This window comes from Populus nigra, chromosome 15 (assembly GCF_951802175.1).
Source record: "Populus nigra chromosome 15, ddPopNigr1.1, whole genome shotgun sequence".
NCBI lineage: Eukaryota > Viridiplantae > Streptophyta > Magnoliopsida > Malpighiales > Salicaceae > Populus > Populus nigra.
The window spans coordinates 10538504-10682682 of NC_084866.1; the positions used below are offsets into that span (position 1 = coordinate 10538504).

Below are 144179 nucleotides of genomic sequence, written 5' to 3' on the forward strand. Positions count from 1 at the left end.
GATTTTTCCTGGTAAATATTTTTACCTTTGAACATTTACACTGGTACCAAGCACGTGTACTAATTACTCTTGTAACGATTACCTCCTTTTCATTTGTGTAACCAATCATCCATGAAATATTAACTTTTACACTTAAAAAAATTGTCCTTTAATAATTAGTTTTGCAATAATTCACTCTTATACCGGATGCCACTATAAAAGTGATCATATAGTAACTTGATTGCAAAATATTTTCCTGGGGTTTTATTTTTCAGGCCTATTTGTTAAGTATAGGGACCAAAATCACTTTCTTAAAATTTATAAAGAGAATAGAAAACCTATAAAATCTAGTTTCCAACCATTCTAATGTTGAAAGATAAAATAAAAGAAAATCAATTAAAAAAACTGAAAAAATAAATCAAATCAATTAGGATAACATATTAAAACTGTAGCCTAAATCATAAAATTAAGATAACTTCATAAAAAATAAATAAAAAAAATTATAATGCTTCAATTCTAACATATCCAATGTTAAAGATTGAAATTAAGAAAAAATAAAAATAAATCCATTAGACCACGATACCTCCACACAAAAAAAAAATTGAAAAAAAATTATGAAACTCAATCCCCAAAATAACATATTATTGAAAGATAAAAAAAACAAGAAGAAACAGAAGATTGAATTGTTGAAGGGTAAAATTAAAAATAAATAATCAATTAGAAAATGACAAAAAAATAAACTCAATAAACTCAGGTCTTCTAAACTTGCAATCCAAGTTATGAGATTGAGATAATAACATTAAAAAAAAATTATGAAACCCCATTAAAAAATTATTTGATTAAAGAGGACCAAGAAAAATATACAAAGTCAACCTCAATCAACTTACCAACCTCATCGGGTTATGAGATCAGATAACACTATAGCATTTAAATAAATAAAAAATACAAAGCTTAATTTTTAACTATCACAATGTTGAATGATAAAATCAATAAAAAAAATCAACCAAAAAAACAATACAAAAAATAATAAGTTAATCTGTTAAACTCACGACCTGAGTCATGAGATCATTATAAATTTATAAAAAATAAATAAAAAAAATATTATAAAACTCCACTTCCAACTAATCTATGTTGAAGTTTGAAATCATGAAAAAAAAACACTAAACCCATAAGATCATTATATAACATAACAAAAAAAATAAAAAATAATTATGAAGTACAATTTTCAAAATAATATAATATTAAAAGAAGAATTAAAAAAAATAAAGTTGTTAAATGGTGACATTAAATAAATAAAGAACACAACACAACTTTAATTGTGTTTTATAAATGTTACTATAATAATTTAGCAATACCTGTAGTGTTTTGTTAATGATTGTAAAAAACCAAGTTCCATGGGTTTTTGAATAAAAGCTCAATCTGTCTATAACATTGTGCCTTGGGGAGACTTTCACAATGCAAATGAGCTTTGTTTAAACTAGTTTGATTACCTAAAGGATGGAGCATTTTGTTTTTTCTCAATATAAAAAAAATATGGTGCAAGTGTTAAATTTTTATTATCAAGAAAAATTTATTTTAGATTGAAATTGAATCACTAAAATTTTAATTGGTTTTTATTTTATGTCTAACCACAAAAAAAAAATTAATTAACCAAATAACTTTTAATTTTTACATAAAACCTTCACATTTCAAACCTTAATTTTATAAAAGTTAAAATAATCTTCTTTCACCTATTTTTATTTATTTTATAAACAAAAATCTATCATAATAGTTTTATCTAAAAACATTTTTAAAAAAACCTACCTTTCAAAATACTATAATTAAAAATATTTTTCTTGTTTTTCGAATCACAACCACGAAAACTACTACAATAACAAACACATATTTGATGTGAAGAACTAAATCAAAAATAAGTAAATAAAATTAAAGATGAAAGATGATGAGGAAAAAAATACCTTAACTATTACAACCCACAATGTATTGGCTTTTTTCTATGATGTATTTTCATTTTAAAAAAAAATTCATCTTCTGGTGTGTTTATAAAAATGGTTTACTGAGCATCAATTTTGTAAGACCAGACAAGAATTGTTAAATAGAAAGCAAAAATACCTGATAAAAAAGAAAGACATAATCAAATAAAAGAAAGATTCAAGGATGTGAAAGCTGAAAAAAATAGTTTTGAGGTGATTCACTGTTTATCATATAAATGGTATTTCCACACTAACAAGATCATAAAGCGACACAAGACAAAGTGGCCCCCATCAGTGTACCTCTTTTAATGCTTTTTTATAATAATAAAACTAAAAAACCAATCTCCAAATTAAATGATGCAACTCATAGTCAAGAACTGTAACAAAAGCACATCTTATATATTTAATGAGCTCATCGAATACCATTTCAAGCCCTTCTACGTTAAGAGTCCAAAGATAAATTACAAATAATTATCAGTCGGGTGGGGGAAAAAATCCTGAAGGTGACAACAAAGCCACCTCTATAACTGACCGAAGGTTCTAGCTCCAGATCTCAGAATTTCAGACAGCCTAAGTAGCTGCGGTAACAAAAAAACAAGTATTAAATGGCAAATGATAAGCACCAAGTAAAACTGAGTTGGTGAAACATGCATCTCTAGTCTACAAGTGGATTGAACTATGCATCTTTTTGTGTAAACTCTATCCCTGTAGCTGCTTAGGGTAATTACAAAAAATAAGAATGCAGTCGCATCTAGCTAAATACAGCCAAAATATCCTATGATGGTGAGAAGAAAGGGGAGGTGGCAATGCAAGAGGAATTAAAGAAAGCATTAGTAGGATTCAGGAATCAGGATGAGAAGTACCTTTAGCAGACGGTTCATCCTGAGGCTTCATGGCAGGGAAGAGAAGCACCTCCTGCCCCCAAAAAGCAAGCAGAAATATGAGTGATAGATGAAAATTAAATCCCCGTGCTGACATGGTAGCGAGTGTGGCAGTATTGGCAAGCAAACATGTGGACACGCAAATAAAATAAAATATGAAGAGGTGATTTGGCACAAACCTTTATGTTCTGTGAATCAGTTAACAACATAGCTAACCGATCAATACCCATTCCCCATCCACCAGTAGGAGGCAATCCATATTCAAGTGCCGTACAGAATGTTTCGTCAAAAGCCATTGCTTCATCATCACCTGATTGTCGATCCTGAAATTTGGAAACAAATTGCTTTCAGGTATAATTTCCAGTCATTAGACTGACATTGCAAACTGCAAAATGATGTGGGTTACCTTGAGTTGTGATTCAAATCGTTCGCGTTGTACAACAGGGTCATTCAATTCAGTGTATGCATTGCAAAGCTGAGCAGTCACATAATATCAAACAATATAAGAGGCGCAAATCGAAGTGTAAGTAGCAGATGAATTGAAGGGGAACGAAAAGTATGAATGATGCAACTGAGAAAAATACCTCATGCTTGTTGACAAACAATTCAAAGCGTTCAGTCAAGCCTGGTTTCGATCTATGCCACTTTGCCAAAGGACTCATAATCTCAGGTTGGTTAATGATGAAGGCAGGGTTTACACAAGTCTCTTCCAGAAAATGTCCTGCCAGCTGCAGACAGAAAATTACAATAACATGAACCTTGAACAGTTGCTTGGTCCTTTTTAATGCTCAAAACAACTCAGCTTTTGACCTCAACATTAACTCAAAATCAGTACAGCACGCTCCATGATCGGAAATTACTTCATCTCTATATGTAAAAAGTAGGCATCGAAGTGTAATTTTGTTTCAAACAATGAATTATGTGTAAAGGGGTATCAAAGGCTTCTGTTAGATTTTGGTGTTCAAAACCCCAAACCATAGAAATTCCCACCATTCATCCCCAACGAATGCAGAACACATGACAAAACAAATGAGAAAACAAATTGAATGAAATACTTTCTAATGTTTCCTTTCATGATTAAAGATTTTCTCAGCAGACCATAGACCTTGTTTCATGCACAAGGCTGACTCATCTACTTAATTGTGAAAACGTCTCTCTATGGTACACACCCCAGGATACAAGGAGAGATCCTTTTTCTCATTCAACGCCCTACAATTTTACAACAGTCAACTAAACAAAGAGATGGGGAAGAAGCATTACTTTATCCAGCAAACGAGTTGTCGTTTGAGGAGGGGGGCACTTGACCTCAAACCTCTCACATGCAGCTACAAGATATTTGTTAGCTTCATCACTTGAAAGGTCCTTGGGTATATTGAGGTTGGCCATCTTCTCCAACTCCTCAATCATGTCAATTCGTCTGCAACAGTTAAAAAACTGTTAATTCAATCATCCACAAATAAAGTTAAAAGTTAAAACTATCCTATAGATGAAAAGCAACAATATCTAACAGACTTAAAAGGAGGTGTAAAGTCAATCTCAATTGGATCCTTGTCAAGCCCGTTAGCATGATATTTAATTTTGTAGCCACCTGTAAGTTCCTTGACCATGCCTATTTTAAAAATACAAGTATTTCAGTAAAATTAAAAAAAAATAAAAACAATGTAAAAACGAATTTTGCAGATCCCAAATATTCACTCTTACCGCTCAACATTTTCTCAGTGAGTTCCATCAAGTCATTGTAATCAGCATAAGCCATATAGAACTCACAAGTTGTGAACTCTGGATTATGTGTCAAATCAATACCCTCATTCCTAAATTGTTTTCCGAATTCATAAACACGGTCGAGTCCACCAACAACTAACTCTTTAAGAAAGAGTTCGGGTGCAATGCGCATGTACAGTTTCATGTTCAGGTCATTATGATGGGTTACAAATGGACGGGCAGCAGCTCCACCAGCAATCATATTCATCATTGGTGTTTCAACCTGAGCACAAAAGTTGAAAAAATCAGCAAGAAATAAATAGTTACATATGAGGAAAGCATTACAGGTAGAGGCTTGCAGAACAGCAAAATAGATGACTGACCTCCAAGAAATCAAGATTGTCAAGAAAGCTCTTCACATATTTAATGATTTTAGATCTGGTCTTGAATATTTGTCGAACCTCCAAATTCAACATTAGATCTAGATATCGTTGGCGATAACGTGTTTCCTAAAACAAAACAATAAAACAAATAAATGACTGCTCCAAAGGGACAATGGAAATTGTCAGAGACCCATCATGGAGGCTATTCTTGTGCTAGAAAGAATGGAAAGCGTGATCTTATCAGTTTCCCCAAGTATCATTCTAAGTCAACAGAGAATAAATCAAGACACAAAAAATTTACAAGTTCAACAGTCACACAGCTCAAAGATAATATAATGGTTTTATTGTATTATTCACAAAAGAAAACACTATCATAGTTTCAATTGGTATTCCGCTATTCAAGCATTACAAGACAGCAAGTCATGCAACTTAGCTAACATCATTACTAGTATGGCTAATTCAACTATATCTAGCTAAAAATCTTAGCCAGAAGGTCAGCTTCATCCATTATCCTTTCTAGGCAAATCCATCCAGTCTGACAGTAACATAGACAACAAAACTAATTCAACCACTCAATTAGTAAATGTAATTGACAAGCACAGCAAACTGGTCTTGTTTAGAAAGTCGTCCATCCAAAAAAAGACTTAACAAAGAATTGAGAAGAAAAGAGACCTGATCTTTCAAACAGACTTGATTTCTTTTGGCTAAATACCTGATCTTTTAAAATATATGCCTCAGGGTTCCTGACTGTTCCCGGGGCCCAAACCTCAGATTTCTGTAGAACAAGGACACAATTCCATCGTAATATAATTTCAGCCTGAAGCAGTAGAGTAACAATAAAAGTTTCTAACCTTCACACAAGCATCCGAGCCAGGGCCAGCTTTCTGCCTCGGCATCATGTGCAGACAATGAGATAAAACCGTAAAAGATGTTGGAAAGATGCTCAACTCTCCCCTTTTGGTTTTTCCTGAATTAGAAAAAAGAAAAAAATAACAAATAAAAAAAGCAAAACTAAAATAATTAAAAGGTTGAATTCCTAGCAGAATCTATATTTAAGATTGAAAAAAAATGACAAGATTACAGTTATAGCATAGCATCCATAGCAAGATGCCTCCAGAAAACATTACTAATTCAATCTGACTTTGAATAAAACAGAAGGGAGCAATATTTTGCAAATGCCTCAACATAATAATCAAAACAGTCCAACCAGGAAAAAATAAAAAAGATGCTTTCCTCTCAAGTCTTGTTTGGTTGGATCGTGTCTTTAATTATTCTGCTGACACATTGATAGAAACATACAAATGAATGCCCATGTGCAAGCATGCAGACAACAAAGGTATACTTGGCACATACAGAAAGAACTTTTTATTACACTTCTATAAAACGGAGATATTGATCAGTTCAATTGTTATAAAATTCACCTAGAATTCTTTAACATCAATATCTCAAATGTTTCAAAAATATGTCCTGGAGAATATAAATGTAGCTCTCCATTCTCACCTCACTTACACAAGTTGCACTTTTTGGCCAGCACAGAATATAGAGATATGCTTCAAACAGCAGTCCAGTCTTGTGAACATTGCCATCATGGAAGTTGACGAGTAATTTCTCCAAACTAGGTCTTACGTACTTTTCTCAACTAATTCCATGCTTTCTACAAGTATGCATATTCATGGATACACGAGCACATGCACGCATGCACGTACACACACAGAATTGGAGGGAGAGGGCTTAAACATTATGTACAACAAATGAGGTCCAGTTCAACACAAGTTGAACTCGTGATTACTCAATCTCAGAAAGAATCAATCACCCCAAGTTTTCAATACAATATTTGTTGCTAGGGAGATTTGCATCTCCTATGAACACCTCAATACAAAGTTCAATTGTTATTGGTGGCCTTCAGTTGCAATTAGGTCAGGACAAAGAAAAGAATTGGGAATGAAATATTTTGTTTGATAGTACAAATATTGAAGGTGAACTAAGACTCTTGTTTAGTTATTTCTTTGTTGAACATATTATTAGTTAAAAATATAAGATAAATTCAAAAGTTAAGCATATTAACCAACACTTGTACCACACCAAACCTGGAAATCCGGTAACACCAACAATATCACCACGCTTCACACTTGAATGGAGCTTAGAAAACTCCGCTTCATCAAGGCCTGACTTGCTGAAATTACAGAAAAGAAAAATTATCCATTTGAAATATAAAAGAAGCAAAGAAAGGAGTAAAAAGGAAGAATGGGGTTGGGAGACACAATAGAAGGCAACAAATCAATCCAATATATCTGGAAGGAGAAGGAGAGACAATAGATAATTTAATCAATCTATCAATTGATATGAGCATGCATATAAACTACTGGAATATAAATATAATCATAAAGCATAAGGAAGATCACAATGATCCATCTAAGTAAACGAGATCATATTGTTTACTTCTAACTTAGCACTATCCACATAAAGCAGCTAAAATTAACATAGAGAATGTGAGTTTCAAAAGGTGAAGGTGCTCTTAAAGATGAAAATAGTCGCTGTTACATAATAAGTTATTGGATTGAACAACAAAAAATGGAATATGTTTTACCGCTTTCAACAAAGGAATCCTAAATGAAGGATTTGTTGCCCATGACCAGGATGAAATGCAACAAACTGAGCATAAACGAGTTTGAAGTGGTGAACATATGGAAAAAAATCTAATATACCTTGCATCAGCCATCACTTGGACCTTAGTACCATGACCATGCAGATCATAAAAGAACAGCTTTGAGGAGGAAGATCGTTTGCTCATTATTCGACCTAGTAGAAAACAAAAATAAAGTTCAACAAAATGGAACATGACAACAGCCAATTACATAAAACAATAGAATAAAAGTGCCTATGTTCAAAGTTACCAGCCAAAGACACAGAAACATCCTCAAGATGCTCTCCATTGCTTAACCCCCCATACTTGTCAACGTGTAACAAAAAACTTATGAGGGTACATATTTTTCCCTTCTGCCTTCTGAGCATCGAGATATTTCAACCTATTCTCATAGTATTGCTGTTAACATAAATCAAAACAAAAAACCAAACTCAAAAACCAAACCTTAACAAAACTTCTGTTTTTTGTACTCATCAAGTGCAGACAAGATAAAACAAGAATAAAAAAGTTATACCGTGGGGTCCATCTCTTCATCATCAGCTGCCGCTGCAGATTTCTGAACCTGGGTGCTGGCCTTGGCAGCAGCCTTCAAAATGGAGTAACATTGTTAAAAGACACAATAAAACAGAAATGCACTTAACATAAATAATCATAAATGTTCAAATTAAAACAAAAGGGAAGATAACTTTTTTTGTTTTATATGATTGTAAAGGAAAATTCCTTGGGCAATAAGAGGAGCATATTAGATGAAGAACAGCTGTGAAGGCTGAAGAGAACAAAATTTCTAATCAGTGTGCAGGAACCCAGGAGAGAGAAAAAAACAAAGAAAGCTTAAGAGTAGAGTAGAAAATCTCAGAGAAAGAAAAGAGGTGCTTTGGGATAAAAATTTATGAGGTTCAATTATCAAGCAAATCGCACCCCTTTGGATGTGATTTGCGATGGCATGGAAAACATGAGAATAACACACACAATCCACAATCAATTGGTCTACAATTGTTCTCTTGCCAATATTCATTTACTATTCCTAGTAAATATAGGCAAGCCAATTTCATCTAGATATGAGCAGGCAATAATAAAAAGATTTGGTGAATAAAAATATAGGTCACCTCCATTGACAAACACACAAAAAAAAAAAAACCGCATGCATTGAAAGCAAAAACTTTTTCATCAAGATTTTGTCACTGTTGCAAGTCTACTCTGAAGCATCTTAGAAGGAAAGAAATCTTGAAGACTGCAAAATGCCACCTTTCCCTTATAACTAGTCTAGAATCCATCCCTTGTCATTGATGGTTTCCAAACATGAGAATTGAGTAAGTAGCTTAGAATTGAAATCAACGCTCCACAATTCCATAATTTCCAAACGGGCTGTGATTTAGTCATAATTTAAAACCTAAAAAGAAAAAGAATAAAGATAGCACTGAAAAAAATGAAAAGAAAAGGAAGGAGACCTGTCTAGCTTTGTCTTCCTCTTTAAGGCGTCTCTCTTCCTCTTTCTTCTTATTCTTCAATTCCTTCTTCAGCGCGCTACAACAATGTTAACATGCACAAACCACAATCAAATCCACTTAACAAATTAATGAGACATATAGCGAGAGACTTACTTCTTGCTTGTGGTTTTCTCAGCGGGAGCAGAAGCGTCGGTCTCCTCCATTGTTGAATCAGTAACGCACGCAGTTCAGGTGTTTGAGAGAGGGAAATGCAGGGGAGGTGCTTGGAAGGCGACTACTGACTGTTGCAGGTGCGTAATTGTTAATATGGTAGTAAAAATAACGCTAGCTTACTTGCCCATCACACAAATGCAACCATGACAAGGGTTCAATGTATAAAAAAATAAAAAAAAATATTATTTAAAATTTGAGAGACCTAAATTATCTCCATGAAAAGAACCAAAATGATTGGTCCGTGAAAAGTCAGTTCGCGCGTATCATATTAGCATGTCCCTCCTTTTCTTGGCCCCCAAGCACCTAACGGATTTTGTCAGCTTTGATGGCTGGCAGTCGTGCATCTTAGTATTTCTTTAACAAGTGTAGGTGACTAAATTCTACCCACTTTACTATTATTATTATTATTATTATTATTATTATTAAATAATAAGTGTAGTTCTTGAGTCTTGACTATGTCATGGGTGGGGTGGAGGTGCGGACTGGGAAGAGACTGCTGAGTCAGAGGGCATTTTAAAATTTATGTATTTGTTGAAAGTTTGGGTTAACTCGTGAAAATAAATATTATGTTTTTAATGTATTTTTTGAGTTGACCTGTTTTTATATGATTTTGATTGGGTTTAATTGATTTTACTGGTTTTTAAATTTTAACCCTAATTTTATATGTTTCATGTGTTTTGACTTGTAAAATTAAATGATTTTATGAATTAAAATATATTTTTAACAACTATATTCATGACTGTGCTTGCTTGCTAAAATAATATTAAATTTTGATCTTTGATTTTGCAGAGGTGTTTTTATCCTAATCTTTCACTTTTATAATCCTCTGTCTCGAACATATAGAATATATAGAGTATAGTTATAGTAGTTTTTTTAAAATATTTTTATTCAGAAATATATTAAAATAATAATTTTAAAAATTATTTTTGATATTAGCACATCAAAATAATCTAAAAACACCAAAAAAATATTAATTTGAAATAAAAAAAATAAAAAATTATTTTTTAAAAAAACACTTTTAAAATACAAAAATAAACATGGCTGAAAGAATATTATAGATAATAAATAATAATAATCAGCTCCCATCTTGTTGAATTCCTCTTCAGTTTCCTTTCTCAAACTTTTAAGAGTTAATTTCCAGTATTATTTATTCACAGTAAATTCAGGTTTTATTACACACATTCGATATGTGATAATAAAAAAAAATTAAATCAAGTTATTGATAATTTTTTCTACAGGTCCAACAATATACGTGTAAAGCCCGGTCTAGAAAATCGGTAAACCGGTGTTGAAAGGGTAATCCTCCATTAAAAAATGGTAAATGAAGAGGAAGAATTATTGTTGTATAGGATGAACATCCCTGGTGAGTTAACTTAAATTTATGGTGAAATAAAATAATAAAATTAATATGTAAAATGTTAATTAGTGATAAATGGAGTAAATTTTCTGATTGTATAAAATAATTATTGTAAAGGGAAGATTTTTGTAAATTTGGGATGAAATTATTTAGAGATATATTTTGAAATTCTAAATAAATTAATTTATAATTTTACGTATAAATAACTATAACCACTGGTATAAATCCCGTGTACAATCATGCAGTTTTTAATCAAAAGATGATGAAAGTTTCTAATGGTTTAGTTTAAAAATCTTAATGATTCAAGTAAATAAATATTATAAAAAAATGATATGATTCAAGGAAATGTTGAATAAGCAAATTCAGATTTTAGTGTAAATTTATTCAGTTTTACATTATCAAGGATAACTCTTAATCTAATTGTTAGATTAAGCAAAAATTTCTCAAAATATCTCCTAACATGTTGTTCTATCTTGAGTTAGAATCTCATGTCATTCAATGTTTGGGAAGTCTATACAAATTTACCAGTGACTGGGAAAAAATACCAAAAATTAACCAGTGGACCATTAGTAATGGTAAAATTGTAAATAAGATAAAAATTTCTTTTCCCCCCTTCATAAACTTACGTGCAGCTGGAATTAAAGGGGGAGAGACCTTAGCTTATTTCTTCTTCTCCTTGTTCTTGGGTTTTCTTTGGGAAATTAGCCAGTGAGATGGAAAATGAGAGGACATTAAGAAAGAAACTACCTTGGAGGCTGCAAATTTGGTTGGGAAGAGAAGAGAGAGATGTAGTTTTGGCTATAGAGAAAAGGAAACAAATGAATTGAAGAAGAAAGGAGTTGGAATCTAAAGCTTGCAAGGAAGTTGTTTTGACACTAAAATTGATTATTAATGTATTCTTTACTATGAGTTTTATTATTGATTAAGATTTTAAGCAATTTTAAATGAAATTTCTAAATCTTTCAAGTTAGGGTTTTTAGAAAAAAATTAAGGAAATTGCAAAATTGGTTTTAAATGAGTTAATTGGTGTGAAATGAGTTGTGATGAATGTGAAATTATAAAGAGATGAAAAGAAAAACTTGGTGGCATGGGGAGTTAAGGACCTGCCAAATTAGAGAGAAAAAGGATATTGGTTTAATTGATCTCATTGTTTATAAATTATATGTAATTAATGTGTATTGGTACGAGGATGATGATTTGAGTGAGATGAATTTCATGATTGTATTTAATTATATTTGAATTTGTAGAGTATATTGATTTAAGATTCTTAAAATTTAATTTGAAAAAATGGTTGATTATGGTGTTTTTAGTTAAGGGATATGTAATGATTGGTTGTTGTGAAAATTTAGATTAGGGGAAGAAAAAAAAACCTTGGCGCTGACCATGAATGAGTCCTCGAAAATCTAAATAAATTATTAATAAATTTTTATAAATTGTGATTTATTTGTATGTATTATTGATGTAATAATGTTTGAGAGAGTAATGATTACTATTATTTATGAAATTGGTTTTGTATGAGTTTTTATGGGATTGTTTGATTTTTAATGTTTTTAGGTCAGGGGATGTTTGGTAATGTGATAGTGATTGCTTTTCAAAATATTTTTTGTTTGAAAATATATCAAAATAATATTTTTTATTTATTTTTAAAAAATTATTTTTGACATCAACGTATCAAAACGATAAAAAAATATAAATTTACGAATGATTATAACAGCGAAACTAGTAGTAGATAATTATGTTCGACCGCAATGGCGGTAACCCGAATTTAATCATCATTAGCCGTAACGACAAAACTTATGAATAACTATGATCAATCGCAATGGCGATGACCAACATGTAATGTGAACAATCATAATGACAGCAATCAATATATAAATTATAATCGACCACAACGATGGAATCTGAAAATAATAAAAGTAGGTAAATCAACGGTAAAGATGGACTACAGATTGTTGAATGTGTTTGGAATGAGGAATGATATCAAATGAATTATGCCTTTAAGGCGGGAAATTATGCCTTTAGGGAGAGAAAATAATATTAAATGAAATATGCCTTTAGGGAGGGGAATGGTATCAAATGAATTATACCTTCAGGGCGGAAAAACAATATCAAATGAGTCATGCTTTAAGGGTGAGAAATGATATCAGAAAAATTATGCATTTGAGGTGAAAAAAATGTTATAATAATAAAAAACACCTTTGTGGCAATGACTTTAAATTTAAACTTATATCGGTTAAGATGGAAAGGGCTAAAAGTATTCAAAACCACGAGTTACAAGTAATGAGAAGAATTGGTGAATGTGGATGATGTAAAACAAAAACCAAAATTATTGCATTGAATTGATGAGTACATGGTTGATGTACAATACATGTTATAAGAGTTGAGATAAATTAATGACTACCTAGTGTATGTAATATATAGATCTCAAATATTGAAATGGGTCATTAAATATAATCGATGCAAATCCCAAGCTATGATTATTGAAATAGATCTATGAATATACAACGACATAAAACATGAAACGATAACTATTACCATGAATAAACAATCGTGGTTGATGTAAACTCCAAGATAAAATTATAGAAATAAATCAATGAAGTTATAGTTGATGTAAAATATAAATTATGGTATTCAAATAAATTGGTGAATACGATAGATGTAAGGTATGAATTTTGAGTGCCATAATCACTTGGGGAATTTAGGTAATATATGTAGAATAATGGGTTATGATGATTATTGAATCGGGTAAATGAATACGGTTTTTTTAAAGTAAAAGCCATGATTATGGAATTGAGATAATAAATCCTATGATTAAGATAATGTCAACTGAAAGGTATTGGATTGGGTAAATGAGTGTGATTATTCTAAGGTATAAGCCATGAATAAGAAAATGAAATAGATTAATGAATCCAGAAGTTAAATTAAAGTTTGAGTAAATGAAATTGAATGGGATGAATGAATCTACAATTAAGTTAAAACATGAGTTATGGGTATAATATGAGATTAATAAATTTTTAATTGGATTCAAGCATTAGATATGATTATTGAAATGAATTAATGAATGCAGAATTTATATAGATCATGAGTTCGGAGTATATAAATAAATCGAGAAACATATTTCATTAAAAGCAGGAGTTGTGATTTTTAAAATGAAACAATGTATACGGTGAATTTAAAGCATGATTTATGATTATCTGAAAAGAATTTTTGAATACATAGTTAACAAAATTTTAAGGTATTCAGGGTGGTGACTTATAATAAAGATTAATGACATTGTGTTTATTACTAGAATTGTAATAAAAATATTGGTGGTATTGAAAGCGGACATCTTTACTTTATTTTTTACGTTTCCATGTGATACGAGTATGTTTCATCTCTCACAACAATTTTGATTTTGCAAATCAGACTTTCATGGTCATTTCATTAGCAGAAGAAGATTGTAAATTTATCATGATTATGTAAATAACTTACCACATGTATATAAGTAATACACACACAAGAAGTAAATGATTACTCTTTTTTAATTTGAAAATGATTATATATATAAAGAGAGAATTACCTCCAAATTTCACGTACACAACAATTAAAAAGAAAATATTTATAAGAAAAGTTTATGTTGTTACAATACATATAAATCAATGAATATGATTTCTTTTTTTTTCTTTACAAGTGTCTCATGAGATATGTTCGCGAGTTAAAGGCGATATATCAACGAATTAAAGGTAAAAATGAAAAAAATAAGTTGTTGTCTAGTTTTTATATTAACTAGAAACCTTAATCGGTATTCAAAGATTTTTTAGTAAGAGATTGATTATGTCATGGAAGATAAAAATCACCACAAAGCATCATATCAAAAATAAATTGCATTGTTATTTATTTTCAATGATAAATAAACCTATTATACTTTTACTAAAGTTTATCTTAACTAGTATATACATCTTTCTTATTAAAAAAAAAACCTACTAAAACTCAAAATAGTGATTCGAGACTTGAGGCTAATAATAAAACTTAATCCTCACTTTCAAAATTTAAGGCATTAACTTGAGAGAATAGTAAATAATTAAATGGACTCCAAGCTTGTTTTCTTTAATTATATTCAAAATAAGCTCAAAAGCCTCAATTCACATTTTATGAGCCTTGGTAAGGTAAGATTAACCTAACCCAGATTCACTCATAATAATGGGGTAATATATCTTGGCCACAAAAATAATTCTAAATAAGCATTTTGAATGCATTGATTAAAAAAAACACATATATAAAAACCAAAAGCTGAAATAATTTATGTGATATGTGTCATTGATATTATTATTATTATATTATTATTATAGTCACCTGACTATACAGATGGAATAGAGGTGTGTCTCTTTGGAAATGTGGTTGTGGTTACTTTTTAAAATGTTTTTTCACTCAGAAATATATCAAAATAATATTTTTTATTTTTTAAAAATCATATTTGATATCAACACATCAAAATGATCTAAAAACACTAAAAATATTAATTTGAAACAAAAAAACTAAAAATATTTCAAAATTTTTAAAAAAACCTTTCGAAATGTAAAAACAAACAAGTGAATGAAAAAGATATTCATCAAGGAGCACCCTTCAATTCATATATCAAATCCATGTGTGTGAATACACACACACACACATTTTTATGCATGGTTATTAAATCCAGATCGGTCAATCCAGTGGTTGGATCGATCCAAGTAAGATTAAAGACCGACAAGAGAAAAAAAATAGTCAAACCCAGTCTGCCGGGTCGATCCATCATGACCAAGGCGACCCGGCAAAACCCGGCGATACTTGTTTTTCAAATGTGTTTTTTTCTCTTAACCAAAGACCCCTCTTTTTATATTTTTTTTAGTCGGTTATTAACCTTTTTCAAAGTTCACTATATAAATACTAGAAGAATATTTTATTTTTTCAATATAGAAATTGAAACTCTTTAGTATATATATTCTATGTTCACAAGAAAAAAAATTATATTTTTTCAATGTAGAATAAAAATCTTTTTGATTTAAATACTTCAACATAAAAGGATAACATACTAACATAGTATTTTTTTTAATGTGAGATAAAAAAATCTTTTAAACTCTATTATTTACAACATATATAGTTTATATTAGCATGAATTATTTCTTAATTTTTTTACATGGAATATTAAAATTTTAAATATTTTTTTTTAATTTTTTTTGGATTACTCAAGTCAACCCTTGTAACCCGAGATCCGGCTTCTTAGTTAAATCAACCCCGAATCAGTTTTGATAACTATGACTCGGGTAAAAATAACCATTGAAAACTTTTATTGTATTCTTCTTTTGACAAAAAAATTCACAAGAAAATCAATATATATATATATATATATATATATATATATATATATATATATATATATATATATAAACAACAACAACAACAACGGCAACGGCACATGAGAATACAAAAAACTAAACACGACCACAAGCAAAAAAGGCAAACCACATGGAGGAGAGTCGTGGACTGCAGGAGCTGCTGGTGGCTGGTGGCTGGTGAATGACAATTTTATGAGTGGCTGGCGGGGGTGATTGCTGGTGAAGGGCGGCTATGAGTGGGGAAGAAAATGATAAAGCTAGGGTTTCATTTTATCTGCTTTTTTTTTCTGGTCACGTGGACCTTTTTTTTCCTCTGATTCTCTGCTCTCTTTCTCTCGTGAATTTTCTCTTCTTCTTTTTTTTTTTTTTTTGAATTTTCTGTATCTAACCTCTCTCCCTCCCTATTTTGGGCGGCTATGAGTCTCTCCCTCCCTGTTTTAGATTTTTAAATTCTTTTTATCTTTTTTCCTTAAAATTTTATATTTTTAATTTTTAAATTATTATAATTTTTTTTATTACTCCTCGTCCTTTTCAACTTTATTTTGATCTCTCTCTCTCTCTTTTTTTCCTTTTCATTCCACTCACCAATCCTCCCATTAATTTTTTTTTTGAAATATGCTGGAAAAAAAAAATCAAGTTACAACAACAAGAGTTGAATTTAACAATTAAAACCTAAACATAATTACATTGCTTTTTAAAATATTTTTCATGTCAAAATACATTAAAATAATATTTTTTTATTTTTTAAAAATTATTTAACATTAACATATCAAAACATTGAATACATGTTTTAAAAAATTTAATTTTTAAAAAACACACATTTTCAAACACTCTAAATAGGGTTTAGGAACATAGTAATAAGCTTGTCAACTTGAGGGCACTTTGGTATAGTTCAAGTACTTTGCATCTTGTTGAAAAGTGTTTTTTTAAAAAGCACTTTTCTCAATTTTTTATTTTTGGCTACATCATGAAAAAACAAATCAACAAAATTCACTTTTTGGTGGAAGAAAAACATAAACTTTAGACGGACAAAAATGTTTTAAAAGAGCAAAAAATACTTAATTTACATGATGGATTCAAAAACTAAAGTGATACAATATTTCAATAACATATTAATAAAATACTTTAAAATATAATATTATTAAGAAAATAATAAATTAGTAATATATTTGGATATGCTAACATGCAGTATAAAAGTATATTAATTCGATATATTTGTGCATACATTACTTTAAATTAGATAATATTAGTACTAAAAAAATATATTAGAATACAAAATAAGTTATATTATACAATAATCATACATTTTAAATCATATAAATTCTGTTATAGAAATAGAATATCATAAAAAATAAACTTATTTTCAATCAATATTCTCCAAGCACCAAAAACAAATTTGATAAAAATAAAAATTTTACTATTTCAATCAGTATTTTTGCAAAAAAACAAAACAAAACAAAACAAAAAAATATTCACTTCTCAAAGAAGGCCTAGATCTCGTCTCTGATCGCAAACCAAATAGCACTTTTGCAGGATAATGGAAGACATTAATATCGAGAAACACGTTGGACTCTTTGAATTCGGGATGGTAGGCCATTTAAACATCTCATAACTATTTATTCCATGGAGTCCTCGCTCCAAATCAAGTGAGAGCCAAAGCACAACTCAAGATCGATTGTAACTAAATTGAAGATCTTACGTTATTACGTGATCAAGAATGCAACAGCATGCTGCTATCATTGCATGATAATGACATTCCAGCACCGATATTCTAACCACGTTAAACTTCCATTTCACAATTTATCAGAAGAAGCCAGGCCATGCAATACCTCACGGAATCTTCAAGTTTCGTTCGGACAGAGCATAATTGTCAAGAATTTATGGATCCACTTTCTAGAGTGCTCGGTTATTATCATCTTACAAGTGGTATGAGCAAGTATTCGGCATAAAACAGCTGCAAGAGGAACACTTCATGTTAGAAAGAGTCACACCAATTTATTAAGTTCGGAGAAACAGATTAATCACTGTGTAAAGATGTAAAGCTTGTGTAGTCTGCCAATTCACTCTTGATATAAATAGAACGATCCACCAGCACCCAGGCATGTACTATCTCTAATTTGGACCAGCATAAACAAGCTCTGTGTAGACTAGACCAGCCAACATTATTATTAATTATTTGTGATATTTCTCTAAGTTTATACTACAATCCTATCCAAAAGATGAAAAAAAAATAAAAAACAAGGTAATGGGAAAGAGATAATAGCAACCAAGATCGAATGCTGATTTCCAGATTTTTATGCAAACTCAATCAGATCAGTTAGCAATGAAGGAGCATGTTTGTTAGATTTTGAATTCAAACTTCCTAGCCAATAATGAATAAGAATAAAAAGTTGGACAACTTTCTTAGTACAGAAAGATTGAACTCTTTACAAAATAAGAACGTAAGACTATTTGGAATTGAATTCAATTCTAAAGCTTAAATCAATACTTGTGTTCGGAACCCTTTTGATGTATTGATTTGAATTCCAAATGGAATTCAAATCATAAAAAATAGACAAAAGTAAATCAGAGGGGAGACCCTCTAATTTGTAAATCAATTCCTCTTAAAATTAACATTGAAAATACTATTCTAAAAATACCCTCTTTATTTTTTTCAACAAAAACTTCTTTTTACTTTAAATTGAACATCTATGTTACCTTCTCCTACCTAATAATATGATTTTCCAGACACCTATTTACATTGTATTTAATAGGTAACTATTCTTGTATTTGATGAAAGCAATTTTTCTCTATGGGGAAATGGAGAATGGTGGATGCTTCTTGTTGCTCAGAGCATAACAGTTGGCACGATCATAGTTCAATGGGTTTCAAAGTACTGCTCTCTACTTTGTTTGACAATTAACATGGATAATTGCAAGTTGAGTCCTTCTCTTTTATTTTTCTATATTGTATATGTTTATTCTATGGTGTCTCTTTTTCTCCGCTAAAGGAAGAAAATTTCATTGAGGGAGAGAGTGGGAGAGCAGACAACTAAACATGTCCTTTACAATACAAAATATAAACAATTAAGCTTCTAGTTCTATTGAATATAAGTTTAGGGCATAGCTTGGAAAAAGCTCCATGCTGAATGCCATGCAATTTTGATATATCATGCAATTTTGAATTAAAGGCAGACTAGTCAAGATCGCTAATTCAATTTAATTCCACTGATATTCCAAATAGTATAATTAAATTCAATTGTGATTTAGCATTTTATTCCTAACATAAGAATTGTAATGAGTTATCAATTGAATTCAGATCACATGTGGAATTGAATTCAATTTCACATTGGTTCCAAACAAGCTGAAGTTCAAGATGATAAGAAAAAATATATAACAGAAATCATGCAATGAGAAGCATTGCACGCTAAATAAACATGTTATCTATTCATTGATTTATTTGGAGTGACATTGACCAGTTTTATAGGGTAGTCTATTTTTACACATTCTTCCAGCAATGTTGAATTCATAATCTAAAGTAGATGGTTACCTTCCAAATAAACATGTAGCAGGAAGTTATTGAAGCTTTGCTCTTCAGATCAACAGATTTGGCACGGTTCCACAATATTGAAGCCAGGATGCCATGACCCAATATCTAGCCAAATGCAATGAGTTTAAAGCAAAGCATGAGTAACAGTGGAAGTAAGAAAAAAATTTCATCATTCTTTTTATGAAACTATAAATAATACATGCATCCAGCCAACATCTCGATAGAAGATCTCGGACCACTCAGTATATGAAATCCCCCCTCACCCCTCATTCCAATGCAAGTTTATGATAAGACGTAAATTAGATCTCCTTTTAATCAACAGTTTTTACTATCTAAGAGTCAGTACTAATCCATGTTAGACTAAGTGTTTCTAAATGCTTCAGATTTTGCTAATTTGTAAAGGAATCCATGTTAGACTAAGTGTTTCTAAATGCTTCAGATTTTGCCAATTTGTAAAGGAAGCCATCGTTACAGGAATTTAAAAAATGCAGGGTCTCAGAACTCGCATGGAACGCCAGTTATAACTTAGATATATGCTTAACAATAAACATTTATGTAATCATTTCAGCTGACTTGTGGAAACATGTGTTCCAACACTCTAGTCATTTTTTTCCACTTCAAAAACAAAATAAGGAAGAAAGTATATCACTGAATGTACTCTAGAAGAAAGAAAATCTATACAAATTCACAAATGTCAGCTTTATAAATAAAGAAGCAAGAGCACTACCGTGATATATTTGCTCCAAGTATAGGAAGATGCTGCTCCAACCAAAATGGCAACAGCATAAGCAATTTCAAGTAATGAAATGCAGGTCCAAAATACCTGAGCAAGGGAAAACAAGTACAGCTAAGAGACATTAGTAAAAACAAAGGTTACTAGGAGGTTTACATTTCAAAAATGTATAAGATGTTCTAAACTGACCCGGTTTTGTCCCAAACGCACTGTAAAAGACCGAATGCCAAAAATCTTATCTCCTTCAATATCAGGTATGTCCTGCCCATACAAGGTGAAAATAAATCTCTTTAATTTACAGGAACATGTTTATTGACAAACAGCTAACTCCAAAATTGCCTGCCTCTACTCCTCTATTATTACTGAAATTAGAAATAAATAAATAAATCCCATTTACCTTGAATAGTGCTATAACAACTGAGAAGAAGCTCATAAATGCAGTTGCAAAAATTAGAGGTCTTGAAAGGACAGGTGGTCTTCCATACACATGGGTCTGGAAATTGTCAGCACAGTAATAATTAGGCTCTTAACATGTTAGTGGCTGTGTAACAAGACTCCAAAGTTAAAAGTTTCCACACTCATATATGCCAGAAAATTGCTTAATACAACAACGATGGTCATTTTCATTACATTCCAGTCAGAACAGTCTAAGGCACCAACACAACAAAAAGTGCGACACAGTGTTCTGCAGGGAAAAGCCCAGTAAAGGTGTTTTGGAGGCCCTTAATTTTATGTACTCCATATCTTTCTAGTTACTATTCATATGCTTAGGAAAGAAGTACCTGCATATGCAGATAAAAGGCAAGTTGAACAATCACTGCCCTAACAGCTAGGATGCACACTGCTGCAACGAACGCAAACCTTTTCCATCTCAACAGTGGCAGCTGAAATAACACAAAGATACAATGACCATTCAATTAGAAACCAACCATGTAATACATCATCATTTAAACCATGACAGAATCTTCCAAAATTGTGACCAGAAACTGATGTAATAAAAGATCCAGTAAGCACTATCAGAAAACATAATCTGCAAGGCCATAAAGTTGCAAAATATGAATGCTAATTGAACTTAACCCGGAAAGAAACCTTATTTCTTGAAATGAAAGTGATATGCAGACAAAAGTGACATCCGATGCCATCAGCTTTATTAGCTCAATTACATCACTAAAATGACATGACGCCTCCATGCACAGTTCACCAATGCAAAACTGCAAATTTTTTATATAGTAAACAAGAAACAAGTGCTGCAGAATGCAAGATACACAAAAGATAGCTATTTAATTTTTTACCTCTTAATTCCAATAAAAGAAATAATAGCGGAAAAGAATATACAAGCATGCATGAAATTAAAGGTGTGCTTGCATATGTGCACAAGCATTTGTAGTGGTAGTTCGATCAACTCACATTGATTGAATATGCTGTTCCAAGAACAAAACTGATGAAAAGAGCCCAAAATAATGGCCACGAACCTACGACCCATCCAAGCCAAAAACTCTGGAACAAGGAGCAATTAACGTTTTTTTCATTGGAATCCACAATCCAAATACAGTCAATGAGTATTCTAAATGTGGAAAGAGAAACTCCACCTACTATAATGGATGATTTACAAATACACAGTATTTTACTACAAATCATGGACCATCTAATAACATTCCCCAAGTTTCATTTACTATTCATACTATATCCATCGACAAGAAAGAAGAAAGAAAAATACAAATAAATTATGATATTTCAAAAGATACCACTACAATTTTGAAAAACTGGTTTGCAGATGAAGGCATATAATCAATCCCCACCCACCCTGTCCTGCAACTGCGAATAATATTGCAATCAATTCTCAAACAGTATATTGAGCAATGGTTGAGTTGGCACAGCCTTGTAGTGCATGTTATGGGTCTCTCCACTTGCTAGCTGGAGATTTTCTAACCACGATTACAGGAGCTATTCACTAATTTCGTAGGGTAATTTTGAGCAGACAGATACAGAGAAGACAACGCTATATTTACATTTGTGCAATCATAAGAATTTAAGAATTATCCACAACTATAAGCATGTAACAATCAACCAATAAGAATATTCTTGAATATATATACCATGATAGAGAAAGATGTAACAATCATCACACCAGTACTTATGGAATACTCCCCCGACGCCAATGGAAGATATGGCTTGTTAACCTGCAATGAAACATACAGTACACATATAGCAATGGAAATCCAAATAAACCTATCTACTTATCTATTTTCGTAAAGTTATTCAAGCTACCTAGACAGCAAGTTGAGCAAATCCAATAATGACAGCTCAACATAATTTAGCCAGACAGGGTCAATCAAATTGTCGGAAGCAAACTTTGCAGGCATTTCTACTGCTGGACTAATATTTAAAGACCGCTAAACTATCTGATCATTTCTCAAAAAGGAAAGAAAAAAGAGAGACTATTTGATAAATTTGGTAGAAAGTCAAGAGAAGATCTTTAAAGTCAACAAATAACTGATCCTTGCAGCCCACTGAGTCTTCAGTTATTAGTTGGAAAATTCCCATTCCTTTTGTTTTTAATTTATTACAGTGATGTACTAAGAAAAGCTACCTTGTCTATTTCAATGTCAGTCAACTGATTTAAACCCACAATATAAATATTCATCATGAGAGCAGCAGCCACAGCCTGAAATACCAAAATAATTATTAAATAAATGATGGTGATTTTAATTATTTCAGCCAATTAATGAACTCTTTAAATTAACTTGAAATCGTTGGGCATTACCTCCAACACCCCTGTGAAAAATAGTGGAGAAATATCCGAGAGCTTCTCAATTGCAAGGAGAGAAACTGATAAGATGCTCAAAGCCTGTTGACAGAAAAGTTGGAAATGGCATACAATGATCATTAAACTTTTGTTGAATTTATATGACAAACTTTGACTTAACTGTGCCTATAACAGTGTGAGGCCGTGAAAATCTGTAGAAAGCATCTAATGCATTTTTGACAGATTTTGAAGTACTCTCAGGATTATAAGCTCCAGACTCAGATTCAAAAGGTTGTCCAGAGGCAGCATGCACTAAGAACTTAGCATTATTTTCCCGGTAAATTGTAGATTTTTTCACAGAAAATCCACTATTATGCCGCTGAAACCTAACAACACACTGTCTTTCTAGGATCTTCCTTGCTCTGCACCTGTAAACTTGAACTTCTCCTATAGAACCAGTTATACCGACAATCAGAACAATTGGGAATTGTGGTTATATAGAAGCAAAGTGAGTATGTAATTAGATGTAAAATTGTTGAAATCAGAGAGCTGGAAACAATCAACATGAACTAAAAGAACAATCCATTTCCGAAACACAAATGCAGAACCATAATCCCACCCTGGAACTAAATTTTAGGAGCAAAGGAATATCTAATTATCAAAATAAGCTATTCTATGAGAATTCATGAACTTTGTCATATTTATAAAAAAATCACATTAAAAGTTGAATAGTTCAAGAGGTGGCATGTTGCATATGATAATTAATAAACTATGGATCCCTTGCTCAACGATTTGTAACTAAGATAAAATGACCCCATTTTCACAACAACGGCACCGCATAAAAATTTTATAGTAATTAATATGCTTGCACTGAAGGACAAAAAACTTAAACAATCACCGTTTGTTTTAGCATTTTTAGTAGTTTTTATTCAAACGGATCAGCAAAATATGGGTTTTCAAGTATTGTCAGTTCAATTGTTATTTACCCCAAATTGAATTAAACTCTGATCCAAAACCAGCACAAGCAATTATAAATCAGCAGAGGTCAGAACAGAATAAAAAAAAAAGGAAAACAACCAAATTTTGGAGAGAGAAGCCATACCATTACCAATAATATTTAGAACAAAAACAAAAATAGGAAGTAGGCAGAAACATACTTGGAGAATGACCCACTTTGAAATTGGTCTCGCCCAAGTAATTCCCACCTGTCAATCAATTAATAATTGCATGCAATATCAGATATAAATGAAAAAAAAAAAGAGGGAAAAATAAATGAGCCCAAATAAAACAAAGCAGAAAAATGAAGGAAAAAAAAGCGACCTGGATATATTAAAGTACTGAACAGAGATTTTAATCAAACGAGAAAAGAGGAACAAATACCAGAAGGAAGTGAAGAGGAAAGCTGAGGAAAGGACCCAGGAAGCAAAGACTCCATTTTTTTGACAATCCCTTGATCAATCAAGAAATGGACTCTCAGTTGTTTTTCTCCTGGCTCCAAAAGATACTGCTTGGAAGGCAGATAGGCGTAGTAATCAACCAAAAACACGTGAAATGTGCACAAAAATGTTTACTCGAAGCAAATGGCAGTACTGCAAATTAACTATTTTCAAACAAAAAATTGCAACCCTTTTTTTCTGTTTTTAATATTGGTCTAGCAACGAACGACAGGAGTACGACTACGCTTGTTCGCATGCAGCTGGGGAAATGAAAATATCTGTCCCGCACTCCAGCTGAACCGCAAATGGGAGATGATCAATTTCGTGTTGCCATTATTAATTAAACAAGAAGAAACTTCAACCCATAAGTTTTTGTTTTATGTGGCTTGTCTGGATTTGCACATTGTTTTCCTTTTTGTTTTTTTCACAGTGGTCATTTAATTTTCTTTTTCTCCTTTCTCCACTAAAAACACCGGTGCTCTATTTAACAAAAAAAAAAGAATTTGAGTTTATTGGATGTAAAAAATTAAAAGACCAAAATTAAAACAAATAAATAATAGGAAGACTTTCGTTTTTAAGAAAAATATAATATTAATTTTGATCTTTTTTTATCTTTGATCCTCAACCATTTCTTTTATTTTCAACTTGAATTTTCTACGTTATGACCTCAAAAAAAGTTAGGCTATTGAATTGACACTTGTTTTGATGAAAAATAGTCCAATTTTATTGTTTGAAAAAAATTTAAAATGAGAAGATCAAAATTAAAATAAGGATAAAATATAAGGCCTTTTAAAAAAAATGCGTTTGTACCTTTTGCCATTGGAATCTTATCAAATTTCTTTCTTGATCTCTTTAGTTTGTAAATTAAACAATTTAATTCAAAATTTTATTTTGCTCGTATTTTGTATTTTATTTCGTGAGTTTGGAAAAGGATATAAATTTGTTGAATCACAAAAAAAAGGACAAAAAGTTACTTTTCAATAATAAAACTTGTTATTCTTTGTACTCATAAGTAAGGAGAGTTTCATTAAAGTTTTTTTTTCCTTCAATTTGCATAAAAAAGTAGACATGGTCTCAAAAAAAAATTTGGATTTGAGTTAATTTTTTATTTTTAATTAATTAAATGTTGATTTAATATCATAAATGAATTTTTAAGGTCCATAAGGTGTTTCTTTGGTGTTTTTTATTGAAAAGGAAATTTTTTACCCCGATTGTCCAACATTCCAACCACCTGTTATATCTAAAGTTTGAAATGGAAGGTGACACAATGCCTGTTGTTTGTCCCAAACATACATGTTTGGGCATTTTTTAAAAGGCTTAATCTATGATTGATCTTTTTTTTATTTTTTTTTAAAATTTTTTTTAATTTCAACTTTCAAAGTTATTTTTTTATTTTTTTTTAATTTTATCTTTTAATATTTTATTAATTTTAAATTGTCTTTATAATTTATTTCAATTTGTTTTTTATAAGTCTATAATAGTCTCAAACAAACTTCCTAGCATTTGGTTATTGTTCAATTTTATGAGCGTCTATTTTTTTATCAAATAATAAAATAAAGTTTAGTTTCAAAAAAAAGTTATTAATTAAAAGTAAAGGAGTCCACGACCTGAATCGCGAGTTTGATGGGTTAACTTGAGGTAGTTAAAAATTGAGTTTCATAATTTGTTTTAATTTATTTTCTATTAGGTTATTATAGTGTTAAACAGACATCTTATTTGGGTTGGTGCTCAATTTTACAAGTATATATTATATAATTAAATATAAAATAGTTTTAAAAAAAAGATTATTAAGCTCAGTCAAATCCATGAACCGTGTCGTGGATTTGAAGGGTTAGCTTAGGTTACTTTGAAACTGGCTTTATAATTTATTTCGATTTGTTTCTCATGGGATTGTCGGTCTCGACCAAACATCATAATATTGAATTGTTGCTTAATTTTGTTAGTAATTTTTTTATCAAATAATTAAATAAAAAATAGTTTAAAAACTTTTTCTCTACTTGATAGAGTCTATAACCCAGATTACAGATCTAGCGAGTTAGGCCATGAAACTCGGGTAGTTCCAATGTATTGCTATCTTAATAATTTTTATAAAAAATAATAATATATTGAAATCTAGTAAAAGTCATACCATTTTTTTTTTTATGATAGTTCAAATTATTTTTGAAATTACCAGGCTAACTGTGTTATGTTAACTGTGTTATGTTAGGATAATTCTGGCATGATTTTATGTGAAACTTGGCTACCAAAAAGATTCCCACAACCTAAATATTTATTTTTATGTTAAAATATGCTTACATGTGACTTGCGGCGTAACAAAAACCACCTATATAGTTTATGTGTTTATTTAAAGACAACTATGTACTAGTGATTTTATTTTATTCGGTCCTTAATTTTTCAACATAAATATAACTTAGTCCTTTATATTTCAAGAACCTATAACATAGCTCCTTTAGTCTAAATAAGTAAAATAAAATAGCATGCAACGTTGAGAAGTACGCTAACCAATTAAGCAGTGACTGAACGGAAAACTGTAAAAGCAGCTCACAAGGGCATTGTTGGAGCACCCTTAAACAAGAAAATCTCAGTACGCAAATCAAAGTAAAAGAAAAAAAATATTAATTAGAATAAAATAAAATAATGTATTATCTATTTATCTATCAATTATATAATTATCAAAGAACATAGAAACAAAGGAGCATGCTAACCGAGGAATAGAGGTGAGTAAAAAAATCAAAAAACCGATTAAACCTAAAAAACCAAAAAAATAATTGAAAAAACCAAACCGTGAAAAAAACCGATTAAAATTTTAAAAAAACCAACCGGTTCGGTTCGGTTTCGGTTTTATAAGTCTGAAACGAAAAACCGAATCGAATCCAAACCGAGCCAAATCAAAAAAACCGAGTCAAAACCGAGCCTAATAAAAAAAACCAAGTCAAACCAGTTTGAACCGGTTTTTGTCCAAAAAAACCGAACCAAACCGAAACCAGTCGGTTTGAACCGGTTTCGGTTCGGTTTTGGTTTTTTAAAAAATTTAGTTTGATTGCTTTTTTTTAATAAAAATCAAACCGAACAAAAAATAATCACCCCTACCGAGAGATATAATTATTTAAGGGGTCAACTAATCAAGGATCGTGATTTTTGAATAACCAAGCAATTGAGAAGATTTTTTTGGATATATATATTCAAAACTATATTTTAAGATCCAAAATAAAGGATTTCACACAAAAGTTAAAATTATCATAAAAGAAATCACACTCAAAATTTAAAAATATAATAATTTTGGTATGAAAACTAAAGTCATCATGGATTTAAGAAGAAGAAATAAACAACAACATCATGATTTTATAATTGGCATAAAAAAACACAAGATTTAAGTAAACATAAAAAACAATAGGAATAAAACATGCACACAACTTTGATTTGATTAGCTTGAGGTCAAAATATAAACTTAACTCGGAGTAAACATGAAAAATAAATTATATATGAAACAAATACACATGAACGTGATAATTAAATACGACAACATGCTTGAAATTTTAAAACCAATTTTCAAAGTGCACACAATTTTATATTTAAAGTTAGAGAATAATATAAATAATATTTTAAAAACTTATTTAATAATTTAAGCTATTGAGTTGAGATGATTTTCTGATATGGTACTAAAACTTTGATAACCAAGCAATGATGAGTTCAAATCTCATCATTTTCATTTATTTGATAAAAATTAAACACAAAATAGTGTAAACATGTGTAAGTTTCAAGTTTAAAAAGTTTTTACTTGAGATGATATATTAGATAATAATATAAATCATATTTTAAGACCTTACCTAACAGTTTAAATTTTTAGATCAGATAATTTTGAACTTTTAATAACCAAACACTCATGATAATTAATTACGATAACATGCTTGGAATTTTAAAACCAAGTTTCAAAGCTAAAAAAACATTTTTTTATGTAAACATGACAAAAGAACACTATAATTAAAGGGCACACAATTTCATATTTAACATGAAAATTCAAACACAATATGTATTCAAAGTAGACAATGGTAAAACACAAAAACAACACACAAGCAAATCAAAATTTCACATCATATCATGACCAAATTGTTATGTCTTGGATAATGTAAAAATCAATGCATCTCATCCTTCCAATCTCATCACGAGCGTTAAAAACAAATTTATCACTCATCAAATTTCCATGGCAATCTTTGATCCCTGGGGCATTTTGAATCGTCCATGATAAATATATTCCACCATTACAAATACGCTTATTTCAATTTACATGACCAAGACATGATTGAATTTTATTTAAAATACAAGCAAAATCAGAGTTGCAAAATACAACATAATAGAAAAAGCAAAAGCAATACCCCATAAAATATCAAGGAAAATAAAAACTGGAGATCAATTAAGATTGGAAGGAAAATAAATCTGTCCATAATAAATGAGTTGGATTCAAATGAGAACTCAGTTTTGTACTTTTATTAAACATTTATGTTGACCATAATCATTTTGAAGAAGCAATTGAGTGAAGGCTTTTTTTGAAAGATAAGGAGATGAATAAAGAGCTTATATGCAAATGGTGTAGTTCATGAATTTGTTGTAAGGGGAGAGAAGCGAGTGTGATGAAGAAGATAAGATGTAGGAATGGACTTGAGAGATGAGAGGCAAAGAGAAAGAGGGGTGGATGCGGGCGTTGGTTTAGGTTAGTGTTAGATTATTTATAATCTCTTTTATTTTTTTAAAGTAATAGTTGGATCGGTTAAGTTCAGTCCGATTCAATCGGTTTCAAATATTTGAAATAAAAAATGAACCGAACTAGATTTTTTTTTATTTTCTAATCGGTTAATCTATTTTTTTTCTTAATTCAATTTTCTCGGTTTAATTAGTTTTTTGGATTTTATGCCCATCCCTAAACATGTCAATGACAACTCGTCCTTTCTTTTTTCCCTTACATCAGCAGAGCACTCCACCTCTTTTAATGGAGAGAGATAAGGTGAAGGGGGTTTTGTTTTTCTTTCATTCTTTGTCTACGTGGTTGTTTTTCTTTCTAGTGTTATTTACTAGTCATGAATTATACTATTATTGTTGATGATGATGATCAAGAAATGAATAATGATATTTGGGATCATAGATGTTGGCCAGAGATCGAGGTGTGGCTAAGTTTGGCTTGAGTGGTTATTCTGAACGGTGAATGGTTCTAGTGGCGTCTATATATGGTGAAGGTTGGAATGATGTTGTTTGGTGGTTATGGTGTGGCTGAGTTATTATGGATATAGACTATGGTGATACAAGTTTGAAATGTGAGTTGGTTTGGCTGTAGTGGTGGTTATGAATGGTGGCTCTATGAGTTTAGTTGGGTTGCATGGCGGCGGTGCTAAAGTTTTAAATGGAAGGATGGGTTCCGATGTAGGAATTTCCTATCATGGTCAGAGAAAGGAGAGGGGTTGATCTTTGTTTTCCGGCAAGAACAAGAGAAGAATAAAAAGAGAGAAAGGTCGTGGCTTGCCAAATTATGACTAAGAGAAATGAGTAAAAGGTAAACATATTAGAAGAAAGAGTTTTTTCTTTTTTATTTTATTGAGAGTGAGCTTTTTTTATCAGAGAGGGAGCTACATATTATTGTTTAGATAATAAAATTTTTTATCAAATTGTTGCCCCTGATAAGAAGAGAAATATATTTGTAGATAAATTTTTAGGGCAACCTTTTTTGGGATATGCTTGGTTTGAAATTAGAAAACCTCCTGTACAATTAGGATATGAAAAATAAGACAAAGATATTCTATCTCTCATATTTTATTTACTTTCAATTTATACCATATAACTCTAATTAAAATACATAAAAATAAATTATAAAATTTATTTTTTAATAAATTCATTGTCGAGTGATAGAATTGAGAAAAAATCAATATAAAAAAACACAATAAAATAGTCTAAGTCTATCTCGGTTAACTGGTAAAATCTGTGATACAATTTATGAGATTAGAATAATTCATAAAAAATAAAATAAAATAAATAACAAAGATTAATTTATAATTAACAAAATGTTGAAGATGTTGAATGATAAAACTAAAAAAAAATTAATTAAAAAAATAGATAAAAAAACTTAAGTCAACTAGATTTTTTTAAATTAAAATAAAAAAATAAATCATAATAAATTATAAAGTCTAATATTCAATAAAATAATCGCTGAAAAATAAAATGAAAAAAAAACATATATTTGTTTAAATTAAAACAAGAAAACAACACTATTTAATTGAAACAGAATGATTGGAATGGAAGCAAAACATTCCAATCGAAATTTAGGAAGAATTTAAATAATTGGCCAAGATTGAAATCTATTCTAATTTTGTTTTATTTTTGTAACCAGAATAAAACATACTGACCATTTACGAACAGAACATAATGATAATATAATTGATCTTCTTTGGTGTATTTATACACGTGTCTCCGTAAAAGTAGAAAAATAAAGCTTGTATTTGTATTGTACAGTATGGGTGCACGTGTAAGTTTGTGTTGTGAGGTTTTTTTTTAATACAAAAGAAAAGAAAAGAGAGGTATTTTTATAATAGTATTTTTAATTTGAAATTACTTTAGCAAATTAAAATGTTTTTGTTTTCTAATTTTATTTCAAACTCATGAGCTCACAGTTTTTGGTTTTATAATATTAAGACAAACTTTTTTTTTAATATAAAAAAAAAACAGCCCAAAACGACACCAAAAGCTTCGCGTAGTGGGCAAGCGGAAGCGGTTAAGCCCCCAGATTTTTTCCAGTCGGAGACGCACTTGTCATGTCAAAACTCAAAACACACGCACCACTCACACATTCGAGAACAACAAATGAAAAAAAAAAAAAGAAGAAGAAAAAAACAAAACGAAATAAAGAAAAAAAACAAAACGAAAACAAAGTGTTTATTTATTTTGGTGTGATAGCTAAATTTCTGAAACACTAGCCACCACTCATTGTCTCACCATCTCCTTATTTCATTTCACCTCACAACACCATACCCCAACTCTTCGATTCTAAAATTTGCAAACATTTGATTTGGGTGTTTCATTTTTTATTGTTGGGGTTTTTGATTTCATGGGGGTTCAGAGGAATTTTATTGCAATTGAATAAATTGGGATAAGGAAAAGAAATGGAGTGGGACAGCGATTCGGATCTGAGCGGGGAGGAAGATGAGGAGGGATTCATGTTAAACGACGGAGGAGGAGGTCCTTTGCCTTTTCCTGTCGAGAATTTGCTGCAAACTGCTCCTTGTGGATTTGTTGTCACTGATGCTCTTGAACCTGACCATCCTCTTATTTATGTTAACACTGTTTTCGAGATGGTTACTGGCTATCGAGCTGAGGAAGTTCTTGGCCGTAATTGGTATGTTTTCTCTCTCTTTTTCAGCTTTAGGGTTTTCTATACCTTTTTTTTTAATTTTATTTTACTATAGGTTTAATTGACTTAGATCATCTTGTTTAAGGAAGCTGGCAATTTTTTGAACGTATGGTTTTGATGTTTAGGGCAAGAAATAGGATTTTTTTTTTTACTTTAATTTTTTTTTGTCACTTGATGTGCTTGAGCTTAGACTTTGGTGACATGGGGCAAATAATAGTTAGCGAGCTCGTATCCTTTTGCTTTGTTGGTTATTGAGAAGCCACCTTCTGGTTTTGGAGCTCTTAAAATCTTTTGAGAAATGGGAGGAAACAGATTGAAAATGTCTAAGGAAGCTGGTGATAATGAGGCATTTTGCCTTTTTTTCTTCATGAAGTGATTAAATCTTAAGTATCTTCCAGGTTAGACACTTAATTGCTGGCTAACTGCATCAACCTAAACGTGTATGAAAACCAACTTGTCTTCTCAGAAGGGCAGTATTTTGACATAGGAGAGAGATTTTTGAGAAATCCACCTGCTGATGCTTTATTTTGAAGATTAGTATTTGGGAATGAAAGAAATCTAGGCATTCATTCATTAACAAAAATAATGCTTGAAATTCTCTTTAGTCGATACAGAATGAAACATGACAAATATAAATTGCTTACCTTTCCCTATCCTTTAGGTGCACAAATACCATTAGGAAGCGGGTAATTAGGACTTTGATAGTAGATTGAGGCTACCAAGAATGGCTTGTAACTTTTATAGGTTCAAAGTTAGAGTCAGCGGACTTTAGCTGTAGGCAAATCCAGTAAAATCAGGAATGAAAACATAGTCATAATGTAATAAAAATAGGCCATGAATATATTAGTTCCTTTCAGAGCTACCTTGTTTCCAAAATGGCGTTTATTTATTGTCTCAGGGCCCCTTCATTTTAGGGTTCTGAAGGGATTTTCTATGGAAGCTGTAAAAGGAATTTATGATAGAGCAGGTGGTTCCTATAATGAATTTTAGAATTTCAAAATTCATAACTTGCTGTAGGCAGTATAGGTGTAAAGGAGTATAATGAACACTCCCCCCCCCCCTCTGAACTGTATCTTTAATTGGATAGCAGTTATTATTTTCTTTCATGCTGTCCATTATTAGTAAGGTACCTCCTCAAATTTATGCAATACATGGTCAATTTGATGAATGATGATGGTTGATGTGAAGTCATGAACAATTTCCTGTTGTATCAAAATGCCAATGCATCAAAGTAGTAATCTCCCTGATAGGAGTAAAATTGGAGGATTCATTTTATTTTTATTTCATTCGAATGTTATTTGGAACTTTGTGGAATTTATGCTTTATGCCTGCATTTGTTTTGGGAGTAAAATGGGAGGTTCATTTTATTTTTATTTCATTCGAACATTTTTTGGAACTTCGTGGAGTTTATGCTTAATTCCTGCATTTGTTTTGTGGTGAGACACAGCGATGTGTGGACTCTAATCTCGTTACATTTTGTTGTCATTGTATTAAGTGTCAAAGGCATGGGTTACAGGGAAGATGTATAGATCCCAGTTTCTGTGATGCTTTATGAAATGGTTTATGTCAAACAAATGGTCGATACTGTACTCGAATGTTTGTATTTCATTTGCCAATTAAAATTTTTTTAAGTAAACATTCCATGTCTTGACAGCTTGAGGCTTTACTGGAGATCTGATGGTTTATTATTTGATTAGCTCTTTGTCCTCAATTTCAAGGATGCCCATATGTGCTCTGTGGTTTTGGGTTTGGTAATAGTGAAAATTGGTCTAGTGAATGGAAAAAAACTGGACAAGAGGGGAATAAAAAAGCAACACTGTTGGTAGCGAGTAAAGTTGCATCTATGGATTTCACCTATCCTGGTTTAGTGTAACAAAAAGCTGAGACTGGAGTTTTAATTTTTTTGGTCGAGGCAAGTAAACCAACCTACCTTGAGAACTCATATGCTAATTTTTGCTTGCGTAGGAATGTGTTGTTTTACCTAATTAATGTTACACCAGCCAAGCTTATCTTCATGCACTGAAATGCTTGTGTGTTCGCATGTGTGTGCATTGCAACCATGGATAGTGGGGCATTGAGTCAGTTCAATCTTCGGCTTCTGCTCTTGTGTGTTCACAATTATCGCATGTATTAACTTTATCTATTTCTCTTACTAGCCTGTATTAATTAAAGAAATAAGAATTGCAGCACTAGGCGCCAAGTTTTAATAAAACTGGTATTATGTGTTACTTTTTTTAACCATATCTTTTTGGTATGGGATCATCTCAGTGATGCTCCTTGACTAAAGATATCTCCATATTTCTTGATCTGGGATTGTCTCATAGTTTTCCAATTTTTATTAGCATATCTCTCCTTTCAATATACTCTGTAACTTTGTTGAATCGGAATGCAAATTTGATGCTTAGATAGAACATCTCATTGGAGTTATGGTTTTCCAAAGATAAGCGATGATGAACTCTATGCAGATGATGTCATTTCAAGATTAATTATTTGATATTTGTAACATATAATGTACTGGCCAGAGCTGTTGATATATTGAATATGGCGAGGAATTTATCATCTAATGATCAAAATATACTGCCTTGTCATTAATTGCAGCAACTATTATTGGTAAAACAAATTACATGTTTTATGTGGCCAAAGACACTAGGTGGTTTATCCGTCTTGGTTCAATGTGAATGTACAGTTTGCAAGATTGGTGCTACAATGGTATTTGTAACTGATCTCATGTGTTCTTGATATCATTAATTGATAGGACTCTTCGCATGTAACTCTTGATTTATAATTCCAAGCATGTAAGAGCTTTACTGGGTTATGAGAACTGCTTCCACCCTATATTCATTTTTTTTCAGCAGGTTATATCTTTGATACTTTTTTAGAGAATTCTTATTGATCTGAAGCTGTACACTGGTAATAGCTAAAACTGGGAAGTTACCCAGAACAAAACAAAAGCAGTTGTGGTCATTGTATGCTGTACACATTATTGTTGTGTAGCTGCAGTGCTGAGTTTTGTATAAAGATTCAATTTATTTTTCCCATACAGAAACTGATGTATATGCACAAGACTACATTTTAGATTCACTGCATTTTATTTGCTCAAGGATGTCATTTAACATTACATGCTCCGAAAGCTGGTTGATAATGTCTGGAGCTTGATTTATAAATCAGTGTTTAAATTTTGAACCTGTGATTTCTGAAAGGTCACTAGATTGGCAATTGAAAGTAGAGCGCTGATTTTAAATTCTGAATATAGAGCCAAGTCAAACTTATAGGAAAAAGTTTAAAAAATTCTGAATATAGAGCCAAGTCAAAATTATAGGAAAAGTTTTTAACAGAGGATTTATTAACGTGTGTCGCTTTTAAGCGAATGTTTAAGCAACATATCTTTGTGAGTTAATATATGTGTTATGGACGCGTGATGAGAATTCATAGAACCATGACATAAATAGTGGCTGTTGCTACTACACAATGATCAATAATTGGATTTTCACTTCCCGTTACTCTTTTTTGCCATCATAACATGCTTTTTGAAAGCACACCATGATGGCCATAGCTGCCATTACATAATGACATTGGCTATTAGCAGCCCATATTTAAAGATTATTTATGCTAACAGTTTTATCCTTTAAAAGCCAATGACATAGGCTGCCATTACATATTGACCTTGACCTCGTTTCTTTTATGTTTTTCTTACCCTTCTCTCAGCACTTATCGGCACCCTGATCCTACCTCATTTTCTTTTATAGAATTTCATTTTCAACTAATTCATGCACTAAACTTGAAATATTTGCTTAAAAAATCGACACTGAACTTCTACCTCAGTTTTCGTTTAGAGATGATAACTCCACTGGTATGAGACTCCATGAAGATCATTTTTTTAGATGGATCTTTTATTACATGTAAATTTAGGTCATGGTTTACAGTTTATGTCATTACTAACCACTGTTTTACCATTGTGTTTCTTTACCAAAAGTGTAAAACATGCTTGAGCTAAAAATTTGCTAAGAGTTCCTTATGATTCACTGTCATAATGGTTGCAATCCATTACTGATTTAGTACCATGCATAGAATCACACATGTATACATTTGAAGGCTGGCCCAATTGGATGCTGCTATGCTTATTTCTACTTTTAACAGAGTTGGACCACTATCTCCTGTGTCATTTACATTTTTTTATTTGTACATTTTTTTGTAGTTATTTTTTAGTACATTTGTTGGGTTCCATGAAGTTGTGTCTTGGTTCTTCTCCGCCTCCACATTCTCTTATAAGTTGTAAGAGTTGCTGATATGATATGCAATTTTTGTTTTTGTAGGTGTTTATCATTTTAGAGTTGAATGTTGTACAAGGGCTTTACTTCTTTATTTTCTCATATTTTCTTTTTTTCATTCATAGGGTATTGGTTTGGTAGAATACAGTGATGCACATGCCCATGTGTTTATTTGGTTGTTATGATGTTGATATTTTATGGTTGTCATTGATTATTGGCTATTCTTTCATTATTCTAAAACTATGCTTGTTGTTACAGCCGTTTCTTGCAATGCAGAGGACCATTTGCTAAACGAAGGCATCCATTGGTCGACTCCACAGTGGTTTCGGAAATAAGAAGATGCCTCGAAGAGGGCATTGAATTCCAAGGTGAGTTGTTAAACTTCAGAAAAGATGGATCTCCACTGATGAACAGGCTGCGGCTTACTCCTATATATGGGGAGGATGACACAATTACTCATGTTATTGGAATCCAGTTCTTCACCGAAGCTAATATTGATCTAGGTCCCGTGCCTGGTTATTCAGTAAAGGAGTCTTCAAAATTGGCTGATAAGTTTCGTTCTGGTTTTTCCACCTATCGTCCAATCCCAGTAGGTGATCGTAATGTTAGCCGTGGCATCTGTGGGATACTGCAATTGAGTGATGAGGTACTGTCTCTTAAGATACTTTCACGTTTGACTCCAAGGGATATTGCTTCAATTGGTTCTGTCTGCAGACAACTCTATGAGCTGACAAAGAATGAGGATCTCTGGAGAATGGTCTGTCAGAATGCTTGGGGTAGTGAAACAACTCGAGTTCTAGAGACTGTGCCTGGTGCGAAGAGACTTGGCTGGGGTCGGCTTGCTAGGGAATTGACAACTCTTGAAGCAGCAACATGGAGAAAGCTAACCGTTGGAGGTTCTGTTGAACCCTCAAGGTGCAATTTCAGTGCTTGTGCAGTTGGTAATCGAGTTGTACTTTTTGGTGGGGAGGGTGTTAACATGCAGCCAATGAATGATACCTTTGTCCTGGATCTGAACTCCAGTAACCCAGAGTGGCAACATGTCCATGTGAGCTCCCCTCCTCCTGGTCGGTGGGGACATACACTTTCTTGTGTCAATGGGTCTCATTTGGTGGTCTTTGGAGGTTGTGGAAGGCAAGGTCTATTGAATGATGTCTTTATTTTGGATTTGGATGCCAAGCCTCCGACTTGGCGTGAGATTTCTGGATTGGCCCCTCCACTTCCACGATCATGGCACAGTTCCTGCACCCTTGATGGCACTAAGTTAATTGTCTCTGGTGGGTGTGCAGATTCTGGAGTACTTCTCAGTGACACATTTCTGCTTGATTTGTCAATGGAGAAGCCTATCTGGAGGGAGATACCAGTTTCATGGACCCCACCATCTCGGCTAGGTCACACTCTTTCAGTTTATGGAGGAAGAAAAATATTGATGTTCGGGGGTTTGGCTAAGAGCGGTCCCCTTCGGTTCCGCTCCAGTGACGTGTTTACTATGGATCTAAGTGAGGAGGAACCTTGTTGGAGATGTGTAACAGGGAGTGGAATGCCTGGTGCTGGAAACCCTAGTGGCATAGCTCCTCCACCTAGACTTGATCATGTAGCTGTGAGCCTTCCTGGTGGTAGAATCCTGATCTTTGGTGGCTCTGTTGCAGGTCTTCACTCTGCCTCGCAGCTTTATCTCCTTGATCCTACTGACGAGAAACCTACATGGAGGATTCTAAATGTACCCGGGCGACCTCCAAGATTTGCTTGGGGGCACAGTACCTGTGTTGTTGGAGGGACAAGGGCTATAGTCCTTGGTGGTCAAACTGGGGAGGAGTGGATGCTGAGTGAGCTCCATGAACTGTCTTTGGCAAGTTCAGCCACCTAATTTTCACAAGGTATGTACAATGGGAAGTTGTGGCAAAGGAATCCTTATAAGCCCTCAACCCCGAAAACAGAGATCATTTGTTGGAAACTCAGTTGAGACTGTTGTTTCGGTCACTAATAACAGTTGACAAACGTTGCTCCAGTCAGGACTTCTGTACCAAGTGGTGTCCATTAATGCATTTTCTTGTACCCAGTAGTTCTGACCCGGCATGAACTTACATAAGGTGACATGCAACTTGTTTTTTTTTCTTTTTGGTAAGGTTCATATGTAATGTACCGTTCAAAATGCACAATGGAGATTCTTCCTCTATAGGTTAGTGGCTCTCGATAGACTGGTTGGTATTATTAATATTTGTAGGCTTAATGCAGCTCTGTAATCTTAAACAAACAGAAGTTCAAAACAAGAAAAAAAGTGGTGCATGTTTATAATATTATTAGCGTGCTGCTTGGTTTGTAAGTTGTATCTAGACAAATAGCTTGTTAATAACCTCCAAGAGTTTGAGATTTACTTTCCTTCTTTTACTGTGGAAGTTGTTTTTTAAATGTGTTTTATTTTAGTTTATTTAGAAGTATATTAAAATAATTTTCTTTACAGGTGTTTTTTTATATCAATATATTAAAATTATTGAAAAACATTAAAAAAAAAATAATTTGATGATTTTTAAAGTAAATGTTTTTTTTTTAAAAAAAAAAAGTAAAAAAAAGTAAATGTATTTTTGAAACATACAGAACGAAACAAATACCCTAACAGGTACCTAAGGTTGGTTTTGAAATGTTTTAGCTGTGCCAGCACTAACTTGCCGAGTGATAACCTTCGCCATTACTGTTTTCAATATTGTCATTGTTTATTTTTTTTTATTATTATTATTAACGTGGGTATTTCAACTAATTTGTATATACTTCAATTAACTATGAGTTCTGAAATTAACAATCATGTAAATCTCCAATGACTCTAAGATTTATAGGACTCGAATTGGTGACCTTTAATGCAAATCTAGGGCTTAACCAGTTAAATTATACCATCTTAAAGTTATATTGTCATTATTTTTAATTAGATGAGTGGTTTCTACTATATTATGTTTAGGGTAAATTTTTTTCTAGCATAAAAAATAATGTTTAGGCGATGATAACTTAAGTTATCCAGAAAAAAATTATAAAATTCAAGATTTAATAATTTAATGTTAAATAATAAAATTAAAAAAATTAATTTTAAAAAAAGAAACATCAAAGAAAAAAAATTTGTGTCAACATGGGTTAACTTTACTAATTTGTCATGTGCGATATGAGATTGGGATAAAAAAGTTAAATAAAAAAAGACAAAAAAAAACTAAAGTTAAATCAATAAAAAAACCTGATTCAACATGGGTTAATTTAACTGACTTACACCCATGATAACCCCACATAAAAAACCAAAATAATCACAATACTCAAGGGATAATAATTTAATGTTAAATGATAAAAGTGGAAAAAAAATCAATTTCATGAAAAAATATTAAGAAAAAAAATTATAGTCAACTCGAGATAACTCGACTGATCCCTTACCTAGTATATAAAATTGAAATAATCTCATAAAAAGAAAAGCAGAACAATTCACAAATCTCAAGGACAACAATCTAATATTAAATTATGAAATTGAAAATAAATCAATTTGTAAACAAAGGATATAAAAAAGATTGAATTTAAATCGAGCTAATATTCAAAACAAATTATCTATATCATAAGACTATGGTTACCTTGTAAAAGGCAAACATTAAACAAAAATAAAGCAAATTTTCCAATCATAAAAAATTAAAAAATAAAGTAAATAACAATTAAAATAATAATGATCAAATTTAATATAAAAGTTAAATGAAATAAAATAGTTAGGGACTAAATAAAGAAAAATAAATTAAGAAAAGGATAAAAAATATCAATCAAAATAAAAAGGACCATAATTGGATACAAAAATTAAATGAAATAAAATATTGAGGGAAAATTGAAAAACAAATGGAGAAAAAATGAAAAAACATTAATTAAAAGAATAAGGATCAAATTGAATATAAAAATTAGATGAAATAAAATGTTTAAGGATAAAATTATAAAAAAAAACTTCAAAAAGTATTAAAATCAACACAAATAGCAATCAAATTATTGAGGGATAAAGTTGAAATAAATACAAACCGGAGGACACAATTGAATTTTGAAAAGGCGACACGAATCTCGAGATTAGAAGAGAGGAAAAAAAATTCACCATCTCCTAACTGCCGTGTTTTCCAACACACGAATTGCCCCTATCAACTTTGTTGTCCTTAGACGTGTTGGACGACACAATGATTGTTTTTTTTAAAGCTGCATGCACCATCCAATGGACACGGGCATGTCAAAACGTTAATCAATTTTTTTTAATAATATTGATGTTTTTAAAGTTACCAAATTCCCACTAACTGAAAAATGACAATAATGGAAAGATCAAATTGCCCTTAAGACAACCTTAGTTTTTTAATTTGAAGGTCAAATCCATTATTTTACTATTCAAAAAAATAAAAAGATAACAAAGCCCCTCCATAAAAGCTTAGTATTTTTTTTTTTGCTTTTAAGGTAATTAAGTCATTTTACTGTTTTGAAAACAAAATTAAAAGACCAACAAACCCTCTTATGCTAGCCTAATTCTTTTATGTTTTTAAGAGGTAATTAAGTCTTTTTACTATTTTAAAATAAAAAATAACTAATTTATCCCATTCAATTTGTTAATGCCAATTGAACTCTATGAAATGACCAATTTGCTCCTCAATTTGCATTTCTTTGGCTATCATTCTGGAGGACAAAAATATTATTATATTATAGCACTCCATAATGTAATGTATCTTGCTTCACGATGAACAATTGGCACCCGATAACTTTTTTTCTTTAGAAAACATATTAATGAATATTCAAACATGTTTTATTTCTTATCTTTTTGTATGCTTAAGGTTTTGGTTTTTTTTAAAAATATATAATCATGATATCAAATATTTTTATAAAAAAGAGGTTTTTTTTTATAAAAAAACTATATGATTTGAATTATATTCGAATCATTGTTTAAATAAAAAAATAATACAAAGTCAAATTCACCCCAATAAAAAATAGTGAAATTATAGAGTGAGAATAACACTATATTATATCATTTATAATATTATATTTTTCTTCCCAAATTTTTTAAGTAAATAATAGTTTACAGGATCACACTTTATTGTGGCTCGAATTAAAAAAAATCATAAACGTTAAAAAATATTCAGGACATGAAGAATTATTTAACATTATTATTAAATTCAGCCCAAAATGTCAACTTTAACAACTTTCAACCCGATTCTTTGTCTAATTTAAATTTAACATTAAAAGATTAAAAAGTTGTTTTAATATGACTTCATTGACTCGATAGGTTCATAAGCAACCTGGATGATCAGTAAAAAACAGGATTGGTTTAAAAAAATAATTCAAGATGATTTTTTAAAAAAATATTGAGATTTTAATATATTTAATCAACTTGAATTTTATGGTTTAACTTATTAAATTCATGATCCGAGTGATGAAATCGGTTTAAAAATTTTATTTTTTCTTTTTAACTAATTTTTTTTATTCATGCAATATCCTTTTCACCTAAAGCTACCGTTGCCTAACCACTGCATATTAGTGTGGTATTTCTTGTTTTTTTTATACCTCTTACTATGCAAATTTAGATTTTATCATGTCGAAGCTAACAAGAAAGCCTCGCAGCGACGCGTGGACAATCCACCTAATTCTATTATTAAAATTACAAAAGGGTGCAGTGAGGAATCATACTATTTACTCCCTATTTTCTACAATAATTTCACATAGAAACTAATTTGTACATAGATAAGTAATTAACCTAAAAAGAGAGAGAGAGAGAGAGAGACCCTCATTCCAACCCCCCAAAAAAGGAGTAGCAGTATATAAAAAGAAGAAAAGATTTCTAGAAAAAAATAAAAATAAAAATAAAAATAAAAATAAAAATAAAAATAGAATACTTACTGTACTAACCTCAAAAGACAAAGATCTCATCTAAGCACTTGGGCTGTGCGCACTGCTTCACAGTTACATATCCTATCACTTTACATTGCCAACCCAACTCTCCCTAGAATCTTGCGCACTTTCCTACTTCCACTTTTCTCACTCTTTCTTTACTCTTCTTCTTCAAAAAGCAAACCCCGTTCCTATCTTCCCTTGCTTTCCTTCAATTTCCCTTCTCCTTCAGTTTCAGAAACGAGAAAATGCCAATCAATAAAGACCCTTCAACACCGCCTCCCATGATCGGCAAAATTGGGCCCTACACTGTGTTCATGACCCCACCTTCCACTCCTAGTCCTAAGCTTCCTCCCCCTACTACTTCTAACGAACCCACATTACCTGTCTTTGATTCACCTAAGAAGGTTGTTTCACCTCCTCCTCGACAAATTGACAAGTCTGTTTATTCTCAACAAGTCTCAGATGGGTCTGTTCTTGGCTTCTTCAAAAATGCTGTCAACAAAGTTCAAAATGGTCTGTTCCGTTTTCTTTGCTTTGCATTTGGGTTTCTGTTGCTTTTGGAAAAGCTGGGACTTTCTGGTGTTCTAAATTGTTACTCTTAGCATTCACTTAATCTTACTCTAAGATTAAAGGGTTTGCTTTCTTCTGCAGCACATTCAAGCCTCGATGACCATTTGGCAAGGTGGCTTGGTTTAAATCAATCAAAGTATCAGTGGGCTTTGGATGATTACTATGAAACCAAGGGCTTGGTAAGCTTGAGATTTCTTGTATGGTGCTTCTGTTGTTCATTAATTACCTGTTATGTTAATTTAGAGCCTTATGATACGCAACATCATGATCATCATATGTTTGTTTTCGTTTAATGATGTGGTTCAAAATTAGTTTTAACTACATAATTGAATGTTCTTACCAGGTTTGGTGGGGATTTAATCTTGTTGAAGCTAAAATGATAAGTAGCTTATAAGCAATTGCTTTCTTTTGCTCTACAATATGTAGAGTTTGTTCTTGTTTTATCCTTTTAAACAAAGTGATTTGATTGTGAAGGGTTATCTTGTGACCTTTGCTGCAATATGCTCTTCAAGGTTGTGTTACTGCACACTAGTTCATTCAATAGCATATCAATTCAAGGAGGTGGTTGCACTGAATAGGTTAGATATGTTATTCTCTCCATTAGGATTTGTTATTGCAGAAGCAGGAGCACCTGCAAAATGCCTTGCTTATTTCAAAAAAGACCTTCTTGGTAAGCTTTTTTGGCGTAGGAAAAGAATTTAGGGAGCTAATTTTGCACCTTTGCACCTTTGCACTCATGTTAGGATCTAGTTTTGTTACCTTGATTACCAAAATGCTTAATTATCAGCAGCAGCCTCTTCAAATGATGTTGTCTGCTTACTCAACAGCTTAGAGACATTGTTTTAGGACATCCCCTCAAAGCACCTCCTAGCTTGCTTCGTATACATGCAATAAACTTTTTGAAGTAATGTAATTTTGACAGACTTTTCAGCCTATAGGGCTTTGTACGGTGGTCCTGCATCCAATCTCAGGCGGGACTTCTGAGATCTGAGTTCCTTAGAGCTCTAATATCTTGGAACTTGTCCCAACTTCCCTTAATGCAAAGCCTACTCTCAATTCATCATTACTGGCTGAAAGATTGTTTAATTTTTGTGCTTTAACTTGTTGTCCTGAATAGGAAGATCTATGAATGTTGAAAGAGATAGAGAAATGAACCACTGGTTGGACAGAAAAGTGTAAGAATAGTTATGAGCTGCACTTTTTGTGCCAACTGATGGGAAAGTAAAGTGTAAAAATTGATGAATTGCAGTTTTTTATTAGGTGAGAGTTTCAGTCTTCAATTTTTAGGATATGAAAAGTAGAAAAATTAGAAAGCAAGGTCTGGAAAGAAGAACATCATGCCAACTTGAAACTTTTAATGACATGGAAGACTATACAAGATAATCATGCAGTCATGCATTATCGTGGTTATTAACTGATGTATACTCGTGCTTCAAACTAACTCTAAGCACTGCACTTTGTTATGTCAAACTGATTTTTTTAAAAAGTTATTTTTATTTTGATGCATTATTGTTGATGTATTTGAACTTTTCTCATATCCAAGGGTGCTAAAATGTCATACAAAATAAAACAATAGTTCTAGTTCTCTATGGAACAGATCAATATCATGCATCCACTTATAATGCATTTCTATTATGTGTGGTTGTATTTTATAAACATTAAAGAAAAATCTAAGGTCACTGATCATTTAGATATAGGATCATCAACGCTATTCGTAGGATCTCAAATAGCTATATGAGAAATTTCAGAAGAGTTGGTTTATGATTATGACTTGTGATAGTCTATAGTTGCAACCAACATAAATATTTTCCAATTGTGGCAAATAGGGCCTTAACTTTGCATATCTTAGATGCTGACATGGATGGATAACCTAGGCAGTGGTAGTAAAAGAAGAGGGAGATGTATGCTGGAAACACATTTTTTCATAAGCAGTCCCAAGGAAATGATTAGTTCCCTTTTAATGCTGTAGAGAATGATATATTGTTTCAGATTGAAATTATTAAGAAAGGCCTGAGGATCAATAGCACATAATATGTGAATTTATTATCCTGGGCCAGCAAATACCTCTGTTTGGTTATTTGCATTCAACACATAGATATGTATGGATCAATAGCACATAGATTTTATCCTGTTTAGCATGCTATGTATGGATACTGCAAGTTAATGCATGAGGCTGATGTGATTATGACCCTAAGTTTGATACGTGTTGAAGCTGAATCTAGGGAGGAATTTAATCCTAAACCCATCTCGTGAACTGGGTTTAATTCAATATATTTCATTTTCCTTTCATTCGCCTGTCTTTACATTTAGGAAAAAAAAGGAAGAAGAAAAATGAACTTTGATACCATCTAATTAAATACCAAGCAACTTCTTTGGGTAAATTCCATTATTTTGTAGCCAGAAATTACTTGATAAATGAGATCACTTTGACATTGGGTTGTAGAATTTTACTAGACCTGTTTTCTCGTACTAAGTCGTGAAGGAAGCAGATCTCTTTCTCCAAGTATGATTTTGCTTTATATCCATTTGGCAAAAATCATGGATGTGGCGATTATTTGTTCTGGTGTGGAAACTGATGTGAATGTCTCATTTGCTAACTAGATTTTGTTTTGGTTATTTTTATATGACGCTTACAGTGCTCTTACTTTGTTGGATTTGGACTTAAACATATTAATGATTGTGCATGAGTATCTTATGAGGTTTAATTTCAACGATGACAGAAAAAGGAAGGTGCAAAAGCTGAAGAAATATCTAGCAAAATACAGAGAGTGTAGCATGGTTTGTCTGGTAATAAGGGTTTCAAATATATTTCTATTTTACCAGATACATGTTACCCGACTTTTGTGAGCTGAAAGATTGTTGAAATGCAGATTTTACATTAAAAACCCGCGATGAATCTCCTTTACATAGCATATCCATATAGAAGGTAATGGGATAGCAGAAATGCATCTGGATGCTTGAAGGGACCCTTGTGCAAGTTTTTGGGATATGCTCTTTTGAATTCTCTACTTGCTGCAGCAGCTTACCGGAAATTGGTTGTGCACTAGGCTGTGAAATATGTAATCTCACAAAATTTTCATGCCCCAATATTTGTCATGTACTCTGTTGATCTGCAATCTAATAACAGTACTATCAAGTTTCAAGGATATATTGTGATGTCTTTGCACCTTTAATTTAACTAAGTATTATTTGCAATGAGTATATTGTATCAAGAATTCGAGTGTGCACCTACGATGCATGAGGCCGCCACGATGAAGAGCAGGCCTGGGATTGGTCTGAATCGTCTGATTGCTGTTTCTGCTGGTCGCTTTTTGGAGGTGTTTTTTTTGTAGCTGGAAGTTGATGTGCAACACAGAACGGATGCTACAGATTAAAGAAAGGGTTAATTTTTGTACCCCAAATTTTATTTCCGGATAGTTAATTAAAGTAACAAGTTTCTTTGAAGGTCATCCAGAAATCATGAATCCCAAGTCAAACAATAAGATGATAGCTCATTGCGAAGGTGTCCACTAGTTAAGAAGTAAAACTTTGAGAGCAGCAAGCTGTGATGCCAAGCCAGAGAGCTCATAACCAACCTAAAAACGTGGTTAGATTTGTTTTTCAACACTATTAAAATGATGTTTTTGTATCAATCACTACTGCGACGTAATTTCTCAGAAACAGGACGTCACCCTCCCTCCATAATTGTTTTTATAAGATTAAAATTCATGGCTTCATGCTGATGCAAGGTGAAATTATAAGTTGTCTGTGTCTGCCTTCTCTGTACGTCGCTGTGAACGATCACATCGAACCTTGTAAACTGTTGAATTTTGGAAAGATGAAAAGGGAGGATCATTTGGATTATATTATAGTTGAATTAATTAACGTAAACATCATCCTGTCATAACCATCTAGTTTATATTCTGCGACAAACCTATCATACTCACAGAGCTTAGGATGCAACAGAAGCTCGCAATAGTGGACAAACCAAAAGCTTATAAAAGAAACCATACACCGTTTCCTCGTTTCTTCCCAACAGATTGGTACTTGATCAAGTCAACTAAGGAATTAAATGAGTTTTTGACTTCCCAAAATATGACTCAGTGGTACTGTCTTTTACGAGTGTTTCTGGTACTCTTGTATTTTATCTCCAGCTTAATGTCAATTTCAAATTATCATAACCTAATTTTAGATTCATAAAATTATTTTGTAATTCTTTTTTATTTAAAAAATCCAAAAAACAAAAAAAAACTCAAAATCCAAAAATATTTTCGGAATACAAAATAACATAGCAAAAGAAGCATGTATGAGGGCTCAAGGAAGGGCAGCATGGAGAAAGCACACAGACATTTGTCGACGAAACAAAACCTGTCCCCAAATGGTCAAATACAAGGAATGTAGAAGAGGGCGTGGCAAAATACAAGAATGCATGCTAGTCTTGTTGAGCAAACGGTGCTCGCTGTGTTACTCGGCCACAAAGAAGCTACACAGAGCAATAAAAATAAAAGTCACAGAAAGTCAAAGTCCATTTTGCCTGCGTGCTAACAAATCCAAAGACTTTTGTCTGAACTCAAGACACATTCTACGAGAAAGAACTTTTATGAAGGTTCAACACGCCTAATTTAAGAAATGAAACTTTACTTGTTTTCCAATCCGAGATTTGTTAAGAATTAGTTTTTTTACATTTTCGGATTAAATAAAAAAACTTTAAAAAGTAACTTACGACGTGCGCGCAGGATCACTTTAAATGCATGTAGTTTTCATTTTGTTCTCTTGGTTTCCTTTCTGGCTTTCCTGGAAATAACGTGGGGCTAATGACATGTGCAAGATTGGGCTGGTAAATAACTAGTATTCTCTCATGCAACAAAATCCAGCTTTTGGTAAAACAGTGCAAACGGCTATGCTAGAGATGAAACACTTGGAAACCATGCGCAAACTGAGTGGTGAGTGAAGATCATTTTGAGGATTTAAAACGAACAACTCTGCAGTGAATTCACATGTGCAAAAAATATCATCGTTTATTTGCTTCAAACATGAAAAAAAATAAAAAATTAGCATTTGAAAATATCTACTAAGCTTCTATTTGCTGGCTAACTCAATCTCTAAAGTTCCAGGCAAGTTATGTTTACAATGAGATTGCTGGGAAGCGCTTGTCCTTGATACAGATGTGCTCATGTCTCCACTGCTTCCGGTATCCAGAGCGTAATTCGGTCGAGTTGATTCAAGATACTCAAATGGATTTCCAGGCTGCATCATTATTTCCATGTTTCCCTCCAACATTTTCACCACATCACTCATTTGAGGTCTAGCATCTGGTGAATGCTGAATGCACAACAGAGCCACAGTAGACATTCTTACTGCCTTTTCCTTGTCCTTCTCTTCGATCCCACAGAGTGACAGCATGATAGGCAGTTCACTATTCCTGTACATATCCCATACCCATCTTGGGAGCCACTGGAAAGACTCGCGGAGACTTTCATCAAAATGTCGTCTTCTTGCAATTATCTCGAAAAGAAGGATTCCAAAACTGTAAACATCGCATTTGTGAGTAATAGGATGTGTTCGACGCCATACCTCTGGAGCAGAATATCCCAGTGTCCCTCTACCACCACTCAGTGTTACTTCACTCCTTTCTCTATCACATAGCTTTGCTAGTCCGAAATCTGCGACCTTGGGATTCAGATTTTCATCAAGAAGTATGTTTTCGGGTTTTATATCATAGTGAATTATCCTTTGTTGACACTCCTCGTGTAAATATGCTAAACCTTTTGCAGTTCCTATTGCAATCTCTTGCAGTTTCTCCCATTCTATCTCCCGGATTTCTTTGAAGAGTATGCTGTTGAGAGATCCGTTCTCCATGTACTCGTAAACTAGTGCCATCATAGAGGGATCAAAGCAGAAGCCATAGAGTCTAACCAGGTTGACATGGTAAGTTCTTCCCATGGTGCCCACTTCTGCCATGAACTGCTCTTCAAGTTTCTTATTTGAATGATTAGAGAGAGCTTTAACGGCTACTGGGATTCCATTTGGGAAGTTTCCTTTAAAAACCACTCCAAAGGCACCTGAACCCAATATTGTGCTGCAACCATTAGTAAATTCTTGAATCTGCTGAGGTGAAAACCTGATGGGTTTCTCCCTTGCCATGTTACTAAGGAATCTCTCCATTGTTGCAAATTCAACCTGTGAGTCTCGAATCAATGGGAATTCTGGTTCCACTGCTATTTCCACATGCTGATCAGACGAAGGATTTGGGCCTTCTGATTTTGTAGATTTACCAACAATCTCATTGCTTGCAATCCGGGCATAAGCTGGAATTGCACTTCCTGTTTTCTTCAAGCAGTCGATGATGGCATATATAATAGCTACGAGTGCCACCGTTGACACCAATCCTAAAACTGAAAAAATATGGAGGATATCATCATCAAGACTATGGCCCCTACACCTAGCTTTTCAAAATAAGAAAACATGAAACTTATGCAACAGTTAGTAAGTTGCTTACCAATTGAGGAAGCTACTGCCCATCTCATTGAGGAATTAAACGTTTCCAATTCACTTGATGGATCGTTCGTCGGGTATGGATTGAAATCATTTCGGTATGATGATGAAGAATAATAAGTACCACTCATTTCTATTAGAGAGTTTGGGAAAAATTGAAGGATGATAGAAGTACCAAAAACTGAAAAATTTTGGTATGTAAATGAACATATTTTATAGTTGTTAGGAACTGATCATGTTACAAGTAAAGGCAGTGACTTTTCAAACTTTGTCTGATTTCATAACGCGTTTTCTCGTTGCTGTCTTTTTCATGAAAATTTCCGGGCAAAACTAAGCAATTCACATATATTTGTCCATGACCACATATTTTTGTAGAGATGTTAATCTTTCTGCATGGCCGGTGGATACCAGCACTTGGAATTGGGCATGAAGTTTCACAGTTAGTTTTTGTTAAGATTGACATTTAAAAGCGACAATTATACAAGTGCTTAGTGTACTTTTACTGTTTATCTATCCATAAATTATTATAAATTAGAACAGTATAATGATAGAGTTATTTTTACCATAAACTTATTAAGCATGCAATGGAGGGTGAGATTATCTTTTTTATGAAATGTATTTGATATTAAAAAAATAATTAAAAATAAAATAATTAATTTATATTTTGCTAGGATATGATAAGGCATCAAGTTGTAAGCCCCAGACACTGGGGCATGGCATGATTGCCAAACACCTGACTCTGGGGTAGGCATGACTGTCATGTCCTAGGCACCAGGACCAGACTCGAGCGCCTGGTTGCAGACCCGCTCGCCTCTACAAACCCGTGTGTCTGGGTTTGCAGACTTGCTTGGCTCCACCTAACCCAAGTCTCTTGAAGAGTAAAATTAAAAATTATTATTGTTGTTGTTATCGTTGGTGGTGATGTTATTGTTATTCTTATTATTTTTATGATTATTAATATTATTCATATTCTTAACAATAACAATAACAACAGCAACAATAATAGATTTGAAAAAAAAATTATTATTGAAAAAAAACCATAAATTTGATTTGAATGGTCAAATTAAAAACTATAATAACTTGGGTCAAACTTGTTTAATATTATTGTTTTCATTATTATTAATATAATTATTAAAAAATTATTATTATTATTTAAAAAAAACCATAGATTTGATTTAAAGGGTAAAATAAAAAATTATTATTATTCTTATTATTATTATGATTATTATTATTATTAAATTTATTTGAAGGGTGAAATTAAAAATTATAAGAACTTGGGTTAGATATATTTAATATTATTATAAATATTTTTATTTTTATTATTATTAATAAATTCTTAATAAAATATTATTACTATTGAAAAAAAACCATAGATTTGATTTAAAGAGTAAAATTAAAAGTTATTATTATTGTTATTATTATTAATAAATTTATTTGAAGAGTAAAATTAAAAATTATAAGAATTTGGGTCAGACATGTTTAATATTATTTTTTTCATTATTATTAATAATTTTTTTAAAAAATATCATTGCTATTGAAAAAAAACCACAGATTTGATTTGGAGGGTAAAATTAAAAATTATTATTATTATTATTAACAAATTTGAAGAAAAATATAAAAAAATTAATTTATTATTTTGAATTTTTTTTAAAATATAGCATAACCGCTCGATAGTCAATTTTTAACTGTTGACCATGCATCTATGTTTTTTTATATTTTTAACTAAACCTTCTCAATAGACATTAATAAAACTTTAATGAACTTCCTAAAATAATTTAATTTTTTTTTAATTATGAAAGTATTTATTTTATCTTTTGAACATTAAATGGTCTCTGAACTACAAATATAGAAAACTAGTTAGAATGATCTCTAGTTTTAGTGGGGCTAAAAGGAATTATATATACTTGTCGCGGTAGCATAATTAAATACATAACACCTAATCAAAATTAGATCAAGTTAGTTATAGAAATCATACATGCAAACATTTTGAGCAACACACTAAAATTACCCAAATAAATTATATTATTTTCTTGGGAGCCCTAAAAAATCTGGAAGCACTCCATCTTATTTTTATTTTTTTCAACTTATTTAATATCTAATTTCTAAAAAATAAAAAAAAATCAAGTAGATTGAATTTTCAATAGTATCTATTAAAAAATTCAGCTAAAAATACCAAAAAGTGTCTGAATTGAAATAAGGAAAAGAAAGAGGACCATTAAAACAAAAGATGAGGAATAAGGGGATGAATATAGGCATTAACCCCCGCTCTCTACTCTCTTCTCTTCTCACGGGCCGCGCCAGTTAAAAAAACAGAGGGTTTATGGTTTTAGGAGCTCGCCGCTATTAGTGCTCTTGCAAGACTTCACTCACTGTCTTCAATTTCAAACCCCCGCCCCTCTCTCTCGTATCATCAAAGTCTAAAGATGATCAGAGGCGGAAGAAACTACGTGTCGTCACCCCCAGCCTTCTCCAACGATGCCAAACGACTCCTCGTTTGCGCTGCCAACTCCGTCTCCATCTTCAGCACCGCCACCGGCTTACCGGTTAGCTATTTCCTCTGTTCTTCTCCAGTTAGTCTATTTTTTTTTTACAATTATTTGACTATCATAAATCTTTCCCTTTTGTTTTGCAGGTAGCGTCACTTGATGGCCATAGGGCGCTTGTTACGGCGGTGATAGTAGTGCCGGCGTTGACGCCGGCAAGTAAGATACTATGCTATTGCTGGACGGCCTCACTTGACGGAACTATACGGTATTGGGATTTTTCAGTGCCAGAGTTGATTAAGATAATTAATGTTAATTCTCCAATTATCTCCATGGTAATTTCATCCAAATTTATGATAATTTTATTAATAAAATAATTTTAACATGAATGTGAAATAATAATTTTTGTTTCTATTAATAATAATTTCAGGTGATCCCATCTTTATTATGTCAAACAACCGAGAACAATGAGAAATCACTTAAAAGTTTCGCTTATTTGTCTGTTGAAAACACAAAAGAAGCAGAAAAGGAGTCTACTAAAGTTTTACGTGGTCAAATTAAAAAGTGTAACTTGACTGATTTCCGTATGGCTGGTGGAGTGACACTTACAGAGGTAAAAAAAAAAACTCATTGTATATTTTTTATTAATAATGTTTGTGTTATTACATTTTTGTGATTGAAATGCATAGTTTGCTTTAGCCATTAGGGTTAATTTCATTGACAACCAATTGAGATTTTAAAGAAATGGAGACCTCTTAAGTTGTTGAATAATGCAACTTTTATTCAAATCAATGGAATATTTGTATTAAAATTGTGATTGCATTTTGTACAGACAAAGCAACCAGAGATTATAACTGTTAGCGCCTTGGGAAAATATTTCGGTATCCGATTCAAGTGCAAGCTTCAAATATGGAAAGTTCCAACTACAGAATCTGAGCGTGCTGTGGTTAAGAAGATTACGCTGCATCATACAAAGAATATGACAGTTCTTGCATTCCACCCAAATCAGAGAATTATTGCTGCAGGGGATGTGACTGGAAGAATTTTGATTTGGAGGGGATTTGGGGATAGAACATTTGTTGATGATGACAGATTAGTGGGTGTAAGGTCGATGAATAACAGGGAAGAAAGACCTGGGGTGAGGGGTGATGATGATGCTGATTCGTGCACCACATGGCATTGGCATTCTGCTGAAGTAAATGTTCTTTTTTTCTCTCTGGATGGAGCCTATTTGTATTCAGGTAAAGAAACAGTAATATGAATGAATAAATGCTTTGAATTGTTGGTTTGAGTGTGGCCTGGGACTACATTAGACTTGAATGAGAAAATGGGCAGACCACCTATCAGATGCTTTTGGAGTTGATTAGAATAAATTCGGATATATGAGTAAATTAGGCGACTGGATATGACCTTGGCATAAGTATATGGACCTTGAATTAGTGGCATGTCCTATTTTATTAAATGCTTGTGCATATTGAAAACTTTGCTGCCAGTAGATGTAATCTGACTATGTAATTCATGTATCAAAGAAAATGTCCCATCTTTTAACAATTACTTCAAACGTATTTAAGAGCTAATCTCACCACCAGCATCAGTTGATGATTGGTTCAGAATATTTTTTTTATTGTCATGGCTTGCTCCTGAAGATTGTTGCTCTATTCACATGCAGAGATTTTTGTCCTGCTCACGACACTTGCTTTTGTTTGCATTTAGGTGGAAAGGAAGGAGTTCTTGTGGTTTGGCAACTAGACACAGGAAAGAAGAAATTTTTACCAAGAATTGGATCTCCACTCTTATGGTTTACAAATTCTCCAGATCCTTCACTTTCCTCTGTAAGTGGAGTATGTTTGCTGGGAAATAGAATTTAATTTTAAAATCTAATTCTTCATTACCAGTTTTACTAAAGCAAGGATCTTTAGGTATCTTGTGCAGATAATCAAATTCATCTACTCAAAATGCCCTCAATGGAAATTTTGAAATCCATCTCGGGGATCAAGGTTAGTTTTGATCAGTATATCTGCATTTTGTGAACCTCATCAAATTGTTATTTCTGCCATTTAATCAGTAAATTCAGCTGATTTGAAACGATAATCTAATGAGTATGAAATTTTATAATCTTCTACAAGTCAGATGAGCTTTCCATGATAAACAAAGTGATTTGAAATGATAATCCTATTAGTTACAAATTAGTTAGAGTTGGCTGCATTGATCCTGTCCTTCATAATGTTCTATGTCAGCCAATCTCTCTCCTCCATAATGTTCATTTTGGCCAACTGTCTTGTGATAATAAATCATTTACCACTTTATTTCGCATAAATTCCGTCCACTTTTCCTGTTTCTTGCTCATACTACTTTGATCCAGTTCACTTCACCATTGCATCTTGTCTACATTGAGTTTCGAACAGGTGTCACCTTTGCGTTGTTTTCGAATCAGCCTTTCAAAAACTTTGTATATTGGTTTTCTAATGTACATTTTAATTATTCTTATGCCAACCATACCAATTTGTGCATTTGAAACTTCTTCACTCTTCAACTCCTACTATCATAAAGAATGGCCAGTGTATTCATGAATTTATGGAAGCAAGAACGGCACATCGATATATAGAGAGAGGGATTTGTAGAGATTTTCAATTCTTTAAGCATATCGTGAGGGTCTAATCCCATGCATAAGCACTAAAGAACCCTAATTACCAGGAAAACCACTAATACTAACCTTAAGTATATGGTGATTATTAGCAAGTCAGATACCATTTTTTATCATGAAATCAAATTTAAACGCTGTGAAAGTTGCCTTCTTTGAGTCTTATATCAATCATGGCAGCTGGTGCACTTGAGGGGTGTTCTTAATGAAATCCTTGGTTAACATGTTTAGCCTTTAAGTTTCAGAACTGCCTTGCTTAGTGGTGAGACTTAAAAAGAAATGTTAATATCAGGTGTAAATTACTCTGTCTCATGCCCTTAGCTGTAAAGATTTGCTTGCAGCATGCTGTGACAATTCATTGACATGTTAGCATATGAGGAAAATTCCAATCCAATTTTTATTGGACTGATATCTATGACTTTGGTTTGCTTTGAGTCAGGCCTTAAAAGCTTCATCTAATTCTTATGTGAATGAAATCCTCTTATAAGCTGCTTTCGATGTTCTGATGCTGTTTTATCTGGAAACTAGTTCTTATCTATTGAAAATCATGGTGTTGTATTTTTCAGCTTCCTTGTTCATTTCCAGAGATGTACAATGGCTTACGAAGTGGGATTGCCTTTGACCGTAATGCAGGGTTAGTTGCCTTGCCTACAGAAAACTATTGCATCCAATTATACAGCCTATTGGATGACCGAGGAATTTCTGAGGTAATTTTTTTTTTTTTTCTAGATGAAGAGAATGTATTACTTGGAAGAAGTAAATGTCCGGGATGGATTTGAAGAATATGATTTCTTTTTTTTTTCGACGCTTCATTTAATCTCTATTTAGTTTAGTGAGCCTATTTGAGTTTTGTTTAGCTTATTGTCTTGTTTTCTCAGTCTTTTCACCTGATAGGTGGTTTTCATTTCCAATGCATGCAGCTTCATATTCTATGCTGTAGTAATCAAAGGACCATTATGTTTCCCCAGGAAATGGTTTTCGATTTACTGAGTTACATTGTTGGTCGCGTTCATTGTTAGACTTGCATAGTACTTTCTCGTATTCTGGTCCCCCACTTTGGGGTGGAATGTTACCGGAGGCGGTTTTGTTTCAGTGTTGGATATTTTTGGCAACTTTTATTCAAGCAATGTAACCACATCATCATTGCTATTTATTTTGTAAATTAATCCATTTCTACAACGTTAGTTTGTTTGATGAGATCTATAGTTTTCAATTTGCTGGTATTGGGCATACTGGGTATGCTATTTCACATGGTGTGCCCAGACCATTTTGATGCGCACCTTGTGTGCATTGGGTGGGAATAAATATTTCATTACAAACTTGTTGACTATAAATTGCATCGAGGTGAAATTTGAATTCCTCTCCGTCTCAGGTTCAAGTTTGTGAGAGAAACCATCAACCAGGTGATGAAGTCACGGTAATCAAGTTGCTCTTTTGTAATTTCGCCTATTCAGATTACATTTCTGATCATCTATATTTTGACACTCTTTTTTTACTAATTTGATTCTGTTACATTTACTAATAGTTTCTGAAATATGTAAAATCATAACACATCTTGAATATTTTGGTTACAGGTAGTAGTGACATTAGCTGTTCTCTCCTTAGATGGCTCGATGATGAGTACTGCTGAAGTGAAGCTTCCTGAGGAGGGTTTGGGAGGATTAGTTTGTCTGAAGTTTTGGGCATTTGGATCACAAAAGGAGTTCAGTTTGACTACCATTGTTTATGAGCCCCACAGGTTTGACCTTTGACATTGTTTGTTAGGGGAAATGAAAATGAGATATGACGAATTTTTAGTCAGTGCCAGGCACTCTGACCCCATGTAAAGTTAAACACTGAATTGTTTTCAATTTTTATGAATTGCAAGAGAAAAAAAATATAATAAAGGGCAGTCCTTTTTAAGCATCACATGTAAATTTCATACTGTCTATTGAACTTGTTTTTCGGCTCATTATTTGTTTATTTACTATCTCTCAATGTGTGCTTTTACACATTTTAATTGAAATGGAATGTGCAGATATGATTATACTTTTATTAAGCACAGGATTGGTGATCATGTTATTCCTCATTATATAGGGATGCTGGCATTTCAGCTATTGCTTTTCATCCTACCCGCCCCATGGCTGTCAGTTCTTCTTATGGTGGGGACTTCAAGGTAAGTTTGGAACACAAAAATTTTAATTTTTTCGCACTCTGTTTCTCATGAAATTTACATTTCCTTTTGGATGCTTCAGGTTTGGATTTGCAACAAGGGGATTCGGCAGGTGGATGAACCACGCCCAAATTCTGGATGGACTTGTCATGCTGTTGGCTCATACAAGTATGATCCTGGTTTACTGATACTATAATTCTTGTTAGATTCACAGTTCCTTGGCGGGCTTTTAAAGAAATAATTTTCTGGTGAATACGGAAGTACTGTGAATAATTTCATGTTATTTAGTCCTAACTATTTCAATTGGCTTTTCTGTGTCTCTTTGTTTTACTTTTATCTGAATTTTCAACACCTTAAGTTATACCTAAATTTCCCTCTTTCTCATACCTGTTTTTCTTCCCCTTCAAATTAATAGAGCTTTGTTCATTGGATGTGTACTTGTGTGAAACTTAAAGCCTATGAAATCAGGTGCTTGGTATTATGCCTGTGATTTAAACTCACAAATTTGTGGTTATTTAGATTATTTATAATTTTCTTTGCAGAAAAAAGTCAATGACAGCTGCCACATTTTCTTCCGACGGTTCTGTTCTTGCTGTTGCAGCTGAAACTGTTATCACATTGTGGGATGCAGATAAGAATATTCTAGTGGCTGTGATTGGGGACACTCCGACGGTGATTCTTTGAAATCCTGACTTCCATTCTCTGACTGCATATGCCATGTATCAAGACTATGGAATTAACAAATATCTCTGACCACTCTCTTTTGCTCTTAAGCTTATACTGTGGTGCATAACTATTTAAAGGATAAAACTGCGGGGCTTTGTGGGATTAGGTTGTTTGTTTTAATTGGTCTGTTCCCTTTTGTGATGTTTTTGATGTTTAGTGTCCAGTTATGACTGTCTTTGATTGCTTTAAGTAACAAATAATAACTTATCTATGTTGTTCAAGATTGCTGTTCGGAACTAAGTTTGAAGCAAAAGAACTTTTTAAGCAAAAAAAGGCTAAAAGAACAAATGCTTCAGTCTGGGCATATTTGGGTTTCATGATGTATTTTTTTAGCATGGCTTCTGCATACACGAATCTCTCCTATTGTGGTTTTATTCTTAATTATTTTGCCGGGAACCTTTTACAGCCTATTGTGAACCTCTCATTTGCTGGAACATCAGAGTATCTTGTTTCGGCATCTTGGGGTTTGAAGCCGCAATTATCCGTTTGGAGTATGTCAAAGCTGTCTATAGCATGGTCATACATGCTTCATGTAGAAGGTGAAAAATCCTCTCTTCTCTTGAACAGATTCTTGGGCTTTTTCTTGTTTGTGAGTTTCCTTGAATTTTCCTGATCTTGTGATTGGCATGCAGAAATTCATCCTTTTTTAGAAACAAAAAGATTGGAGTTTATTTTCCTCCTGATATGAATTATCCTTTCATTTTCTTTCATAATGTTTTTAAACTCCTAAAAGACCTTTAAAGTTATTGTATAATATGGTTTCGTGGAAAGGTGAAATTGCTTGCTTTCTAATGTTGAGGAAGCTCAGTTGGCTTTTGAAGTTTTATTCACTGATATATATAGATGAGTGTATTTCGGTATTAGCTGGCAAATAAGTTAGGAATGCACATATACCTTGCAATACATAGAGTATGAACAAAATCAACATTTTCAACCAGACACAACTCGGTGATCTTACAACTGGATGAGAAGTATCATAATCAATCTTTTGTATTTGAGTTAGGGGTCATGCTAACCTTGCTTGACTGTAAATAAAACATAAATAGCACGCCTTCCTTCTTGCCATAGGCTGACCTGTCTTTTTCTAAGAGGATGTTCTATATGATTGAACTTAGCTCAATAGTTTTTTTCCTGATCAGCTGCACCATCAATAAAAGCTACCCTTTTATTTCATAACGTGGAATATTCTGATGTGTAGCATGATTCAATTTACTTAAAATATTGTAAAAATCATGCAAGACCACACGCAAATGCATGCATGTTGCACATGCTGATGAGCAAGTGTTTTTATATTCCTTTATCTCCCCTGTTGGATGTCCACAAAATTTGGTCATACTTGTTTGCTGCTTTGTTCTTATGTCCAAATGAGCATTTTCAAACCATTTCTATCTGAAGAACCGTGATATGAAAACTCGAGGCTAAAATAACTCATTCTAGTGGCATTTCCTGCTTTGGCTACTGATTACAATATAGTCACCACAGCTTCAAACAGGCGATAAGAGTTGTGTTTTAATGATGCTTGAATTGCTTAAATATGATGCCTGCTTCACATTCTTGCTTCAAACTACTAATTTGTTGCAATGGGTACTTCAAAACCATTTCTATTTGAGGAACCATGGTAAGAAAATCAAAGGCTACTGTAACTGTTCTAGTGGCATTTATTGCTTTGGCTACTGGTTACGATATGGTCACCACATCTTTAAACTGACCATAAATGTTAGGATGCAGCTATTGCTAAAATATGATGCCTGCCGCTTCTTCATTCTTGCTTTAAACTGCTAAATTGTTGCCAATGAGTACTTCAAAACCATTTCTATACGAGGAACCATGATATGAAAATTAAAGGCTATGCTAATTGATTCTCGCCATGTTTCTTGCTTTGACTAGTGGTAGTATATACAATGACCACAGCTTCAAACAAGCCTACAAGTGTTGTTTTCAATGATGCTGCAACTCTAAACTGCAATGCCTGCTTTTTGTAACACTTTCTTTGTGCTTTTCATTGCATAATCCTTAAAATTGCAATGCCCCAGCCTGCCAAATTTGATTTTCCTGAGTAATTTAAATGACTTCCATTTTTCCTTGTTTGCAACTGTTAATGGAGCAGCAATACTTTTCAGCTTTGTTCTTATCATGTGTTTGATGTCATGTTGTCTGTCTTGTGCAGCTATAGCTAGTGCAGAAGACATTTCATCTTTTGCTGTTCTTGCACTTCTTCCTGAATCATCAAAATGCAATGAAACATCATTTAAAGGAAGAGATGGTGTAATTTTATTATTCAATGCAGCCGATCCTGTTCCTGTTTCTACCTGGTCAGTGAATAAGGTAAGATAGGATCTGTCCTAGTCCTCTAGCCATATGTATGGTTAAATATAATTGACCTATTGCCTCAACTGGGTATCTGTCTCTGCCCCTACCATATACCTGGCTGAATCCAATTGACTATTGCCTTCATAGTACCTTTGCATTAAGGCAGCATATTTGAAACCTAAACTCATGGTCTGACTGGACCAATCAGACCTTTTGTTTATCATAAAATGCTTTGTTCTTCTGAAAAATTTTTCTTGGGATTGAGCGTGGTCTGTTGACTTGTTTTGTCAAAGCCTTAGGGTAAATTTGCTTAATTCAGTTCAACATGTGAGGTTTTCTCATCAATTATTTCACAAACCTTTTGTACTGGCATAATTTCTAGGCTATAAAATTATTTTTAGATTTTATTACAACAATAAAGATAGGACTTTTTTTGTATCTTTTTTTTTGTGTTTTTTGTTAGTCATACTATAAAATCTTGATACCTATGGATTTTGCCTTTCCTTAAAAAGTGATGGTATGCATTTTTCAATTAGAAGCAGTTCTTCTGATGGAAAATGATATTGGTGTGCTAACTACCCTCCAATGGTTCTATGATGGTCATTAAACTTTAAACAGAAAAGCTACATATGACACCAGGTGATGAAGCTTTTACTCATCACTTATGTAGAGTCCTGTTATTTAACAGTTTTACAGCCAAAAAGATAAACTTTGTAGTGATTACCCCCATGAATCTAGCAGAAAATGCTAGTGTGATTTAATATTTGGCAATATCAAATACTGTTGTTGCAACAGCAGTTCTTCCCTTTGCGTGTCCTTGATGGATCAAGTACTTTGGATTAGTAAATAAAAACTAAAGAAAAGAAAGGACTTGCTGTTGCTTTTCTTGTTTCCTTTCCTTTCTATTTTATTTTTTGGATTTGATATAATGAACTAATGCCCGAAGGTTTTGTTATTCACCGGATGCATGAGACCAGAATGGTTTGGTGTTCTGATTCTCTATTTTTGGTACAGGCCAAGGGAGGGGCTCTTTCTTTTATTCAAGGAAATCAGTTATCTATTGATGAAAATGAACTAGATGGAAAACCACCTCAATCATTGCTTGCATATATAAATGGTGATCGTGAGTATTTACTATTTGACCCAGAAGGGAAAGAAACAAATGAATTTAGCGCCATTAAACGTGAGGGTCTCAGTAACCTTGAAGAATCAGGTGGGTTCCCTTAACATGATCATCCATTATTTTTCTGATATTTAATCATAATGGCACATGCAATGCACATTAAATTTACTTTATCACAAAAGAAAAGAAATTTTTTTTTCTGTTCTCGTTAAAAAAAAAACATTGAAGTTGATACATTGCAATAGAACTTTACATTTATTTTTCTTTTTGGTTATTTCAATATTTCTGGAGGAATAAATTTGTATATCTCATAGCCAACCCCAATTAGTTTGTGATTGAGGCTTAGTTTTAAATTTTTTATTATTATTATTGCAATATTGGAAAAGCTTAAACAGATTAGGAAAGCTAAAAGGTGCATCAGGTGAAAAGTTTCAAGAATTCTTACATTTGCTTATGGTGTATGGATTATCTGCAATCAACGAAGTCTGTTGAAGTGCGATTATATAAGCAAATAGCCGAGGCATATGTTTATTCATGTTCTTTTTGTTTGTACTGAATTTCAGTTGATGATTATAGTTGATAAGAAAGGAAACTATATCTGTTCGTTATCTCATTATTGTTTTACCCTTTCTTGGTAACAGTTGTCAACCTTTTTGATTTATTTATCTTTACATTCATTTGCACTTGACTACTGCTAAATTTTATTGCACAAATAAAAATTAAATTGCATCCATCTTTTATGTAGGGAAATTTGGGTATGAGTCTATCTATGGAGAGCTCCCACAGTTTGACCCAAAGAGGAAACAGGCTTCATGGGTTCCATCTGCACCATTGGAGAGGCCTTGGGAGACCATATTTAGTGGATCATCACATAATCTTCCACCCCTTACCAAATTATGTTCAGCATTTTTGGAATCTTTGTTTGAAAAGAGGACAGCCATTGTAGAGTGACGTCGAGGGAAGATGCTGGGTCCAAATGCTGTTCAAGCTTTAACTTGATTGATTATAGACAGTCCAAGAGGATCAGTCCTGTTTCATGCCCATTCAAAAATACGGGGAAGCCTTGAAGTTGTGCCAACACTATGCTGAGAATCCCTGCCAAAAATGTTAAAATCGAATGCTTCTTACTGGATCAGCATTTTGTGATGAAATTTTACTACTTCAGACGGAGAGCCTCGTATTTGGCTGTTGAGATTTTGGTAGGAATCATGTCTGAAACTTTTTAATATTCTCAAGGTAATCTTTTGTGGCGTCAATAGGGCAAAGTGTTAATTAGAAGATTGTTCTTTCTCTTACCATTTCTCTCTCTCTTTCTTTTTTCCTTAAAGGCTGTGCTCAAGAAAAGTTGTGTTCTTACATGGTTCTAGCTAGGGTTAGATAATTTTGTCGCATTTCGATGGTAGAAAAAGATGGTCATATTGATGATTATTGTATGAACTGTCATTTCACGAACGAAGAGTATCATAATTATACGTGGATTAACCTTTACTGGATTCACCTTAACATCTAACAATCAACTCGTCCAAGTTTGCTGGCTGAATTATTCATTCATTAGAAGTTTTTATGTTAAGAGGCATCAAAAACAGGAAAGAGTATCGTATTTGGATGTATGCAGCTGCACTACCCCCTCAGTAATTTGGACTTAGTAGACCAAAGAGTTTCTGTTAAGTTGATCTTCTGTGAAACTGATGCTGCACGAGCGTGGTAACAGACATCACTATTGTTATTGCAACTCGCTTCATTGTTAATGTGATCGTCGCCGTTCAAACAGAGTTTGGTTAATTTTTAATTTTTTTTTATATATATTTTTACATCATTTTGATATATTGATATAAAAAATAGTAATAAAAATATTATTTTAATATATTTTTAAATAAAAAATATTTAAAAATCAATCAATTTTATATTTTCAAACACTTTCTACATGCAATTCTTAACTCAGGAATGCCTTGTGATAGGTTGCCATCAATCTACTAGGATACATCAGTGAATAATTTGCCTGGGTGTTAGGATCAAATTTTCACGAGTCTCAATTCTTTTCACTTTTTGTACAATTAAAATAGGATGAGTCAATTAATTAACAAAATTAATCAATTAATCACAATAAATCAACATCAATATAATTTACAAGAAAAATATAAAGTAAAAAAATCACGGGATTATAATTTATCCAAAAACTTTCATTGTCAACAAATAATTTGATCACAAAGTGTTCTTTCTTAGTTGAAATAAGGACAGCAACATATTAATTAACAAGAACAACCAATTCTTAAAAAACAAAAGATCAAAGACAAAGAGTTGATAATTCCTCACAAAACTTATGGTCTTATTTTATGAAGGAACGGCCAACTTTAGACACCTTCAATCTTCAATCTAACCATATACAATGATGAGTTATATGTATGAACAACTCGATCCAATAGTGAATAAGCTGCAAACAGAAATTAAATAGATTATGCTCAAGCTGCCAAATTTTTACTATATTTTATCTTGTTATTGTTACTACGGTGCCTTTTTATATTTTCTTGTTATAGTCGACCCTTTAAAGTTTTAGCAGCCTTCCTTAACAAAAAGACAACTTATCTTTTTTTTCAAATATGTAAGGCACCCGACACATTAAAAACATTAGTTTGCCTTTTAATTTCAAGTGTATAATGGTCCTATTCACGTGATGTGGGACCATACAATACATGAATAGGACCTATGAATCTTCTCAACAACAAATGAATTATCTTTATAGCATCTTGAATCCGTTGATATCTAACTTTAATGTGCTTTAATCAAGAATGAAAATCAGAATGCTTATTAAGATGAATTGCACTCTAACAATTGCAATGTAATACAAAGTTTTCTTATACTAGGTCAAGTTCATGTAAAAACTTCTTCATTCATAACAATTCTTTATCCATCATAGTAAGAGCAATGTATTTAGCATTTGTAGTGGATAATATAACATATTTTTGCAACCTTGATTGCCATGAAATTACTTCCCCTAAAAAGGTCATTAAGTATCCTGATATGGACTTTCTAAAATCAACATCATCAACTATATTCATATTTGTGTATCCATCTAGCATATGTTTACCATTACCAAAACATAAACTAAAACTAGAAGTACCTTTGAGATACTCGAGTATCCATTTCACTAATGGTCAATGCTTTACTGAGATTGAAGAGGAATTGATTGACCACACCAACAACATAAGCTATATCTTACCTTGTGTAAACCATGACATGTATTAAACTACCAACTATAGATGTAAAAGGAACCTTCTTCATCTCATTTATTTCTTCATAACTTGAAGAAAACTATTTAAAACTTAGTTTAAACTGGTTTATGATTGGAAAACAAATAGTTTGGACTTCCTCATATTGAATCTCTCAAGTCCTTTTTGAGCATATCTCTTTTAAGATAGCCAAAGTTTTCCATTCTTCCTTTTACGAGTAATATTCATGCCCATAATTTGTTTTTATAGTCCTAAGTTTTTCATTGCAAAAAACTTGTTTAACTCTCTTTTCAAACTTTGAATCTTCTTAGTATTATGACCAACAATCGGTATATCATCCACATATAGTAAGAGAATAATAAAGTTACTATCAAGAAACCTTTTAATAAACATACAATAATCAGAAATGGTCCTACGATAATTATTCTCCAACATGAAAGAATCAAACTTTTTGTACCATTGCCTCATAACTTGCTTTAACCAATACAAATTGTTTTTCCTGGTAAATACATAAATCCTAACTTTATCAATTCATTTTATTGAAAACTCTTGCACTTAATAGGGTTGAACTTTATGGTGAATTACACGAGATCTTGTTACTATTATCAATTGTTTTTCCTGTAAATCAAAGTTTGTAAATATATATATTAGACTAGTGAGCAATGATGTTTAGTTTATTATAACAAGACATACTAAATATAAGAAAGTTTTCAAGAAAAGCCTAGAATTCATACAAATTTAAATCTATAAGAATGCAAAAACATAATTAATGGCAAACATGTTTTCAACATAAAAAAATAAATAGAATACTAGTATGCATAATAAACATATATTCAAATTTGTAATTGATATAAAATAAAAATCTAGCATACATACTAATAATAAAATTAACTATGCTTAAATTAAAAAGAAGAAAAATACTTGCTAGTTGAAATACTTTAAAGTAATGAATATTTTGTTGTTGTAAATGATGAATCCTTTATATTTAAGATTTTATTGCTCCTCACTTGTGAATTAGGATATTTGCAATATGTCTCTCAAGATTCTACAATATCATATTGGTTTAAATGCACTTCTAAACAAAGTCTTTCTGTTAAAAGTTATGTAACTCAAATATTTCTCAACAAGATGAACCTAAACTTTAGATTTAGGAAGAAAATCAATGCAAAAATAAAGAGAGAAGAAATTCACTAAAATGAGGTAAGGAAAATTATGTAAAATATAAAAAATCCAAATTAGAAACTCTTCATACACCCCCTTTTTTTATACTGATTTTTCAAAGTTACAAGGTTGAAGAATTAATAAGACTTAATTCTCATCATTATCAACTTTTAATTAGCCATTATAAATCAAGAATTAAATCTAGAAAAACCAAATGTTCTTTGCAATTAATTTCTTAATTACCTATAATTTATTTAATTAAAATAAATTACCTGTATTTTCTTGATCAATCATGACTCCTGGTCGATGGATATATTATCTCTCTTATTGAGTTTCACTATTCACAATCAATTTCAACATTTCTTTTATTATTTGGTTGTGAACAATTATTATTTTTATTTTGTTAATAAGTGAATGTTTATTTTTTTTTATATAAATAATAATACTTTTTTAAGGAAAATAAACATGAACATCTCAACCATTTATATTGAATTGATCAATGTTCATAAAATTATCAAGCTTTGGGTTTGTGCTCAAGCGGTAAACCTTAAGTTGAGAAGCTAACACTAATAAATTGGGTATTTTTCATTTCCATGACATTTGATCAAAATGTTTGGCAAATAGAACATATAAAAAAAAAACTATTTGAAAAATAGTACAATTTTAAAAAAGAGATGATTGAGATTAGCAACTTCGATATATATATATAAAAAAATTCAAACCACATACTAACCCTAATTCTAACCTCAAATATAAACTCTGAACATTACCCTAACCCTAAATCTAAAAAACAAACTTTATACACTAACATTAATCACTAACTCTAAAAATAAACACTAATTAATAACCCTAAAAACAAATCCTATACACTAACACTAATCACTAACCCTAAAAACAAACACTAATTAATAACCTTAAAAACAAACTCTAACTAAATATAACAATTGTTTTTGGTTTTTTAGCTTTTTTTTATTTTTTTTGTTTTTTCAAGGTTTAAATTCAACTCAATACTGAAAGATAAAATTCAATAAAAACTTCATATTAAATGTTGGAATTGGAAGAAAAAATTAAAAAAACCAAAAAACACCAAAAGATTTTATTATATTTAGTTAGGGTTTGTTTTTAGGATCAGTGATTAGTGTTAGTGTTTAAGGTTTGTTTTTTAGATTTAATTAAGGTTAAGGCTTAGAGTTAGGGTATTGTTTAGAGTTTATATTTGGGATTATTTTAGGGTTAGAATTAGGGTATTATCTAGAGTTTGTACTTGGGATTAGTTTAGGGCTAGAGTTAGGGGTTTTTTATGATTTGATTTTTTTTTGGTCAAAATCGCCATCCTTAATCATGTTTTTGCTAAAATTGTATTATTTTTCAAATATGTTTTAGGCTTTTAGCAAGTGCTGTCTTGCAAAATATTTTATTTAACTAAGCTAAATTTTTTTTTAAAAAAAAAAAAACTATAACAAGCATGTTTATCATGAACCATTCGTCGCATTCGATATAGTCCTTGCCTTGTAGCTCACATGGTGATGCTTCACCCATGATCCAGTAGGGAAGAGTCCAAATCCCAGGCCATTGTTTATCTATCTCAGAATAAGAGAGAGGAAAAGACACCAAGTTGAAGAATCAATTAGCTATAGAAAGCTGTGAATTGCTAGAACTGCTAATCCCGAGCAATTCCCCACAAAAGTAATAGCATGTTTCATATTTCAAAACATAAGTGTCTTAATATTTTTCAAAACATTTTTTTTTATTCTTTTAATTTTTGATTTTTAATTTTGATTGTTGGTCTTGTTGAAGTTTTATTTATTTTCAATTTTATTTTTCAATCTTATTTAACCAAATATTATATTTTTTAATTTAATCTTTATTTTTTTTATTTCTAATTTTTTTCTTTGGCCCTTTTGTTAAAGTTTATTGATTTTTAATTTCATCCTTCAATCCAAATTGATAGTATTATGTTTTTCAATATGATTCTCATTATTTTAATTTTAATTTTTTTCTTGACTCTTCTGTAAAAGTTATTGTTCTTTTCAATTTACTCTTCAATTAAAAAATTATTTTAGTTTTTATGTAAATTTTGATGCTCATTTCTTTGATTGTTTTCTTTTCTTTTTATTAAATTGATTCTTCTTTTCAATTTCACCTTTCAATTAAATATAAAATTTATTTTTTATTTTAATTTTGACCCTCATTCTTTTAATTGTTATTTTTTTTTAATTCTTTTGTATAATTAAAATTAGAATTTTTTTTAATTTTATTCTTCAATATTTAATTGATTGAGATTTAAACTTCATAGTTTTTCAAATATGGTGTTTCAGGTTTGATAACCTGGGTTACGAGTTTAAAAAAATTAACACATGTTTTTATTTTTAAAAGGGTTTTATAATTCTCATTATTTTTTTATCGGGTTATTTCAATCTTATGATCTTGACAACATGTTTGACAGAATATTTCAGGTTGGCTTGACCCTAATTACCGAGATTATAAGTTTGTTATGCTATCTCGGATAACTAGGACCGACTTTTATATCCTTTTTTTACTCTATTTTATTTTTCTGTATTTAATAGATTGCGAATTGAGATACATTGTTTGTTTTATTTAAATATATATATATATATATATATATATATATATATATATATTCTAGTTTATTTTACTCACTTTTTTTTAAAAAAAATTGATTCATCTACTATTATTTTTTATTTTTTTATCTAATTAAAATAAAATCATTTTATTTAACCTAATCAAGTCTACGACTCAAGTTATATATTTAAAAAAATAAAAATGCTTTGAACAACATTTTTAGTGTAAAAACCTAAGCAACCACGCTAGTGACCATAGTTATAATAAGACATGTTCAAGTCAAGGTTACAAGTTGAATTTGGTCTGTTGATTCTTCATTATTCTTCTTCAAAACATTGATTTGGACAAAAGTTTTTTAAAAATAAAACAAATATATATATAAAGAATTCATTGATCGTGTTTTATGTAGGTTTTAAGTAGGTTATCTGGATCATAGATTCATCAATGGAGTCATTCAACCTTTTTTATTTATTTATGTGGATGTCCGGGTCAGCTTGCGCGCACCACAACTAATCCCACGACTTACTGAACACTCTGCAAACCTAGTAGGCATATAAGGTACCGCGAGGATGACAGGCGTGCACATAAGAACTCAAACTCATGAGCAGTGGAAAGAGACAAGTCCCTTTCACCACTGGGCCAAGACCATATGTGCGGAGTCATTCAACTTTGTTAGGATGGGTTGAACTTGGCCGGGCTAAACAAATATGTTACCTAGCTAGAACCCATCATTTTTTTAGATCTAATCTTGCAATGAATTCTCCACTAAACTCATGTGACTTTCGTTGCAGGTCGCTCACAAATTCTCTAAAATAAAGCTTTCAATTTCATTTTCCAGCTTTGATCGATCATTAACTATTGCATCCATGGATGGCTCCTTAAGAAATTTGGAAAATTATAAATTATTGAATAAAAAATAAGAAGAAGAAGACGATGAATGCATTTAGCTTCTTTTGTACTCTAAAGCAATACACTAATTAATGCCAAATTGCAATGGATTTTGTGTTTTGCTACCAGTCAATAATCAATTGTCAAAAACCCAGACAACAGCCTGCTCTGCCGCAAGTCTCCCGAGAGGCAAGAAATGTTTGATTACTTTTTGTTCTAAGAAAATTAATCTTATTATTTCTTAGTCTTTTTATTGATTATTATTAAATTGATTTGACATAACTTAATCTTTTTTATATTTCTAAAACATGATGAAATGAAAAAATTAACTGATATCATATCCAAAGATTTTTTCATATTTTCATGTTAGTTTTTAGTTATTATTGCGTTGGATGAAGTGCAATTTAGTATTTTAATAAATAAAAAATAAAATTAAAAAAATAAAATTGGTTGTCAAATGTGATGTTCAGGGGCTCTTTTATATTTTTCATGTTGGTTTTTTAGTTATTATCAAGTTAAACGAATGACAATTTGGGATTTTAATAAATATATAATATAATTAAAAAAAATTATTAGCACCTGCAAGTTTCTAGCGGTACTTTCGACATCTCCTGGTGGATGAAATTTCTCTTATCTTGTGTTGTTGGAATCATCATAATGTCTTCTTTTTATTGAAGACAATGATTTTTTTCTTCTATTTTTTTTTCTTTCTTCTACCTTTGAAATTCATGATGATCATTCAAGATTTCAGAGTTGTCATCTTATTTATGATTCTCAATTTCGATTTTTATTTTTTTGATTTGTAGTTTTTTTCTCTTTATCTTTTTATAAAATTTATTTTTTTGATGTTAAGGGGAATGTTCTTGTATGTTTTTGTGTATAAGCTAACTATCTACCTACATCAATAAATAAATAAAAAGGTTATTTTCAAAGGAAGTGTAATGATAAAGAAATCCATTGATTTGGTCATTATATTTGCTATATTATGTCATCCAATGTATGAGTTTAAAATTATTTGAAGATGTTTAATGAATTTGTTTTCATATTATAATTGGGAATAATCATATAAAATAATTATATATATATATATAGACACAAATATGCATGATTCACGCACTTAAGATCCGATCAAGAACAAATATTAGTTTCGATATGCAAAAGTAATCTAAGAACAAAAGCAATGCTGACAAGGGAGGGGGGATAAAATAAAAAAATTCCTCAAAATCCCAATTTAAATCAAGCGTGGAAGAGGACGTGAACGGAAAATAAAATATACGTTTGTCATTTTTAAGTAAATAAAATGGACCACTTAAACAAGTCTTCCGTTGTCGTCCAGCGGTTAGGATATCTGGCTTTCACCCAGGAGACCCGGGTTCGATTCCCGGCAACGGAATGTTTTTTTGGATTTTTCAACATCAATATTAAAGCTCTGAACAGGTTTTGGGATCTTTGTAGACTTTTTTCTTTCTTCTTTTATGAGGTTATATAGAAGGACCTACACATCATACATGGTAACTATAATATAATATTACAGGGCTTTGTGTTTGGTCGAACCTGTTTTTGAAAATTTTTATTTGTTTTTAAATTAATTGTTTTTTATGTTTTTGGATCGTTTTATTATATTGATGTTAAAAATAAATTTTAAAAAATAAAATATATTATTTTAAATATTTAAAAATATATATTTTAAAATAGAATTTCTATTAGGAATCAAACGCTATCCTAGATTTTGGGTTGATTTCTGCAAAATCTGCATTAATACATTCTGCATACGTGAGAATTAGGTAAAGAAGTGCCTTCCTAGACTAGAGTCCGGGTGACCTTTCTATTCTTTGTAGATTGAATCCCTTCGAATTAATCATTTGGATCTTTCATAATTAATTCTAACAAATCCAGCAGTCTCCAAGAACATGGAAGATTTTTCAAACTTACTGTACTCCACTGTGTTCATCACTCCCCCCACACCCACCACCCTATATTATTCCTCTTGAAATCGCCACGCCTCTCTCTCTCTCTCTCTCTCTCTCAGTGGTGATTGTCGTTGCCCTACCAGCCCCTCGAGGTCTTTCAAGTTTAACAACCACTAATCAACTCTTGAAGCAACATTAAAATAATTAAGGGCTGAGATGCTTCTATCACATAAACAGCGCACAAGTAAGAACACGAACTGGGCATGGAAAACGCAGCTGTTTAACTAACATATTTCATGTGTCTCATTGAAGCCCTGTTTCGAGCATTAAGTATTTAATTTGCCGACGCCATTATATATATATATATATATATATATATATATATATATATATATATATATATATATATATATATATATATATATATTATCAGGAGCAAGCCTACCTGTTTCGTCAACCACCATTTCTTTGCCCCTTTTCAAGCATTCTAATACATGTTTGAGAGAGGATTGATCGTATGGTGTAATGAACTTGGTACAGAATCGTAGTCTATGAAATTAAATAAGTTTCCTTATGTGATTACTTAATTTTTTATAATCTATAGCCTGTGGATGTAGCCCTATTGTTCACCATTCACGTTTTATTGTTGACGCAATGTTTACTGTTTATATGGCTATAAATTTAAAAGGAAAATATGTGAGGTGAACATGATGCAGCTGCATTGTTGATCCTCTCGTGTTTTACCTTGGAGCGATATTGTTTATTTTTTGTTATATTTGATATAAATTTAAGGAAAAATAATATTAAATCCGGTTGAGCTTAGGGTCCGGATTTACTCAACAAGTTTTAGTATAGACGGTACTGTTTTCTTTTTTTATTTTTAAAAAAAAATTCTTTTTTTTGTTTCTATTTTTTTAAATTAATCTTAATTCTATTTTTATTTATATTTAGATTAATATCCCTTCTATCTTTATGTTATTTAGAAATCTTATTTAAAATGATAATTATTTTTTAATTATGCATTTAATTTTTGAGAAGGTTTTCTAATTAATCTATATTTTTTTATAATCTTTTGTATGGATAAACTTTATTTTTGAAAAAAAAACTTATTTTCAACTAATATTTCTAATATGTGCAGCCTTATATATATATATATATATATATATATATATATATATATATATATATATATATATATATATATTTTTTCTTTTATTTTATTCAATCAATTTAATATATGTGTCTATTTTTATTATCGTTTGATTGCATAAAAAAATTATTTTAATTAATAAATTTAGCAAACACAACCGCATAAATATTACGTCTTGTGAAATTAAATATCTTGATTTGCACATGTTTCTTGATTTTTTTAGTTTTTATTTTTAGTCATCATATAGTTTTTTGTACTTATTAACACACATAATTTTCGACTTATTTAATTATATATATATATATATGCGCATAAATTTTTTAATTTTCACTTAGAAATTTTTTAAATACAAAAACATTTTGAAAAAGTCGGTATATAAATTATTTTATTAAAAAATAAAAATATTTAATCAGCGGCAGGACGCGGGTAAAATATGTAGTTAATACTGTAATCTGAAATGCATTCAGTACTGTTCTGCATGCGCATGGTGCATCCTTCCCCTTTGTATCTTTATATATTAGGTGTAGTACTAGTTAGTTTTCTAGTTAGTTGAGATGATATTGTCAAGCTAAAGAACCCAGCCAGTTGTGAGAATTCTCCACTTGCGTCTGTCGCCCTCTGTCTTTACGTGTGTCAAGAACAATTACAACAATACGAACTTTGAAAACAATATAACAATTTCATAATAATAATATAATGCAAGCATTTTCATGTGGATAGCTTGACAAGGAAAGAAAGTGTTGCAAGATTTGAAATGTTTATCCAGGGAAAGTAGTATATGTGTGAAAAAACTATAAACAATGAATGAAAATTATGCTGAGGAGGACCCAATTATGTCCAGAATTGATAAAAAGGGATTCATTATTTGAAGTTCATGTCTGCCATGGGATCCACCTTGTACTGCTTCACTGTTGGCGCATCACGCCTGGCTACTTGCATGACAGTGATGAATCGGCAAATTTGTTTTTAGCTCCACATTGCAAATATTAACTAATACATGCCTGCAAATCCTGAGCATATGAACAGGAGCTAGCGATGCTCCTTGTGTTTAGCAGTCCAAATTTAGCTATTTTAGTGCTTCAATTAAATAGAGTTGGGGGATTAAGCACTTTCTGAGAACTCAAACCCTTATTTTTCAATTTCTAGCATTACTGCTGGACAGAAATAATTTTCCATTTAAAAATACATCTGGTTTTTTGTTGACTTTTCATGTGATTTTCAATGGTTTTGATATATATATATATATATGAAAAAAATTAATTTTAATAATTCTTTCAACATGAACGCAACACAGATTGGACGTACAATCAAACAAAGCTTCAATTATTATTAGTTTATTTAAATCTTGAATCGAACTATGCAGGGTTAGCAAGAATACAAAGCCAAATTATTGGTTAGTGATTGATTGGTAAAGGAAACCATCTTTTTTCCTTCTATTGACATTTTCAAAAAGCATATGCAGAAGAAAGTTGGGATTTTTGCGTAAATTCCTGGAACACTGTGTGATGAGTTGTGGAAAGCCAAATCGGTTCTAATCATTGATAATCATGGCCGCCAACAAGTTAGAGGTAGATATTGATTACGAAGAGGTGTTGGTGCCTGTAAACAGCTTGGTTCATACTGATCATTGATAGTGGAGATACGTACATACTGTATTTACATGTCAATGAAAGTGGTGGTTAGGGTGGACTTGAGCAGCTAATCGATAATGGTCATAGTGCTTCTTGTAGAGATTGAATCTTGTGGAGAAATTGAGAAGGAACTGTCACACTCATGTTCTAGATCTTCAAAGCCCCAGAACTCTTCTTGCTCTTCTTCCTTGGGTATCTTCCACCTTTCCTTATCCATCTCCTCTTCTAGCATTACTTCCAATACCTGCCAGTATACAGAGCAAGATCTATAAACCTCACAAGAGCTCATCATTTGGTATTATCAGGCTTTTGACTTCATAAAATATTAGCTCTAAAAGTTCTGAAGCAACATCATTTCATTTGGTAGAAGAAATTATGCTATTTGAAAAGCATATTCTGCATCCCATTCTTCTATGAAAAACAAGAAACTGTTTTCAACCACTAAAAAGTTACCAATTCAATATCTATTTCATATGATTTCTTGTTTAAGATTAGCTCACAAACACAATAATAAGAAGTTTATATCATTAGTTTATCTTGGTAAATGTCTGTACTAGAACTTAATTAATCTTGAAAGGACCTTGCAACTTGATGTATAAGAATTTTTTGTTCAGCAACTAATACCCTGCCACTGCAATTGATTCAGAAGGGTGGAACAAACACACTTGTCCAAGTCCAAAAACGTAATCAAATCAATACCTTGGAATAAGCCTATAGACTTGGTACAACGTATATTCAGGATATTTTTATTACAATAATGACTAAGAAACGGGACCTGCTCTCTCAATGATTTTAATAATCAGATTCTCATCTTCTAATCACATGGGAGATCCATAATTTAGTGTTTTTGGCCAAAAGATTTATGTTAGGTAAGATAGAACATCCTCTGACTGTTGGAATTGCGTGAAAAAACTCAAATACCCTGCAAGCTAGCTACCTTTACCTAAAGGATCAGATCTAAGTTTATATGTTGAAGTCTTCTTAATTGCTGAACAGGACGTGCAAAGTCGCCACACGAAAACAATCAAAAACGCTTACACTCTGCTCCCATATCTAACCTTTTTTATGGTGATTTCAATAGCAGAAACTTACATCTTTGGACACTGAAAATCGGTCCCTCGGCCAGTCAACTAAAGGTAATTTATTGGAATCATGAACCCGACATACAATTAAACATGATGCAATGATCTACATCAACAAGTTCAGTGTATTTTGGCAGTTTATGAAGATTTTCTGATGGAAAAAGAAGTTGCATTACGTTAGCATCATTTTGTTTGAGAATAATTAACACCAAATCATCCTCCAATTAGTCTAATAAGAATCATTGCATAAATGTCTCGTTATACGCAACCAAATATACAGACAGCAAAGCAAATAGCTACCTCACTCATTGTAGGGCGCCATGTTGAAGATGCCCGTATGCAAAGGGATGCAGCAAAGCCAAGTCTTTTCTGCTGTATAGCATCATACGTCCCTCCAAGCCTTGGATCCACCAGCTTTTCAATCTCTCCTTGGTTCAATATTGGTTTAGCCTGTTAATTAATCAGCAGAAACCCACAAGTCCATTAAACTTAATTTATTAGTAATACATTCACTGAAGTCTAAGACACATAATTAATTAAGGGATTGCTTAATGAAGACGGCAATTATTTGATATAGTACATTAATGGCAATTTCTTACCCATACATGTATGCTTTGGTGAGAACCATCAACAGGTTTCCTGCCAGAAATGATCTCCAGCAAAAAGACTCCAAACGCAAACACATCTGTTTTCTCATCCACTATTCCATGCATATAGTACTCGGGCGCTAAGTGCCTGCAAAAGAATATGCATCATTTTAAGTTTCAGTCTAAGTACAATGCGACGATAATCATACCTCCAATGGAAAAAAATTGGGTGCTAGATACCCTACCCAAATGTTCCTTCAATCGGAGCGATTGAATGGTGAGTCCATTGAGATGGGAGCCATTTTGCTAATCCAAAATCAGATATCTGTAACATTCAAAGAAGAACAACACTAATGCCAAACTCAATATAGTAACTAAAATTTACTGGACTGAGATTGGATACCTTACCAATGGCTCAAAATCTGCTGTCAGGAGAATATTTGAAGATTTAATGTCACGGTGAATTATCCTTCTTTGGCACCCCTTATGCAAGTAATGGAGGCCTCTAGCAGTCCCAATGGCAATCTTGTACCTTATTTTCCAATCCATCACTGGCAAATTCTCATCTACATTAAGAAACATCAAAGCATTACACATCAAAACATTGCAAGAACTAACAAAATCCAGATACAATAAGAAACAACATCATTAATTACTGACAGTACAAACAAAACAAGCTTATATTTCTGTACCATGAAGAAGGGAAGCAACAGAGCCTCTGGAGGAGAAATGAAAGATGAGATAAAGCCCATTGTCTGTGCAACAACCCAACAAGGACAAGACGTTAGGATGACAGACATGACCAATTGTCCCAATCTCTGTTAAGAACTCCTTCTCTTTCCTCTCATCCCTACAAGCTTTTGTTAGCCTCTTTATTGCAATCTCCTCTCCATCACCTAACACCCCTTTGTACACCTCTGCATAGCCTCCTCTCCCCACCAGATTCTCTAACACGCCAAGATAACAAATTAATTGGAAAACATGTGTACAAGTATATTATAATTTAGAACCTTGCAATGAAGGTGAAGCGAACCTGGGCTAAAGCCATTTGTGGCATCAGATATTTCTTCAAAAGAAAAGCATTTCCAAGAGGGTCTTGGAGAATGCTGCGGTTCCTGAACAATCTTGGAGTTTCCATTGTTTTTTCCTTCTTCGTCGGTGTAAACTATATCCTCAAGACTTCGTCTTTTCAATGAGAAAAGTCTTCTCAAGCTGTTGGTTCTTATGTACTTCATTGTAACAGTATCAAGTGAAGCAGAGCACTCTGTTTCATGCAGAGAGAGAGAGAGAGAGAGAGAGAAGAAAGACAATAACTGACTCTGCCGTCTATGAAAAATGATTTTAAGGAAACATAATAGAATTAAGACACAGAAGAGGAGTCAAAGCTCAAAGGGATGTTTTGTGTTTTTATTGGTTTAGACTGGAGGGGTAAGGGACTAGGAGAGAGATGGTGGGTGTGTGTGCATGTTATAATTGCTTTACATTCAATACAAGACAAGAGTGTTAGGAGAGGTAGGAGCGTTTTAAATGCTAGCTAATAATTCAACTAGCAGTTGCCATGTGTGTGTCTCTTTGCTCTTTTATGTGAATTTCAAGTGCATGGGTAGCAAAACAATTGGTTGGGTAGTGAAACTGTTGATTTGATTTTGAAAATCGGCAAGAAATGGGTTTTTTCCTCAACTTTTCTCGGGTCAATGATTGTTTAATTTGGCTGCCTCCATCCACCAAGGAGTGGAGGCCATCAATTTAAGTGTGGTTTTAAATAATTTGTGAAAGGCACAGCCAGAATTATTAGTTTTATTTTTTTCCTCTGGAAGGGGCTTTGCATTGTTAGTTCTCTTCCTGATGATATCTCACAAATCTAACTAGTCGGGAATAGATTCAGGTTGGACAATCGGTTAATTAATTGGTCATAGCAATCTCATCTATTCTTTCTAGTTAGGGTAGTTAATAGCTTATATTTAATTCTTGGTAGGCCAAAGTTACTCATGGCTAGTGCCTGCAAAAATTTTATTTTTATAGACGTGAGGACTCTTCAATGTTTAAATAAACTTTTTGAATAGAGAAAATACAAGAATACTCTAGAGAGAAATGCTCCAAAAATATGTGCAATAAATAATGAAGATTATGAATCTTTATTCTGAAAGTCTCATGGTGTATTTATAGCCCATGATCTTGTTCTTTTATGAAAAGAAAGGTCTGCAGCATAATTACTCTAATAGTATTTAATGAAGGATAAATATTTCTTACATCGATTTTAATGTTTGATGGGAATATAATGGATCCTTAAATGACTTTTTATGTACCTAAAAAGGTATTGAAAGATTAGAGTTCAAGACATCAAATGTAATTAAGCCCATGAAAACTAAGTTCTTCCTCAAGGTTAAACCCAAAGGAGGATGGTTATTCATATAGCCATGCCAAGGGAAGATAGTCATTACCTTGGATTTGGCTAATTGTCAAGTCCAAGTGCCTTGGGTCTGACATGCTTGTCAAACCCATGTTGTCTTGGACTCATAATGCATCGGACTTCATGGATTGTTAAGTTCAAGTGGCTTGGGTTTGACATCTTTGTCGGATCCATATTACTTTGGATAGTCGTTACCTTGGATTTGGCTAACTGTCAAGTCCAAGTGCCTTGGTTCTGACATGTTTGTCAAACCCATGTTGTCTTGGACTCCTAATGCATCGGACTTCATAGATTGTTAAGTTCAAGTGCCTTGGGTTTGACATCTTTGTCGGATCCATATTACCTTGGACATGGCTGACTGTCAAATTCAAGTGCTTTGAGTTCGACATGTTTTTCAGACCCACGTTACCTTGGACTTGGCTAACTGTCAAATCCAATTGCTTTAGACTTAAAGGAATGCCAAGTTCAAGTGAACATGCCAGACCTACATTACCCTAGACTTGGCTAGCTATCAAGTCCAACTGCTTTGGACTTGATAGAATGCCAAGTCCAAGTGTCTTGGATCTGGCATGTTTGCTAGACCCACGTTATCCTAGACTTTGTTGATTGTCAAGTCCAAGTGTCGGGCTTGGCACACTACTAAAAAGCATCTAGGTTTAGATTGCGTCAAACCCAGTGTGCCAAGCCCCAGTGTGGTTGGGTTTGGCACACAGCCAAGCCTCTACTTGAGGCATACTCATTCTCTTGGGCGTGCTCAAGAGAGGAGGGTCATAAGGGTTTCTTTAGCTCGTTAAAAATAGATTTATCACTTCCTATATTCATAAATAATGACTTGAAAGCATATTAATCTGCTACATGTATACAAAATACGTTGAAGGATATGTACATGTAAATTGTGGGGAGAAAAAAAAATATATACACACACACACACACACACATAACCTATAAATAAAAAAATTGCAAAAGAGAAATGACAATTTTGCCCTTCACAACAAAAAATAATGAACTAGTTATTGGGGAAAAATGATATTTTTCACAAGTCAATTTGTCATTACAAAATTGATCGGGGTTATACTGGTCTTTTAATATTTTTAAAGTATAGTGAAATGACTTAATTACCTATATAAAAAAAATGATGAACTAATGTCGGGGGGCTATTTTGTCATTTCACCTTTTTTTAACAAAGTAAAATGACTTAAGTGCCCTTAAAATCAAGATTTATTAAGTTGGCTTGAAGGGATATTTGCGTACTTTCTTTATGGTTTCTTTGTTATAATTAGAGCAATTTGATATTTTGATAAATATAAATTATTATTAAAAAAAATTGGCTAGTGTGGGCAACACATTACTGTAGTTATTGCATTGATCTTGTTTGAGCTTAATGGATGGTGGATGTGATGAGGTCTTTTACCTTAAATGAAACATCACCATCCATTAGGGGTTATTATCCCCCACAATTACCTTTAAATTAGGCAAGATAGTTATTTTCCATTTATGCCTCTTTCTCCATGCATTTTGATATTTTTCATAGATATAAACTCTCATGAAACACCAAATAAAATACATTTGTTCATTACACAAATTTATTTTTAAAAAAATCATTTACATCTCTTGCATTTATCAACTTTATTTACTATTTCTGTGAGATACAACACAATCTTTAAAGCAACATCTCCTTTATATTTGAAGGAGTTTGTGGATTATCAATCAAGCCATTTTTCTTCAACCTTTAAATCCCAATAACTAGTTTTGGAAAGGCTTAAAATTTATTGAACTTCATTTTAGGTTTCTTCAATTAACTCAATGAATTATTGACAAAGTATAAGAATGAGTTTCTTTAAGATTAATATCTCTTTCTTGATCTTTTTCTTAAACCAATTGCAAGATGTCAACTTGGTTTTGGTGTTTGGACCCAAAATCATAAAAACGATGGGTTTTGCTAGTTAATTCATCAAAATAGATTTTTTATTAGTGATACAATTAGGTGTTTTTTAGTAGCTAAAATGGAATGGTAAAAATGAAAATAGAAATTTTATTTTCATTTTATAAGTGTTTGGTTGAAAGGCATAAGACGTAGGAATGAGAAAGAAGATTAAATATAATACAATCCTCACGGGAAAGGTATTAATAAAAACAACGAATGAAAAATAGTTTTTTTTAAGATTGATATGTTATTTTTATTTATTGTATATTAGCTAATTTTCTCATTATTATTACCTTAACCACTACTGTTGTTGTCACCACTGGTGGTGGTGATAAATAAAATTTAATATATTATTATTATTATTACATCATTATTATTTTTTCTACCATCTTCATCACTTTTTATTTTTCTATTGCCATTATCATCTTTTTATTACAATGATATTGATTTTTTAAACAAAATATATTATAGTATTGATATCATATTATCACTACCTTATATAAAAAAAAAACTTTTAAGTCCAGGTTTTTTAAAATAATTGGTCATATAGTGTAAATCTTATCCACACAAGAATATCTAAACTGAAATATAATATAATATAATAGAATATTGAAAATCTACCCTCGGGCACGCTGTTCTTTCTCCAATAAGAAACAATATCAAATTACCAAAAAAAAAACCATTGAAAGGCATAAATGGTTTCTATAGGAATTTATAGTATTTTTTTTATTTTGGTCATCAACTTTTTTTTCTTTTACAATTGATCCTTTTATACCTTTTGGTAGTTAATTGCTTTTGATTTGTTAATAAAAGGCCAAATTAAAAAAATAGAGGATCAAAGTGGGGACAATGGGTGACGATATAAAGTAAAATGTTCACATTAGTCCTTATTATTTCCAATTTATAACTTTATGGTCCCACCAAATTTAAAAATTCAATTGTGGTTTAAAATTTTAGTTTCCTTATATTTCAAACTCTGGTTTGAGAGAGGAAAGAGAGAGTTGGTTGATTCCAATGATAGAAAGAGAAAATCATTAGTTGACACCGAATCCAATCATGAAAATGATTGATTTTGATGTTGATGAGTTTTATTCGATAATAGAAGTTATATCTGGGTGTTTTTTTGTCTTCCCATCACTTGGGATGGTAAATATGAGCTCAAAAGGTGTTTTGGATTTAGGTTGATTATGGGTTTTTTGACCAATTAAATGCTATTTTGATACTAAAAATTGGAGTTTTTTAGGCTTTTATAGTGTTTTTTGGTTGAAAAAATAGGTTAAAATAGGTGTTTTACTTACGGGAGTCAACTGCCCACCTTTCCAGCCACATATGATAGCCAAAATCTAGAAAACCAGGTGACGGCATCACCTATTTTTTTTTAATTGAAATGTCGTATGACATGTCTTACACCCCTTAAAAAAATAGGCTCGCATGTGTGGGTTGCCCTAGGCCCGCGTGTCTGAGTCTTTTTTAGGCCTAAAATGTTATATCAACTAGGAATCGTTCACCTAAGCCTTTTTTCTTCTTCTTTGTTTTTTGTTTTTGAATTGATTTTCTTTTTCAATCCAATCCTTTCTGGTTGATTCTTTATTGATTTTTCTTGCTAATTTTTTTTCTAATTAAATCCTTTAATATTTTATTTATTTCTAATTGGATAACGTAATTTGTTTCAGTTTAATGTTTGTAGGTTTATCATGATCTAAAAAAAACCCGATATTTGGTTGGTTCTTGGTTTTGTGAGCATTTGTTTTTGTTATCATATAATTAAATAAAAAATTATTGGATCTTGATTGTGGTCATGACCTTGGTTTTGGGTTTAACTAGTTAACTTAAGCTAATCAGGAATTAAGCTTCGTAGTTTGTTTGGATTTGTTTTCTATAAAGTTATTAAAATCTCGAACAAACATCCTGATATTAAGTTCATACTTGAGTTTAAAAGGAATTGTTTTTATTATCATATGACTAAATAAACATATAATCTAAAAAAAAATTAAACACGGTGAGTCTATAATCCAGGTCGCGGGTTTGACAAAATAAGTTCGAAACTCGAATTAGTCCAATAAATTATTATCTCAATATTTTTAATAAAATTATATCATATTTAAATTTATATTTAAATTCAAACCATATTTCAACGAGTTATCTAACTTACTTTGAACTTTCAAGTCAAGTATATAATATCGGGGCAACTCATAAATGCATGCTAAGCAAAGACATGGATTGAAAATTTTTAAAATTTACCCATTAGCAAAAAAAAATAAAAATCCCACAACCTCGATGTTTTTTGCTTTTAAAAATAAAAAATTAGTGCGTCCAAGGAGTAGCACATGTCACTGGTCTAGTAAAACTTTGAAAGAGATGCATTATCCTCGTAACATCCATTTCTTTCTCCTTTTTTCAGTGATCCATCGTGTTTTTTTAAATGCAGACTTAATTCTTAGATAAATCATCACAATTTTATTTTATTTTATTTTATTTTTCTTGAGAACAATGACACTGGTTTAGACTTTAAGAGTGTAAAGGGAGCTCGTTAAACGAGGCAAATTCTTGGCCTCGTCTACGGTGTACCTTGGGGAGGGGAGGAAAAAACTATAGCATCTCTTAAAGTACACACAAGACAAGGGACTAGGGAGGTCATAAAAAAGACTTCGACTGTGGATGTTGTCGTTATTAATGTTTGCTCTTGGTGCTTTTCACAAAAGCTTGTCTTTTACATCGAAGAAACTGACACGTGCGAGTACTTTCAATCGTATTTCTATGCGGCAGTGGTATATACATTTAACTGCTTTTACGGTTATCGTGCACGCATGCAGCTACTAATTTATATACTCGAAAGCAAGGTTTGTGAAAACCCAGACCCGGAAAAAAAAAATACATTTTAAGGCTGTTTGTTATTATAGTTTAATTGTATTTTTTAAAATAAAAAAAATTAGATTTAAATTAATTTTTTTTATAATTTTAAATTTTTATGTGTTGATATTAAAAATAAATTTTAAAAATTAAAAAAAATTATTTTAATATATTTCCAAGTAAAAAATACTTTTTAAAATAATTTATATTACCTTTTTAAATAGTCGTTTAAATTTTTTTTGTTTTATAAAATCACAAATTAAACTTGCATAAATAATTTGAGAAATTTGGCCTTATATTAGTAATTTGGTCAAAGAGAAGGTTTAAACTAGGACAAGATACACGTATTTAATCAACTCTAAAATAAGTTTTTCTATTATTTTTATTGAATTTTTAGATATATTTTAAGATAATTAAGAAAATTCTAAGAATTGGAGTTTTCTACCATCAAACTTAAATTATATTAGATTAAGAGTGTGTTTATTTAAAAAATATATCGCATGATATAGTTATAAACAAACACTCTCTAAAATAAAAGGATGTGTTGACTATTAAACCGTAAATTTTAAAAATAATTATGAGATTAATTAAAATTGATGCAGAAGAAGCTACTAAAATCTTTTTATATAAGTGAAAAGGTAATTGGGTATATATTCTACCAAAATAAATAAAAAATGAATTATAATTTCCAGGTTTCTAGAGAGAATTATGACCAATTAACTAGATAAATAGTGCACAATCAACTCAAGAGTTAAAATAGACTTCGTTGAAGGCGGAGAGTTTCCATTTAAACAAAGGCCGAAATAGTATAGCATAGTGGGCCTTAAAGCCCAATTATACTTGTAGGAAACCTAAGGCCTTAGATAATTAGAAACCCAACAAACATATAACTGTTCGAAGCCCATAGAAATTATAATCTTCAAGCCCGATATATGTGAAAACCCAAAGCCTTTGTGAATCGTGAACTCATCATAATAGGCCAGAGTTAGAACCTCACTAGCCGTAGTCCAATATAAACCAAAAGTTCAAAGGGATGTTCGAGATAACACTATTGGTGCAGTTGTTTTTAGAATTACTTTTTGTTTACAAATATATAAAAATATTTTTTTTATTTTTTAAAATTTATTTTTAATATTAGTACATTAAAATAATATAAAAACATAAAAAAAATAATTCAAAGCAAAAAAAATTTAATTTTTTAAAAACTCTAATTAAAACGCGAGGCTAAACACTCCTAACTATTACATGTCACATATTTTATTAAAATATTTGTATAATTATTTTTATTTTTTAAAATTTATTTTTGATATTAATGCATCAAAAATATTATAATATAAATCTGGTCCAATGATGATTAATTCTATTTTAAAAAAAATTAAAATAATATTATTTTAATAAAAAAAATAAAAAATAATTAATAAATTATAACAAGGTTTTTAACCTGGTTTAATCAACTAAGTTTTAGGTTTACTTCTCAAATCGAAATATAATGCTATTATTCACAAATATGACATTGTTACAGCTTTTGAAGAAAAACAAAATCGAAGATTTTTTTTAAAACTCCTTGTAAAACCCGCTGCTTTCAATATAGTTTAATTCTTATATTTTAGAAATGTGAAAAAGAAATTGATGGATCTATATAACTTTTTATTTTTATGAAATAAAACGGCTACATATTTAGTTTTGTTTCTTTTTATAATGACTAATTATAATTTTTAATTGAAAATCATTAATATTATTTACTTAGAAGTTTAACAAAGACACACATACAGAAAGATTTGCAAATACAGTAAACCAGTGATCATGGTTGTGAATATATATATATTAAAATAATTTAAATATATATATATATATATATATATATATATATATATATATATATATATATATATAATTTTTAAAATAATAAAATTTTTCAAAACTCCAATTTAACAACATGCCAAACAACCCCCTGAAACCGTCACTCCCACCGGGAAACCGAGTACAATCTTCAACCAAGTTTATTAAAAACCTCACACTCTTGGGAAATAAATCATAATCTCTGCAATTCCCCAGTTACCCTAACTACCCATGGGAGACAGAGACAGACTCACCGATCGCGACCGTGAAAGAGACCGCGACCGAGACCGAGACCGAGAAAGACGCCGCGATAAAGAAGACCGCGACCGGGACCGGACCCGAATCACCCGCTCTCGCACGCGCTCACCAGACCGCTTGCGTTCCCGAAACAGGCGCTCTCGTTCTCGCTCTCCAGACCGGTCTCATAGATCTCACCGCCGCCACCGCCACCAGAGGACTCCATCCTTGTCACCGCCGCGAAAGCGACATCGACCCGAGAGCGATGACGATAGAGAGAGGGAAAAGCAAAGAGCGGCGGTTTTCGATTTTGTAGACGGGATAGCGAGAGAGCAATTAGAGAAGAACGAAAGTGATAATAATGATAATGGAATGGGAGAGGGTGGGGGTTTGATGGATGAGGATGAGATGGAGATGATGAAGAAATTAGGGATTCCAACGGGGTTTGATTCGACAAAAGGGAAGCCGGTGCCTGGTGCGGATGTTAGTGGAGTTAAAGCCGTTACGAAACGGCAGCCTAGGCAGTATATGAATCGTAGAGGAGGGTTTAATCGGCCCTTGCCCCTGGAGCGGAATCGCTGATACTGTTTTCACAAGGTTCGGGATTTTAATTCATTTTATGTTAGTTTAGGTTTTATTGATTTTCTGCTCTTTTGTTTCGTTTTCGAGGATTTTGCAGGAAGAATTGCTTGTTTATATATTTATTATCTATTACTTCAATTTGACTGGATTGGATAATGTAGTGATTCCTTTTATATGTTTCTAATTATCTATGAAATTTAAGTATTAAATACGCATATTGAATGATATTGTTTGATGTTGATCCTTGAGATATGGTTTTCCAACAGTGATGTGATCAATGGGGAGAGGGAGTTGAGTTTTGACACTGTGTTGCAATTTAGTTCTGATGACAACAAACTAAGTTTGGATTTGGTTGGTTTGCTAAGATGGTTGTTCTGCATTTTATTTTATTTATATACTTATTTATTTATTTAATGCGGTAATGCCATATGAAAATATGAAAATTGAGCCGAGATTTTTATGGAAATAGTGAAAAGCTTCTTGGTATTCTGAAGTGTGAACTGCTTGAGTGCTTGTGCATGTTATTCTTTCTCAGGTTCTTGGAATGGAAATTTTTTTTTTATCTGTATTCAATCGAGTATAATGTTATTGTTACTCTTGGTTTTTAGTGAAATTTTATTCTATCTTTTTTGAATTGTAATCTGATATTGGCTTGTTTTTTTCAAGTTGCAACCTAAAGTGAATAGTTTAGGTGCTGTTCGAGCTTGTTTATCTTAGATTTTTGAACATGTGGATGTCTTAATGATTGGTGGTATATATTTTGTTTCTTTTTTACAAAATCTCCAGACATAATAATAATAAAAAAGAAACTTGAAACTGTTCTTGATTGAGTTTAATTGTTTATTGATTTACTTGATGTGCACTTTGGTCTTGATTAAGAAATATTAGTTCAAACTCGAATTGCTTTGTGCACTGGTAAATAAACGGAATCTCACTACTTAACAGAGAATGCTAGATTGAAGTTCAAATTTTCTGTAGTAGGTAATAATGAAATAATTTTCAGAATATCGAACGAAATTTGGTTTTAGAGATGTATTTAGTTCGTGAATAGCTTTTTTCCCAATTGTTAAATGTCTTCTTCTCTATCTCTCTGGACACAATGCAAAAATTAGAGGAGCCTTTTCTTTTCTTAGAACATATTATCAAGATAATGTTTTCGATAGGACATTTCATATCAAGTAGACATTAAGTTCCATTTTGATGAATTATGTTGGAATGAAAAAATTGACCTGTGATTGTTTTCTTTAGACAAGAGGCATGTTTGCTTAATATACATGGTGGTTAGATTTTAAGTACTAATAGTGTGGATGAAACATATGGTGGTTCTTAGTCTGTGTCTTATCACCATAAAACACTGCTAAATGAGTGGTTTTTTTCCTGAATAGCAACAACTCTGTTTTCCACTGCAATATCTAATTCCAAACTCTGGCAGTCGTTGTTTCTCTTTGGCCTTGGCTCATATTCTTCTCAGCCCAACTACACCTGGTTCTTTCAAATTGAGCCATTTTTCTTATTTACTGCTTTAAGATCTTTTTTCCTCTTGTTACGTAACTTTATCTGAATTGTTGTTTTTTTATTATTCCCTATCAATGAGTACCGGTTACTTTATAAAAATAAAACAAAAAGAAAAAGAAACGAGTGTATTTGTCTCTTCACCAATGTGGATGAAAAGGTGTTATTAATTTATGCAGAAGCCTGTTTTAATGAATGGGTATTAATTTGCCTCTTTATCACATGTTTCCACTCATAATGCACTTTTCCCCACCTTTTCTTTTCTTTCTTTTTTTGTACATTTTTGCATTCCTATGAACTTTGTGACTATGATTGCCACCTTTGGCATACATTACAGCAAGAAAAAATTGATTAAGAATGAACATTTTACTGATTTTTTCGCCTGATCACTGTTTCTTTGTTTTTTCAGATTGCAAATATCTTCTAGCATGAGATGACTCAGCGGTGCTGTGATCATGGTTGTATTCCATCAGTAGGGCCTTGATGAAAGACCTTGTAAGACTAAAGTTTTTTGCTTTAGTTTTCTGCTCTACCATGAACTGAGATTTTTGTATGGATATAATGTGTTATTAATTACTGGTTCAGTAGTGCTTGGAGTGGCTTGGTTTAGACCTTGCTTTTGTGATTGATCATCTCCTGTGGAGACATGTTTGCAAAATGAATTGATCCTATTAAATGAATCTGTTAGACTTCAAAATATTGTTCTAACTGCCATGGCTTGTGACAGTGCAATGCCTTGAGGACCATAGTGACTTGTTGAGGCTGCTAATTCTTTTTGTTTGTAGATATGGATGGTTTTCTGGTGAGAGCAATTGCAGGTCAGCATTCTGATGAATGGAGTCTTAGTGATGGATATCATGTGGATATTTATTTTCTAATCATTTTACCACTTTTTGTCATTTACTTGGCTAGGTAATGGCTAGTATTGTGTGAGCATGAAGATGGGTTTTGAACCCAAGGCCCCAAGTACCACACTGGTGAGGGTTTGGCACCTAGACTTGGTGTTTTTTTGTTGTAGATGCTCATACAAATTGGTGACTACATTCTTTCATGGTATTTACGACCTCTGAATAAAGATTTTGACAGTCGTTGAATCAATTTTAGTGTCCAGATGGGCAGTTAAGCAAGTTACATAATTTACTCCAGTTTGGTCTTCACAGAGTAGTTCACTTCGTGGTTGACGCCGCTGGAACTGGTGTTTGTCTGATCTGAAAAATGCAATTCCTGTCAATTTGGATTTTCTGATCGGTTTTGGCAGATATTATCAGATATCTTCCAGGTCAATCATTCCTTTCAAAATTTTGCTATTGTTTCACTCTAGAGCATTCATATCGTTTTCGTGATGCTTAAGAAATCCGACTTTTCATTCCCCAACCTGTCGTGCTACTGGTGGAACTGGCCAAGGTCCTCCAGTGGTCAATTTCCCAGAAGGGTTGATAAGTGCCCTGTAGCCTAGGTCTAAGAGATCTTGAATCTGGTACTAAACTGGAAATGCTAAGAATAATAATAAGTAATGGATTGCATTGGGTGGGGAGGCGGGATACCATCTCTATAGTTGACAACCTCTCATGACCAATTAGCCAAACCCATTGGTAAAATAACGTTCAGCAGCAGCAGCAGGTGGCGCTTGTATGAAATTGCAAGTTAATTAACAACATAGACAGTGGATTGATCTCTTTCTTCTGTTCACTCTCTTTAGACAGGCTTTTTTGTTTGTTTTTTTTTTTTTATGAATATATATTTAGTCAAAGATGATAATAATGAAAAATACATTTTGAAAAGACAAGACGACAAGAAAAATTCTATGACACTAGTTTTAAATTTTTCTTTTTTTAGAGGTATTTAGATTATTTTACAATGTTTTTTATTTTATTTTTTATATTTAATAACAAATTACTTTTTAGTTAACTTGATAATAATAATAATAATAATAAACTATTGTAAAAAATAGAAAAACACTTCTTGATGCTTTTAATTTTCTTTCAATAATATTTTTGTCATTTTATTTCACTTTTAAAATGGAAAAGAATTTCTTTCTTTTTAATTTGACAATAATTAATAGGTCTTTTAAAAAGAAAAAGACTTCAATGCTTAAAATAGCTAACGGGCTACAATTTGTTCTAGTCTTGTTTTAGTTTTTGAAAATACGACATAATAGTTAACTTGTTTGTTAAATTTGTAATCTAAATAATGAAATGATGATAATTTTATTAAAAACAGATCGAAATAAATCATGAAATTTGATTTTTAATTAATCAAATGTTGAGAGTTGAATTTTAAAAAAAACTTGAATCAATCGAATTAACTTATCAAATATGTTATTCAAATTATGAGATTAAGATAATCATAAATTAAAAAAAAATTATAAAATTTATTTTCTAATAAATTTAATAATGAATAATAAAATTAAAATTAAACGAAACAAACTTAGATTAAAACAAAACAAAGGAAAAGAAAATATTATTTTAATAAATAGTATTGTATAAAGATAGTTTTGTATAAAGGGTACAATAGAACTTACTTCTCCTTTAGTTTTTTTTAATATAATTAAAATTAAAAAATTAATTAAAAAAATATAAAAAATAACTCAAATCAACTTGAAAATCTATTAAACTCATAATCCGAGTAATCAGATGAAAATAACTTCAATGAATCAAAACAAAATAATTTTAATCAATCAAATATTAAAATAAAAAATAAAAAAATAAATTAAAAAAAAATCAAATCAACCAAGTCAAAACTGTGGCCTAGATCATTCAATCACATTATTTTTATGAACTTTAATTTCATTATTAAAATCATTTCATCCGTTTATTTTTATATCTATTTTAAAATAAAATTGCTAAAAAGAAAAGTCCTAAAATTATTTCTTAAATTAGCATAGTTTGATTCGTCGTATAGGTTTGTCTGTCTGTCTATATTGCCCATTTTAAATAAAAATAAGTTTTTTTTTTTTGCAAAAACGACTATTAAAATAATTAAACTAAAATTAATTAAATATAAAAATTAAGAGGCCGCCACAACAAAAATTTAGGCCTCTTGGCGCGTGTACACGTGCCAAGATATTTAGACTTGGTGACAGGTCACGCATGTGAGAGTCTGAGAGATGCGCTTCCAGCTTTATATATATTTTTTCTGCCACCATGCTTAAAAAAAAAGAAGAAGAATAATAAACCTGAGCATTCCGTACATAGGTAACTCAACGCGAAACATCCGCACGTGGGAAGGCCATGGAGGGAGGAAAACCAGGGGTAATTCCTTCCTGCAGCACCAAAACCATGGGCTAACCACATTCACTAGCGTTGATTTTATATTTATCAACAGCAATCAGTCCAATAAAAATATTATTATTTTAGTATCTCCACGAGCCAGCAGCCTAGCTTACCTACTTCCCACCGTCTTTATTTGCAGAAAAGAGAGGGATCAACAGTGGAGAAAGCAGAGCAAAAACCAGGTTCCTTGATACAGAAAACTGTGGCTAACCCAAACTAAGGCCTCAGTTGCCAGGTTTTTGAATGACAAAAGCCATGCACTGACCCTGGTTCTTGTTGTCGAATGCCAGGCAACGGATGTAAGCATCTGGATATGCCTTTTTGCACTCATGGATTTCTTCGAGGACTTGAGAGGAGTCGGTGCATCCAAACATGGGGAGCTTCCACAATGTCCAGTACCTTCCATCGTAGTATCCTGGCATCCTGCTGTGCTCCCTGCGTACGCTTCCCACCTAACATTGAACATTAAATCACATAAAAAGAGGTTAAAATAAAGAATACCTATGCAACTAATACACAGATCAGATACATGTTGGGGAGAGAAGCTTAATCTTCGGCTTACCTCGTCGAATTCCAGGCAAGGGATCCATCCTTTTTTCATCATGTAATCAATCTCCTTCGCAATTGAATCTTCAGAAAGAGGAGGCAGGTAGGACAGAGCCTCAAACTTTTTGTTGTTGATTGGGTTCCATGTCTATTTGAGTAGCAAGTATTGCGTGCAAGTAATACCAAAAGACAAACATCAGATTTAATTAAGCAGAAATAGAAAAGTAAGCAGTGGTTGATGACATACATGTTTCAGTCATATTACCTTCATACAAAAAGTCTTAGAGCCATTGGACACAGTTCTGCTGCTCCGTGCAACAGAATTCTTGGTAGCAAACGGCTGCTTTGTGGGGAGTGCTCTTAAGCCATGATAACCAGGACCAGCCACTGCAGAAGCTGCAAAGATTCCGGCAGACATTTTCTTTAAACTGTTTGCTAAGGGAGAACAGCAAAGAGAGGTTGTCGTAGAAGTGGGAAAATTGATCAGCAGTATAGTTTTGCTAAGAGAAGTGGTTTGATAAAAGGACAAAAGAAGTTTGCTTCGGTGTTTGTGAGGTGATGTATGGTTTGTTAAGGCTGTCGCCACAGGGAAGAGACAATGGTTAAAAGGAGACGGAGAGTTTTGTTAAGCCCTGTAGCTTTGCTTTCATCACCATTGGCTTCCTGTTTCCTTCCTGTCCTGGTTGATGCACATACGGTATCAGGAAAAAGTTTGGGACCCACATCGAGTTTCTGCAACCCCACTTGAGGACATCCTATAGTAAGCGACAGCTTACACTGCAACCCTATGATCTTGGTTTAAGATCCAAAACTTAGCATCTCTAATTGAAAAATACTATTTAAAAGAGTGATATTATAATTTTTTTAATAGTATAAATATAATTTTTAAAAAAATTATTTAGAAAAGCTAAATGTATTTTAATATATTTAATATATAATTATTTTAATAATTTGACATGAAATGGTTGACTTGAAGAGTTTAAAAATAACTCAGATAATTCTAAATCAACTTAATATTAAATTATAAAATTAAAAATAATTCAATTAAAAAAACAACTCAAGTCAACTTTGATAAATTCGCTAAACTCATTATATAGATTATGAGACTTTGATAATCTCATTAAAATCAAACTGAAAAAACATAAATTTTAAAAAAATCAAATAAAAGAAAAAAACTATTAAAAAAAATAACTATTGCAATGAATGTGTTTTGATATTTTTACCAGATATGTAGGGATAACATTTTTGTAAAAAAGATATTAAAATATTATTTTGTTTAACTTTTTTTATTTTGGAGAATGAAAAATAAGTAAGGAAAAATCAAAATATTTTTTTTTTATTTTTGGCTAATTGGAGTTGCTATTACAAGAGAAACTAGATGGTCTAACTTGTTATTCACCATCAAGCTTATGCATCAGCATGGAAGGCATATATTGATCTTTACACAATAAAGCATCCCATATTTTTTATTTTTAAAAATTCAAAATAATTTTTTAAAAAATTCAAAATTTTATGAAACTTCAATTGCAAAGCAGTACGAAAATGGCTATTGAATTTATTATGGGCCATGTCAGTCAGAAAAAACTTTTGAACTATGTTGAGGACTTCATTGGATGACAGCCCTCCCAAATGGCTGTCAGCCTGTCACCATGAACCAGACACTCGTTAAATTATGCAAAGAGAACCATAATGCCCCACCTGCTTACCCTTCAGCAATATCCCTGCTTCAAGAATTGTTCCATTGATCTAGAACTGTTCTCACATTTTATCCACCGTCAAAGCTCGTTGTCTAAACTGCCAAGGTTCTAACTTCTAAACAGTAAAGTAAATCAACAAGTAACATTTTTGGGGAAATATTAATGAATGAGATGGATGCTATATTGTAGAAGGCAATGAATTCTGGCATTCTTACATGACAAGAATGACAAATGCTGATGATATATGTGAATGATGATAGTCTGAATGAAGAAATGTTAATGGGGTCTAATTAAAGAATTACTGCTACACAGTCCCTTGGCGGGTTTTTGCGCAAGGACTTTAATTTAACCTAGTCAAAGGTTGTCAATGCCAGAGCTTCATGCAGAACCCAGATGGCACAACTGATGATCTCCTGCTGGATATACATTCTGAAAAGGTGTCTACGATCTGTTCTGCAAGAGAAGCAGGATCTTCAATAAAAGTATCAACGAATGTCTTCACAACCCTTACATCTTGAGCTGTTGCTCTCAAGCCATACCAAGTCAAGAATTTCTGACGGAAATTCTTCTCAATATGTCCTTCACACTCTAACCATCTGATGATCTTCACGTAATACTCAAAGTCCCTGTCTGAATGACCATTTGCCATACACTCCTCATCTCGCCATTCCCCACTTCTCTTCTTTGAAGTGCTGCCATATTGGGGCTCCTCTCCTTTTCCAGACACAACTATTATGTCTTTGTTGCTGGATTTGGACCTTCCATTTCTTCCTTGCCCATCCTTGAGCATTTCCAGCTTGCAGGGAGTAATGGGCAAGCCAGCTTCAGAGTTTCTCACAAATGGCACGCTTTCCATGGCAGTTTGAACAGGGGTATCTGACCCATTATCTGTAATTATCTCCTCAATGATTTGGTTCTCTGACAAGCGCTTCTTATCAAGCATTTGCATATCAGAATTGAGCTTGGAGCTTACCACCTGTGTGGCATGTTCCACGTCTAGCAAGGGAATTGCATCTGCTAGGACGTCAGAGCTATTTAAAGCACCATTCGATTTGTTGGCAGAAACAATTTTATCAGTGTCCTTGCAATAGGAATGATAATTGTCTGCTCGGTTGACAGTCTGATCATTGCATGGTGGATTGTTATTTGTTTCATCCTCCACAGAGGATGGATTAGAGAAGCTGCTACAATTGGTATTTGGGCTTTGACTTCTTTCAACTATTGAGTAGTTTGGGACTTCGTCCTGAGTAATGCCAGTTGAGCTGGTTGAGCACTGAACTTCACACATGCACAATTCTCTTACACCGTTGAAAGGAACAACTTTAAAATGGTACTCTGTGGCTGGAGATAGACCTGCGACAACATATGTTGTGTTTGGTAAGAACAGTCTGCAAGTAGGTTCTGCTGGATAATCCAGATCATGACCATTACGATGCCACAAGGTATAACCAACAATATCATCAGTTGAAGAATCTTCAGAACCCAGAACCAAAGCAAGGGAAGTTGCACGTACATCTTCAAAGTTGACTGTGACTGGAGCAATCATTTTTGAATCTGTAAGGGACATGAGAACACATAAAGGTTATTAAAACTTCCCTGAAAAGTCAATACCCCAAGAAACCAGCATGTTGGACAAAAGAAAATATATTTCCAACAACAACCTAACAACTTTCCATGATCAAAAGTACCCATGTGTCCATGATGCAATATGGAATCATCAGTCTTTAGATAAAAATCTAACTTTTTTCCTCATCAAATATATTTTACATGTTTTACATGGAATGTGCTCCTCGGCACTGTTCTGTAATGCATTGTGTTTTAGAGAAGGTTGCTTCATTGTCCAATTAAACTAGTTTTTCTCCATCAAAGAAATTCCTTTTGTCACAACATGAAAAAAACAAAATCCAATGATTACCTTGCATATTTGGATTAGGCAACGGATGCAAAATGGTGTTTGAAAGCATTCTGTCCAGTGACTCCAAAGCTAAAGTGCAGAGTTTCTGAACCTCTGGTCCTGAAGAAAGCCTGTTGACAATACCTCTACCCATCTTTACAGGTAAGCCAATTAACGGACCCACTTCAGCTTCTAGCTTCTTTGCAGCTTCATCAACAATCTCATGAAGTTTTTGATACTTTTCAGTCCCATTCAGAAGTTTCTGACTCAAGGACACACGATAGCAAAGAATGTCCACCCTCCTGGTATCTTTAGCCATCATCAATTGTTTTCTCCAGCATCTGAATAAATTTTCAAGAGACCAGCTCAATCAGTCCAAATTTATGTTTGTGTTCATATGGAAGCTTTATCGTGTGCCATTCAAAATCAGATATTGGAAAGAAAGGACATGAAATATTGGGAATTATTCTATATTGTGATCTTCCAAAACTAGCAGTACATATGGTTGAAGGTTTGTTACTTGCTCTAAATTCATGGCAGACATAATTCTCCGGTCGCATGAAGAATTTATTTATCAATGCCCCATGCACAAGAATCAGATACTATTGTGGATATTCATGCTGGGTAGAGTGGGTGGTATTAAAGCATGAGAAATAATTTAACAACTCCAATAACAAAAAAGAAAAAGCTGTGTCAAGCTGTTCATGCAACCAAAAATCAAATGACAAGCTTCCCACAACCAGTAAAATGACCACTACCGCTATAAGGCATTAGTCTGTTAAAGATGACATGCAAAACTATATTTTTATTTTAGAGCTCTGATAATGGATGTTGGGGGGTGGCGCAAAGAAAAAATGATTAGACACTTTACTTTGCTATCAGATGTGACATGATACCCGCAAACTATTTCAACATCAGAATTCAGAATTTTCATTGATGAAGGGGAAGACACAGCATCAGGCTGAAAGTACTTGTCCCAAAAATACCAAAAGCCAACAATAAATGTATCAAAAGAGAAACACACCAACCAAATGCAAATACAGCACAATGCAAAAGCCAGATGTGAAATGCAAACAAAATATGGGAGTAAATACCCTAGCAGATCGTTGACTTTCTCACAAGCAAAACAGCGAAAGCTCCCATCAAGTCTCCCATGACGTCCATCTTTCCCAATGCCAGAACTTTCATGTTTTAAGGCACAATCAAGATGGCATGACATGCAACATGCAACACCTTGAAAAGGAGGCTCTGAACTGCAAATTAACCACAGGCTGGGATCTTTGTTGTCATCATACTGATGACAGATACAACATGAACACCTCTTGCAAAATGCGTCATCTGGTCTTAAGGTAGCTCTACATGCTGAGTTTTTGCAGTATACAGTATTGCCTTGATCACTGATCCCATTGTTGGTTGCAAAACAGTTAAATGGAGTAGGTACTCGAGATGGGTTATCAGTTTTCCTGTGTCTTTTGGAAGCTCTATGAGTGGATGCAAGAGACGTTTCAGTCTCAAGGTCAGGTGAGGCCTCACACTCCCCAGATTGTTTTTCAGAGACAATTTTCAATAGGTGCTCTATGATTTTCAACTTTGTCAATCCTGTATATTTTCTTTCTTTACCCATCTCAGCACATAGGATCTGCAGAATCTCCTGACGGCTCCATGACTGTAGCCTTTCAGATGCACCTGGCCACTTTGATAATTGATAGACAAGTTCTCTCTTTTCGTTAATACTTCTGCTTTTTGACGGATCAAGAGGGCCTCCTGTATAGCATGACAAAGAAAAAAGAAAAAAGAAAAAAGAAATGCTTCAGGGCAGACTTTAAATAATTTAAAAGAAGAATCAAAGAATCAGGAGACATGGTGTTATATTTGATGAGGAAAAAAAAGGGAGGGGGGGAGCTTGCTTTAAGACACATTAAAGCATGCTTTACATAGAAACCATTATAAATCTTAAATTTGCAGTAAATTTGAATCTCTTTGACGCATTTGCTTTATATGTCAAAACGGAAGAACACAGGAGGAAATGATGATCTTAAATGAAAGGCAGCTTAACTAACCACTTGTAACCAGGTTGAAGTCAACAAGTTTCCATTAGTTAGGAGACTCATTTGAAAGCTTGATCTAAATTTCTTTTCCTTTCTCTAAATACATTTAAACAACTTGTTACCATTTTTCCATAAGCTACATCCAAACATACAAAAAAAATGGTTGACTTGCATTGAAAAATACATTTCTACATCAAATAATCCCAACAGTTTCACCAAGAATGCTCTGATCTAATAAATTATAAATTCCCAATCATACATGCGTGAATCATAGAATCACACAAAACTTGATTTGACTCTGAAATGCCTCTGCCTCTGGGCTTCCACAAAAGTCATTGCAGGTGTCGCTTCAAAAAATAGCGTGCCAGAAAGGCAACAATCCATTATATAATATAAACTTGCTTCTTCAATACACAACAATCATACATAGTGCGGATATATAAAATGCAGAGAAAGAAAAGAAAACAGTTGCATCATAGAATCAAACAAAAATGCAGTTTCACCCACCAAAATATATTTTTCATAAACAATAAAGAGACTGGTGATCACAAACTCAACAACGGCTCTTAATCAACATTCATAAAGCAATATTTTTTTTTGGCACAAACAAAAAACCCAAGAAACTCTAATCGATACCCAAATCCTAAAAACGAAAATAACAATATTTCTGCAGAATAATCACGATGAAAATTACAAATCCACGGCAAGATTTTAACTTTAGCCCGTGAATAAACATCAGAAAAGAGAAACATTCAATGGTTGACATCATAAATCCCCCCCAAATCCAAAAAAAAAAACCAAAACCCCAGAGAAACAATCAAATCAAAACACAATATAACTTACCCTCAAAAGACAAATCCATTGCAGAATTATGAAAGAACAAAAACCCACTTAGCACATCACATTACCACCGTAACCCCAACCTGCAAAACAGAGAGAATTCCTAACACCCCATCACATAAAACAAAACTGGCCAATACACAAATAAAGGAGAAAAGAAAAGAAACTTTGTATATACAATAAATAACAAACCCATATAAAAGAAAAAAGAAGAGAAATTTATGCCTTTGTTTTGTAACATAGAGAGAAAAGGAGGGGGGGAAGGGGTTAAGAGATACCCAAAGAAAGGGCACTTGGAAATTCGACCACAGCTAGCGAATCCATGACTTATAAAGCCATGCGCTCTCTTCTCTCCTCTAAATAGCTGTCTAGAAAAAATAGATAGAGCAATATTATCTCTCTCTTTCTCAATCTATCTAGCAGGAGTAGTTTTTATCGTGAGTGACTGTGTGTATGGCCATATGGGTCCTCCTTTAGTTTTCAGGACCCAAACCAAAGCTGTGCAGTGAAAGGAGATTCGAGGAGGAGTTGTTTTTGTTCGAGATCGAGAGAGAGAGAGAGAGAGAGAGAGGCAGAGGAAATAAAGGGTGTTCCAAATAAACAAGTCCTATGATGGAAGGATGGCGCTATGCAATGCGGCTGCATGTCATCTTCTTTTCTACCCTCTCCACCATCGTCCCTTCTTATATTTTATCCTTTTCTTTACATTTTTCCTTTTATATTTCTTTTTATTTTCTCTTCCTTTTCATATATATATACATATATATATATATATATGAATGATTTCAACCAAATATGGTCGAGTAGCAATAACTAAAACAAGGTTGAGATGACTGTCGAGCATGGGAACAATATCCTCAAGCTCTATCCAAAGTAAAAAAGAAAGAAGTACTTTTGATTGCAAATAGGACCGAACAGAAAATTACATGTTGATAACTTGACTTATGCTACTCTTCTTTACCTATACTTAACTACCAATGTCAAATCTTCAGCTGTCATCCATGTCTTTGGTGTCCCAGGGCCAACAGTGTCATCATATTCACTGTGGTGACATATTTGCCTGTTTCTTCAACTTTTTTTTTCTTTTTTTTTAGTTTAATGCTACTCTTGTTTACAGCAATTTAGTGGCATTTCTACATCATCTCATCTATTTCCTGTTTCTGCTCACGCTACTGAGCAATGAAAAGTGAACGCTTTGTGGACGTTAATAATAATTAAAAATGGTGTGGTATTGTGGTCATTTCTAATTTAATCTGATCATGTTTTTTTTTTAAAAAATATATATAATTTTTTTAGTTTTAATTTATTTATTTTATTTTTGAATTGATTTAATATGCTAATATTAAAAATAAATTAAAAAAATTAAAAATATATATTATTTTGATGTATTCTCAAACAAAAAAATACTTTGAAAACCAACATCTAACACACTTTTAAATATGCCTTTAAACATCATTTGATATTGCTGTTTAATCATGTCTTTAAAATATTTTGAATTTTTTTAACTTTAAAATAATTATTTTAAATATTTTTAGATTATTTTAATTTGCTGATATTAAAAATAATTTTTAAAAAAAATACTTTAAACAATAATTGCATTCACACCTTGTACACAATATTAAAATCAAGCTATTGCACTTGAGGGTTTAGCTGTTGTGGTCAACCGTGTGACTTGTTCTGTTCCCGTCCCGGGTTCGACCCTCTATGTGCACGCCTGTCACCCCCGCGGTGCCTTACCTGCTTCTGGACTTGCAGGATGTCTAGTGAGCCGTGGGGAATAGTCGTGGTGCGCGTAAGCTGGCTCGAACACCCCATATAAATCAAAAAAAAAAAATCAAGCTATTACATTACAGTTACTTTTTGGGAGTCGAGACTATATAAAAGAAAAACGAGGGAAATTTGGTGTGGAGGTGCTTTCAGTCGAACGATAACATATGGTAATTTTATTAAATGGATTTGCTGACACCAAGGACAAGAAGCAAAGAGAGGGGTACATTTGTCAATTCAAAGGAGGTGGCCCCAGGAAATATAACAAGGCCAAAAAGGCAGGGCCGTACATTATTTCTTAAAGTCTGTTCCATATATGCACAAATGATAGTGCTCCCCATGCCAACCATTTCCTTTTGAGTGTGTTATTTTATTGGACCTCAATATAATAATAATAATAGTTATGCTTTCTTTTTGGTAGGTGCGTTATCTTCATTCAGCAAATGTCTCACTTGTTTTCTTTTTAATATTTTTTATTAACATGGATTTTCGAACCAATTTATATACATTTTAATTTTAAAATTAATACGATATAAACCTTTAATAGTCATTATATTTAATATATAATAAAATGGAAAGGTAGGATAATGCAATTAAACCCTCGGGTTGGGTGTATACTATTATTAATCCCAAAAGAAACCAATTACTTGGAAGAATAGGAATATCCAATAGTACACAGCTTTCACTTTCTCCATGATGGTGTGGTGGTGCCTCAGAAAGCTACGAGCTCTTTCTTTATTATTAAAACCGTAGCTACTATTATTTTCCACAAAGTGGAAGGCTTTTTTCCGACAATTCAAAGATGAATTAATTTGAATCTCTGAATGATTTATTGATAGCTGAAACATAGTTTAATTGTTGAAGGAATATAATTTAGTTGAATCTATCAGTGACATGATGTGATTTATTTATTTTTGTAATTTAAAAAAAGTGACTACTAATGTGTTTTAAAATAAAAAAAAATCTTATGACTTGAGTTATAGATCCTCTAAGTCCAATAAAATAGTTTAATTTAATTATATAATAAAAAAGCAACAATAATAAATATATTAAATATGAAAGGAAAAGGTTATAACCTACATGAAAAAATGATAGTAAAAAAAAAATGACGTTAAATTCTAAAATAACCTAATATGAAAAGATGAAATAAAAAATAACAAAAAGAGTCTTGAGCCAAACTAAGTTAGCAGAAAACTCATAATTCGGGTTGTAAGGTTGGGTCATCTTTATAGAAAACAAATAAAAACAATAAAGAAGCTCAATCTTTAATAGGCCCAATGTTGAAGGTTGAAACCGGAAAAAAAAATTAAGGTAAAAAATAAAGACTTATGGTGATTTGGGTTAACATTTAATACACGTGACCCGGGTCATGATATCGGGATCACAACATCGGAAAACATTATGAAACCTAATTCTTAACAAATTCAATATTAAATGATAAAATTGAAAAAAGAAAATCAATTTAAAAAAAGGATCGAAAGCAAAAAAAAATTAAAAAAATGAGTACCAAATTTAGCATAAAAACAAAATTAAATAAAATGATGTAAAAGCTTCAAGCTAATATGAGTTAGCATGGCAAATTCACAACTCGAATAATGAGGTCGTGTTATCCTCATATAAAGAAAACCGATAAAAATAAACTCAAGTTGAATCATGAAATTAAAAAATAAAAACATAGTAATAAAGATGAAAAAAAAAATTGATCTCAATCTGGATTAACATTTCATATTCATAACCCGAGTCATGAGACCATGATCACCACACTAAAAAAATTACGAAGCCCGATTCTTAACAAATTCAATGTTGAAAAATAAAATTGAAAAATAAAATCAATTTCAAAAAAGAAACCAAATAAAAAATAATAAAAGGAATAAAAATCAAATCTAATATAAAAAATAAAATAATGGGGGATGAAATTGAAAAGAAAATTAATAAAAAAAGGGATATAAAAAATAAATACCAATAAAAATAATGATAACTAGATTTGATATAAAAATCAAATAGGACTAAATAGGATTGAATAGAAAAACAAATAAAAAAAGGATTCAAAAGAAATAAAAATAATGAAGACTATAATTAAAAATATCGATTTGTCCTTAAATCCACTTGATAATTACAAAAAAAAAAGAGAAAGAATTACAAATAAAACCCCTAGATGCAAGCCTAAGAAAATTAGATTTCACGAGTAATTTAGACATTTTAATTTTCAAATTAAAATAAAATTTCAAAAAATACCCTAAAGGCAAGTTAAATGAATTTTGCTTATATAGGCTACTTAATAATTTTACTATACAGTAAAAATATGAGATGACCGAGATGTCCCTAGTCAATTTGATAATGACAAATTAATCCCGTGAAAAAGTTTGCATTATCCCTTAAACCAAATTATTTAGTTTTGTTTTAGAAGTGAAAAATGATTATTTTATTACGCAAATCCATGTGAAATGTGAGTGTGTGCATGGTAAAACATTGATCATTTTAGCTTTTGTTTTAATTTAGACCTTATTTGTTTGTTAGAAAGTAGTTTTCTTTTGAAAAGTGATTTTTATGAAAAATGAATTTTTAGAGAGTGAATTATTTTATGATATTTTGTAGTTTTACGAAAAATGAGTTGAAAAATAACTTTTTAATTTTTTTTCAAGTTTATTAAAATAACGAGGACCAAATTTAATAGATAAAAAAGTTGAAGAATGATGAAATTAAAAAAAATCTAATTTCATAAATTATTTCAAATAAAAAAATAGCAATAAAAATAATAGAGACAAATATGATAGATAAAAAAATTGAAAGATGATGGAATTGAAAAAAAATCTAATTTCATGAATTATTTCAAATAAAATAAACAACAGTAAACAAATAGGGATCAAATATAATAGAAAAAAAAATTCAATTAAGAAAAGGAGAAGAGAAAAAAAATAACAATAAAAAAATAAAGATTAAAGTTGATATAAAAATCAAATTATAAGGAAAGAGATTGAAAAAAAAATTAAAAATGATTCAAAATAAAATATATAGCAATAAAAAGATAGATAAAAAAATTTGAAATAATCAACAAATAACAAAATATTTTTGAATTTTTCACAACTTTTAAAAGCATAGTTTGGTTTTAAAAAATCAATGATTTCTTTTTTTTTTTAATATTGAGACAATGATATATTAGATTAACCTAAATTTCATGGCTTAGCCTGTCAAATCCATGATCGTGGTCATGGACTTCAATAAGTTTAAGAACTTTTTTATTTTTAAAAATTATTTTTTACTTAACTATACTATAATAAAAATAAACGCTTATAAAATTAATATACATAATATATATAAATTAAATATTATGATATTTATTTGATATTGCAATAACCTAATAAAAATCAAATCAAATCAAATCAAAATAATTTATAAAAAAAAAATAAATTAAGTAAATGTCAGAACACTGAAATTGAGAAAAGAATGCTGAAAATAAAACAAAGAAAAAAGTAAAGAAAAAACGCCACCTCACAGTGATGGATTTTTGGTATAGAGAATAATAGACTTTTGAATACTTTCAATGTATTGTATAGTATGTGAAATCCACAATTAAAGATAATATGTTTATATGCAAATGTTGCATGTTTAGCCCATTTATAAGTAAGAAAGTTTCAATCATTTGGCATGTGATACGAGCGCATAAATGGTTCAAAAACTATAAGCAAATTAATGCAGCAGCTAGCTAGCTAGCGGTGATCGCTTTATGATTCACTCATTTTCGAATTATTTAAAAGCGAGAAGGTGACAAAATGCATGGTTTTTTATACATACTCCATAGTCAGGCAGACTGTGCTTTGCATGAATATGTCTGCTTCTGAGGCTTAATAATGAAAAATTAACCAGCCTCTTATAGAATAACTAGGATAAAACAAATCTCGAACAACATCTTCTCTATCTAATTTGAGCATATCCTTGACCTTGTCTAGTGCTAGCAAGCTACTCCTGTAAGGAACATGGCCTTTTATAGAACTCATTGAAAAACTTTCAGCCAAAACTAATGATTGATAATAAGTTGCATCAATTTTCACTAGAAAAGTTGTTTGACGCATCCGAACCTCTTCTTCGTTTGCATCAATATCAAAGTAGATAATGATACGAGGAAGGGCAGCGAGCACCAAGCAAGGGTTACTTGCTCTAATGGTTGACAAAGGCTAGTCGAGGAGGGAGAACAAATGGCTTAGAAATTGATTGTTTATGAGAAAACTTGGATTAGCTAAAAAGCTCGAATTTTCCAAGCAATTTGTTGTCCATGGTTCTTGTTTTGGATTAGCTAAAAAGCTCGAATTTTCCAAGCAATTTGTTGTCCATGGTTCTTGTTCTCACACTCTCGTAAATTGTTATTGGCATACCATGTTGGTTGTACGAGAAGGTGGAGAAAACATGTTTTTTCATGGCAGGAATGATGGTGTTTCTTGTGATTAAAACAATCATACTACACCAATAGGTTTTGATATAAGAGACAAGGAAATACCATCCAAGAGAAATAAATTTTACACCTTCTCATTGCCCTCACCATTCAAGATTCTAACTTAAATAACAACACTATAAACACTACACTAACCTCATTAGGGTTAATGCTCCTGCAAAAAATCCTTCCCAATAAAGAAGTTTGGCAATAGCTACTATATAGTAGAATTACCTATCGTATATAAGCAAGTGGTGTCGGGGGTCAAAGAGTTGTCACTTAGTTATTTGGTTCAGAGTCACTAGAAAACTCGGGTGTACTGATCTTATCATAAATTGTAGGGTAAGAGATTGATTGTGGCTAAAGAATGTATTAACACCCCTAATGCACCTTACTTGAGATAAACTGCATTGTGTGGTCTTTGTATTGTTTAAAGATTTTGATGGGTTTCTAATCGATTGTTAATTTATATTTAATTGAAGGGTTAAATTGATAAAAAAATTAATTTAGTAAAAGAGGAAAAAAAAGAACGAGGATCAAAATTGATATAAAAAATAAAAACAATGTTGTGATTAAATTGTAAAATTGAAAAGAATACTAACTTTATAAAAAGATCGAGAAAAAAAATTAAAAATCATAATAATGAGGATCAAAATGAAAAACTTAATACCATCAATTAAAATTAAAGGATAAAATTAATAATCGCTAAAACATTTACAAAATGACCAATGAAAAAAACTTAGAAAGTCAAAGAATGATGACCACATTGGAGAATATAATATTTGGTAAATTAAGATTGAAGGATGAAATCGAAAATAAATAAAACTTATGTAAAAAGGTCAAGACAAAAGAATAGAAATAAAAAAAATAAGAACTGTAATTAAAATATCAATAATCAAAAGAGCCAAGTTATAATTTTTGTAGAAGAAAAAAGAGAAAAGGAGGAGAGAGAAAAAAACTCATTGATACCAAATCGAACCACTACTAGTTACACTTATCACACCAGTAAAAAAAAGGACATAGTAAATCTTCCAACGATACAATGGAAGCGTATTTTTAGATGTTGGGAGGCATTACACTTTTCATCCGAATGGCGCAGACACCTCCCATGCACCCCCTAGTGAGCCACTTTGGTTTTTATCCAGCTAAATACATAATTGCCTATGAGCTGACTTTATAATTAAAAAAAATCATTATGAAAAAAATAAAAATATTCATTGACCCGGGCTTATTTTATTTTTACTTTAAAGATAATTTTGTTGTCTTATTGTGTATTTTAGTTATTTATTATTTTTTATATTTAAACAAATATTAAATTACCTCTGAGCTTAAATAATAATAATAATAATTAAACTATTATGAAAATATAAAAAGACCTTTTGGAACTAAATTTAAATTTTTTGCTTTTAAAATATTGTAATTATTGTACTATGTAATTAAAATAAAAACTATTTATTTGTCCGGCTCCATTTGAAAATAATAAATATAACACGTGAAAAGATTTCAATCCCCGTACAAGTGAACAATGTTTTGAAGTGTGAATCCACATTTATATTCCAAAGTGTTTTAGGTTATTTTAATAGTATTAAAGAAAGTGTCATGCCTAACGAAAAGCGAAGAGACTCTTAAGAGACAAGGAGATGATCCAATTACGTGCCGCCAGCATGATAAAATTCTTCAAACAAAACGAAATGAAAATATGAATTGACAGCGCCTAATGCTATTTCTAGTAATTTGCCACCTGGATTTCGAGCATGGCTAATAATGCTTGTTAATAATCATTTAAATCACATGGCCGTCTTACTCGGTGAATTATGGGCTTCCATGTCAATTTCCCCCCTCATGATTGGCCTTCAGCTTTTGTATCTGTTCCAGGGAGGCAATCTTGAGGTGAAATTATTTATCGATGACTAATCCTCCTATGGATCTACCAATGCTAGATCAACACCGTCATGAGACGCTAGTCGACTTTTCTAATGCTTGAGTTCATGTTTTCCATGGAAAAATAGTACTAACTAGATGATTGTGAGCTATTACGCGGGTTTGATTAAGAAAAAATTTAATATAAAAAAAATGGTTAGACATTTCTCCACAGAAATTTCTTTTGAATCAATCGGAATTGATTGATGTGATTTGATAAAAATATAATTTAATTTAAAATAATATTTTTTATAAATATTGAGATCATTATCGATTTAACCCGGGTTAACCTGTCAATCCGCATTTCAAGTCATGATTATTCTATAAAAAAATAAATCAAAACAAATTATAAAACTCAATTTCTAATAAACTCAATGTTGAATGATGAAATTGAAAAAAAATACAATTAAAAAAAGACCTAGAAAAAATAACCAGAGTCAACCTAAATTAATCTACCAAATCTACAACTCGGGCCATGAGATCAGGATAACCTAATAAAAAACTTATTAAAACAAGTTATGAAATCCAATTACCAATCAATTTAATGCTGAAAGATGAAATTAAAAAAAAATGATGCATAAAATGATTAATTTAATTTAGGTTAACTTATTAAACTTGTGACCTAAATAATGAGACGAGGCTAATCTCATAGAATTTAAATCGAAACAGACAATTGAATCTAATTCTTAATCAATATAATATTAAAGGATAAAATAAAAAAAAATTAATTAGAAAAATAAAAAAAAACTCAAGTCAACTTGACTCATAAAACTTGTTGCGGCCCGAGTTATGAGAATGATATAAGTACATAAAAATTAAATTAAAAAAAAATATGAAGTTAAATCTCTAATAAGCATAATGTATTTAAACTCAATTTTTAATAATAATTTTTATTTAAATGATTTTACAAATAACACAACACATCAGTTTATTACCAAATAATTTGATGCATTTGAACTTACAGTGCAATACAAAACAGCCCAACACGGTATCTCAGGGACCAAACATGTTCTTGATCGTTTTACGTAAATGTTTTGTCCTTGAAAAAATGACCAAAAAGTCTTTAAACCTATTTAATGAATAGCAATTCCACCACAAACCTATGCAATGTTTATAAACATTGCACCCATCCATTGCCCAAATTTCAGGATGCCATACTGCCATCGCTATTTACTTGGTAAATTTTGTGTTCTTTGCTTGCGGAATAAATTTACTTCTTGTTGTTTCGAGAGTGTTATTCATCGACTTTTATTTAAAAAAACCTAAGTCGTGTGATAATTTTACCGCACACCTTGCACCGTGTATTTTCTTGAAAATTATTATGGATTATAATAGTTAATTTTTTCCAAACTCCTCTATTTTTTTTTATTTATTGGTGATCGATTCTTTTAGTTCTTAAAAATTCAATTTTGATATCAAAGTTTATCCCCTTTATTTTTAGATTATTTTTTGTGAATGTAGAAAGAAAAAAAAATTAAAATAGTTGAAATTGATGTCAACAAGTTTCATTTGGTTATAGTGGTTGTTTTGAACCTCGATGCACATGGAAAAATTTATTTATTTTGATTTATTTATTTGAGCAATTTTTTAGATTCATTGTGTTGCTAAATTGGTTTGTACATGTTTTAGGGGTGTTTTTAGGGTGTTTTTAGCTTTAAATTGGTTGAAAAAATGGTTTTTTGAATTAAAACTCATAGCTCTGATTTTTCAGCTATTATAATGGATAAAATCTAGGCTAACAGACAACATGTCATCTATCTATTTTTTTTTTAAGAAGTGGATGAAAAGTCATTTGCCCTTTTAAATAAGAAAAAAGAGGGTGGGTGGGCCTGAATTGTTTCTTTTAAAAGCCCGCAAAGCTAGGCTATTTTCTGTTTTTTTTTTTGTTTTTTAGATATAGATTTTTAAAAAAATATTAAACTCGATTAAATTTATGACTTGAATCACAAGCTCGATGAGTTAAATCATATCATCTAGTCTATTATTTTCTTGCTTAATACATTTTTTATCCCTTTATTTTTTTAAAAAATATAATTTTATCATTTGTCATCAATGAATTGTTTTTTCTACCTAAATCTCACATGTTTATCATGATTGTTTTTATTAGATTTGATTTAGAAAACAGAAAACAAATAATCTCCCGGAAGACTTTAATGAAACTAGATCTGATTTTATTCCTCTATAATTTAACCCAGTCAAATCAAGATAAAAACTTGCTATTCACAATTGGAAGACACTGAGGTGAAATTGTCGTGGCTATTAATAACAAGTCACTAAAAAAGTTGGAATCGACTTGGAAAGGAAGCATCCCCATGCAACGCATCCGCTGAAAAAAAATAGAAGGAATCCTTCTCGTTGTCTTTATTGTGCAAGGAATCGCGTAGAGAGCATGAAAAGTCGTGAGGACTCCACTTGCTTTTATAACTGAAACATAGCAAGAAGCCCCCTTTTCAAAACAAAGCTTTCAATTTTTGGAAATTTATCGATTCTTGCCAAGGAAGGATTACGACTGGACATCGCTAAAAGGAGTCCAAATTTACGTAGAAAATATAATTAAAATACAAAATTAACTAGGTTGAGTAATCTGGATTTCCTTGCACTCTTTAAAGGGTAAGATTAGTATCGTTCGAACTCGTAATTGTCTCTTCTAATAAATATGTTTTTTAAAAATTAAACTTGTGTTATTATCTTTATACAAATATAGCAATATTTTAATCGTTAAACTAATATTTTATTGGGAAGTAGAGTAACTTAAATAACAAAAACAACATCTAACGAATCAAATTTCAGAGTTTTTCGGATGTTAGCTACTTATAATAAGCCATCCCTCCTATAAAATTGGACTAGAATAATCATCTAATATAAAATTATGATTATTTTTATAAGAAAACGAGTTTAATTTATCCAAACTTTTGGATTATTTTTGTACAAACTTTACATTATTTATTTGCCCATGAATTTCTCCGCAACATATTTAACGTTATCAGTGCAAATATCATCACCATGTAATCATCAATCACAGTTACAATTCAATCACCACCACTTCTCCTTCATTTTCACCATCGCTTTAATGGTAACATCCCATCAATATTTCATCACTACTATATTTTTCTACGTTATTCCTTATCAAGTATCTAAATATATGTTCCCTATTGAGGATAAAAAGCATCGTAAAGCAAAGAACTGCTGAATGAATGGGCCCATGATGTCGAATGGTGGGGGACCTCACACCGGTGTAAAACACAATTTACAAATAAAAAGCCGAGGGCAAGAATAACCGAAGGCAAAACGGTGGTTTTACTTGAACTAATTTAGGTCATTAGAGACCGAATCGACTGACTTTCATGGCTTGTTTTTCATACATTAAATTAAATAATTTAATAAGTTAGCCAACAAAAAAGAGACAGAAAAGGAAGTGGCCATGTTGTCGAAAATGTTAATCTTTTTTATTGGGCCGAGGCCTTTTGAATGGCCTAGGGAAGGAATGACCCAGTTCATGGGCTTACTATGAGCTGGGCTTCATTTTTTCTAGAATGAATTCTCTTTTATTCTCAAGTGCCTGGCCTCGAACCAGTATCTTCCTTCTCCATCGGGTTGTATGGCTTTAAGCCTTCCAAGAACATCTACAAATGTTGTCGAATGAGTGAAATTAATAATTTGCAAGTAAATATAATTAGAAACCAAGAGAAATCGTAAGTGAGAAAAAATGGAGGGTTTTGATGTGCATTAAAAAGAAATAAGCATGATATGAGAAGCCAAGCTAAAACTTCAAAAATAAATAATCCAAGGAAATATTTATTTGGAAAATGTATTTTTTTTTTTGTGATTTTAGCAAATTTAATCTTAAATGGGTTTCTTGTTTTTACAGGAAAATAAAAATAAAAATAGCATTAATTAAAAGAAAAAACATAAAACTAGCAAACGGAAGTTTTGCTTTAAACTTGTAAAATCTCAATGAAAAAGAAAACAATGAAATGGAAAATAGGAGAAAGAAAGACAGAGAATTTCCTAAGTTTGAGGAGAGTTGAGTTAAAAGAAGAGTTCATTGTGTGTATGATATACATGTTAAAAATAAGCATTCAAAATCTTAAATGAGGGCGCCATGTTGAGAAAGCATGCAGGATAGTTCCTTCTTCTGTATGTCATCAGGCAACGGTCTGAGCTATATATTATTGGGCTTGAAACTGGTAAACCCACTACAACTATCATCGTGATTTTTCCTCCCAAACTCATCGGATTCTCGTCAAACTTTAACTAGCTTTCTCATGCAAATGTGTGTTGTGTTTTTTCCGGTGAAATTCAATAAATTCTTTGCAAATTATTTCTTATTAAACAATGTTTTTAGAATCCCACAAATTTTATATTGAGGCTATTAGAGAATAATATAAATTATATCTTGAAATTTTATCTAATAGTTTAAGTTTTTGAATTAAATTAATTATTTGACATGATATTAAAATTTTGATAACTAAGCGGTTATAAATTTGAATTTTATTATTTCTATTTATTTAATAAAAATTAAACACAATGTAATATGAGTTTATATAAATTTCAAGTTCAAATGACTAATATAAATCATATCTTAGAACTTTATCTAATAATTTAAGTTTCTAGATTGAGTTTATTATTTTACATAAGAAGTTATTTGACAATTATATTATATGATTGCAACTTGCTTGACTAATGCATCCATCTGAAATGGCTCATCTCATTCGAATACCAATCATGTAACAGCGTAGCAGGCAAGTTTAATTTATTCATTAAATCTCAAGCTTCTTTGACAGATTGGAGGCCTGAGATGCTGAGACTTCATTAGTTAAATTACCATCTGAATTTGAGTGTTCTTGTCCAAGTTGCTGACAAGTTTGAGAATACAGGAGGTGCTTAACACTCCACAAAACGAGCAGCATGGCCCCCTATGGACATGGATCTTGGTTTATAGGTCTCAGAGTAGCCCAGTTCGTAATTCACACAACTCACAGAATTTGGTTGGTCCACACTTTTTTTTTTCCCTTCCCTGAATGGGGTTTGAATCTCAGCGATTAAGGGGCTTTAACCCAAATTACAAGGTTAAGGAAACTGGCCCCTGATACACGTATTCTCGACTATAGCCCAATGCAAAATCTTGTTCTCCTTGGGTGCCTGCAAAAATGAGAATCTCGTTTGCTCCAAAGGCATTTTATAAGCATGATTAGCATCTTGACTCTAGAATAACAACAAAGTTCTTTAGATGATCAAGAGGGGAAAAAAAAAGAGTTTTTACAATGAAGATACGGGGGAATCAAATTCTAGACGTTCAACCGCACGCTTCCCGGGTCACTCTAGTCAACGTGAACGTGCGGCCTCATTACTATATGATTAATGGAAAATACAACTATTTCACTATTGATTTTAATAATTACAACTACAAGCATAAAGAAATCAAAAGTTGCTGGAAGCCATGATGTGCGTCCTTGAATCACGATTTCTTGTTCACATCCAGGAGAGCAGAACCCTAATCCCATCATCATTAAATAACAAGCCAAAAAAAGTGCATGGTTTTGTTTGCTAAGATATACTTTGCGCATTTAAGAAAGTCACCAGTCAAAAAAAAACAATACATCAAGAAAAAAAGTTATATAATAGGTGCATGGTGGTGTGGCCGACATCTCTTGTTTGCAGGCAAAACAAAAGGGAAGCATGGATTGAGACTGAAAGAGAAGAAGTAATAATAAGGGTTCCCCACCGGTTTTTAAAAGAGGATAAAGAAAAGGCGAAGGAATGAACTTTTGCAGAATCACATTTGACTATACTTGTTTCACTTTAGAAACCTAGCCTTCTCAGCAAATGGCATGTGCTTGTGCTGACCTTGCTTTGAAGACAAACCCATCTAGCTAGCTTAGCTAGGCGTAATAATCAAGTACCAAACTGTAATGCATTTAGTACTTTGCGTAATTGCAACTCAAATTTGAGGGCCATGCAGCAATCCCTCTGATAGACATGATCCAAAATGATATAAGCAGAAAATCTTTCTCAGCTAAATATATAAATTTATTGTATTTCCCAGTTAGTTTAAATGGCAAATTCATCAAAAACACACACATATATATGCGACTTCACATTTCTTTCAACAACTTTACGCATATATATACACATGTGTGTGTCTGTGTTCACATTTTTTTTTACAACTTTATTAATTAATCATGTCTGATGATGAAGAGTCTTAATTTTCTATATATGTTAAGTGAAATCCATTTGCTTTATGCGTATATCCAAATCACATATGCATTGACTTTAAGGTTAGCATGTTTCTGGTTTTCATCAAAAAAGATAATCGACGCAGATGGAAACATTTAGATCAAGAGATCACATTATCTTTATGCTAAAAAAGTAGTGAGAATGTTTAGATATTAGTCTTTCTGGTCAAGAACCTTGTTCACATATCACGCACATGAAACGTGGAGTTTATGTCTTTTGAGAATATCAACATTAATATAGCAGGCACTGATTTACAATATACAGTACTTTATACGGATGGATGTATGAGACAAGAACAGTAGAACGGGACAGGATCTACCTAACAAGAAATGCAGCGAAGCCGCATCAGGGAGATCAGCCGCTAGCTAAGACCAAATCGAAGGAAGATTTGGCATCACATGCACTCAACTTATATATCTTAGTTTACTGTTCCCACGCACATCCTCAAATAGGTACAACAACAATGCAAACAACCTACTCTGTTAACATCTTCTTATTTTCGACTTTGTATGTCTGTACAACCATCACTTTCCAACAGATACGAGATTTGTGTGTTTTGGACCAAGGAGATTTGAGTTTCTTTATTTTTTTTCCATGATCAGACCAAGGTTTTGTATATAAATCAGCCAAACACAAGGTCTTTTAACCATTTCTGCATATATATAGTTTTCGTTTTCAACTGATAATGGGCCTGAGCTGGTTACGAGCGCCTCGTCAGAAACGAAAAAAGCAGCTAAATAGAGTCGCTTGGTCTTAAATATTATATATTATAATTATCTTTAATCTCTTTTAACACTGGAAGAGGAAGGAGGAAGGTTTCATGCAAGAAGTCTGAACTCTGAACTACACAGTGTATATGGATCGTGCTCTTCCATCCCCTAGATATTCATTTTTGCATCTGAAACCTTCAACTTTCAAAAAACTTCTAAATAATCATTGAACAATTTTCACTTGACGTGCGTTTATGCTTATGTATCCTTCTTAATGTTTACCAGGAAAACGAAAGGAAAGACACCGTGTGAATCACGTACTTTGACATTGAACAAAGTTTATGAACTTTATTTATTTAAATTGTTATATGGGCCTTGCAACTTGCTGGGATAAAGCTTAAGAGCCAGATTTCTTGGCACAGAGATGATTATTTGATAATTTGCATGTGGACTCCAATCTCAAACACATTCCATTATTTTTTACGATAATTAGATAATATTAGTAGTTGAGAATTTCAGCGGAATGAACACTAAAATACTCAATCATACTACTATAATTAAGTTCATCGTAGAATCATCTATATATCTCCTAAAAATGTCCTGAAATAATGCATCGATGCTTTAAAGCTTTAGAAAATTAGTGTATTCTCTCAATATCATTGCGTTTAAAGATGAACCATCATGATTTAATTTATCAGAAGAAAAAAGAAGATGAACCATTATAATGCATGCCCACCTTGTATAGCGTTGCGGTTTCAATTAAATGATTGGATCATTTGCCCACTTATTAGAGATAAATGAGGCATAATGGTTTCTAGAAGATAAGCACATGCATGATTAAGCCTAACTATCTGAAGCTTAGCTCTGAAGATGGAAAGAAAAAGCTATATACACCAAATTAAGACTACTCGTATGCTTAGACATCGTTTGATATTATTGATTATTGTGGTAGTTTTTTTTCTAATCGATAAATATTTTTTTAATTTTTTTTTAGAATCAAACATAATTTTTTTAAATTGCAAAAACTATTACAATGCTAAACACATTTAATTTCATAATCCTTTTTATAGCTCGGTATGTTGGTTTAAGGGATAAATGGCTTGTTGATACACTTATTCAAATTTAAATATATAAGAAATTTTGCTGGGTGTGTCGATTTATATATAAATAATATTTTCTAAAAATAACCAAAAAAAATTCCTATACTTCAAAACTCATCTCAATATACCTTGATATTTAAATAAAAAAACATAAAAATCAAAATTGTCATATTACAGATTAAAAAACACCATCTTGATCATTACACAAGGAGACTAGATTGCAGAATGATTTCCTTAGAGAATAAAGTACACCCACTTAAAAGACTATTTGAAAAATACCATTTTAATGGTCTTTTTACAGGGAAAAACGATTTTTAATAGACCAAAAAAGTTGTCTTTAAAAAACAAAATCGCTGAAGAATATTTTCAGAGTTTTTAAAATGCAATACTTAGACTAAGCAAACCTAAAAAGTGCATCAACGTTAAGGGGGCTTCTTAGTTGATGAGAATCATAGCTAGTAAATGACTATCACCACAAATAATACAGTCAAAACAGTGGTCAAACGGGCAGGGTGGTGGGGGTAAGGTTCTAATAGGCGCCGAAAGGTACAAAAGGACAGAGCATCATCTAAGAGAGAATGTAAGAGACAAGAAAGGACAGAAAATTTTGAATTGAATCTCCTCTTTTTTTTTTTCTTTTTTTTTTTTTGAGTTTGGAAAGGGACACATCCAAAAAGCTTGTAGACAATAGCTATGTTTTTTGTTTCTGTCCTCTTGTAAATTATTTTCTTCTTAAAGCTCGTTTTCTTACTTTATGTTATCTCACCCTTTTTTCTCTTGGTCAAGGTATTCGTCTCCCTTTAATTAAGAGCTTAGACTGCCTTTTCTGTGCTCGGAGCACTGAGGATTTTGGAACAATTATTTTGGCCTCACTATATACAATTTTATGGTTTTATATATGTACCATTGAGCACGATGGACCCCCCCCTGATTCCTTCATCTTTCTTAATATAAATTACCTTAATTAATACTTAGATATATATACACTATTTGGACCAGTTTTAACGGCTTAAATTATCTTGTTTGAGAAAGACAATTATAACAAGGTTTTATGCTCACATATGAAGATCGACTTGTCTAAAAGTAAAAACCTATCGACAAGAAATTTGCTTAAAAAATTAGTATTATCGCAATTTCCACCCACCCTTAAAATTTTCCTACCAGACAAGAAAACACACTTTAATTTATGTCTTCCGAGTTTGAACTGTCAGATGGCCTAGCTAGCACCCTACCAAGCATCCGAGATTCCTTCCGAACTAGGACTCTGATCTCCCATTGCATCCCTAACTCCCTCTCTCCCCGTTGTAGCTCAAATACAGATAAGGCACAACCGGTGTGGCCTCACTAGTTTGAGTTTTGGAATATATATCGTGACAAGGGCCAATTTCCACCACTCCCTTGTTCTTGTTTTTCGTTTTTTAATTAGCATGTAATTTGATGAATATATTTTGTATTTATAAACCCAAATATATAGGGTAGGGCTATGATACATGTTGCTTTCAACTTAATTACATGACAGATAGAGTATTAGGACAAAGAAGTTGTATATCGCTGTTTCCTTCTTCTTCTTCTTTTAAATTTCTGCATTTGCTTGTACAAAGCTGGATGTGTTTACTTAATATAATTGAATGTTGTGCAAGTCTTAGCGATGGATAATCGTTTGTTTAGAGTGTTTGGCATTGCAGCCAAAATACTATTAGTTAAAAAATTTAATTATATTTTTGTTGATATTTTTAGATTGTTTTGATATACTAGTGTAAAAAATAAAATTTTAAAAATAAAAAATTATTTTGATGCAATTCTGAATAAAAAGCATTTTGAAAAACAATTATTACTGCAATGTCAAACCTAGATTATTAGTTTTTTCTTTTATTAGCACCCTCTTCTACTTTGAAAAATTACAAATATAAAGCCTCTTTGTTTTCAATTTTGTCCAAATAATGGCCTCTTTTTGTTAAAACCTCTTCAATTTTCTCCCAATCTTTTGTTAAAACTCACATGCAAATCAAGTGTTTTCTTCAAAAAATCATAGAAAAAATAATAATAAAGAATCCAAGTCAAATTTCCCTATCACTTATTTCATTTTAAAAAAAAATATTTTAATCACCCAGCTTACATGTATTGTTTAACATATTTATTAATTTAATCTGGAGCTAATAAAATGATCTATCAAAAGTTTTCCAAGGAAAAAAAGTGTTTAATGTGCTTACATATATATTACGGGTTTGTCTAAGTTGATATATATGTGCTTGTTTTTAATGGTAAAAAACTATGATGATCTAAGATAATGATAAATTTAGAATCCAAGCCTAGCAATAAAGTCCAATTCTCGCTTTTGAAATACAACCAGTAGACTTACAGGATGATGAACAAATGATAGGTATAAACATGTTCAAGACTACAACAATTAAGACAAGCTCGAAAGCTACCACTCACACTCAATGGGTCTACGTGGTATCACATTGACCCAACAAAAATTAACTTGCATTATCGAAGAAAAGATATTCCAAAACAATGACACATGTATAAATTCAAAACACATGCTCATGAAAAAAAATCAAATTCATACAACAAAATGATCATTGTTTTTTGTTTTTGAAATATATAACTTTTATAAAAACAAAACATCTTAAAGATATTTTGAAACATAATTTATGAAGTAATTTTATTATTCATTAATTAACACTCTAAGATAATGCCCAATAACAGTTAGTTTATCTTAGACATATATCTCAATAATAAAACTATTAATACACCACAATATTTTAAAAATAAGTTATTATAAAGATAATTGGAATACAATAAAGTAATATATTAGACAATTTCATTACTCATAAATAAAAACTCTAGAGCAATAACTAGTGACAGTTTATTTATCTTACGTATGTGAATAATGAAACCATTATACATCACCATATTGCAAAACAAAATATATCTTCAAGATAATCTGAATACAATAAGATAATTTATTAAATGATTTCATTACTCACCAATCAAAACTTTAGGACAACGACTAGTGATGGTTTATTTATTCTAAATTGGTTTGTGAATAATAAAACCATTAATACATTATAATATTGTATAATGAAAGATATTTTAGAAGTAATATATTAGGCAATTTCATTACTAACAAATCAAAGCTCTAGAGCAATAACTAGTGACAATTTATTTATCTTAGGTTGATATGTGAATAATAAAACCATTAATACATCACCATATTGCAAAACAAAATATATCTTAAAGATAGTATGAATACAATAAAGTAATTTATTAAATAATTTTATTATTCACCAATCAAAATTCTAGGATAATGACTAGTGGTGGTTCATTTATTCAAGATTGATTTGTGAATAATAAAACCACTAATACATCATAATATTATATAGTGAAAGACATTTTAGGACGTTTTGAATGCAATAATGTAATGTACTGGGTAATTCATTACCCATCAATCAACATTCTAGGAGAACAATCAATGATGACTCATATATCCTATACGGCTTTGTGAATAATAAAATTACTAACACATCAACACTCATCAAATTTCCACACTAAAACCAAACTATTACACCTTAAATAAACTTATTGCGACTCAATCCTCCCAACTCTATCGTAGGGTATTAATTCTGACCTTATTCAACCTCAAATAAATTTCCTGGTAGCATTATAGCTCTGAGGTAGTCACACATCTATGTGTATCTCAACACTTCAAAGATCATAATTATTCACAACAAGAAATCAATAATAATGCATTAAAAATGTTGTTTTATTGTTGAGTTGTGAGGGAGTGATGTGGTTGGACACTTATGTGATATCCAATGGACATCTATATATATCTGGTCTTATGGGCTATAGACGCCACATATACCATATATTTTTCAAAATCATTGAACCATAAAAAATCTATAATAAAAATAAAAGGATGCAAACTATTAGTAATAACAATTAAGTAGGCATGGGCCCACGCTACATTGCGGGTCCATATTTTTCCCGCAAAAAACGATGTTAAGGTGAAGCAAATGGTTCGTATGTTTTTCACAATAAACTCCTATAAAAGGGTTAAGTAATAAAAATTAAAAATAAAAAGAATAGGGACCATATTAAAAAGCATAATATATCATAAATTACAATTGAAAGACTAAATTGAAAAGAAATAAAACTCTTATTAAAAAGTTAAGGATAAAAATAAGAAATCAAAAGAGGAATGACTAAAGCACAAATATTAAAAATAAAGAAGATCAATCTGAATTTTTTATGGGAAGAGAGAGAAAAGAAGAAGAGAAAGAAAAATTCATCGATAACAAACCACTTAACCGTTGATGACACGCGCCGCACCGGATGAAATAGGACGCAACAACTTAGCATGGTTGATGGGTAGTTTTAACCACCAAGAGACGTCACACGGGCCACCCAAAGTGTCTGGCGCCTTCCATGTAGTGGTGCGTATAATTCACTCGCCGACAACTTTTTAGATTTAATTATTGTTTTATAATGGTTAAATAAGACAATGCCCTTGACAAAAAGAGAAAAATAATAAAAAAATCAACTTGAAAATACATTAATAACCCTTGATTGAATGCTTTGATATTGTTGACTTAAAAGACATTTTAGTAATCCACTTGTACATTAAAAAAAATGCATTATACATGCTTTTCAACTAAAAAAAAATGTTTCTTAAGTCGATATCTCCTATCAAAGAATAAAAAATTATTCCTTTGAGATAAAAAGAAAAGGAAGCCATAATGTTGCAAGCAAACGAGTGTATTCGTCTCGAGTTCAAATTCTTTCCTTGTGACAAGGGGATAAAGAAGCCATGTCACCTATTGTACCGCACTACCGCACCAATGATGGGCTATGGTATATGTTCTGCTTTTGGCTACATAGCCTAAAGAGTTCGTGTTTATCTTGTTGTTTCTTAAACTAAGGAAAGGATCAAGTTAAAGCTAGATGAGGACAAAACCTAAGCTTGAACTTTTTACCAATCTTAAATTATTATTTGGAAAAGATTATGTTTATGATGTCTAACAAAAAAATATTCCTGGGTCTAACTCAATTTTGTTGAAGGGCCCGGAAGCACTGCTGTTTTCCAATTGAATGATGTGGAGCTTATCAATTTCTCTTTTTATTTTTTTTTATTTCAATTTCAATTAGGGAATTTCCCCCTTTAGTTAAATAAATCCAATGTCAAATTAGATATATCTACCTACATATTAATTAATTTATAAAATATGTACATGAAAATTCAAGCATTTTTAATGATGTTATTTCCATTCCTCAAAATATTGTCATTAATTTTATATTTCTTGAAAATTGGGACCGTCGGGAGGAAAGCAGTTGTGGGCAACCGCTTCCTTGAATATTTTTGTAGGAACTAACTATTGTAGAGGCATTTTTTCCCTTGCAAACACAATGCTAAGCAAAATCCTTATGTAATGACACACTCCATCGCTCGGGATCTTTGATGGGAATAAAAAAGTACAGGCAAAGTAAAATTCGAGGCCGATGATGCTGATATGAATCTCCCTTTCCTCCCAAAGTCTCAAAACTAAATATAACCTCGAGGACCATCACGGCTTGATTCAAAATTGGCATCTTTATATGGTTTTCAACTTAGAGAGAAACGTTAAATATCTACCTGTAGATGTATAAATTGTTAGTGATTTATATTTTAATGAATGATCATTACTTATTTTTTTAAAAAATTACTGTTTCTTGAATGATAATGAGTAGCTGGGAGCCTTGAATCCAATAAAATTATGATGATGATGATGATAACACGACACATATTATATAAATGTTTGTCTCCTTGTGATGCCACTCCGTGGGATTTTATTGTTCACCTGTATGAATTCAAAGTTAAAATGGAAGAGAGCTAAATTGATGAGGGAACTCTTTCACATCCATAATCTGATACCGAGTTACTAACAAGATGAAAGATGACAAATTAAAGGATATTCTCTTCTTTTTTTCTTTTTTTTCCTTCATTTTATACCATGTAAATTCATGTCAGTGAAAAGCAAAAGCAAAAGAGAAAGATAACACAAGACCATGAGAAAGAACTAGCAGTTAGTACTAAGGTCAGCTACTGTGGAAATGCATGCTCGTCAGTCCCAACTCGTCTATTCAAAGTAAAAAAGTTAAACCCATCTGCGCATTGCATGCTGGCATCAACATCAAGCTAGCCAGCCTTTCACGTTCATGCTTGCACAGATTCTCATTTTCCTTGCATTTCTTTTGTGAGCTCATTCCATTCCAAAAATAGGTGTCTGATACACTGAGAGGTTGGGCTTTGCAGATTGGAAAGAATGCAGAGATTGAGAAATCCAGCTGCCATAACTTGAGTTACCCTCGTAACTGCTTCCATTACCATGCAAGGCAATGGGTGTAGCAAAAGGAATACTCGAACTTGATGATGATGTACTAATACCATCACCACCACTCTGTTGCTGTATATAACCACCATTGAATAATAGCCCACTGTTGTTGCTTTCATTGACTGAAGAATTCGTATTGAAGTCCATACTGAAAGCTGTTGGACCTTGAAAAGCATGAAAACTTGTGGAAGATTGAAGTAAAGTGCTTGGTGCGACAATGCTGCTACTGTTCTTGGAATTATTCATCGTGGTGGTGGAGTTTTGGTATCCAAGGATATTGGTCCAATAATCTGATGGGTCTTGTTTGATGGGCATGGCAAAGCTAAGAGTAGAGGTTGTAGGCTGAGAAGCAAAGTTTACCGAGGACGCCGAGGAGAGATCGCGATCGTCCGATCGGCTTACATCAATGCTTTTGTTATCAGAAACTGATTCTGATGAATTCTTTGACTTGCCAGATATTCCTCCAATGGGAAGATTGCTGTTAGCTATGCTTTTTACGTCATAGCGACTCATGTCAAAGTTGGTTACAGCATTTAGGCCTCTAAATTTGATTGCTGCAATGTCATAAGCTTCGGCAGCTTCCTCTTGGGTGCCTGTTTGACCAAAGAAATGTTGCCTTTATTATCACGTTGTACACATACTTAACGAATGAATAATATAAAGCGAGAAACATCAGATTCTTGACATATTGTGGTGTATACATTTTCATAATATAGATATGGATGACAGAGGGAAGGATTAGAAAACTCACTAAAGGTGCCAAGATAGAGATCTTTGTTGCCGGCAACTCTTCCTATCCTTGCTTGCCACCGACCGTGTTGATGGTGCCTTGTCACTCCCCTGTAAATTGAGGCTCCTCTGGAGAAACCACTACTTTTTCTACAAATATAGAAGATAATGAGATGCCATTATTAAATATATTAAAGAAAACAACAAAAGAATACTAACGTAGGATGGTTATTACCTTCGAAGTGACGCAACAAACTCTTGCCTTGTCATGTGCTTCATCCCTTCTAGTTCCTTCTCATAGTTAGAAACCTAAAGCAATATATAAAAACTCAAATTGAATACTGCCATGAAAGGGGGAAGAAAAACTTTCAAGAACGAATTAAAAAAAATAAATTATAAAGCACTCACCGGAAAGTTTGTAGTGGTGGTCGGACCCCAGTACTTGAGAGCTGCAAGATCATAAGCTCTAGCTGCTTTCTCCTCCTTGTCATAGCCACCTAAGAATAGTATTACAAAAAAGGAAATGATCATTTAGTACTTAGAAATAATAACAGTGCCATCGTAACAAGAATCTAGATACATAGATACTGAACTTGATGACACATTCATGGGAAAAAAGGAATCTCAAGTTACAGTGTCAAAAATCTAGTGTCCAATCTGAACTAGGAGATGATGATGATGATGCATTCATGAAGGAAAACATTTGGGTCATACAAGTAGTAAAGCAAAATGATGATTTTAATCATGATTAATATCATAAGACCAATAGACGGGGAAAAACAAAGAACTCACCCAAATAAACTGCAAGGACAATGATGATAAATTGTGCATCCATGGGGAAGCAATCATTCGCCATGTACATGCCACATGAAGAAACAAAACCACATCAAAATCTCTCATAAATGCACACCCTGTAACAAAATCTAATGGTCTTCGAAACCCCAGAAGATCTTAGCCCTTTAATGAAACAGGTTATTAAATTTAATTTATTTTTTCATTTTCTCGGGTTTTGCAGTCCATTTCATTGACAATATTCTTTCACCATTTATTTCTGCCACAAACTACCAAAGGTCTGTTCCCACCGAGCCTCAATCCCAGATCTCGGATACACCATGTTACGGACATGGGCACTATAGGCGCACATTAGAAAAAGAAAGATCCTCAAAGAAATCAAGAATAACATGAAGAAAAGCTTAGTTACCTTGCCTTCCTTTTCTACTTTGGCCTTCCCTTCTGCAACTATTATCCCACAAATGGGCTTCATATCTACCAGTCCATCTATGCCTACACAAACCCCGAAAGAAATAACATAAAATCAACCATTTAATGATTATTTTCAAGACAAAGGGGGAAGAAATACACTTCTTTTCTTCTTCTTTATTCCTTTCAAGATTTAGGGTATTTACAACTTTTATTTACCTGGTGACTCCTCGATAAATTGAAGTACGTTGGCCAAAAGTATCAACAGTTTTCTTTGGTGCATGTTCAGACTGCACAAGAAGCTGTTGATGTTTTTGAGAACTACCGGTTTGTTGGTGATCATTAGAGGAATAACCACGAAGGAAGCTAGCAGCTATAGTTTTGAGCTCAGAATCATATATCTCAGAACTACTATTGTCAGATACAGTAGTAGCCGTAGTCCCGGGTGTCTCAGCCGAGAACTGACCACCCAGTGGCTGTTGTGATGGCGGTGTAGTGGTGCAACAACCAAGGAAGTCCTCTAGTTTTGGTCCAGAAGTGGTAAATAAAGAGATGTCAGTTGGTCTACAGGCAGCTACTGCATTATCTTCTTGTGCTGTATAAACATCACACAAGCTGTTAATATAAAAACAGAAAAGAAATCTAGTTGTTTGAGCAAAAATATGTGCAAATAAAAAATGAAGAAATCGAGAGAGAGAGAGAGAGAGATAGACCTGAGGTAGTGGTGGTGGGTGTAGTGTTAAAGGCTTCAAAGAGACAGAGGTTAGAGGAATCAGAAGAGGAAGGGATGTTAATATTATTCATGTGATGATGGTTGGAAAGAGAGAAACCGAGCCAGTTCTGATGAGAAGTAGAATCCATGTTAACTGTTGTTGATGCTGGTGTAATCGGTGAGCGTACAGTAGAGGACAGAGAGATTATTGGGTTTCTGTTTCCTCTGTTTGTCTTTGGAAATAGCAACCTAGTTAGCAAGTGTTTTAAGCTTACAGAGAGATGGTGGGAGTAAAGAATGGGTTTCCTTTACTTCGATGGGAGTAATGGAGAGAAGTTGACACAAATATAGAGGAAGAGGAAGAGGACGAGGAGGAAAGAGAGATGAATATCAAGTGAGAGAGACTGAGGCTGGCACGAAGATCGAGGGCTTTGTAATTTATTTTTTTTCCCTTGCGAGAGTGAGAAAAAGAAAACAACAATAAATGGAGTGTTGAGGGGGAGATAATAAGAGAGAGGGCATAGCAAGTGGAAGCTTTCCATGGGATGACGAAGGCGGTCTCTCTCTCTTTATATATATATATATATATATATATATATATATATATATATATATATATATATATATATATATATATATATTCTGTCTTGAGTCTTGACCAGACCAGAGAGAGCATTATCAATAACTTTTTTTAAAAATAACTTTAGACAGTTTGAGAATTTTGAATCTCTCTACAAAAACAAATGCCGCTACGTCAACAGTGCTGCATTACGTGTCATTTAGTTCACTTAAAATAAATTAAAAAAAACAAAACAAAATGTATTTCCCACCATTACCTATAATCTAATCTAAACCATGGGGAAAATACTGTGTAAATCCACGGCGTGTTTCCTATTTTCCCCTTATATTATCTATTGTTGTTATTATTATATAACCTATGATCAAAAACTTGTGGGGAAAATACCGTGTAAGTCCACAGTGTATTTCCTATTTCCCCCTTATACTATATATATACACACACTTCTTACTTATAATCTAAAATGTCTGAAGTGAATACTATGTAAATACTATGTAATTTTACTATTCACTTCTTCACATTTTACTGTTGACATATTATTCACTGTTTTTTTTCTATAAATTTAAGAGGAAAATATATAAGATGCATATTGAACAGTTGCACTGTTTACCTCCTCATGTTTTACCGTATACGACATTATTTATTTTTGTTTTTTAGATTTACTATAAATTTAAAGGGAAAAAAATATTAAACCTAGTTGAATTCATGATCCAGATTTACTCTAATAAACTACAACATGTGAGGTGAACACTATGCAGACGCATTGTTCACCCCCTCAAGTTTTAATGTGGACAACACTGGTCATTGTTTTTTTTTTAAGATTTTACTATAAATTTAAAAGGAAAATATGTTAGGTGAACATTGTGTAGCTGCACTGTTCACCCCCTCATGTTTTACCGTGAACGACATTATTTACTTCTTTTAGATTTGGGAAAAAAATATTAGATTCGGTTGAGTTCATGATCCGAGAGAGAGAGATTGGATCAATCAAGGCTTTATGACTTAACCCGTCGAACTCATCACCTAGGTCATGAGTTCCTCTAGATTTAATAACTCTATTTTTAAAATTATTTTTTTACCCCGACTTGACCCAGTCAAATTGGTGGGTCTAAAGAATATCCAAATGATGTGTAAAAGTGTGATTTGATTTTAAAAAAATTTTCAAGATGATATTTTTTTTAAATATTGAGATGACAATATATTGAACTGACCTTCGCTTCACGGTTTAATCTACCAAACCTACAACCCTAGTTATGGATTTTACTAGGTTTAATAACTTTTTTTAATACTAGTTTTTTTTACATTATTATATAATAAAAAATAAACGCTCACAAAATCAAGTACCAACTAGATTCCCGCCAAGTTGACATGACTTAGTAGACTTGAAGAGTCAAAGCCAACTCAAATAATCGATAAAAATATAATTTGATTTTAAAAAAATTTAAGATGATGTTTTTTTTAATATTAACATAATAACATATTTGATCGATCCAGGTTTCATGGTTTATCCAATTAAACCAGGGATCCTAGTCATGGACTATTGTAGGTTTAATAATTCTATTTTATTAACTATATTTTGCCCCAATGTGACCAACTGACTTGACGGGTCCAAAAGCTATCCAAATGATGTGTAAAAATGTGGATTTGCTTTAAAAAAATTCCAAAATGATAAGTTTTTTTTTTTTAATATTGAGGCAACAAGTTATTAGATTAACTCAAGCTTTGCGGCCTAACCACCAAACCCGCAACCCGAGTTATCGACTCTATTAAATTTAATAATTTTTTTTACTGAATTATATAATAACAAAAATAGACGGCTCATAAAATCAAGCATAAACTAAATAACAAGATGTTTGTTTGAGATTATGACAATTTTATAAAAAGTAAACCAAAATAAATTATGCAAATTAATTCAAAATCAACTAATTACTCAAGGATAATCTTGATAAAAAAAAGGTCAATAAAATAATCAAAGGGAAGGAAAAAAATAACTTTCTTGCATTGTTCATATTAAATCACCTCCTTGCATTATTCATGTGAAAAGTGCAAATAGGTGATTTGCGATTTGCACTCAAATTTTTAATGTTGTTTCATATCAAATCATGATTTGTTTGCATTGTCCAAAACATGTGATTTTCCCTCAAATCTTTTAGTGTTGTTAGTAATCTTAGTTATATAAATGAGAGAAATCCTGCTTTATTATCTCCTCACCTTTCTTAATATTTGAATTAGAGATTTCAAACTACAAGTTTTAAGTCTTAACTCTCAACCATAAATTGTTCTTAGGACTCTCACAATAAAAGGTTTACATTTGGTTCAGTTTTGGTGTTGATAATTTTTTTTGGTTTTCAGTTAACCAAATCTAAGAAAATTAAAACCAAATATTGATCAAAATATTTATTTTAGTTTTTGAAACAAAAAATTTCATGTTTTGAAAATAAATTCTTCTTTTATATAGAAAATGATATGAAATGAAGTTCATATTCTTGCTTTTTTTAATACCATTTTTGTTAATGAGTTAGATCTTATATTATTTGATATGTTGAAATATCCAATTTTTAGTCTTTTTTCCATCAATTTGTTTTTTAAAAAATATAAAAATTATTCCAAATATTTAATCAATTATATAATAGTATCAAATATCCAAGTCAAATAATATAACATATAAATCATAAACATAATTTATTTAGTAATGAACCCAAATGAGAAAAAAATAAAGTGTTGTAGCGCCCATACACTCACACATTTTCAGTTGAATTAAAATTTTTAAACTCTAAAAAAAAACCCACCAAATTAAATACAATTTAATTTCCAAAAGACAAGTTGAAAAAAAATACTATCAAAACCTGAATTAAAAACTTCAATTTAGTTTGGTTATTTGGTTAAACAAAATATTGCACACCTTTATTCATATATGTTAAAAAAAAATAAAGAATGAGATCCTTATAAATCATGTTTATAAAATTTTAAATTTAACAATTTAGATTTTACAAACATGATCTTTTCGATGGTTTTAGAAACATGTTGTTAAAAATGTAGAGTAATTATAACTTAGGTCATGTAGTTTATCAAATTAAATTATTTAGTTCTTGTAATATAAAAAAATAAAAAATTACCTTGATCATCCTGTAATTTACTTAATTTTATATTTTACTAATTTGAAAATTATAGAAAACAACCTCAGTTAATAAAAAATTTCAAAGTGATCTAAATGATGTGTGTGTGTGTGTGTGAAGTTCTCTTGATGGGCAACAAAAGGAACATTGTATTGTTAATGTTTTAATGTTAATGCTCTATGATAAGGTTGTTAATGTTCTATTTTAAGAAAATATTAATGCAACATTGCAATCTGAATGCTTCGTTTGAGGCAGCACAGTTGTCTTAAAAATATATTTGATTTTATGTTCAAACATGTTGTATAAAAATGGATACTAGGGAATAGATTGAATTTATTTCATTAGTTTTACATGAATAATATAATAATTATAAATATTAATATTTCGTACATTAATAAATTAGCTACTAACATTAATATTACACTTCTCATGTTAAGTTTTCACATTAAGATTCTTAATTTAAATTTGACATAACTCATTTATGATTTTCTTCGCTTCATCTAGGAAGCTCAAGATTATTAGCTCTCTCTTTTCATTTTTAATTCAATTTCAATTATAAATTTGCATCAATTAATGAAGCTATTGTTATCATCACATTTATAAAATAACTTTTACTAGCTTTTATTTCTAATATCCTAACAACTTTTTTTATATATAATGGCAATTTGCAATGGTAACTTTTAGTGGTATTTTTATTAATTTGATGTATCAATGAAATTTTAGTCATTAAATAAAATATAATGGCAAACTAGTAAATTCTTGGATTTTTTTAATTTTTTGTAAAGTACCATGAACTTATAAAATTCAATATGTTTTCTGTAATTTTTTTCAATTTTTATAAAATTAAGTAAACTACATGATAATCAGAATAATTTTCTATATTCAAAATAACAAAATAGTTCATTAATCATTGTTAATAACGCTTAATGATTAGTATTTTATTCCATAAATATCTTATTTCTTTTTTTCAATGTTTACATCTCATATACTTATTTATTTTTTTAGTTTTATTTTTAAAATATAATAATACAAAATGGTAAAAAACATTTAGATATAAATGAATTTTTTAAAAAATATATAATTAAATATAAAGTTTTTGAAACCTTAAGGATTAATTAATTAGTTCTATTAAATTACAGTAACTAATTTACAATTGATTCTAAAATTATGCGAGGATGGGCATGGAAAAAGAAAAAGCCTTTTTTTATATATATATATATATATATATATATATATAGGTGTATGAAGGTGGGGAAGCAGGAGGGAAGAAAAGGGGACACGGTGACCCGTGAAGGAAGGGACTTTGTGTTAATTCTAACGAATCATTACAATTGGTCCCAACGTGTGCCGCGTGTCATTTCTTTGTCTCTAATAATAAACCCTCTTTTTTTTTTTGACTCATCATTATCAGACGAAAGAAAAAGGCAAGGCGAGCAAAAGACAACTCGCGCCTCTCGGGGGTTTTCACTTTTTATTTTTATTTGTATTTCTTATATCGTTAGGAAATTTGGGGCACCTCGTTTTTATACACTCATCGGTGGCATGAGAAAAAACCTGCATTCATCTCCAATGCGCGTCCCTTTGAAAGTTTGAATGCCCGATCTAGTTTTCCTCTACCCCAACTTGGAGAGCGTGTTGGTCACGTTGTTTTTAAGCACCGCGGGGCTGCATTAAGTTTAATTGGTGAATCTCTTTGGATTTTTTTTTTTGACATAGGATACTTTTTAAAATATATTTTTTAAAAAATATATGAAAATAATATTTTTTTAAAAAATTTATTTTAATATTAATATATTAAAATAATTTTAAAAAATAAAAAATAATTTAAAATAAAAAATAATTATTCATAATTTTTCAAAAGCACGGTTCAATTACAGCGCTAAACATCACTTGGTTTGACCGAACTATGAAGTGAAAATTCAAAGTGAATTGAGATTTTTTTTAAAGGGCACACCATCATAAAATTTATTTGATTATTAGCAAAAATTATATATATTTTTTTACTTTTATAGTTGAGATGGAGTATCTTATAGCATATTTTAAATCAAATTACATGCTGAATTGAATTCAATTCATAATATATTTGAATTCAATTCATAAACTATTACAATTTTTATATTTAAAATAAAATATCAAATCACATAATTGAATTTAATTCTAGTATTTGAAATACCTCTGGAAATGAATTGAATTAACAATATTTATTTCCCCCTTAATTTATAATTAAATTTTTGACATGAATCATTTATTTCTTTTTATTACATAGACATATATCATATTAATTGTTTATTAGATATTTATTTAAAAAATAAAAAAAATTATATATTTGTTAAAAATATCTTACAAAGATTTGGTGGCTTGTTTCCCCTGTATAAATAAGTTTTGGATTCAAACAATAATTATCATCACATTAATTTGAAATCATGCATTCGTCACAAAGAAAAGGAAATTTAAGTCAATGACTAACAAAATTTTAACAATATTAATAACTCAATAAAAATACCACAATTCTTAATTCTAATAATTCAAAAGATATCATCATACAAAATAAGTTTTTGACAATTGCATAAATGTTAGTTCTAACTTTCATGCTTAACTTAAACTCCTTAATAACATATTATTAACCCATATTTTTCGCCAATCATTTAAAAAATAGCTCTTTCAAACATTTAAAAAATATTCTAATGCAATTAGGATAATCTACAAGCCATTCAACTGCTTTAAAAATATTTGACATCTCTAATCCCAATTTTCTTGTTGCTTCAATTATCTCGTTTAGCTTCCAAACTTGACGGTTTGTGTTCATAATAGTTTATGCAACACTATTCATTACACTAGTTACCTTTTTAAATTCTGAAGAATAATAACTTGTTACTAGTGCCTTTTGTTTTGTACATTTCAAAGATGAAGTTCTAGACAATGATGGAGTAGGTTTTAATGAACCTTATGTTCTTAGTGTTGGTGGAGCACTTTCACAATCATAGGGATGAGGTTTCTCCAAATAAGTCTTATTATTTGCTTACTTCTCATCAATATCCATCTCCCTTCCCTCTCTTCCATCTTCAAATCTTTTCTCTAGCACTCTCAACTTGAGATTCAATTGCTATATCTTTCTCATGTATTTCTGTAAGAATGTTCAAGTAATGAAGAGGCGTTCCTCGAATAAATCTTAACTTAGGATTGACCTTGTAACAATAAAAAAAAATTAAATTAAAACAATTGTAACTAATAAATAAATAAAAATAAAATTATGGCAAGTGAATTATAATATTCATACCTTTAATAAAGATTTTCACTCTTTCACCGGAGCCTCAAATGTTGTGGTAGTGTCATTCCATCCAATCCCACTTTTCAAGCTAATTGCTTTTGCTAAAACCATTTGCTCCTTAAGAGTTTTCTAACGATTCGACACTTTTATCTTAAATATGTTCAAAGAAAATCTTTCATTAATTTCAGCTACCACCTTCCTATATAAGCTTATGAAGAAAAAGCTTTATCTTTCTTTTAACTCTTATTCTTTTATTTCCTAAGAATTTCAAGCATCATCTTATCAATTTCTATGGTCCATCTCAAGTATCCATTGTCATCATTTCTATCTTTTACCTTAATAACATCATCCGCATACATAACCTACCTATTAATATATGGCAATATATAACACATTCTTTAAATTACATAACTCAAGAAAAAAAAATGCAAACAAACAAAAATAAATTTAAGATTAAAATAATGCAATAATAGTTCAATAAATATTATAAAAAACATATAAAAGTTAAGCATTCAATCTCAAGTTCAGGATACTTAAAACAACTAATTCAGAATAAACACAAATAATACATAAACTCAAGTTCTTATTAAAAGAAATGGTAAAAAAGATAAGTTAATGTCAAGATATATAATCATGCCATATTTGTGTAACCATAATCTCTCTTATAATTTCCCCCCTTCATCCATCTTCACCTTTATCAATTCCTCTATATATAAATTCACTTTCATGCTTACTATTCATGAGGTCTCTATCAACTTGATCAATAATTTCTTTACCTGAATCAAATTACATTAAGAAGTTTTGAAAAACACAACAAGCTAAAATAATTTGACATACTGTGTCCACATCATATCTTGACATCTCAGTTAGAATCAGAAATTTTATCTTCAAAACACCAAAAATCATTTCAATTGCGTTGTGCAATGAGAAATTTCTTAAGTTGAATAGCTCTTTTGGGTTCTTATGAGGATATCGAGAATATCCTTTCAAATGATATTGAGTACTTTGTTATGAAGTGATAAACCTCAATCTCAACATATATCCAACATCAATTAAGTACAATTTACCTAAAAATACAATTAAGAAAAATTACTTTAAAAACTTTAGTTAACATTTTTAATTCACTACTAAAAATATGTATAAAAACTAAATATCTTGAGGAACATTTAGCTTATCCTCTCTATTTAAAACATTATCTAGAATTATTGAGTATGAATCTGACCCCTCCCTTCTAGGAAAACATATGTGAATTTCAAGTCAAAAGTGCAAGCAACAATACATTCACGGTAGAAAAAGTTTTCCTTCTTCTATACCTTGATACATCTTCTTTGGAAAACATGTGTTCCATCTATAGTGCCAATACAAATCTAAAAAAAATTCATTTACATTAATAAGAATTATTACATGAGTTCATCGATATTGTTAAAATAAATATATCTATATAATAAATTACTTTAAAGTATAGATAAAATCTTCCTCAATTGTTAAGTAAATGTGATGGGATTGTAGAACCATTTGGTTGAACTAAAAATTGATCTTTAGGTGTTATTAGAGCTCTAAGTACTTGGTGAAAATGATAACTAACAGTCTCAGTAGATTGATGTAACATTCTCAAATTCAATTGCATGTATATCAAGATAAAATCCAACTCTTTGATAAACCAGGAATTTGTTTCTTCTATATATTAATTTTTGCCACAAATTCAACAAAGTTTCTTTTGTTTTAAGGTACCAAGTTATCGATAATTCTTTAGTTATATATTCAATTTTCATTCTTGGTCTTGATCCAACCATCCTGGATCACATCACATTCCAATTTCACATTCCCACATTACTTTCATAGTATTTCTTAATATCAAACAACTTTTAATCATAATAAATACATAAGCTTCATTAAAATTTACTATTAAACATGCATTGCAAAATTGACATCAAACATTCAAAATAAACACGCATGACATAAATATTTTTTTTTTCTAGTTAACATGCTAACCTAAAGATCATACATAAGTATTTATACTATTTTAAGAGTCCACAATCTCTATGTTATAAGTTTACTAATTACATAGTATGAAACACGTACTTTATTATGAGAAAATCCTAAAAGATCAAGAGTGAGTTACAAATTATAATACTCTACTAACTAGCTATACATACAACGTGTTAACACCTAATGCTCCATTTTGGTCCGTGACATACCTGTAAGTGTATCATTATTTAGATAAAAATTCAAATCCATGGTTTGAATATTAAAATTTATTAAACATGGATTCACATTTTTTTTCTCTCTTGATATGGGAGTTTAACTTATCACTATCACTTCATGACATTTATTATAGTACTTTTTCAACAATTTACACAACCAGTTCTGGTCTTTCTTCCAACACCAATATTTATGATTACCTGGGTAGTTATTAATAATTAGGGGTGTTCACGGTTCGGTTTGGTTCGGTTTAGAGTAAAAAAACCAACCAAACCGAATTACATTAATTTTGTGAAATATTAACCGAACCGAACTAAAAACCAATTCAAACCAAATTGGTCCAGTTCGGTTAAATCCGGTTTTTATGGCAAAAAACTAGGAAACCTAATCCCATCATTTAGACTCATTCATTCAGCAAAGCGAAGAAGATCTGTTTCAGTTTCAATTTCTTGATCGAAACTGCCAGAAAGACACGATACGGGGAGCCATACTCTACGGTCTGGTCTAACTGATGTTTCCAAACACTTTAGCAAGATAAAGAAATAGAATAGCTAGTAGAGGAGTGAGGTGTTAGCTCTGTTAGCTTCAAGTTTGCTGTAGCCCCCCTCACTGAACTAATTCATGTAGCAAATCCAAAAAATAATGATGTCAACCTATTCTTGCTTTACTGACTAGATCACTGTTTCTTGAGCTTGTAGAAGCATTTGATGAGGAGGTAGATGTTCTACTTCCATCACGATTATCGACTGACTTAGACAACTTCTTTGGGAGCCTATTGACTCAAGTCCATAGCATGTATTGAGAGGAAACTGGGGAAGGAAGATTGGGAATTAATTGAGAGGAAGATTGGGAATTTCTCTGGGCAAGCGGTGACTTTTTACGAAAGGCAGGAAGAGGAAGGTTATGTTAATTGTTAGGGTTAGCCGGTTAGGTTTAACTATTTATACCTCAAAGATTTTTGTAATTTTTGGCTTTTAGTGGGTTTGGTTCAGTTTGGTCTGGTTTCTGGTTCAAAACCGAAACCAAACCGGACCTGTTAAAATTTATGATTTTGAAAATCGGTTTAATCGTTTTTCATTTCGGTTCGGTTTTTTGGTTAATTTTTTTTTTGGTTTTATCAATTTTCTCGATTAATCGGTTATTTTAAACACCCTTACAAACAATCTAGCTACCTCTCACGACAACCAAATAAATCTGGTAACCCACACAATTATCAACAATTTGGCTAACCCCTTATGGCAACCAATAAATTTAGTAATCCACTCGATTACCAACAAAAATACATGTTAGAAAAGAAAAACACTAAAACATTTAAGAATAAAAGATTCATTGAAATTGAAAAAGTGAACACATAAAATTTTCCAATAATCTCATCAATAAATGAGCTAGTTTTCAAACAAAACAAATAAAATGACTAATATATAAATACTTACCTATGAAAACAAAACAAATTTTCCAATAATCTCATTAATAAATGTTTGAATTTTATATATAAATAAGTCCAATAAATTATGATATGAAATGTAATCAATTATAGTGAAACATTTCACATCACTATTAGAAAATTTTAAAAGAAGGAATGAAAGTACTGATGAAAAATATTCCATTGTAGTTTACCAATAGAAACTGTGATGGAAAATTTTTGTTATTAATTTTAGATAGAAATTATGATGAAATAAAAAAATTTTGCATCGGCAATGTTATTGGCATTGCTGACGTGTCAACTTCCCTATGAAAATTTATCGCAATTTTAAAAGGAATTAAAACTTGATACTCCTCTCCCTTTTCCCTTTCATCTTCTTCTTTCAATTCATTATAGTAACTCTCTTTTCCCCCATTTCAAAATTTTAACAGCCCCCCTTTACAAATTCATCCACCACGACCCAACAGTGATAACGTAACATCTCTTTAAAAGCTTAAGCTTCCCTCTCTTGGTTCCATTTCTTGTCAAGCTTCACTTCATCAAGTAAGCAGATTCATCCATTTATGTTTTGACCCATTTATATTTTAAGTTAGTTTATTTAAATTTGTTTGTAGTATTTGTAATTTGTTTGTATATTTAAGTATTTTACTTATTTTATAATGATATTTTTTTTATGTTAATATATGATTTGTATTTTAGGGTTTGTTTGAGATTTGAAAAAAAATAGATTTAATTTATCACTTGTTAAAATTGAATGTAATTTTATAACTTAGGTGTGTTAGAATTAAAAAAATAATGGGTAATTTAACGGGTACCAATTATTTTGTGTCAATTTTATGGGTTAAGTTGGTAATTTGAGGAAAATTAATTTTGTATGGAATTGATAATAATAATTAAAGGTATTAACTTTGATTTAATAAGTTTGAATTGAAGAAATGATGGATAATTAGTTGAGACCCAATTAATTTTAATCAATTATGGATTTTGTTACAAATTCCAGAAAAATTAAATTAATGTGTAACTTATAATAATTAGGGTATTAATTGATGTTATTTATTCTTGAATTGAGTAAATAATAGGTAGTTAGTTGGGCACCAATTATTGTTTTATCAATTTTATGGTTTAGTTAAAAATTTATAGAAAAATTGTATGGAATTGTTAACAATTTGGGGTTAAGTATTTTTCAACCTATGAAGTGTTTAATAGTTATTGGATTATGAATTATATTTTTTTAAATTTGAGAAATAGAGTTACTTTGAATTTAAAAAAATAATGAATTAATAAGTTATTAGTTAGTTTGTATAGGTTAATTATGATTCATTTTAAATAAATGATTGAATTTGTTTTTGATAGTATGTTTTAATTTTTGAATTGTGTTCATTGTATCCTTTTAGGTACCATATATTCAAGAAGAAATAATTTCAAGTCTAGCAAGAACACTATGGCTCATCAAATAGTACTGTGGATGATCTTGTCATGAATATAAAAGATGATTATAAATAGACAACTAATATAGAAATTAACAATCAAGGCTCAACCACTAAGAACAAGCATATCTTATTTGATAAAGTCCATTTTCAAGTAAATGGATTACATAATGGAAGGGCGACCTCTCTATGTAATTGTTTTGTCTCATGATATTATTTATTTTTATTGAGTTATTTTAATTATTATAATTATATGAATTTTTTTTTCTTAAATTGATTTTCAGCTTTGCCAATATTGAACCTACTTGTTTCATTACCTACACGATGAAGTGATCATTTTAAGAACTATTATCTTAACGGAGTTAATTTCTTGACTATGTTAAATAGATGTATATGGTAGATGCCTGATGGAGAAAATTTAAAGTTAGATAAATAATTTTCAATTCGAGTTACTAGTTTTTAAAATTTTAAGAATTAATTGATAAGATTATACAAAAAATAATAAAGATTAGTATGAGTGATGGACTCAATAAATATCGGGTTTATAGTTTACTTATAGCATCGGTTCGAAAACTTATCACGGGTACATAATTTTCAACTTAATTAAATTGACCATCAATAAAAACATCAATGGATATAATAAACATGCATCAATATGTCATGAAAACAGAGACATCAGCTAATTACTAGGCTTAAACACAGTCCTATATAATAGTTTGCTCGAGCAAATAAGAGGGAGAGTTCTACGCAATGTTGGATTTAAAGCGTAGGGAAGACAAAAAGTAGATGCGCGTGGAAATGGTTTTCTCACGGAGGTGACACGTACGTAGCTGACGAATAAGTTGGAATCCAAGGCAGGCGCAGGAACAGGAGGACAGCAGAATTGAGGGATTTTGGTAAGAGAAGAAGATAGATTTTCCTAATGGCTACCCATATCCCTGCATGTCTCTCACAGGACACGTGTGCGTTATAATTATTATATCTTTCATCACAGTACCCACACGTGTTAACCGGGTGTCACAGATGCCAGGCATGGTTTAATACACAAGATTTTGATTAGCATCTTTTCTTTGTCGAGTACGTCGTGCCTGGACGGTGCCAGGGGCGGTGCTCTGCTGGGTAATGTAATCTATTGTAGCGTTGCTGAGCCTCTCAGTTCAGATACATTAACCCTGCCCCCCCTCTAGCCGCAATTAGTAAATGCCATTGTATAATATTTATAGTTTGTTATTATTTTTAATAGCAATATAAAAATTATTAAATGAACATGACAGAGAAAAAGAAAAAAAAGACACTTAAGTTTCAATTATAACATGATATCTTCATAAATATCTTAAAGATACAAATCTAATTAAATAAAAAAAATATCATAAATAATGACTCGAGTGAGTTACACTTCACATTAAAAACAAATGAGTCACTTGTTGTTTTTGGGTGGCAAGTGTAACCTAATTGGATCATTATTGATAATCTTTTTTGATATTGTTGGATTCATCTCGTCGAGATCTTTCCAATAATAACAGTGATATCGTATTAGAATCTTTAATACATCTCTAAAGTTTTTTTTCTTTTTTTTCTCTCCTGCAAATTTAATATTTTTTTAAAGTTGCTATTTTAAACAGCGATAAAATATAAATATAACAAGACAAGTATAAACAATGTTATTTCATTAATTTTTTTAACTGTATTATTCTATTAATATTTTTTATTTATTGTGCTAATTAAAAAAATCATATATATACACACAAAATATATTTTATAGTATTTGTCATCGATTAAAGATTCTAAGAAGAAAGGGACCATTAAGTTGACCGGAAAAAAAGATTTTTCCATGGGAGATTTATAATTGGGAGAGCATGAGAAAGGGTATTTCTTAGTTAGGTGTAGGGGTTTCCAATTACTAAAACTACCCGGTCCATACGAGTTTAATATAGTTTTTTTAAAATTAAAATGAATATTTGGATTAGTTTGCGCACATCTCAACTAATCTTATGCACCGGTCTTGAAGTTAATGACCATGTAAATCTCCAATAACCCTGAGATTTGTGAGACTCGAACTAGTGAGTATTTAATGTAGATTTGGTATTGATGATGTTGGTACAAATTTGTTATATGATTAGCCTTTTAAAAGAATTTGTTTCACATTTAAATTCATATTGTAATGATAAATCTTGTCCTAAGAATTCATCTCTTGAAAAGGAAAATAGTAATCAGCTTATAAGCTATTTAGTCCCGTCCCTTGGTTCTTAGCCAATATGGAGTATTGGCATTAACATAGCTTCCTTAGTCAAAAGGTTTAAGAGCTGAAAACATATATGAATATTTGGATTAGTTTGCGCACATCTCAACTAATCTTATGCACCGATCTTGAAGTTAATGACCATGTAAATCTCCAATAACCCTGAGATTTGTGAGACTCGAACTAGTGAGTATTTAATGTAGATTTGGTATTGATGATGTTGGTACAAATTTGTTATATGATTAGCCTTTTAAAAGAATTTGTTTCACATTTAAATTCATATTGTAATGATAAATCTTGTCCTAAGAATTCATCTCTTGAAAAGGAAAATAGTAATCAGCTTATAAGCTATTTAGTCCCGTCCCTTGGTTCTTAGCCAATATGGAATATTGGCATTAACATAGCTTTCTTAGTCAAAAGGTTTAAGAGCTGAAAACATATAATTAACATTTTCATGATAAAAATGTTAATGTTGATATTGGCTCAAATTTGGTATATAACTGGCCTCTCAATAAGTTTTTTTTTCACATTTAAACTTGTAGCAACAGAGTGAATTTTGTCAGAAAAAAAACTTTTTAAAAAAGAAAATGGTACATAAAAATTATTAAAATATTTACAAATTGCTTAAACCCTTCTATCCCTATACAATGTAAAATATTTTTTATAGTGATATCATCATATGCCGCTCAAAAACATGCAAAAGTCAACAATATTGATTAAACTAATGAACTAATAATGTTTATATTATACTATATTTTAAAAGATATGGGAAAAATACTATGTATTTATTGTGGACATAGATTTATTGTACTGTAAACCACATTAAAATATTTGCATTATTGATAACACTATAGTGTTATGGGGGCATTGCTTTTGCTATTTTTTAGTCAAAAAGTGTTGATGGAGACATTGTCTTTTCTGTTTTCTATTTCAAAAGTAACTAGGTCTGACTTGGCAGCCGGACCCAATGCTATTAAGTTTGGTTGGACCGCCAAATATTTCCATTTTTTTGCCTTTTTAGATTTTTTTTCTTATTTATTTTTTTTCATACGGTAAAGAGAAAATAAATTGATGAGATATTTTTTATATTGTACAAAAGTTAGGTAATGATAATTGTTTTTCATTTGAGGTTAGATTCAATTTCTTTATTAAAGCATGTTTGATTTTTTTATATTTTTTTCTTTAATTCAAATTAATATTTTTTTGATGTTTTTATATTATTTTGATGTGATGATATAAAAAATCAATTTTAAAAAATCAAAAAAAAATTATCTCAATATATTTTTTTAAAAAATAACTATTACGTAATAATATAATAACTAGCATATTGGCCCCCGCTCCACAGCGGGTCAATAATATTTTTTTTAATGTAAAAATACTTGAGTTGAGTTAAAAGCATGAAATATATTTGCATATTCATCATCTTCAAATAAAGTATTTTCTACAGTAGCACCATGAATAGCGCATGACAGAGCAACACCTATTACATCGGCAACTAGTTTCTTTTCCTTTATTTTTTATCCTTTTAAGATGTTTAAGGTAAGTATTTTCCCTTTTAATTCCCAAGTAAGTATTTTCTAATTTTATTTTATTTTATTTTAAATTTTTTTCTTTTCTCTTATTGATTTTTTTTATACTATAAAGAAGAAATAAACTGATGTGATTTTTTCAGCCTTCTCTAGTCTCTTTGAGACATTTTTACTATGTTCAGTGCCTTCTTTTTCACTCTAGAGGCTCTAGTAGTGAATCGCTTATTCGACAAAATGCCTAACCACGTAAGGTCCTAAGACTCCATAACATTCTGCCATGATAATCCTTATCTAAATAAGGTAACAGGAATCCAATTCAAATTGTATTTTAAACATCAAATATGATAAAGGCGATAAGATTAGGTAAGAAACAAGATCCCATCACTTCTAGAATCGCCACCTCCGCCACTGCGGAAGCTATGGCCACTTGTAACACAAAGGGTTGTCTCATAGTGACTCAGAAGACACAGACCAAACAACAAAGCACCCAGCCAATTAACCAAACAGCAAGACAAGCAAAACCCGCATGAAAAGAGATTAGGTAATATCACCAGGCGGCCTCAAAACCCGGCTTGATGATAGTGTTAAATAATGCTTTTACTCTAAGCAAAGTCGCAAAAAGAAGGTATTTTTCCAAGTTAAAATTGAGATTATTGGCAGAGTGTTCGGCGGGAGTGTGTTCCCATCTTCACAGTAAAAGCTAGCTAACGACGGAAATATTTAAATTCAAGGCCATTTTTGGTTCCTGGTCAAACTATGTTTAAAGTAACATTTGTTGTCAGTGAAACGAATCATTCCTCACGTTCGCTTAGCTTGCATTTTTTTATTATTAGTTCATGATCACAACTCACATGACATCTTTTGTATTTTATTTGGAGGGATTTCCTCTCTCTCTCTCTCTCTCTCTCTCTCTCTCTCTCTCTCTCTCTCTCCAGCCAGAAACCGTTGCTGTAATTGTTTAGATTTTTATTAAATTAAATGGTATACGTTCGTGTATGATGATAATGGTACATGGACCCTCGTAGGTTCGTTATGCTCATTCTGCGCCATCCGATTGACAGACTCTTGCAGTGTTACAGGACAGAGTCAAGATTCGTGAAGTCGTTACCATAGGTTTATGCCGCCACAGGCTTGAAAAACTTGATCCATTTACTCACTACCTTTTATAAATGTACCCTTTTAGATGCCGATTGTTAAACCTTTTGGCCATAAAATATATCACTGTAATTTTAGGTTAAAACGTGTATATGTATGTATATACGCACCGTACTGTTTATCTGGTTCCCAATGGTGCCTTTCTAGTCATGTCAGAATCCTCTACAAAAACGGAAAGGAGACCCTATTTGCATTATCTTCCGCGGGTTGCAGTTTAATTAATTAAAGCAATTATATAAAAATAATTTTTCCCGTTACTTATACATGTAACGGGAAAAATGAAGTTAAATCTTAGTATCTAAATGTTGTTTGATAATCATAAGATAACATTCTTAACCATAAAAAAAAGAAGCAAATTAGTAGGTCTAAAAAACAAGATGAAAAAAAACCAATTAGAAAAACATTTAGTTTGTTTTAGTTTGATTTTATAAGACTGAAACTGAAATAACCGAACCAAATAAGTTAAAATAAAACTAAAAAATCTACGAGTACAATAAATTTAAAAAAAAATGTTTTCTAACCCTAAGTTTCTAGCAAACCAGTCATCGCCACCTTTCTCCCACACCCAACCTTTAATCGGAATGCACTGGATGTAAGAGAACAGTAATAACACTTCCAAATAACAATCAAAGTGATAACGGCTCCTCAAGACAAACAACGTCTAACAACTAAGCCTGTTTAAGAATATGGTTGTAATTGTATTTTTAAAATACTTTTCACATGAAAATATATTAAAATAATATTTTTTATATTTTTAAAAAATTATTTTTGATATCAACGCATTAAAATAATCTAAAAAATCAAAAAAATTAATTTAAAATAATAAAAATAAAAATATATAATTTTTTTCAAAAACACTTTAACATTTTTAAAATACAAAAATAAACTCACCGAGCAAATATAACACCGCCAACACCACCGATTCTTTCTCATCCTATCATCAACAGAATTGAACCCTCCAGTAGCGCAACCATCACCTGCTTTTCCAACCCGTGACAACACCACCAACACAAACCCATTTCCATCCCCACCGACGTTGAGATACACCACACACCAACTTCCATCTCAACCGACAATTATAACTCCAGCCACTCCAGCCGAAGCCTCATCCAATGCCTTCTCCAATCAACGCTGCTCCTCAAAACAAACCACGACCCAGCCAAACCTCTATGCCTTGAGCCACTAACAGAAGCCATCTATGAAAAAAAATAAACCGAGATTGTTACAATAAAAAATAAAATCGATTGTTTTGTGTGAATTTCCCTTGTTTGTAGGTAATTAGATACAACACTGCCACCACAAGAAGAGAAAAGAGAAGTCAATTCTGATCCATAAGATTTTTTTTCTATCGGCGATGACGCGCCACCACTATTCCCTCACATCCAGTGCATTCCAACATCTTCTCTGACTTTTCAGACCAATTACAAGGCTTTCAAAAGCCCATTAGAAATCACAAAAGGCCCAAAAAAACTATATATAAATTTTTCTAGACATAAATTAACTAAAATCAAAATTAATCGGGGTTAAAATCAATTTCAAATCGGTTTCGATTTTAATTTTTTTTAAAATAACTTGGTAATTTTTTAAAATAAAAACCAAACCAAACCAGAAATAATCACCCTTCTATACACCTTCTTGTCATTTATTATTATTTCTTTCATTCTTTTGTAAGACATGTATTTACCCATCCTTGATTCTACAATTACAGCCAGGCCGAGGGAATAAAGGAAGCTCTCAGAGTCATAGTCTACTTGGGCAAAATTAACAACTGAAATAAGACAAAGGCTGTAACTTGCTGTTATTAAATAAGTTGCTTGTAAACAATCTGAACTGAGAATGGTCAAAGATTTAGGGCTAGTGCACGTGCCCTTTCTCAATTAGAAGACAACTTGCACGTGCCCTCTCTCAATTAGAAGACAACTAGCTCGGTTGCCGAGGCAGGGCTACGGAGGTAGGCTGTTGTCTTGTTAGCGCACGTGATTTCGAAAAACCTTATCGGTTCACACGTGCGACCTTCCAGAAACTTGTTCTGTCTGTCCCTGCAGAAACAAATGGGTTAGTGTTCTCAAGACCCACCTACCTCTTCCTAGTATTTTCTCGTGTTTAATTTTCTGTGCAATGGAAGCTTTCTCATACAAACACACTGACAAAGCTGGACTTGAACACGAGACTGCATCCTTTGCCCTTCATTGGGCACGATAGAATGGCAGATTACTGGACCGTTGGCAATGTCACCGTACCAAGGAGATTAAATGGGCTCTATATAACTATAATATGCTATATAACAGCAGGACTCTTCCTTCATTTCATATAAACAAACGGAAGCACATTCCATGGACAAACCTTACACAAAGTGTGCTACTTTTCTCAACCATGCTGAGGATGATTAGGGAAACAAATCCCAAATACTGCCAAGGCCGCATGACCATTAGCAAAACATATAAGGATATCAGGCATTAACAGTAGACTTATAGTAATCATCGTTGATTGTTGTATAAACAAGGCCATTGTCAACCAGCATCTGTAGTTCTTCCCTGTCAAAGAGCAAGGAGAGGGGTGTTAGCAAATTCCTCTCTGAAAGCTTACACATACAAGGGGGGCGGGAGAAAGAGACTTGAGCTTATTCATTGGAATGTTTAGCTGGCGGGCAATGACATCATAGTGAGCTCCCTCAGTGTTCCTAGAGAATTGAAGATCACAATGGGTCAAAGTTCTCAAACAACATACAATGAGCATGCAGCAAATACATGAATAACAATAAAGCTTGACTACCGGATAAACTTTAGAGTGCCGAATCAAAGTACATAGAGTCTAAGATCTCATCAAGGACCAAATGTTGTTAACATCCAGAAAAGGATGCATGTCTGCATACAGACATGTTCAAGCATAACTCGCATCTATCACACAAACACAAGAACTTGGCTGCACATTTGTGCAGACAAAAGTGCAGAATAGTCTTTGGACGAACTAACTATTCATCTTTTATAAATCTACCACAAAACGAATCATCTTATTTAAACTTCTATGGTTTATTAATAGTGGGTTAAACAGAGCATTGAGAAAATTATGTTCCACTGGACGTTATTACAATGCATTAAATGGAATTGGAGAGTTCATACATAATCTGTAATTACATGTAATTAATCAAGTAAATGGTATTGTGGATGCAGAACATATTGATAGGCATGCTAATTTCCATTCTCTATCCAGTCATCTTTTGACCACCTTATACAAGCTCGTTCACGGGAGTGGCATGTTCTATGTTTTTGTATTTGCTTCTTGCAAATTGTTACTAGAGTTAATATTTGAAAGCAGTGGTGCATTACAGGAAACAGGGGTAAACAAGGGAGTTTTAGTTTAGCAGCTACTAAAAGTTGCCAAGAGGCTATAGCTATTCTCCCCTTATAAATTATCACGGACCCTATTGTAGATATGACCAGCTGACCACTTGCCTATAGATTTTCCTGGTCGCAAGTTCAAGTGTTCAATTAAAGATTTCAAAAAAAAATAAAACAATTAACAAGAGAACACATCCAAATTGTTATATGATGTGCTAGGTTAAACTGAATAAGTAACAGCAGATAGAAGTAGATATATAAGAAAAGAGCTTAATGAGAGTTCAACACTATGAAGACAAGAAAATTCATTGAAGAGTTGAGTAGTGCCATGTTTAATGAAAAAAGAGACATGAATTCCCAGCACCATTGGATATGTGGCACTGACACCCATCTGTGGGTCACATGCATCCAATGGTTTGTGTTCTATTTCATCTAGCAACATTCATTAAAATAAAAGTTTCACTTCAGAATTTCAGGGTATCAAATGTAACTTACAGATATGCAGGTTGCTGCAAGAAATTTAATATCATCTGACTAACATTGTTCAGTCCATCAGCACTGGAATACACAGAAGACTGAAAGAAGAAAATTTGAGCACCAATAAAAAGATCACTCAACAAGCCAGCAAAACAATATTCCCAGGATGAGATTGATTACTTGATATGGAGGGGCAGTTTGGTATCCCTTTAAAGGGATACTTGTTGAATTTGCTACCGGGGGCTGAGAAGTGACACCCTGAATTTAGTGGTATGAGGTCATATCCAGTAAGAAAATGTGGTGCACAATCAAAGCTACTGTATCGTATCAATTACAAAATCATACTGAAATAAACTAGAGCATTATTGCAATAAATAGACCAATACCTGTAACCTGGTATTGTAGAAGTGGACATATATGCACTCAATGAAATGGCCTGGAATCTCATTAAAGTCAGTAACAGGCCTGAAAACCACACAAAAAGTCTGAAGTTAAGACTCTACAAGACACGTTAATAGTCAGAAAAATAACACATAAAATGCTGGAGGTTTTATTCAGACAAATAATTCAACTAGGAAACAGGACAAACAATTGTCACCATGATAGCTTTCTTTTGTCAAAAGAGGCAGTTTTTCATTAATTAGATGCATGAAATTAAGCTATGAAAAAGGAAGTCCAAAACGGGAATCTCTTGTCAATGGATATTAATACTAACAAACAAAAGAATGTCACTTTGATATTTAGATGTGAAATTTTAATAATTTTACTTTAATTTTTAAAAGGTGAAACATTGAGAGAAGGTTCTGAGGGCCAAAAGAATAGTGTTGAAGTGGTACTGTGCAACGACCAGTTTGTCATCTTTTGCCTAGACTCCAAATTCAAAACCAGCAATCATAGTCAGCCACTAGAGAATTAAAATGGAAACACCATTTCTGACAGCAAACTACTGAGAACACCATGCTAAGAATATTCAAAGCTCATGCATTCAGACCAGAAATGCAAAATTGCTCGATCAAGGCACCTAACCACACAGCTTAAGATGGGTTGAGTTGGCCAATAACAGAGTTAATACTCAATTAGTATTCAGTATAATTGCAATAAAAATGAAAATAAACCCTCTCAAGTATATATATTTGCTAGGATCTCTCAAGTAAAGGAAGAGAGAATAGAAAGTACACGGATGGGGAAAAGTCATACATTCAAGTTAGCCTAGGCGCTCCAGACAAGGCGAGTCTACAGCACCTTTATTAGCCTCATGCAATGAATTTCAATGAAAAGCTACCTGAGTCAAGTGCCTAGTTGAAATACTTCTTTTTCTGTTGGATTTTTTTTAACTGATTTATGTTTTGACCTATTTGTCCATTTTTTTATTTACCACAAGAAACAACTTAGGGGTATTTTTGTAAAAAACAAATATTAGGGTAAAAAAATAAAAAAATTAATTAAAGAGGGAGACATGCAGTCATGTCAAGGAAGGATGCTTGAAGAGAAACACCAGCCAAACTTTGCATTGAACAGAGTCAGAGAACAACAACACAAGTACATAACAAGAAAGCATGGATGAAGATTTTTTGAAGATTAATGAATAAAAATGATGATATTTAAGTTTGCTTTTTAATCTATTTGTTACTACTTTAAATTATCTTATTTTGTTTTAAGGGTGAGAAATATAGCTTTATATGACCATGTTATGGTATTTTATATTTTATTTTTATTTTCTAATGATCTAATCTTAATTGGGGAGATATAAATTTTAGATTTATATAATATAATATAATATTATACACTTTTTTGTTAATCTATAGCATATCGCCTTGGTTCATTTGAGCAAGCACCTAGGGTGCGCCTCGGGCATTTTACAGGCTTAGCACCTTTTATCACCTTATGCCTTTGACAACACTGTATTCAACACAACAGACAGCATTGTTTTATCCAGATGCGCTGCAACTCTCTTACAAGAAACAAATGCTGCAACTGAAGATTTGAGAATAAGTAACATTAACAAACT

At 31.7% G+C, this 144179-nt stretch overlaps 12 protein-coding genes, 1 non-coding gene and 1 pseudogene across 22 annotated transcripts in view; 5 read left to right on the forward strand and 9 right to left on the reverse strand.

The window, feature by feature from the left end:
• Window positions 1–1209, reverse strand: part of LOC133674924 (homogentisate phytyltransferase 1, chloroplastic-like) — a 3208-nt gene extending 1999 nt beyond the window's left edge. The window contains exon 1 of the mRNA XM_062096219.1: window positions 1–1209. This exon is cut by the window's left edge and continues 166 nt beyond it. Coding sequence (XP_061952203.1) covers window positions 1–35 — 35 coding nt within the window. The 5' untranslated portion in view covers window positions 36–1209.
• A 1118-nt stretch (window positions 1210–2327) lies between these two features.
• LOC133674390 (lysine--tRNA ligase, cytoplasmic-like) lies at window positions 2328–9328 on the reverse strand (annotated as a pseudogene).
• An 8188-nt stretch (window positions 9329–17516) lies between these two features.
• On the reverse strand, window positions 17517–24703 carry LOC133674829 (homogentisate phytyltransferase 1, chloroplastic-like). The gene is made up of 13 exons (XM_062096094.1): window positions 24315–24703; window positions 24092–24139; window positions 23116–23381; window positions 22953–23036; window positions 22779–22853; window positions 22285–22368; window positions 21596–21685; window positions 20971–21072; window positions 20586–20681; window positions 20378–20449; window positions 20183–20278; window positions 19456–19560; window positions 17517–17881 (listed from the first exon to the last, which is right to left on the reverse strand). The coding sequence occupies exons 1-13, from the start codon at window positions 24367–24369 to the stop codon at window positions 17840–17842; spliced, it is 1215 nt and encodes a 404-aa protein (XP_061952078.1). The 5' UTR covers window positions 24370–24703; the 3' UTR covers window positions 17517–17839.
• A 6503-nt stretch (window positions 24704–31206) lies between these two features.
• On the forward strand, window positions 31207–38351 carry LOC133674325 (adagio protein 1). The gene is made up of 2 exons (XM_062095372.1): window positions 31207–31745; window positions 36287–38351. Exons 1-2 carry the CDS (start codon window positions 31513–31515, stop codon window positions 37893–37895), a joined length of 1842 nt encoding a protein of 613 aa, XP_061951356.1. The 5' UTR covers window positions 31207–31512; the 3' UTR covers window positions 37896–38351.
• Window positions 38352–41947: 3596 nt separating this feature from the next.
• Window positions 41948–45614, forward strand: LOC133674071 (pumilio homology domain family member 4-like). The gene is made up of 4 exons (XM_062095040.1): window positions 41948–42409; window positions 42548–42645; window positions 45187–45253; window positions 45337–45614. The coding sequence occupies exons 1-3, from the start codon at window positions 42142–42144 to the stop codon at window positions 45238–45240; spliced, it is 420 nt and encodes a 139-aa protein (XP_061951024.1). The 5' UTR covers window positions 41948–42141; the 3' UTR covers window positions 45241–45253; window positions 45337–45614.
• Window positions 45615–47445: 1831 nt separating this feature from the next.
• LOC133674372 (rust resistance kinase Lr10-like) lies at window positions 47446–49130 on the reverse strand. Its single transcript, XM_062095436.1, has 2 exons — window positions 48945–49130; window positions 47446–48840 (listed from the first exon to the last, which is right to left on the reverse strand). Exons 1-2 carry the CDS (start codon window positions 49069–49071, stop codon window positions 47525–47527), a joined length of 1443 nt encoding a protein of 480 aa, XP_061951420.1. The 5' UTR covers window positions 49072–49130; the 3' UTR covers window positions 47446–47524.
• Window positions 49131–51233: 2103 nt separating this feature from the next.
• LOC133673768 (uncharacterized) lies at window positions 51234–61863 on the forward strand. The gene is made up of 16 exons (XM_062094659.1): window positions 51234–51483; window positions 51573–51758; window positions 51854–52036; window positions 52256–52664; window positions 53137–53255; window positions 53343–53420; window positions 54631–54771; window positions 55437–55481; window positions 55639–55802; window positions 56141–56219; window positions 56299–56384; window positions 56759–56888; window positions 57349–57481; window positions 59110–59267; window positions 60267–60465; window positions 61121–61863. The coding sequence occupies exons 1-16, from the start codon at window positions 51364–51366 to the stop codon at window positions 61324–61326; spliced, it is 2436 nt and encodes an 811-aa protein (XP_061950643.1). The 5' UTR covers window positions 51234–51363; the 3' UTR covers window positions 61327–61863.
• Window positions 61864–69555: 7692 nt separating this feature from the next.
• Window positions 69556–69627, forward strand: TRNAE-UUC (transfer RNA glutamic acid (anticodon UUC)). Its single transcript has one exon. It is a non-coding gene; the product is annotated as a tRNA-Glu (tRNA).
• Window positions 69628–72890: 3263 nt separating this feature from the next.
• Window positions 72891–76082, reverse strand: LOC133674082 (probable receptor-like serine/threonine-protein kinase At5g57670). Of its 2 annotated transcripts, none has more exons than XM_062095055.1 (7): window positions 75628–76082; window positions 75287–75541; window positions 75003–75160; window positions 74840–74919; window positions 74613–74742; window positions 74308–74457; window positions 72891–73169 (listed from the first exon to the last, which is right to left on the reverse strand). In XM_062095055.1, exons 1-7 carry the CDS (start codon window positions 75827–75829, stop codon window positions 72993–72995), a joined length of 1152 nt encoding a protein of 383 aa, XP_061951039.1. In that variant the 5' UTR covers window positions 75830–76082; the 3' UTR covers window positions 72891–72992. The 2 variants fall into 2 exon arrangements, with proteins under 2 accessions (XP_061951039.1, XP_061951038.1); XM_062095054.1 differs by having other exon boundaries at window positions 74607–74742; window positions 75628–76078.
• Window positions 76083–83695: 7613 nt separating this feature from the next.
• LOC133673836 (uncharacterized) lies at window positions 83696–87046 on the forward strand. 4 transcript variants are annotated; one of them, XR_009835070.1, is made up of 4 exons: window positions 83696–84451; window positions 86358–86443; window positions 86676–86766; window positions 86861–87046. XR_009835070.1 is itself a non-coding variant. In XM_062094742.1 (2 exons), the coding sequence occupies exon 1, from the start codon at window positions 83849–83851 to the stop codon at window positions 84434–84436; it is 588 nt and encodes a 195-aa protein (XP_061950726.1). In that variant the 5' UTR covers window positions 83696–83848; the 3' UTR covers window positions 84437–84451; window positions 86358–86645. The 4 variants fall into 4 exon arrangements, 1 of the variants encoding a protein (XP_061950726.1); XR_009835072.1 differs by having other exon boundaries at window positions 86734–86766; XR_009835071.1 differs by having other exon boundaries at window positions 86734–87046.
• Window positions 87047–89115: 2069 nt separating this feature from the next.
• LOC133674104 (ribulose bisphosphate carboxylase small subunit, chloroplastic 3-like) lies at window positions 89116–90483 on the reverse strand. The gene is made up of 3 exons (XM_062095090.1): window positions 90032–90483; window positions 89783–89914; window positions 89116–89672 (listed from the first exon to the last, which is right to left on the reverse strand). Exons 1-3 carry the CDS (start codon window positions 90182–90184, stop codon window positions 89445–89447), a joined length of 513 nt encoding a protein of 170 aa, XP_061951074.1. The 5' UTR covers window positions 90185–90483; the 3' UTR covers window positions 89116–89444.
• A 1139-nt stretch (window positions 90484–91622) lies between these two features.
• LOC133674388 (VIN3-like protein 2) lies at window positions 91623–96907 on the reverse strand. 4 transcript variants are annotated; one of them, XM_062095464.1, is made up of 5 exons: window positions 96524–96907; window positions 96249–96328; window positions 94452–95121; window positions 93379–93698; window positions 91623–93017 (listed from the first exon to the last, which is right to left on the reverse strand). In XM_062095464.1, exons 2-5 carry the CDS (start codon window positions 96265–96267, stop codon window positions 91828–91830), a joined length of 2199 nt encoding a protein of 732 aa, XP_061951448.1. In that variant the 5' UTR covers window positions 96268–96328; window positions 96524–96907; the 3' UTR covers window positions 91623–91827. The 4 variants fall into 4 exon arrangements, with proteins under 4 accessions (XP_061951448.1, XP_061951450.1, XP_061951449.1 ...); XM_062095466.1 differs by having other exon boundaries at window positions 96249–96348; XM_062095465.1 differs by having other exon boundaries at window positions 96471–96907.
• Window positions 96908–118342: 21435 nt separating this feature from the next.
• Window positions 118343–121917, reverse strand: LOC133673808 (AP2-like ethylene-responsive transcription factor AIL5). 2 transcript variants are annotated; one of them, XM_062094701.1, is made up of 8 exons: window positions 121422–121917; window positions 120928–121303; window positions 120710–120792; window positions 120301–120309; window positions 119917–120005; window positions 119744–119817; window positions 119531–119658; window positions 118343–119372 (listed from the first exon to the last, which is right to left on the reverse strand). In XM_062094701.1, exons 1-8 carry the CDS (start codon window positions 121567–121569, stop codon window positions 118648–118650), a joined length of 1632 nt encoding a protein of 543 aa, XP_061950685.1. In that variant the 5' UTR covers window positions 121570–121917; the 3' UTR covers window positions 118343–118647. The 2 variants fall into 2 exon arrangements, with proteins under 2 accessions (XP_061950685.1, XP_061950686.1); XM_062094702.1 differs by lacking the exon at window positions 120301–120309 and having other exon boundaries at window positions 121422–121916.
• Window positions 121918–140130: 18213 nt separating this feature from the next.
• Window positions 140131–144179, reverse strand: part of LOC133674150 (replication protein A 32 kDa subunit B-like) — a 6498-nt gene continuing 2449 nt past the window's right edge. Inside the window, exons 6-11 of one of the 2 annotated variants that reach the window (XR_009835149.1) lie at window positions 142558–142636; window positions 142352–142429; window positions 142190–142269; window positions 140971–141036; window positions 140700–140890; window positions 140131–140395 (exon numbers count right to left, since the gene is read on the reverse strand). Coding sequence is in view for 1 of the 2 variants with exons in the window: in XM_062095154.1 (XP_061951138.1) it covers window positions 140806–140890; window positions 140971–141036; window positions 142190–142269; window positions 142352–142429; window positions 142558–142636 (388 nt within the window). In the remaining variant the exon portion in view is untranslated. Of the gene's footprint in view, window positions 140396–140631; window positions 140891–140970; window positions 141037–142189; window positions 142270–142351; window positions 142430–142557; window positions 142637–144179 lie in introns of those variants that run through there. The other variant, XM_062095154.1, reaches the window with a different exon arrangement.

Bases quoted from the DNA above. Each gene is read 5' to 3' on its own strand.
- LOC133674829 (XM_062096094.1), bottom strand. From the start codon at position 24,369: ATGGAGTCTTTGCTTCCTGGGTCCTTTCCTCAGCTTTCCTCTTCACTT. The intron at 20,450-20,585 runs GTAAATGGGATT...TTGTATGGGCAG, and splicing joins TTGTTATAGCACTATTCAAG to GACATACCTGATATTGAAGG. The intron at 19,561-20,182 runs GTAGTGCTCTTG...GCATTTGGCTAG, and splicing joins CTTGGAGCAAATATATCACG to ATATTGGGTCATGGCATCCT.
- LOC133674325 (XM_062095372.1), top strand. From the start codon at position 31,513: ATGGAGTGGGACAGCGATTCGGATCTGAGCGGGGAGGAAGATGAGGAG. The intron at 31,746-36,286 runs GTATGTTTTCTC...TTGTTGTTACAG, and splicing joins GAAGTTCTTGGCCGTAATTG to CCGTTTCTTGCAATGCAGAG.
- LOC133674071 (XM_062095040.1), top strand. From the start codon at position 42,142: ATGCCAATCAATAAAGACCCTTCAACACCGCCTCCCATGATCGGCAAA. The intron at 42,410-42,547 runs GTCTGTTCCGTT...TTTCTTCTGCAG, and splicing joins TGTCAACAAAGTTCAAAATG to CACATTCAAGCCTCGATGAC. The intron at 42,646-45,186 runs GTAAGCTTGAGA...CAACGATGACAG, and splicing joins ACTATGAAACCAAGGGCTTG to AAAAAGGAAGGTGCAAAAGC.
- LOC133674372 (XM_062095436.1), bottom strand. From the start codon at position 49,071: ATGAGTGGTACTTATTATTCTTCATCATCATACCGAAATGATTTCAAT. The intron at 48,841-48,944 runs GTAAGCAACTTA...ATATTTTTTCAG, and splicing joins GGCAGTAGCTTCCTCAATTG to TTTTAGGATTGGTGTCAACG.
- LOC133673768 (XM_062094659.1), top strand. From the start codon at position 51,364: ATGATCAGAGGCGGAAGAAACTACGTGTCGTCACCCCCAGCCTTCTCC. The intron at 51,759-51,853 runs GTAATTTCATCC...TAATAATTTCAG, and splicing joins ATTCTCCAATTATCTCCATG to GTGATCCCATCTTTATTATG. The intron at 56,889-57,348 runs GTGATTCTTTGA...AACCTTTTACAG, and splicing joins TGATTGGGGACACTCCGACG to CCTATTGTGAACCTCTCATT.
- LOC133674082 (XM_062095054.1), bottom strand. From the start codon at position 75,829: ATGAAGTACATAAGAACCAACAGCTTGAGAAGACTTTTCTCATTGAAA. The intron at 75,161-75,286 runs GTACAGAAATAT...TTCTTAATGTAG, and splicing joins TGTTGCTTCCCTTCTTCATG to ATGAGAATTTGCCAGTGATG. The intron at 73,170-74,307 runs GTAGCTATTTGC...GTATACTGGCAG, and splicing joins GGCGCCCTACAATGAGTGAG to GTATTGGAAGTAATGCTAGA.
- LOC133673836 (XM_062094742.1), top strand. From the start codon at position 83,849: ATGGGAGACAGAGACAGACTCACCGATCGCGACCGTGAAAGAGACCGC.
- LOC133674104 (XM_062095090.1), bottom strand. From the start codon at position 90,184: ATGTCTGCCGGAATCTTTGCAGCTTCTGCAGTGGCTGGTCCTGGTTAT. The intron at 89,915-90,031 runs GTAATATGACTG...CTACTCAAATAG, and splicing joins CTAAGACTTTTTGTATGAAG to ACATGGAACCCAATCAACAA. The intron at 89,673-89,782 runs GTAAGCCGAAGA...GTTCAATGTTAG, and splicing joins CTTGCCTGGAATTCGACGAG to GTGGGAAGCGTACGCAGGGA.
- LOC133674388 (XM_062095464.1), bottom strand. The intron at 93,699-94,451 runs GTATTTACTCCC...AAATTTATTCAG, and splicing joins AAAGTCAACGATCTGCTAGG to ATGCTGGAGAAAACAATTGA. The intron at 93,018-93,378 runs GTAATCATTGGA...TGTCCCTTACAG, and splicing joins GCCTAATCCAAATATGCAAG to ATTCAAAAATGATTGCTCCA.
- LOC133673808 (XM_062094701.1), bottom strand. From the start codon at position 121,569: ATGGATTCTACTTCTCATCAGAACTGGCTCGGTTTCTCTCTTTCCAAC. The intron at 120,793-120,927 runs GTAAATAAAAGT...GGGTTTGTGTAG, and splicing joins ATTTATCGAGGAGTCACCAG to GCATAGATGGACTGGTAGAT. The intron at 119,373-119,530 runs GTGAGTTTTCTA...TTGGTCAAACAG, and splicing joins TCTCTATCTTGGCACCTTTA to GCACCCAAGAGGAAGCTGCC.